This window comes from Salvelinus alpinus, chromosome 5 (assembly GCF_045679555.1).
Source record: "Salvelinus alpinus chromosome 5, SLU_Salpinus.1, whole genome shotgun sequence".
Lineage (NCBI taxonomy): Eukaryota > Metazoa > Chordata > Actinopteri > Salmoniformes > Salmonidae > Salvelinus > Salvelinus alpinus.
The window spans coordinates 84760629-84904807 of NC_092090.1; the positions used below are offsets into that span (position 1 = coordinate 84760629).

General features: G+C 45.1%; 3 protein-coding genes across 8 annotated transcripts in view; 1 reads left to right on the top strand and 2 right to left on the bottom strand.

Annotated features, from left to right (window-relative positions):
- Window positions 1-3575: 3575 nt before the first annotated feature.
- Window positions 3576-93969, top strand: LOC139577092 (intermembrane lipid transfer protein VPS13A-like). Of its 5 annotated transcripts, none has more exons than XM_071403888.1 (70): window positions 3576-3834; window positions 6547-6590; window positions 6696-6738; window positions 6906-7001; window positions 7115-7216; window positions 7456-7565; window positions 7699-7758; window positions 8072-8131; window positions 8250-8330; window positions 8446-8503; window positions 8715-8842; window positions 9156-9262; window positions 9494-9665; window positions 10198-10260; window positions 10532-10664; window positions 11961-12055; window positions 12201-12343; window positions 12775-12976; window positions 13124-13238; window positions 13550-13686; window positions 14282-14414; window positions 14572-14689; window positions 14973-15117; window positions 16606-16690; window positions 16825-17003; window positions 17128-17284; window positions 17946-18025; window positions 18230-18289; window positions 18425-18632; window positions 18996-19112; window positions 20721-20824; window positions 21103-21270; window positions 21557-21864; window positions 22121-22268; window positions 22415-22589; window positions 22676-22800; window positions 23461-23630; window positions 24167-24411; window positions 24585-24904; window positions 25050-25412; window positions 28014-28115; window positions 29276-29428; window positions 29699-29960; window positions 32268-32428; window positions 32563-32666; window positions 33497-33791; window positions 38633-39067; window positions 39234-39338; window positions 39548-39694; window positions 39978-40109; window positions 40284-40417; window positions 41102-41179; window positions 41958-42084; window positions 52885-53114; window positions 53253-53406; window positions 53587-53733; window positions 53932-54013; window positions 54183-54252; window positions 54499-54613; window positions 62893-63006; window positions 63205-63350; window positions 67308-67389; window positions 67580-67693; window positions 67857-67932; window positions 77786-77949; window positions 78603-78887; window positions 86701-86786; window positions 86880-87003; window positions 87300-87374; window positions 87508-93969. In XM_071403888.1, exons 1-70 carry the CDS (start codon window positions 3735-3737, stop codon window positions 87556-87558), a joined length of 9807 nt encoding a protein of 3268 aa, XP_071259989.1. In that variant the 5' UTR covers window positions 3576-3734; the 3' UTR covers window positions 87559-93969. The 5 variants fall into 5 exon arrangements, with proteins under 5 accessions (XP_071259989.1, XP_071259990.1, XP_071259991.1 ...); XM_071403889.1 differs by having other exon boundaries at window positions 22415-22565; XM_071403890.1 differs by lacking the exon at window positions 41102-41179 and having other exon boundaries at window positions 41955-42084.
- A 2592-nt stretch (window positions 93970-96561) lies between these two features.
- LOC139577094 (guanine nucleotide-binding protein subunit alpha-14-like) lies at window positions 96562-119328 on the bottom strand. Its single transcript, XM_071403893.1, has 7 exons — window positions 119086-119328; window positions 101527-101711; window positions 101193-101347; window positions 100591-100719; window positions 100346-100472; window positions 99743-99896; window positions 96562-99473 (listed from the first exon to the last, which is right to left on the bottom strand). The coding sequence occupies exons 1-7, from the start codon at window positions 119207-119209 to the stop codon at window positions 99286-99288; spliced, it is 1062 nt and encodes a 353-aa protein (XP_071259994.1). The 5' UTR covers window positions 119210-119328; the 3' UTR covers window positions 96562-99285.
- Window positions 119329-131997: 12669 nt separating this feature from the next.
- The window catches only part of LOC139577127 (guanine nucleotide-binding protein G(q) subunit alpha), a 19840-nt gene continuing 7658 nt past the window's right edge, over window positions 131998-144179 (bottom strand). Inside the window, exons 2-7 of one of the 2 annotated variants that reach the window (XM_071403974.1) lie at window positions 142619-142803; window positions 141251-141405; window positions 140819-140947; window positions 135973-136102; window positions 134042-134195; window positions 131998-133900 (exon numbers count right to left, since the gene is read on the bottom strand). In XM_071403974.1, the coding sequence (XP_071260075.1) occupies window positions 133710-133900; window positions 134042-134195; window positions 135973-136102; window positions 140819-140947; window positions 141251-141405; window positions 142619-142803 (944 nt within the window). In that variant the 3' untranslated portion in view covers window positions 131998-133709. Of the gene's footprint in view, window positions 134196-135972; window positions 136103-140818; window positions 140948-141250; window positions 141406-142618; window positions 142804-144179 lie in introns of both variants that reach the window. The other variant, XM_071403973.1, reaches the window with a different exon arrangement.

Here is a 144179-nt window from a genome sequence, read left to right on the forward strand (position 1 = left end):
TAATTTTCCATCAATGGATCTTGTTTGACTGCTATGATTAAGCAATAAGGCACAAGGGGGTATGGTATATGGCCAATATACCACGGCTAAGGGCTGCTCTTATGCATGACGCAACACGGAGTGCCTGGATACAGCCGCTATATTGGTATATTGGCCATATATCACAAACACCCAAAGTGCCTTATTGCTTTTATAAACTGGTTACCAACGTAATTAGAACAGTAAAAAAATGTAATGTCATACCCATTGTATATGGTGTGATATACTACGGCTTTCAGCCAATCGGCATTCAGGGCTTGAACATGGTTTATAATTGAGCAATAAGGCCCAAGGAGGTGTGGTATATGGCTAATATACCATGTTAAGGGCTGTTCTTATGCACAATGCAACGCGGAGTGCCTGGACACAGCCCTTAGCCGTGGTATATTGACCATATACCAGAAACCACCCGAGGTGGCTTATTGCTATTATAAACAAAATCGTTAAGAATAATATAAAACCAGTCTGCACACCACCAAGGTGAATTGGTTTAGTGGTTGACAGTATTGGGGGATGGGTAATGTATTGACGCTCGAGAGCCAAATCAACACAAATTTGTTTCTATTTGTCTTTGTTACTTCTTTTTGATATTTATGAGTCTTATTTTTGTATATATTTTTATATTTACATAGTTTTAAATGTTATGATTATATATTTGTGTTGTTCCAAATGTCTGAATAAACTTTATAGTTTTTTTTGTTGGCGGGGGCGCTGAAGGGAGCCATACAAGCTAGAACCGCTACTGCTTTGACTCCATTATTTCTTGATGTGCATCAGTTCTAGGCAGCGTTTCAAACTAAAAGTAGACAGCCGTCGGCCATAAACCATAGCCCTTGAATGACGTTTTACGTCGTCACATCCAAGTGTACGTTAAATGTCCCTTGCCCAAGAAAGGGAGAGTGATGATCGGAGAGGCAACGTCCTTGGTTGAAATCTTGAAGTTGAGCTTAAAAACAACCAACCTAAAGTTATTATACCTAGTACGCTAACGTATTTAGCTAGCACTCCTGTCAGGTAGCTAGCTACAGATACCCATAGCTGGCTAGCTAGTTTTATAGTTTGGTAATTTATTCCAATACATTTCAGAATTGCAAAAAATATATTTATGAATCTAGCAACGTTTTATTGGCTCCTCACTACGAATCTAAGCCAATTTGCCAACGCTAAAATCAATGTATATATATATATCCTTTTTTTTAGCAAGCTAGCTTCGTACTTTTTTTCTAACATGCCGAAAATGCAGCCTTGTTTATTGAGTTTGACATGTGACTATAGTTTGCATTGAATTGTGGGTCATATTAACCCGCTGAGGGGGTAAAATAATGTGCTTACGAAAAAGGGTTGGAAATAGGTGTCTCCATAACGACCATCTAAATGTATTTATTATTTATTTTATTGCATAAAAAACAGTATACAAACGACAATCTAAATAGCCTATGTACAACTGGTAAAAAGTTGTTAGGACGTGCGCTGCTCCCTCTTCTCTCGGCCAATAGCTGTAGTGCTCTCTCAACACACACCCCTCCGTCCCTCCCCAACACTCACTCCCTCAGCAACAACCTGCCTCTGCCAGACAGTAAGCAACAGGTCACAGTGAATATATATATATATATATATATATATTTGTTAAGAGAAATGCCATGGCGGCCGCAGTACAATTTACTAATAGCCCCAAAAAACGTAACCAATACATTTTCACGAGCGACATCGTCTTCAAAGTAGCCCAATTCGCGAGAAAACAGCAAATGTGCAACACTGCTTGAGAGCTCTGTCAAAGCAGGACATCCCCGCTAAACTTTTTGGAAATAGTAAATTCACTTAAACGCATCTCAAGTGCAAATATGGTTCAGCAGCTCAAATCAGCAGGATGGGGGGCATTGTTATTAGGAAGTAGGTCTACCATGGATCACTAAAATAACGATTTTGATCACACTATCAATTTAAATATTATGGGGACATCTATAAATTTGGCAGCCAAGCATGAAATATCTTCACGCCTATAACAAACTCCAGGCTTCCATCACGAGTCAATTATATAAATAAAAAATTTGAATTAAAGGGGGCAGGTTTGGAAAAAAATAATCCTGTGTGACTCCTCCTCTGGAATAACGCACATGCTTGGATTATCATTACAAAACCAACGTCTCTAGTAATACCCGTCCGAATAGGGCTATAACATGGCAAAGAATATGTGTATCAACACAGTGCCGGCATCATCCCATGTGATCCGCCAAGGCTGCACACAGCATAAATATTACTGCAATATTCTAGTTCCTACACATTACCTTCTATATTCAAACAAAAGAGGCATTTTATAGGCTAAATTGATGACTAAATGTGCATGCTCATGTCAGTCCTCTAGAACGCAAATGTAGTCTTCCTAGTAGGACTGTAATGAGGTGGCGTGTTCGCATCCGTTTCAGCGTGTTTTTGAGTCGAGCAAGAGTCGCCTCTTTCAACTCTAACCACAGGAGTCGACTACTTTCGACTCCAACAATAGGAGTCGCCATAGTCTATGGCATATAGAAAAGAAAATGCCAATAGTGTGCAACTGCAACCCGCAATTTGGGGCGTTCCTGTGTGTGGGCATTCCTGCATGTGCCCCACCTCGATTATCCCATTGGTTCCTCTCAAGGTGGAGCGCTACCATCATTTAGGTTCACTCCAACCTTAATCTAGGGCATCTGATTCAATAATTGGCTGGTTGATCAAATTCATCATCAAATTCAAACCTAGTTCTATTACTGAATGCATTCAACTGAAATGTGTCTTCCGCATTTAACCCAACCCCTCTGAATCAGAGAGGTGCGGGGCTGCAATAATCGACATCCACGGCGCTCGGGGAACAGTGGGTTAACTGCCTTGCTAAGGGGCAGAACTACATATTTGTACCTTGTCAACAACCAACAACCTTTTGGTTACTGGCCCAACGCTCTAGGCTACCTGCCGCCCACAGGACATCAACAGCCAGCCAGGGTTTCGTTAAATAAACTAAAAGCACAATACTTTTTATTGCACCTTTAGGCCTAATTAAACATGCATTTGACGATGTTTAATTTCAATTCACTGGCACTATGACGAATAGTTTAATCATACTCATTGGTAACTTAATATATACTTTAATATACTTTAGGGGTATTTACACGGCACTGATAGACAAGACATAGCGAGATACAGATTATAATATAGTTTATGCGCCTATTCCGACAGTCTGTCTGCCTGGCCACATCCTCCCTCTCCTGCTCTTCCATTTTAAAATACACCATTGCGATAGCCAACGCAATATATTTTGTTTACCGATGCACGGTTCTGACTTTCTGCCTGGTGATCGACATGTCTATGCCTGGCTGTGCCTCTGCCGTCTCTCCCTCTCTTTCTTCGCTGTGTATTGCACCCCCATAGCTCTGAAAGATGCGAGAGTTTGTTCTCGAAGTAGGCGACGGCAAATAGTTTCCTCCGATGCAAAAATACTGAACCTTAGGAGTCGATTCATAGTGGAATCGAAGTTTGACAACCAGAAATGAGAGTCGACGGGCAAGGAATCGATTATTTAGGAATCGACTCCCCACCACTACTCTACTGACGCAACCAAATGCTTGAGAAACAGGACTAGGCGCGACAGGTAGCTAGCTAGTCAAGAGAAACTTAATGTAAACAACTGAACATGGTGACCGAGAGGTGAACGACACAGCAACATGGTCTTCGAAAGCGTGGTGGTAGATGTCCTAAACAGGTTTCTGGGGGACTACGTTGTGAACCTTGACACCTCACAACTCAAGCTCGGGATTTGGGGAGGTAACGTTACTTTGACGAATAAGTGTTTTATGGTTTGCAAGACAACGGGCACACTATTTTCACGGCACTTAAATACGAAGTGATTTTCGATAGCCCTGGTCCATTTCCTAACCTACTACGAAAAAGTCACTTCGGTACTAGTATCGAAGTGCCGTGAAAAGAGTGTTTCCCAGAGTAAGACAAGGCTGGTTTGCTGAGGGCAAGTATTGCTACTATGCTTACTTGTTAAGGTTTTGTAGGCAACTGGCTAGCTATTATGGGGTTTTATTTGCTAACCAGGTAGCTACGTTTGCTAGTCTACATCAGTCAACTAGCCCAGGTAGCCATCTTCACAAGTTTGCTCGCAAGCCCTACCCCCCAAAAAGCCAACGTTTTTTGTTTGGCTGGAGTCCAGGTGTGGTCACGCCCGTTTCTTATTATTTGTCTTCTTCTATGGTATAATGGCGTTCGCAACAATTAGAAGTGCATTCCGCCACTTACTGTGCGGGTGGATAATAAGGATCCCAAAAAGGAAAACATTAGAGTAAAAATAAATAGACAAACTATCAAAAAATAAATAAATAAAATAAAATCTACCTGCTTTTCTGTAAAAACCTCATTCTAATCAGGTGCCAATACAGGCTCAGAAGCCTCCTGTGAGGGCTGGACATTTCCTAGGACAATAGTCCTTGTAGTGCTTCTGCCGTGAAGTCTTGGAGCCCCAAAAACTTCTTGGCTGCAGATATGATATCCAGCTTCTTGGACTTCTTAGACACTTGTGCTGTACAATTAATCACTGTGGCTATAAATGCCACAAAATCCACCTTCTTCACAGTGAGTGTATCCAGATCACTTGATTGACTTAAAACACAAGCAACTGGTTGCAATGCATCCACCACCATATCTTCAACACTGTTGCCTCCGACTATCTTCACCGACCAACACATAGGAGAATCGTTACGCAGCCCTGATCTTTGACACCTCGACCTCCTTCACCCTAACAGGGCACTCAAGGCAGTTCGGAGTATGATCCCCACCACAGTTGCAACATTTTCCATTCACAGATTATTCAATATCATACTTCTCCCGTCTGCAAACATTTGACACGTGGCCAATTTTGCATATTTTTTATATTGAATATTATCAGCTCTTCAACCAAAACCTAATATTATCTGAGTGAACAAGTAGCACAACAATTACATACATACTTATTTAATTTATTTCATAAACAAAGTTATGCAACACCCATTGATGCTCTCAAAAAAATGTATTGCCCACTTACACTCAATAACTGGTGCCAACTTTAGCTGCAATGACTCTAACCAAACACTTCCTGTAGTTGTTGATCAGTCTCTCTTGTCGCTGTGGAGGAATTTTGGCCCACTCTTCCATGCAGGACTGCTTTAACTCAGTGACATTTGTGGGTTTTCATGCATGAACTGTGCATTTCAAGTCCTGCCACAACATATCAATTGGGATTAGGTCTGGACTTTGACTGGGCCATTCCAAAATTTCAAATGTTTTGATTTTAAGCCATTTTTATGTAGACTTGATTGTGTGTTTTGGATCATTGTCTTGCTGCATGACCCAGCGTGCTTCAGTTGTGCTTCAACGGATGGCCTGACATTCTCCTGTAGAATTCATGGTTCCTTCTTTTAAGGCAAGTGGTCCAGGTCCTAAGGCAGCAAAGCATCCCCAAACCATCACACTACCACCACCATGCTTTACCATTGGTATGAGGTTCTTACTGTGGAAGGCAGCTTTTGGTTTTCGCCAGGCATGTCGTCCAAGAAGTTAGACTTTTGAATCATCTGTCCATAGAACATTCTTCCAAGAGTCTTGATAATCATCCAGGTGCTTCCAGTTGTTTTTGGCAAACTTGAGTCAACATTTTGTACATCACATCATGGGTCCCATTATGCCTGGCGAAAACCAAACAAAGCATTCCACAGTAAGAGCCTCATACCAACGGTCAAGCATATCAGAGAATTCTACAGGAGATTGTCAGATCATCCGTCTGTGAGCTGATGCTGAAGCGCAGCTGGGTCATGCAGCAAGACAATGATCCAAAACACACAATCAAGTCTACATGAAAATGGCTAAAAAGCAAAACATTTGAAATTTTGGAATGGTCTAGTCAATTTTGGAATGGTCTAATCCCAATTGAGATGATGTGGCAGGACTTGAAATTAGCAGTTCATGCTAGAAAACCCACAAATGTTGTATTTCTGCATGAAGAGTGGGCCAAAATTCCTCCACAGCGATGTGAGAGACTGATCAACAACTACAGGAAGTTTAAGCAGTTCGGCATGTAAGAGTGGGCCAAAATTCCTCCACAGCGATGTGAGAGACTGATCAAAAACTACAGGAAGTTTAAGCAGTTCAGCATGGAAGAGTGGGCCAAAATTCCTCCACAGCGATGTGAGAGACTGATCAACAACTACAGGAAGCATTTGGTTGCAGTCATTGCACCTAAAAGTTGCACAACCAGAAAGATATGATACTTGGAGTTGTAAGTCCAAGGCCTGACACCTTGCCAACAGACAGAGCACATGATAACATAAGGTGCCGCTTGCCAATATTTGTATAGTGAAATGAGGCAAAGTTATTTGTCAGCTTAGGCTCAGCCCTATATGTTTCCAACCTCATGGTACTATGTATCTATTAGCGCTGTATATTCATGTAACAGTGCTTCTTGAGTCCTTTTAAACCAATATGCTTTTTCCCCCCTAGGTGATGCTGTGCTCAGAAATCTTGAAATAAAGGAAAATGCCTTGGTAGGTTTTACATGAATGGCTAGGCCTCCTGCTAAACGTATCAGTTGTTAATTATGTAGGTACATTGACATTGTATCGTGCTGAATATTTTTGTTCTTGTTTCAGAGTCAACTTGACATTCCTTTTAAAGTAAGAGCCGGACATATAGGTAAGATTTGTACGATGACTCTCAACACAACACCTACCGTAACCCTATGACATTTACAATAGTGCCTTCCTCCTACTCCCTCTTTCTCACTCTTCAACCTCTTTCTATTTGTTCTCTCACTCTGCTGTGTGTGTGTGTGTGTGTGTTTGTGTGTGTGGTTCTGTCAGTACGCTTGGAGCTGAAGATTCCATGGAAGAATCTGTACACCCAGTCAGTGGAAGCTACACTGGATGGAGTTTACCTGCTCATCGTGCCCACAGCCAGTGAGAACCTGACCTTATCACCGATATCCATGAACCCTAGCTGTAGTGTGTGTATGTGTGTGCACGTGTCTTTGCTTTTGTTAATGGGTAGCCTATGTCTTTGCATGTTTTAGGTATAAAGTATGATGCAGAGAAGGAGGAGAAACAGCTTCAGGAGGCTCGTCAGAGGGAGCTGCAGAGGATCGAAGAGACCAAACAGAAAGCAGCGGAACAAGGTCAGAGTTCATGTGTCTGTCTGTTTTGGCAGTTAGTTACAATATTATACATTTTGAGTCTTTGTAAGTAATGTATAGCTTCAAAATGTTTAAAACCGTCATGTGCATCTCAGGCTGTCAATCAGTGTTTACATTTCCCCACACGCACCCCTTGGCGGGGCTGCCTTTGGGTTAAAACACAGACTCAGGACTGTGACTTTAATGCATGTGTTCTTATATCATGTTCATTGGTGTCACAGAAAACCCCGCACTTGAGAAACAAGACACCTTTGTGGAGAAACTGGTGACACAGGTGATCAAGAACCTTCAGGTGAAGATCTCCAACATCCATATCCGCTATGAGGATGACGTGAGTATTCTGCCTAGTGTACTACAGTAGTACTACACTAGTACTACAGTACTAGAACTATGTATATTACTACTGTGTTGCATTACTGTAAGTTTCTTTCTCCTCTCGTCTCTTTCTCTCTTCTCTTTCTCAGGTCACCAATCCCAAATGCCCATTGTCATTTGGAATGTCTCTACAGAACCTCAGCCTTCAGGTAATGTGTGTGTCGCCTTCTCATGAAATCTGTCATTCATTGTGGATGATGTACAATCTAAATTGCAGCGGTTCGATTTAGTTAACGTCTGGATGTGGGATATGTGATGTTGTCGTGGTTAAAGGAATAGTTCACCCAAATTACAAAATGTGATATTGGTTTCCTTACCCTGTAAGCAGTCTATGGACAAGGTATGATAGCAATCCATGCTTTGGTTTTGTTATGGTTGTGGTCAGAGTTATGGTCTATTTGTGGTCTGACGCTGAAACAGTATCACGTAACTTCTCAACCCCAAAACTGTGTTACCCCACAGACAGCAGATGAGAACTGGAAACCTTGTCTTCTGAATGAGAAAGCCAAGCTGTTTTTCAAGGTAGAGTATTCTTTACAGCAATGGTTATTCTGTAGATGAGTTTTACATACATTATGACACTATTATACTGTCAATAGCGTTCTAAGCTGTTTTCTGTTGTGCTTTTTCCTCTCCTCAGCTTGTCCAGTTGGACAATCTCTTTGCCTACTGGAACGTGAACTCAATGCTGTACTCCAATCACATGCCAGACGAGGCCCTGGTGAGTGACCGTGTCATCAATCAGCACCGTTGCTGAGCGGTGAGTCTCTTAAGTGAGAGTGATGTCTATCTATGATGTCTAATTAAGTGTCTCTTCCTGTCTGTCGTTTCCACAGCGATGCCTCCAGAACAGCATGGATATCTACAGTTCCACCCCCATGAAACACGATTTCAGTGAGTGTTGCCTAGTCGATATAGGGGTGTGACATAGTCTGGATCAGTCTTGGTATTCATGTTGCCATCCACCTGATACAGGGAATCAAATCAGTCATTTGAGTGTATTGTAATTGAATACTTTTTCTCATTATTTAAACCCACTGTTGAATTGTTGTTTATTTCGGTATCATATCCTTATTAACCTAATTTTCCTGTTCAATGCTGGCAGTTTTTCGTCCGATAACAGCCAATGCGAAGCTGAGCATGAACCCCCGGTCAGACGTAAACTTCTCTTCACCCAAGATAGACTTGGTAGTCAATCTGAGAGAGGTGGCCGTGGAGCTGAACAGGCCACAGGTGAGATGGGAGAGAGGCCATGAAAGAGAGAGCGAGAAAGGGCTACATTTTCTTCGAGCAAAAGAGCACATTTGCCAAAAAAATACTGTAAACCTCATTAGAATCTGCATTGTGACTTCAACAATGTGCATAATAAGGAGGGTGGCTATTATTTAACCACAGTGAAGGACACTGATGCATGCGATTTCCACAATTTTGCTATCCTGTCTATTTGAAATGTTACAGTATTTTTACCAATATAAAATCGTGTTTATTATTTCCCTCTCTGTCTTATTCGTTGACCCCTGAACTCTGACCCTTTCCCTCTCTGCAGTATATCAGCATTCTGGAGCTCCTGGGCTCGGTGGATATGATGTCACGCAACCTGCCGTACAGGAAATACCGGCCGCAATTCCACGTGCACACCAACGCCTACATATGGTCAACACTCACTCTTTTGTTTCTTATACAAAAAAATACTTAAAGCCTTTTCCCTTGATGTATTGATGACAATTGTGGTTATTGTTCATGTTTAGGCAGTGGATGATAATTGTGTCATGTTGCATGCCACCCAGTATAAGATTATTAGACACATTTTTCCAATCAATTGAGTTACAGTGATGTACACAGACTAGGCCCATTGTGACTCACTCTGCTTGTGTTTTCATCTAGGTGGCAGTATGTGATTACGGGCATCATGGAGGTGGACGTGAAGCCACGGCTGCACATGTGGTCGTGGCAGCGCATCCACCGCCACCGGCAGACAGTCAAGCGTTACAGAGCGCTCTACAAGTCCAAGATCACCAACAAGAAGCCCACTGAGAAGCTGCTCAGGGAAGTGGAGGTGTGTGGAGATCAGGGTCATGTTCATTAGGCACCAAATGGAAGAAAACTGACAAACAGGAAGGGACTTCCTGTACTTGTCCAATAAGAAGCACACATGAAAATGTTCCATTCCAAAAGGTTTTGAAACATTTTCCGTTGCGTTCCCTAAGGAGCGGAAACCAGACCTGCATTCAAATAGTATTTGTTTTGTTTCCAAAACTTGAGCAGTGCTTGATTGAGCTTGCCTGGCTGTAATTTGACCAATGGAATACTCCCTAAAGTTCAAGCCTTGCCCATCTGGCACTTCGGGCTGACTCAATCAGGCGCTCAAAGTATTTAAAAGAAAACAAAATGCTCTTTGAACCCAGGTGTGGTGGAGATTGAGAAGGGCCTACTCCTCCCTCGCTTTCAGAGTTGCAACCCCAGTCTTCCTCTCTACTCTGCTGCATTGATTGATGGACATTAAGTCATTGATGAAGTAATAATTGATGGATTCCCATAACGGTCCTGGAACTGTTTTAATGGATCCATCTTTCCCTCCATGTGCCCAGGAGACTGAGCGGACTCTGGATATTTTTAACATCACGCTGGCCAGGCAGCAAGCTGAGATGGAGGTACAAATTGAGCTATCTGTTGAATTATTCATAGCTAACTACCTCTCTTCTCTGCATCTACTGTAATGTGTTTAGCCTGTCTGTCCGTCAACTAACTCATTTGTTCAAAATGTCAGAAAAGCATGACTGAAATAACCCTACTTAGTCACACTGCTATAGCGTAACCACCAGTGCAACACGTGGTCACAGTCTAACTAACAGTGGTTCCAGCTAGTGGTTGTGGCTGAGGTGTTATGTGTAGAATGTGACCAGCATTGGTTGGTTGTTCCAGGCGAGCAAGGCGGGTCTGCGTATCTTTCGTCCGGGGGTGAAGGTGGAGGAGGAATCTCAGGGCTGGTTGGGCTGGATGTGGTCCGGCTGGTCAGGAGATGACGGCGCCAAGTCCAAGGAGGTCAAAACTGGAGGTGAGACTGCCCACATACCCAGTTTGATACAGGGTCTCACTTTGACTAATAAATAAACGCAGAATGTCTGTTAGTGCCAGCATCCTGCCACAGCTGCAAAATTTTTGGCTTGCAAGCTTGAAGTAGGCCTTGGCTAGCTAAATGCCGTTGTAGGCCTACCAAGTACAAACCTAGCTACAAAAATCGACAATGGCAAAACAAGGCGCTTGAAAAGACCCCATACTGATATTGAGGTGGAGAATTCCTGTCAATCCACTGTGCATGTTGTTCCTCGGCCTAGTCCTTTAACGTCCATTGTCCAGGAGGCTGTCGCTCCTTTCCTCAGAATCCTCTGACACAGAAGCACAGTTGGAGTTTAGAAGACCGCATCAGCAAATGCGTTCTGAACCAACCAAACATTTATTTTATGTGAAATTGGTGTACTGTGTGTCATTCAGCTGGTGTACTGTGTGTCATTCAGCTTGTTTACTGTGTGTCATTCAGCTGGTTTACTGTGTGTCATTCAGCTGGTGTACTGTGTGTCATTCAGCTGGTTTACTGTGTGTCATTCAGCTGGTTTACTGTGTGTCATTCAGCTGGTGTACTGTGTGTCATTCAGCTGGTTTACTGTGTGTCATTCAGCTGGTGTACTGTGTGTCATTCAGCTGGTTTACTGTGTGTCATTCAGCTGGTGTACTGTGTGTCATTCAGCTGGTTTACTGTGTGTCATTCAGCTGGTTTACTTTGTGTCATTCAGCTGGTTTACTGTGTGTCATTCAGCTGGTTTACTGTGTGTCATTCAGCTGGTTTCAAAATGACATCATCGGGGCGCATTGTGTGATTTTAACCAATTATGAGTAGGCATTGCCTATTAATTGTCTACTAAGTGGTTGATGATGTCATTGGAAACACTTAATCTTTTTTACTACAAAACATAGAAATGTGTAATTTTCACATGTTGATGTCGGGGTGGTGCTGAAGATGATGAATAGGAAGTAAAAAATGTTTGACATTTCCCTTTAACCCTGTCCTGTCCCAACCAATGAATTATCAAGTATTGAATCATGTTGATGACAAGGTGCTCATGATGATGATGATGATGATAATAATGGTTTTGGACCAGTTATGTCTATATGTCTATGACTTGCGCACTTGGAATTGCATTTTGCATTTTCTTCCCTTTTTTAAAGTTGATTTGAAATGATCTTGATGATAAGGCGCTCCTGATGAGGATGATGTTTTAATGTTTGTTTTTGTGAAGCTAGACAAATTGTATGGACAATACCATTTTTTACAAAAAATCTTTATTCTCCTCAGCTTTTGGTGAGCTTATGACTCCTGCCGAGAAGGCCAAACTCTACATCGCCATTGGCTACAGTGAGGTAGCTGTCAATCACAACCTGCCAAAGAACGTGAGTGGCTACTGTATATTTCCTACACATCGTAGTGCAGTACAGCAATCCCTGGCGTCTTCCAAAAGAGATATTTGGATATAGAAAGATAACCCAGGACACTACTCACAATCTCTCTTTTCCCTCTCTGATTTTGTTTTTGCAGTTTGAGGACATTAAGATACATTTTCACATGAAGAGGATGTCTTTCTCAATGAAAGACAACAAGGATCAGAATGAAATCCTCAAGGTCACAGTTGAAGACCTGAAATCCATGCTGACCCAGAGGCCCGGAGCACAAGCCATTAAGTACGCACAGTACACACTCTGGGGTGTGTTCGGTGAGGGGAAACGTTCAGAACGTTGCACGCAGAAATGAAGAGCTGACATGATGTCAAATTTTACATGACAGAATATCATATCTGTTCTACAAAATCTATTTATAATCGATAACTCTGTACACCTGTGAACAGACCCTGCGTTTAAATACTTTCCCCCTCCCCTGTTGTAGTGCTTTATCAATGGGATATTGTTGCCAGGTTTTTGTTGTCGTGCCATAGTCCAAGAGCAAACTTGAGAACAGCTGACGACACTATTTTGCGATGCTCGGTTTGTCGGTATCTCTCTCTTTCTCTCCCTTTGCTTTTCCCTCATCTCTCCCCCTTTCTCTCTCTCCAGACTTCTCTCTCTTCTACTGCTCCCTCCTGTTCTGATGCTGCTGATGTTGTTGTTGCCCTCAGGCTGTCGGCCCAGCTTAGTCTGTTTGAGGTGAAAGGACTGGCCAATAATCGGCCGGCGCCCACGCTGCTGTCGTCGAGGAAGGCTGCCACGGTAACAGGGACCCCCCTGCTTGACATCCTGTTTGAGACCAACCCTCTGGATGAGAGTGCTGACCAGCGGCTCCACGTCGAGTCCCAGCCTCTGGAGATCATCTATGACGCTGTTAGTGTGTGTGTGTGTGTGATGTGTGTGTGTGTACCTGTTTACATGACTATGTCAGTTGTTCCTCGGTTCAATCTGGCGTGAAGTTGTTAGAACAAAAATGTGTGTGTTTGCATGTGTAACAACATGGGTGTCTCCCTCCGGCAGGTGACGGTGAACAGCATGTCTGCGTTCTTCTTGCCGCCTGATGACCTCCAGCTAGACGAGCTGACCAACGCCACTCTCATGAAGCTGGAGCAGTTCCGAGACCGCACCTCCACAGGTCAGAGCCCCGCCTCTAGCTCTGACTGACAGGCCACACTCACTTTCCTGGGCTGAAACACAGCACTGATGGATTTGTTTACATGTGCTGCAGGTCCAAATATGGAGATCTATTCATTTATTTTCTATGGACATGGAGGTTGGTGAGGTAACCTTATGATTAATAAGCCAGGATATACGCCTCATTGACCTCAATCTCCAATCCATACTTCTTATTTCCTTTTGACAGACACCCCTCCCTCCCCGTTTCATATCCTATATTATGTAAGAACGTGTTGAAGTGTGCCGTCCATTATATGGTGTTGTCTGCAGGGCTGATGTACGTGATTGAGACCCAGAAGGTTCTGGATCTGAACGTCAACCTCATGGCCTCCTACGTGATCGTGCCCCAAACCGGCTTCTACGACTCCACCCAGAACCTCATGCTATTGGACCTGGGTCACTTCAAGGTAGGTCACTTCAATTGACACAGCACACGCGTTTGTGTAGAGACAGCGGTTCGATCTGACTTGAGTGAGAGACGATGTACGGAAATTTGAGAACTGTGATTGATCCTATCATGTTGCTAAATTTCACTTGCTCAATAAGGCAACCACTGAGCAGACTCAACTTGCCTGACTGTTTAGTTTTCTAGCCCCGGGCAGTCGAACCCTGCATAATAAACAGGACCTCACCCAGGTGTGCTATGACAGGGGTTTTCAAACTGGGGTCCATACATTTTAGCTTTGTTATGAAAAACTATTTTGGGTAGTTTTGTATGTGAAAAATGATTCGTTTATGAATATTGCTAGCTGCATCAGAATACCATCATGGAAACCATTTTAATGTCTCTATGTCCAGTATGAAGGAAGTTAGAGGTAGTTTCACGAGCCAATGCTAACTAGCGTTAGCACAATAACTGGAAGTCTACAGGAACATTTGGCATACTAGCTGTTCCTGTTCATCCGACTCTGGGGTAGCAGATAAAAAGGGCTTTATTGCCTGGGCAACGGTCCCTGGGAAGAAAAGTTTGAAAATCCCTGTTCTATGTCATTGTGTTATCAGGTGTCTAGTCTGAGCAGAAAGGGGCTACCCCAGCTCTCTGTAGGGAGCAGGACTATACAGGACATCATGTCCCAAGCCTACGACAGCTTCAACATCAAGCTCAGCAGCCTACAGTTCCTCTACAGCAAACCAGGTACACACACATGCACACAATTATCTGCCCAAAATGTGTCATGTGACACAACTACGCAGGGAAGTCGTTTTCTGTAGCTTATTGCGTTCTTGCGTTGCGTACTTAGGTAGAATATAGCTAAATTAGGCTTACCAGTGGTTGTTGTGTTGTGTATTAGACGGGGACTGGAGGAAAGCCCGTAAACTGAAGCAATCGGCCCTCCACATCCTGGAGCCTGTTGATGTCAAGGTGGTGTTCAGCAGAGCCATGGTGGTCACAGACTCACGCATGCCCAAGTAAGAGGGAGGGGAGAGGGGTGGGTGGGTGGAGGAGGAGGGGGTTGGTGGGTGGGTGGGTTCTGGGGTAGAGAGAGGGGTGGGTGGGAGGAGGAGGGGGTTGGTGGGTGGGTGGGTGGTTTCTGGGGTGGGTGGGTGGAGGAGGAGGGGGTTGGTTGGTGGGTGGGTGGGTGGGTTCTTGGGTGGAGAGAGGGGTTGGTGCGATGCCTTTTTTGGACTGTATAATCGTGTTTGTCAAAAAGCTGGTCAGATGAATGATATGAATAAAGTGTGTGTGTGTCAGGTTTAAGATCTTCGGGGAGATGCCTCTCTTGTCTCTGAGGATCTCTGATGATAAGATGCGGGCCGTGCTGGAGCTGATTAACAGCATCCCGCTGCCAGAGAGCAGGCCGGCCCCGCGCAGCACCAACACACACTCTACACCTAAGGTACTAACTACTGGGAGTCTCTCTGCCTGTCTGTGGGTTGACTGTCGGTCTGTGGGTTGACTCTGTCGGTCTGTGGGTTGACTCTCTCTCTGCCTGTCTGTGGGTTGACTCTCTCTCTGCCTGTCTGTGGGTTGACTCTCTCTCTGCCTGTCTGTGGGTTGACTCTCTCTCTGCCTGTCTGTGGGTTGACTCTCTCTCTCTCTGCCTGTCTGTCTGTGGGTTGACTCTCTCTCTCTCTCTCTGCCTGTCTGTGGGTTGACTCTCTTTCTCTCTGCCTGTCTGTGGGCTTACTCTCTCTCTCACTCTCTGCCTGTCTGTGGGCTTTCTCTCTCTCTCTCTGCCTGTCTGTGGGCTGACTCTCTTTCTCTCTGCCCGTCTGTGGGTTGACTCTCTTTCTCTCTGCCTGTCTGTGGGCTGACTCTCTTTCTCTCTGCCCGTCTGTGGGTTGACTCTCTCTCTCTCTGCCTGTCTGTGGGCTTACTTTTTCTCTCTCTCTCTCTCTCTCTCTCTCTGCCTGTCTGTGGGTTGAGTCTCTCTCTCTCTCTGGCTGTCTGTGGGCTTACTCTCTCTCTCACTCTCTGCCTGTCTGTGGGCTTTCTCTCTCTCTGCCTGTCTGTGGGTTGACTCTCTCTCTCTGCCTGTCTGTGGGTTGACTCTCTCTCGCTGCCTGTCTGTGGTTTGACTCTCCCTCTCTCTCTGCCTGTCTGTGGGTTGACTCTCTCTCTCGCTGCCTGTCTGTGGTTTGACTCTCCCTCTCTCTCTGCCTGTCTGTGGTTTGACTCTCTCTCTGCCTGTCTGTTGGTTGACTCCCTCTCTCTCTCTGCCTGTCTGTGGGTTGACTCTCTCTGCCTGTCTGTGGGTTGACTCTCTCTCTCTCTCTCTCTCTCTCTCTCTCTCTCTCTCTCTCTCTCTCTCTGCCTGTCTGTGGGTTGACTCTCTCTCTCTGCCTGTCTGTGGGTTGACTCTCTCTCTCTATCTCTCTCTCTGCCTGTGTGGGTTGACTCTCTCTGCCTGTCTGTGGGTTGACTCTCTCTCTGCCTGTCTGTGGGTTGACTCCCTCTCTCTCTCTCTCTCTCTCTCTCTCTCTCTCTCTCTCTCTCTCTCTCTCTCTCTCTCTCTCTCTCTCTGCCTGTCTGTGGGTTGACTCTCTCTCTCTGCCTGTCTGTGGGTTGACTCTCTCTCTCTATCTCTCTCTGCCTGTGTGGGTTGACTCTCTCTGCCTGTCTGTGGGTTGACTCTCTCTCTGCCTGTCTGTGGGTTGACTCTCTCTCTCTGCCTGTCTGTGGGTTGACTCTCTCTCTAACTCTCTCTCTCTATCTCTCTCTCTGCCTGTGTGGGTTGACTCTCTCTGCCTGCCTGTGGGTTGACTCTCTCTCTCTCTGCCTATCTGTGGGTTGACTGTAATGTCGGCTGTTGTTTTGTGTGTAAATAGATTTCTATTGGGTTGTGTGTGTTCTTGTCTAATTTCTGCTTGTTTTTCTTCCGCAGGCTCCAAAGCAGTCGTACACCCCTCAGCTAACCCCCAGGCAACCAACCATGGCTGAACTGCGCAACTCCCTCATATGGGAATCAGGTGAGAGACATGCATGCACACATACAGCCCATTACAAATGGATCTCTGTACTTTACGCATACACACAACTGTGATCATGATAGACGTTAGTGTGGCATTATCATTTAAGTGTGTGTGTGTGTGTGCATGTGCAGGCTCAGAGGAGGACCTGTTCTACGATGCTCCCAGCTCTCCTATAGGCGACAGTGCGTTCTTCCCCGACAACATGCCCAGCCCCCTGCAGCGCTCCGACTCGGTCAAGAGGAGAGGTCTGGTCAAGAAAGATCCCAAGAAGAACATGACAGAGTTCCTCATGACGTTTGAGATCAACAAGGTATGCTTAACATAATATACATCTGTGTGTGAGAGTCCTTAAACTCTTCATTTAGATGTTTAGATTGCTAATAAAGCTGCGTGTGTATGTGTGTGTACTTGAACTCCCTCATTCTGCTGTCTAGCTGTCTGTTCAGCTGTGTCGTCTGTCTAGAGGCCAGGAGGTCACAGTGTTACACCTGGATGTCGAGCGTCTCGGCACCGAGCTAAAGATTCGCTCCTTCGACATGACATCTAACACCTTTCTACGCGAGATCTGCCTAGAGTGCTCAGAGTATATGGGTAGGTGAGGGGGTGGGTGGGAATCGTTGTTTCTTAAAGGTAGGCCTGTCAACTAACTGATCCAGAAATGTACTATCGAAAATGTATCTTAAACATTTCAATATTCAAATAATAATTAGCATAACTTTACATAAATACGTAAATGTAAAATCTGGGTCTTATGCGCCTTCGCTACAGCCTTCTCCACACCAGCTCTGACATTAGGGGAGACGCCAGAAAAGGTAGCCACACTTGAATGTGCCTGTTTATGCCATTGAAACCAGCATTTCTCTCCTGTTCTATTTGTTTTTCAAATTAACTATTCCGTTGTCCACTACATTCAAAGGTAGTAATCTAGTAATGTTTGATAGCAACCTATTATAGTTGTTGCTTCTTTACATCACCCCTCTTTCCACGCTTTTAACATATGTGTCACATGAAATCGCTTGCATCTGGTGTATTTTTTGAATGGTGTTTTTCCCTCGATTGCATTTTTGGAACATTAGCAGGATAGCTCTGTGCACCTTGCTGCGTTTGGAATGTGAAGAAATTATTGTCTACATCATTATGAGATAAACGTGATATGCTGCTTCCTCATTGTTGGTGGTTGTGTGGCATGTCTGCAGACATCTCTGTGTGGTTTTGGTGTGATATGATTTTCTGGTTTGATATACTTGTCCAGATTCAGAGGAGAAGAAAGTGCACCTGATCACCACTCTAGACAACACAGAGGAGGACCTCCTCACATTGGAGTACACTAAGGTGTACACACACACACACACACACACACACACACACACACACACACACACACACACACACACACACACACACACACACACACACACACACACACACACACACACACACACACACACACACACACAGTCAACACTGTTTCATGCATTCATCATCCAATGTAGATTAACAGTAGAGCAGGTCTAAAAGCTTCAATGTCTCTTTCAGGCTGATAAGAACGGGCCAGAATTCAAGTCTCAGTACAAGAACACTGAACAATCAGTAAAGGTAAGATCTTACAATACAACTGTGTTAACCCACGTTTGGAACTTCAACATGATGTTGATTTGAGCTCAGTACTCTGCTTAGTTGTGTTAGTGTGTTCATTGTGACGGTGGTATGTGCGTGAAATCTCTGTCTCAGGTGAACTTCTCATCTCTGGATGTACACCTGCACACGGAGGCTTTGCTCAACGCCATGAACTTCCTGAACAGCCTCCTCCCCCCGACCAAGGAGGCGGTGCCTAGCAAGGAGGAGCTGCCCACAATCCCAGAGGAGGACGAGGGAGAGGGGGAGGAGGGAGAGGGGGAGGAGGGCGAGAAGGAGGAATCGGCCGTGGCAAAAAGAACATGTAATTATCAGTTTCATGGAATCCATTCCGGTTACTGGAACTAAGACTTTTCCACTGTTGAAATGTATTAGAATTTATTTCATGAATCAAGTTAGTCGAAAGTGGAAGAGAATTTGGTTAGGTAATGTACCTCCTGTATATTTGTTGCATGTAGAGATATTGAGTAGACACATGTCCTCCATGTATTCTCCTTCTAATACGTAGCTAGCTAAACCAAATGTAAATTCTCTGCCATTGTATGGACCACTTGACGTTTGATGTATTGTGATGCAAACAAAATCATCTTCACATCAAAGCCTCTTTTTTACGTTTGGACGAAGGAACTGCTCTTTCATCAGTGTCTCTCTACCCCACTCTCCTCAGCTTCTAAGAAGTCAAAGTTTGAGGATGTGGTGAATTTGCACATCAGAGCTGATCTCAACTGTCTGAAGGTTTTCATCCGAGGCCAGAGCCACATGATAGCAGAGATCCGCATTGAGGGTAACACAAGTCACCGTCCGCAACACAAGTCACCGTCCGCAACACAAACAAGTCACCGTCCGCAACACAAGTCACCGTCCGCAACACAAGTCACCGTCCGCAACACAAGTCACCGTCCGCAACACAAGTCACCGTCCGCAACACAAGTCACCGTCCGCAACACAAGTCACCGTCCGCAACACAAGTCACCGTCCGCAACACAAGTCACCGTCCGCAACACACGTCTGCAACACAAGTCACCGTCCGCAGCACACGTCTGCAACACAAGTCACCGTCCGCAACACAAGTCACCGTCCGCAGCACACGTCTGCAACACAAGTCACCGTCCGCAGCACACGTCTGCAACACAAGTCACCGTCCGCAACACAAGTCACCGTCCGCAGCACACGTCCGCAACACAAGTCACCGTCCACAACACACGTCCGTAACACAAGTCACCGTAAGCAACACACATCCGCGACACACGTCGCCGTCCCCGACGCAAGTCACCGTCCGCAACACACGTCTGCAACACAGTCACCGTCCGCAACACACGTCCGCAACACAAGTCACCGTCCGCAACACACGTCCGCAACACAAGTCACCGTCCGCAACACACGTCTGCAACACAGTCACCGTCCACAACACACGTCCGCAACACAAGTCACCGTCCGCAACACACGTCTGCAACACAGTCACCGTCCGCAACACACGTCTGCAACACAAGTCACCGTCCGCAGCACACGTCCGCAACACAAGTCACCGTCCGCAACACAAGTCACCGTCCGCAACACAAGTCACCGTCCGCAGCACACGTCCGCAACACAAGTCACCGTCCGCAGCACACGTCCGCAACACACGTCCGCAACACAAGTCACCGTCCGCAACACACGTCCGCAACACAAGTCACCGTCCGCAACACACGTCCGCAACACAAGTCACCGTCCGCAGCACACGTCCCTGTCCGCAACACACGTCCGCAACACAAGTCACCGTCCGCAACACACGTCCGCAACACAAGTCACCGTAAGCAACACACATCCGCGACACACGTCGCCGTCGCCGTCCCCGACGCAAGTCACCGTCCGCGACACACATCCACAACAACTGCATGCATGAATTATGATATTGCATACAATTATGTGTTTGTGTGATTAGATGTGTGGACAGGACACGCACGCACACACATTATAATGATGCTAGTGCTACCTTTTGGTAAACATGAAGAAATACTCAGGCCACTGATGATCTTTTCCTATTGGCTCTGGAACTGATATGAACACACCTTTGTTGTACCCCACCATGAAATCGGGGGGGGACTATGGATCTGTCGCCGTCCGCTAGTACGTACGTTAGTTAATCACGTGATATCTCAGACACCGCTGGCCCGATTTTGACAAAACTTTGGTGAATGATGTGCCATACCATAGAGATATGGCATTTACAAAATTACACTGATTGGCCAAAGGGGGCGCTATAGTAATCAACTGAAGTTCCAAACTTTGAACAAGCTTGCATCATTCGTTATTTGTGGGGGACGACATGTTTACTTTTGCCTTGTTTTAGACTTGTTCTAGAGTGGTTCTAGACCTGCTCCTCAATGTTCTGCCTCTTTGTTCTATGTTCCAGGCCTGGTGTCGGAGGTGCTGATGAGGAGAAAGGCAGTGGAGGTTCTGGCCAACCTGAAGAACATAGTCATCCTGGACTGTGATAAGGAGGCACTGTACAAGCAGGTAGCTTTTGCTCAATGTTTTCCTTTGCGTGCCCTAATGAACACGACCCAGCAGTCATTGACTACCATACTCACAAGGCTCACTCATGGCCTCCAGTATCCAAAAAGGATCAAATGAGAAGTTGACATATCAAAATTTGAACAAACGCCAAATCTAATCTTTGCCATTTGTTTTACTTTAGCGATGTTATTTTCCCAGTCAAGGGGCCACATTCACGAGAAATTATGATTGTTGTTTTTGCTTTCTGCTGCTATATTTGTACGGCATCTGCATCCTAGTGTGTGTCCATAGCTGATAAGGAGGTGTTTGCTTTCCGTATGGTGAACCACACGGACGCCACTGAGGGCGATGCCTATCTAGACATGAGTAAAGTGGATACCAGCATCACCCTGACGGTGGGCTGCATCCAGGTCATCTTCCTCAACAAGTTTGTCTCCTCTATCCTGGTAAGAGACACCATCTCTCTTAACTCCACTTAACTATCACCTATCCTTTTATGTGCTTCAAAAATTCAGCTGCCAACAACACTTTTCCAGGGTGTCGAAAAACATGGCCTTTACTTGTAGTACCGGTACCAAAATGCCCCAGAACCTACCAAGCCTAATCACATACGGTGCACTTTTTCGGTTCTGGATTGTCCTACGTCATATGACCATCGATGAGAACTCTGTAACGTAACTGCTCTTTGTCCCACCCCTTCTCTTCCTCCTCATTCACCTCCCTCTCCCCCAGGCCTTCATCAACAATTTCCAGGCGGCCAAGGAGGCCCTGGCTGAGGTGACGGTGCATGCAGCGGAAAAGGCAGCCACGGGGGTGATGGAGCTGGCTGAGCGCAGCACGCGCATCTCTCTGGATGTAGACTTCAAAGCTCCTCTTGTCTTCCTGCCGCAGTCGTCCTCCTCCACCAACGTCACTGTGGCTGACCTCGGTATGGTCACGGTCAAGAACTGCTTCGCCTTGGTCGACTCCCAGACGCATGTCAAGATCCCTCCCATCATCGACACCATGACCGTGGGCCTCAGTGACCTGAAGATGTACAGGTGAGACAGAACAGGGTTGCTAGTAAAGCACAACAGTAGTCAGACAATTCTGTATACGGAATCAGAATTAAACCTCATGGATTTGCAGTTTTTTAAAGTGAACGGATTACTTAATTTGTTCACAGGGATGTGAGGTGTTTCTTGACAATAGACAGATTTCTGTGTGTTTACTTTTGTATATCTGGTCCATTCCTGGATGTGCAGAAAATCAGAACCTGTAAAGCCATTTGTTTGTTTGTTGTGTTTGATTGTCCAGAACCACCTTTGAGAAGGGGAGATTTCAGGGGGAGATCCAGGTTCTGAAGCCGGTCAACCTGGACCTGTCCATCCAGAGGAACCTGTCAGCCTCCTGGTACCACAGCATCCCTGACATAAAGATCACTGCCCACCTCAAACCTATGAATGTGAGTGTGTGTCTGTATGTGTCAGCGTGTGTGTCTGTGTTAGTTAAAGACAACTCTCAATGAACAAGAAATGTTAGTATGAAATGATGGTTGTTGATACATTTGTGTAACGGGGTGGGTGTGTGTGTGTGTTTTTGTCTTACTAGCTGATCCTGAGTCAGGATGACATGACGGTGGTGTTGAGGACTCTGGGTGAGAACATGTCAGAGACGTCAGACGCTGCTTCCCCTCGTCCTCCTCCGTCTACAGTGGACCGCTCCGACACTGCCACTACCAAAGGCTCGCAGGGCACAGGAGGTACTGGTACTATCCCCACCAGCGGTGAGGACAGTTGGGTTGAATGTGTGTGTGATTCTTAATATTTGGATGATTGTGATATTGATAATCATGTTGAACCCTGTCTGTAGGCAACATAGTGGTAACTGCTGCAGTGGTCGAGACCCAGAAGAGCACTAAGCTGAAGAACACACTCAAAGTAGACTTCAAGTTTGACTCCATGACTCTGGTTCTGTACAGCCCCAATGGGACTGAGGTGACTACTGCATCACTACACACCTTCACAAACACTAATTGACCACAGAAAACTCCATCCACTTAGATATTCTTACCAAAAAGTGTGTGTCTGTGCCTGTCTCTGTGGGCGTGTGTCTCTGCCTATGTGTCTGTGCCTGTCTCTGTGGGCGTGTGTCTCTGCCTATGTGTCTGTGCCTGTCTCTGTGGGCGTGTGTCTCTGCCTATGTGTCTGTGCCTGTCTCTGTGGACGTGTGTCTCTGCCTACGTGTCTGTGCCTGTCTCTGTGGACGTGTGTCTCTGCCTACGTGTCTGTGCCTGTCTCTGTGGGCGTGTGTCTCTGCCTATGTGTCTGTGCCTGTCTCTGTGGGCGTGTGTCTCTGCCTATGTGTCTGTGCCTGTCTCTGTGGGCGTGTGTCTCTGCCTATGTGTCTGTGCCTGTCTCTGTGGGCGTGTGTCTCTGCCTATGTGTCTGTGCCTGTCTCTGTGGACGTGTGTCTCTGCCTATGTGTCTGTGCCTGTCTCTGTGGGCGTGTGTCTCTGCCTATGTGTCTGTGCCTGTCTCTGTGGGCGTGCGTCTCTGCCTATGTGTCTGTGCCTGTCTCTGTGGGCGTGCGTCTCTGCCTATGTGTCTGTGCCTGTCTCTGTGGGCGTGCGTCTCTGCCTATGTGTCTGTATTCAGGTGCAGGTGTTGGACTCCAGGGATGATCAGCTGATGCTGGCTGAGTTCACCTTGGGAACTATCTCTACATCTGTCCACATGTTCTCAGACGGATCCATGAAGGCCTCCGTCAAACTCACAGACTGCCTGCTAGACGACAAGAGACGCAGAGTCAAGAATATCACTGCCAGGTAAAACACACACACAGTTACCTTGGTACTAAGCCTACGTACACATTCACAGACACTGGGAGAGATACCGCAGAGTGATGTGTGTGTACTGTGAACATATGAGCGTGTGGCTCAGTGCTGGCGTTGATGTACGAGGCTCAGTGTGTGTTCTCCAGCGTGGCATAATGTTCATCACTGCTTCACCATCTGTCTGTTCACATAGGACTGTCACACAGCTAAGATGAATGGCTTTGGTTAGCAACCCCATGATAGTCAAAGCAGCTTTAATTTAATCTCGCACTCCCAGTTCATCAAAACCCATGAGTATTTCCATCTGGTATGTCAATTGTTTTGAGAGAATGGAATCTTTGAATCTGTAGAGTAGAATACAAAGTTACTCACTCTTCAATGTAACATCATATGACAAACAGATTACAAGGTATTTAGTGCACTTATGGTAGGGTGTGTTGTTAGGTCCCTTGCTGTAGGGATTGTTATTATTGCTCTTTCTGTAGGAATCATCATGTACACCTGTCCCTCTGGCCTCTGTCTGTCAGGATGATGGCGATTCGTCCGAGCGCTGAGAGAAACGTGATGGTGGAGGTGAACTACAATCAGGGGCGTGAAGGCACCTCTCTGGAGACGGTGGTGCAGGATGTCTACCTCTGTGCCAGCATGGAGTTCCTGCTCACCGTGGCCGACATCTTCCTCAAGGCCAGCCAACAGGGTTTCTCCTCAGCCGCCCCCAAGAACAGCAGCACTAAACCCACAGTTACAGCCACCGCCGCTTCCAAGGAACCTGGTACGACACATTCACATTTCACACTACGCAATATTCACCACAAATGTCATGTTTGTACGATGTCCATTTAGTGCAAAGTGAAATTTCTGATAGTTTCACTCTGTTTCTGACAGTTTTCTTCCATTTGATGCCTAATGAACACACCCCTGCTTTCCTCTCTGTCTGTACTCCAGCTCCAGTGGCAGTCAAGTTGGAGATGAATGTTCTGGTGAAGAACCCAGAGATTGTCTTTGTGGCTGACCTGACGCGTGCTGACGCCCCAGCCCTGGTCATGACCATGGAGTGCGAGCTGGTGATGAAGAGCAACCCGGATGGTCAGCTGATGACGGCAGTGGTCAAGGACCTGAAGGTGGTGGCCTGCCCCTTCCTGAGGGAGAAGAGGAGGAACAAGGAGACCACTGTGCTGCAGCCCTGCCAGGTGTTCTTCAAGAGCACACAGTCCTCCACCTCCCCGCAGGCCATGGAGGTCTCCATCAAGGCACTGACACTGAAGGTAGGCCACATCAACAGAACGGGAAGAAGCATCTCACTAATAAAATACCTTGTCACTTTTTCTTATGTTTTTATTTCTGGCACAGCTGCCAAAACCAGAGTGATGTGTCTTACGTTCCATTCTCCTCCGTGCCCCCTTCCCACAGGTGTCGCCCATCATCATCAACACAGTGATCACCATCCAGTCGGTGCTGAGCCCGGCCGGTGCAGACATGCCCCAGTCGGAGCTGGAGAGCCCTGTGCCCCCAGACCTGTGGGAGCGCCGGTCCTGGCGGGATCTCAAGCTGTGGTTCCTGGAGGAGGAGGGTAAAGACGAGGATGCCCAGTCCCTGGTCCGGCTGATTCCCCAGGGTGAGTCCCTGCAGGTGGCCATTTCCTCCATCTGCCTGACCCTGGAGGCTGGGGTGGGCCACCGGACCGTCCCCATGCTGCTGGCCAAGTCCTCCTTCCATGGGGACGTCAAGAACTGGAGCACCCTCATCAACCTGCACAGCCAGCTCAACCTGGAGGTCAGGCACTGTACATCTCTGCATGCGACCTCTACACTACCTCTATACAACATCTACAAAAACTTTACACAACATTTACACAACCTTTACACACCTACACAACATTTTCACAACTTCTACCCAACCTCAATTCAACTAAAACATACAGTTGAAGTTGGAAGTTTACATACACCTTAGCCAAATACATTTAAAGTCAGTTTTTCACAATTCCTGACATTTAATCCTAGTAAACATTCCCATTTGCGACCAAGCTTTAACTTCTTGAGAATACAGGGGGTGCTATTACAGGGGGTGCTAGCATAATTTGCTCTACAGATTAAACTGCCTCTTATTCAATTATTGCTCTTACTATATGCATATAAATAATACCATTGGAAAGAAAACAATCTCTAGTTTCTAAAACCGTTTCAATTTTGTCTCTGAGTGATACACAAGTCATTTGACAGCACTTTCCCTGACCAAGAAGTAGAATGCAAGAAGTCTATGCTCGCTTCAACGCTCTGCCTATATATGGTCATGACCCCTATGACCAGAAACACACTTCATTCGCCTTCCTCTGGGTGTCAAGAGGACGTCAGAGGAGAAATTCTTTGTTTATCTGGTACTGACGTGAAATAAGACCTATTTCTTTGGCGTGACCGACAACTTCCGGTTTTCTGATTCGCACGAGTTGGAGCTGCGATTGTGTACTGTTTTGCTGGCGTTATGGATGAAAACTATCTCCGTGTCGAATTTTGTTTGATACATGTGACCATATCATCGTAATGTATGTTTTTTCAATATAGTTTAATCAGATTATTTGAATTTTTTCGGGAGTTTTGTGGTGTTCCGTTGTCTGATTTTATTTACGTTTGAGAGATCCGTGCCACTCGACCAGTACCTGTGCTAAATGGAGTGGGAAAGGAACAATTCTGAACGGAACCAACGACTCATCTTGACAAAGGACACTTTGATCAACATTCTGATGAAAGATCAGCCATAGTAAGACCCAATTTACGATGTTATATCATATCTGTTGTGCATGTGAAATGGCCGTGGGCGCCTAGCCGAATCTGCCTGGTATAGCTATGCTAATTTAGCGCTACATTTTGTTTTCGTTATAAAACATTTAATAAATCTGAAATATTGTTTGGATTCACCAGATGTTGGGCTTTCAATATCTGTACGCTGTGTATTTTTCTGAAATGTGTTAAGATGAGTAATTAGTTATATGACGTTGGTCTCTGTAATTGTTCTGGCTGGGTAAGCACTATTTCAGATTGCAGCTGCAATGTAGAACTGTGATTTATACCTGAAAAATGCACATTTTTCAAAAAAAAAACTATGAGACTATCAGACTGCTGGAGGTCATTTTGCAGGGCGCTGGCAGTGCACCTCCTTGCACAAAGGCGGAGGTAGCGGTCCTGCTGCTGGGTTGTTGCCCTCCTACGGCCTCCTCCACGTCTCCTGATGTACTGGCCTGTCTCCTGGTAGCGCCTCCATGCTCTGGACACTACGCTGACAGACACAGCAAACCTTTTTGCCACAGCTCGCATTGATGTGCCATCCTGGATGAACTGCACTACCTGAGCCACTTGTGTGGGTTGTAGACTCCGTCTCATGCTACCACTAGAGTGAGAGCACCGCCAGCATTCAAAAGTGACCAAAACATCAGCCAGGAAGCATAGGAACTGAGAAGTGGTCTGTGGTCACCACCTGCAGAATCACTCCTTTTTTGGGGGTGTCTTGCTAATTGCCTATAATTTCCACCTTTTGTCTATTCCATTTGCACAACAGCATGTGAAATTTATTGTCAATCAGTGTTGCTTCCTAAGTGGACAGTTGGATTTCACAGAAGTGTGATTGACTTGGAGTTACATTGTGTTGTTTAAGTGTTCCCTTTATTTTTTTGAGCAGTGTATATACTTTTTTACCCGTTTCCTCCAGCATCTTCACAAGGTCCTTTGCTGCTGTTCTGTGATTGATTTGCACTAAAGTACGTTCATCTCTAGGAGACAGAACGCGTCTCCTTCCTGAGCGGTATGACGGCTGCGTGGTCCCATGGTGTTTATACTTGCGTACTACTGTTTGTACAGATGAATGTGGTACCTTCAAGCTTTTCGAAATTGCTCCCAAGGATGAACCAGACTTGTGTAGGTCTACGATTTTTTTTCTGAGGTCTTGGCTGATTTTCCCATGATGTCAAGAAAAGAGGCACTGAGTTTGAAGGTAGGCCTTGAAATACATCCACAGATACGCCTCCAATTGACTCAAATTATGTCAATTGGCCTATCAGAAGCTTCTAAAGCCATGACATAATTTTCTGCAATTTTCCAAGCTGTTTAAAGGCACAGTCAAGTGTATGTAAACTTCTGACCCACTGGAATTGTGATACAGTGAATTATACTGTCTGTAAACAATTGTTGGAAAAATTACTTGTCATGCACAAAGTAGATGTCCTAACCGACTTGCCAAAACTATAGTTTGTTTACAAGAAATTTGTGGAGTGATTGAAAAACGAGTTTTAATGACTCCAACCTAAGTGTATGTAAACTTCCGACTTCAACTGTGGCCTTAGTCAGACTGCATTTGGTGTACTGTAACATAGTGTTGTGTGTTTAGGTTCACTACTTCAACGAGGTGATGGGGGTGTGGGAGCCTCTGCTGGAGCCCCTAGAGGACGAGATCAGAGACGGCTTCAGATCCTGGACTCTGGGATTAAAGGTGACCCTTAAAGGTCGACGTTGGGCACAAAAAACGGTCCAACTCCGCCTCTTACTCAATTTTCTAACAGAAATGGGGTGTGCCTTTGGTTCATCGATGTGTCATTCTGGTCATGCACGCCGCAACAAACGTAGCTAGTTCGTTAGCTAAGCTAGCCACTGTAGCAAATCAAATTTTATACACATGGTTAGCAGATGTTATTGCGAGTGCAGCGGAATGCTTGTGCTTCTAGTTCTGACAGTGCAGCAATATCTAACAAGTAATCTAACAATTCCACAACAACTACCTAATAGAATATAAATATATAGATGAGCAATGTCAGAGCGGCATAGGCAAGATGCAATAGATGGTATAAAATACAGTATATACATATGAGATGAGTAATGCAAGACATGTAAACATTATTAAAGTGGCATTATTAAAGTGACTAGTGATCCATTTATTAAAGTGGCCAATGATTTCAAGTCTGTATGTAGGCAGCAGCCTCTCTGTGTTAGTGATGGCTGTTTAACAGTCTGATGGCCTTGAGATAGAAGCTGTTTTTCAGTCTCTCGGTCCCAGCTTTGATGCATCAGTACTGACCTCGTCTTCTGGATGATAGCGGGGTGAACAGGCAGTGGCTCGGGTGGTTGTTGTTCTTGATGATCTTTTGGCCTTCCTGTGACATCGGGTGCTGTAGGTGTTCCTGGAGGGCAGGTCGTTTGCCCCCAGTGATGCGTTATGCAGACCGCACCATCCTCTGGAGAGCCTTGCGGTTGTGGGCGGTGCAGTTGCCATACCAGGTGGTGATACAGCCCGACAGGATGCTCTCAATTGTGCATCTGTAAAAGTTTGTGAGGGTTTTAGGTGACAAAAAGCTAGCCAGTAACTCTTCTAGTATGTGTTGACGTCATTTCACGGGATTTGTTTTTGGACGGAAGCTGTAGAGATGTTTTTAAGCATTAAATGACCTGGTATGATAGTGCATTGATCAGTTATACAGTATAACACTTAAAAAAAATATTTTTTGCCCAAAGTCAACCTTTAAAAAATCGCTCATTCACACCACACACACACAAACTCACAAACACTGTCCCATGTTCCACACACATCGCTCATCCAGATATTGTAAACACACTATCCACCACACACTTAACGGCCATGATTTCCCCCAACTGCAGATGAAGAAGAAGCCAGTAAAGTACTCCGGTATATCAGATGAAGTGGACTACAGCATCCCAGACTACAAGACTATCATCAGCATCAGCAGCAAGGACCAGCTCAACATCACCCTCTCCAAGTGTGGACTGGGCATGCTCAGTAACCTGGGCACGGTAAGTCAATGACGTCACACACCAGCACTTTTGTATGTGCTATTCTATTGGCTAGCTGAAAATATAACTTTTTTGTGAACAATTTTTATTTTATTTTTATGGAATCACGTAATCTATACTGTCAATAATAATCACAATAAAACATTTTAAATAAATAACTTTTTATGTCTAAGTGGGTTGTTTTTATTGTGTTGGGATGTAGTGTAGTCCTTATTTCTTGTACATCCCAACGTGTGTGTTTGTGTGTGCGTGCTTGTGAATGTGTGGCAGGCCTTTGCGGAGGCGGCCAAGCAGACATCAGAGAGTTTCCAGGAGGATGAGGCGCCGTTCGTGGTGAAGAACCGTCTGGGTCTGACTGTGTCAGTGGTGTACAGTGAGATGTTCTGCCCCCTGGGCCGTGAGGCCACAGAGAACCGTGTAGAGCTGCAGAACGGAGACAGTGTCAACATGGACTACCGTCGCACCACCACCCACTCAGACCAGTTCTCTGCCATGACCTCGCTGGTGGCCAAGGACTACTACATACAGCCCAGTAAGCAACACAGTTACAACAGTTACACCAGTGCAGACCAGCACCCATATTCAGAGTAGGACTGCTGATCTAGGGATCAGTCTTGCTTTTTATATCATAATGAATAAGATTATATGGACACGGGACCTGATCCTAGATCAGCGCTCCTACTCTGAGTTGCTTTATGAATACGATCCTTGATATTTAGACCCTGGGTCAAAGACAGTGTTAGCAGTCTGACTAGAGGTCGACCGATTAATCAGAATGGCCGATTAATTAGGGCCGATTTCAAGTTTTCATAACAATCGTAAATCTGTATTTTTGGACACCGATTTGGCCTTTAAAAAAAATATATATATTTTTTAATACCTTAATTTATCCTTTATTTAACTAGGCAAGTCAGTTAAGAACACATTCTTATTTTCAATGGCGGCCTAGGAACGGTGGGTTAACTGCCTTGTTCAGGGGCAGAATGACAGATTTTACCTTGTCAGCTCGGGGATTCAATCTTGCAACCTTACAGTTAACTAGTCCAACGCTCTAACCACCTGCTTTACATTGCACTCCACGAGGAGACTGCCTGTTACGCGAATGCAGTAAGAAGCCAAGGTAAATTGCTAGCTAGCATTAAACTTATCTTATAAAAAACAATCAATCAATCATAATCACTAGTTAACTACACATGGTTGATGATATTACTAGTTTATCTAGCGTGACCTGCGTTGCATATAATCGATGCGGTGCGTATTCGCGAAAAAGGACTGTCTTGCTCCAATGTGTACCTAAATCATAAATATCATCAATGCCTTTCATAAAATCAATACACAAGTATATATTTTTAAACCTGCATATTTAGTTAATATTGCCTGCTAACCTGGCTCGTTGCGAACTCTGTGAAGACTATTTCTTCCTAACAAAGACAGCCAACTTCGCCAAACGGGGGATGATTTAACAAAAGCGCATTTGCGAAAAAAGCACAATCGTTTCACGACTGTACCTAACCATAAACATCAATGCCTTTCTTAAAATCAATACACAGAAGTATATAATTTCAAACCTGCATATTTTGCTAAAAGAAATCCAGGTTAGCAATATTAACCAGGTGAAATTGTGTCACTTCTCTTGCCTTCATTGCACGCAGAGTCAGTGTATATGCAACAGTTTGGGCCGCCTAATTTGCCAGAATTTTACGTAATTATGACATAACATTGAAGGTTGTGCAATGTAACAGGAATATTTAGACTTATGGATGCCACCCGTTAGATTAAATACTGAATGGTCCCGTATTTCACTGAAAGAAAAAACGTCTTGTTTTCAAGATGATAGTTTCCGGATTCGACCATATTAATGACCTAAGGCTCGTATTTCTGTGTGTTATGTTATAATTAAGTCTATGATTTGATAGAGCAGTCTGACTGGGCGATGGAAGGCACCAGCAGGCTCGTAAGCATTCATTCAAACAGAACTTTTGTGCATTTTTCCAGCAGCTCGTCGCTGTGCTTCAAGCATTGTGCTGTTTATGACTTCAAGCCCATCAACTCCTGAGATTAGGCTGATGTAACCGATGTGAAATGGCTAGCTAGTCAGCGGGGTGTGCGCAAATAGCGTTTCAAACGTCACTCACTCTGAGACTTGGAGTAGTTATTCCCCTTGCTCTGCATGGGTAACGCTGCTTCGAGGGTGGCTGTTGTCGATGTGTTCCTGGTTCGAGCCCAGGTAGGGGCGAGGAGAGGGACGGAAGCTAGACTGTTACACTGGCAATACTAAAGTGCCTATAAGAACATCCAATAGTCAAAGGTATATGAAATACAAATCGTATAGAGAGAAATAGTCCTATAATTCCTATAATAACTACAACCTAAAACTTCTTACCTGGGAATATTGAAGAGTCCTGTTAAAAGGAACCACCAGCTTTCATATGTTCTCATGTTCTGAGCAAGGAACTTAAACGTTAGCTTTTTTACATGGCACATATTGCACTTTTACTTTCTTCTCCAACACTTTGTTTTTGCATTATTTAAACCAAATTGAACATGTTTAATTTTATTTGAGGCTAAATTGATTTTATTGATGTATTATATTAAGTTAAAATAAGTGTTCATTCAGTATTGTTGTAATTGTCATTATTACAAATACATTTTTTTTAATCGGCCGATTAATCGGTATCGGCTGTTTTTGGTCCTCCAATAATCGGTATCGACGTTGAAAAATCATAATCGGTCGACCTCTAGTTCTCTAGTTTTGTTTGCGGAGCTAACACAAGTAGTTTGCTGGGTCTAGGGTCAATTTAGTCATTGATCTCATGGTTTTTGATGTTCTTGTACTCAGCCCCGGCAGGCCACACTTCAGCCAGCGTGATTCCGTTGATCAAAGTGGGGCGTGGCATGTACAGTGTCATGCACAAAGTCTCTGGGGTCACCCGCTTCCTGGTCTGTCAGATCTACTCTGTGCAGGGAAGCAAGCACATCAAGATCCGCTCTCCCTTCCAGGCAAGTTACAGTCACCGGGGGGGGGGGGTTGCTTCCCTACCCCTCTTCCTTCTCCCTCCACTGTACTTACCTCGACCCCAGAGAATATAATTTCTATCTGAACAACGTGTCTCTTTCTCATGTCTCCCTTACAGATCATAAACCACTTTTCCATCCCGTTCAGAGTGATGGAGGGCTCCACGTGTCTGGGGATGTCATTACCTACAGAGGAGTTCTGCGTGCCTCTCGACTCCTACAGGTAGCACACATACATTTAAATACTTTGAGTCCATCAATCAAATTTACAGTAAAAAAGGATCCAAACATTTCATAGGGCCCTATATGCATGAGGCTGTATAATACAAAATGGGTTATGGTTTGCAGGGTACCAGAGTACTAGTTTATATTTTGTTGGTAGAACTTGCAGCCTCGCCTTAACAGTAAAGGTGAGAATGTCCTTGCCAATGGCAGCATTCTGGTACATGGAATTTTTATTTATTTTACCTTTATTTAACTAGGCAAGTCAGTTAAGAACAAATTCTTATTTTCAATGATGGCCTAGGAACAGTGGGTTAACTGCCTTGTTCAGGGGCAGAACGACAGATTTTTACCTTGTCAGCTCAGGGATTCGATCTTGCAACCTTTCGGTTACTAGTCCAACGCTCTAACCACTAGGCTACCTGCCGCCCATGGGCGACAGTGGTCAGCACAGTCCAGGGCAGTGAGTTTCCCCTGCTGCCTCAGGGCAGTCCAGTGTTGCAGTAGCTGCATCCGTCTCATACCAAGGAGTGTTGTCCTGGATGTAGGATGAGATGTTCCATCATGGGTCACAGAAGCCTCCAGAAAAACACTGCAACCTGCCACAACTGCATCAGAGGCAGTCACTGGCTCAGTTTGCATATCAGTCCGTGTTCATCAGAGCTCCACTCTAGTCCGGTTGCACATGTCATTGAGGTCTGACCAGACTCCAAACCCTGCAGCACGAGTGTCCAATTTTCCATAGGCCTTCCTCCTGAAACCCAGGAAGTTGTCCTCAACGCACACACACCACACACACACACTGACTGCCGTGTGTCCACCCCCCCTTAGGTCAAAGTTGAGCCTGCAGCCGGTAACCGAAGGAGACAATCAATACGATTCTTCCGAGGGCTTCAGCTACGAGTCAGTGAGCCAGCAGCCTGGCGTACGTGTACAGCAGACCTGTCATCGACATGGCAACAGCGCCAGCGTGTTAATGGTCAACATCGTACCTCTGAAAGACACAGTGACATCACAACACATGGGAGTGGCCGGGGAGCACTTTGATGAGCCCTACATCCTGCACCTGTGGCCCTCTGTCCTGCTCCGGAACCTTCTGCCTTACCCCATCACCTATCGCCTACAGGTACACACACACACACTTGTTTTTTTATCCTTGTGGGGACGAAACAATCATTGAACAATCATTGTCATGGAAAACTATTGATAAGCCTAAAATAGCCTTTGTCCTTGTGTGGACCGGCGAAATCTCCCCACTTGTCCAAATTTGACTTGTTTCACTATTGTTCTGAGGAAAACCAAAAAACACACACACAGACAGATCAGTGGCTACTACCCACATTACTCCTGAGTCCCTACCCACCAGCAGAGAAATGGACCTACAGTATGTTACAACTGCTCCTCTATCACCATCATACATAGATATAAAGTTGAAGTCGGAAGTTTATATACACCTTAGCCAAATACATTTAAACTCAGTTTTTCACAATTCCTGAAATTCCCTGTCTTAGGTCAGTTAGGATCACCACTTTATTTTAAGAATGTGAAATGTCAGAATAATAGTTGAGTGATTTATTTCAGCTTTTATTTCTTTCAGCACATTCCCAGTGGGTCAGAAGTTTACATACACTCAATTAGTATTTGGTAGCATTGCCTTTAAATTGTTTAACTTGGGTCAAATGTTTAGGGTAGTCTTCCACAAGCTTCCCACAATAAGTTGGGTGAATTTTGTCCCATTCCTCCTGACAGAGCTGGTGTAACTGAGTCAGGTTTATAGGCCTCCTTGCTCGCACAAGCTTTTTCAGTTCTGCCTGTTAACTCGAAATGATACAACGACAAGGTTCCAGTTTAACAAAGTTTACTATACTATATGAACACACTACAAGGTAGCCATTACACTCAAGGCTAGGTCCATCGACAACTAGACTTCCTGCGCATGCGCACTCTTGACTGAGTGATAGCCCCGTAATAACAGAAATATAGGCATACTTAAAACATGAATTTAACACTGCCACAAATGTTCTATAGGATTGAGGTCAGGGCTTTGTGATGGCCACTCCAATACCTTGACTTTGTTGTCCTTAAGCTATTTTGCCACAATTTGGAAGTATGCTTGGGGCCATTGTCCATTTGGAAGACCCATTTGCGACCAAGCTTTAACTTCCTGACTGATGTCTTGAGATGTTGCTTCAATATATCCACATACTTTTCTTCCTCATGATGCCATCTATTTTGTGAAGTGCACCAGTCCCTCCTGCAGCAAAGCACCCCCACAACATGATGCTGCCACCCCCGTGCTTCACGGTTGGGATGGTGTTCTTCGGCTTGCAAGCCCCCCCCCTTTTTCCTCCAAACATAAGTATGGTCATTATGGCCAAACAGTTCTATTTTTGTTTTTACAATCTTTGTCCCCATGAGCAGTTGCAAACCGTAGTCTGGATTTTTTATTTTTTAGAGCAGTGGCTTCTTCCTTGCTGAGTGGCCTTTTAGGTTATGTCGATATAGGGCTCGTTTTACTGTGGATATAGATACTTTTGTACCGGTTTCCTCCAGCATCTTCACAAGGTCCTTTGCTGTTGTTCTGGGATTGATTTGCACTTTTCGCACCAAAGTACGTTCATCTCTAGGAGACAGAACGCGTCTCCTTCCTGAGCGGTATGACAGCTGCGTGGTCCCATGATGTTTATACTTGCGTACTATTGTTTGTACAGATGAATGTGGTACCTTCAGGCGTTTGGAAATTGCTCCCAAGGATGAACTAGACTTGTGGAGGTCTACAATTTATTTTCTGAGGTCTTGGCTGATTTTCCCATGATGTCAAGCAAAGAGGCACTGAGTTTGAAGGTAGGCCTTGAAATACATCCACAGGTATACCTCCAATTGACTCAAATGATGTCAATTAGCCTATCAGAAGCTTCTAAAGCCATGACATCATTTTCTGGAATTTTCCAAGCTGTTTAAAACCACAGTCAACTTAGTGTATTTAAACTTCTGACCCACTGGAATTGTGATACAGTGAATTATAAGTAAAATAATATGTCTGTAAGCAATTGTTGGAAAAATTACTTGTGTCATGTACAAAGTAGATGTCTTAACCGACTTGCCACAACTATAGTTTGTTTACAAGAAATTTGTGGAGTGGTTGAAAAACGAGTTTTAATGACTCCAACCTAAGTGTATGTAAACTTCCGACTTCAACTGTATACAGTGGTGTAAGGTACTTAAGTAAAATACTTTAAAGTACTATTTAAGTATTTTTGGGGGGGTATCTGTACTTTACTTTAATATTTATATTTTTGACTACTTTTACTTCACTCATTCCTAAAACATATTATGTACTTTTTACTCCATACGTTTTCCCTGACACCCAAAAGTACATTTTCAATGCTTAGCAGGACAGGAAAATGGACAAATTCACGCACTTGTCAAGAGAACGTCCCTGGTCATCTACTGCCTCTGATCTGGAGGACTCACTAAACACAAATGCTTTGTTTGTAAATTATGTCTGAGTGTTGGAGTGTGCCCCTGGCTATCCGTCAATTAAAAAAACAAGAACATGGTGCCATCTGGTTTGCTTAATATAAGGAATTTGAAATTATTTATACTTTTGATACTTAAGTATATTTTAGCAATAACATTTACTTTTGATACTTAATTTTATTTAAAATCAAATACTTTTATACTTTTACTCAAGTAGTATTTTACTGGGTGACTTTCACTTTTACTTGAGTAATTTTCTATTAACTTATCTTTACTTTTACTCAAGTATGACAATTGGGTATTTTTCCATCACTGCAATTTAATGCAGAAATGATAAAAGTGCTGAAATTTGTTTTGGTTGAAGTTGAATTGACAGTATAAAACAACCAGAATGGAGAAAGACTCATTTAAATCACTTAGAATGTATGTGTTGCCACCCTAGGATCACTCACTACTCATAAAGCAAATGTACAACTTTTATTATTCAAAAACTAAAAATACCATTATACCGTCCAATTTTTAAAAAATACCGTGATATAATATTTTGGCCATATCGCCCAGCCCTACCGTCTGCTTTGCTTTATATAAGGAATTCGAAATCATTTATACTTTTACTTATATTTGAGCAATTACGTTTACTTTTGATACTTAGTATATTTGAAACCAAATACTTTTAGACTTTTACTTAAGTAGTATTTTACTGGGTGACTTTTACTTGAGTCATTTTCTTTTAAGGTATCTTTACTTTTACTCAAGTATGACTACTGGGTACTTTTTCTACCACTGGATATACAGTGGGGAGAACAAGTATTTGATACACTGCCGATTTTGCAGGTTTTCCTACTTACAAAGCATGTAGAGGTCTGTCATTTTTATCATAGGTACACTTCAACTGTGAGAGACGGAATCTAAAACAAAAATCCAGAAAATCACATTGTATGATTTTTAAGTAATTAATTTGCATTTTATTGCATGACATAAGTATTTGATCACCTACCAACCAGTAAGAATTCCGGCTCTCACAGACCTGTTAGTTTTTCTTTAAGAAGCCCTCCTGTTCTCCACTCATTACCTGTATTAACTGCACCTGTTTGAACTCGTTACCTGTATAAAAGACACCTGTCCACACACTCAATCAAACAGACTCCAACCTCTCCACAATGGCCAAGACCAGAGAGCTGTGTAAGGACATCAGGGATAAATTGTAGACCTGTACAAGGCTGGGATGGGCTACAGGACAATAGGCAAGCAGCTTGGTGAGAAGGCAACAACTGTTGGCACAATTATTAGAAAATGGAAGAAGTTCAAGATGACGGTCAATCACCCTCGGTCTGGGGCTCCATGCAAGATCTCACCTCGTGGGGCATCAATGATCATGAGGAATGTGAGGGATCAGCCCAGAACTACACGGCAGGACCTGGTCAATGACCTGAAGAGAGCTGGGACCACAGTCTCAAAGAAAACCATTAGTAACACACTACGCCGTCATGGATTAAAATCCTGCAGCGCACGCAAGGTCCCCCTGCTCAAGCCAGCGCATGTCCAGGCCCGTCTGAAGTTTGCCAATGACCATCTGGATGATCCAGAGGAGGAATGGGAGAAGGTCATGTGGTCTGATGAGACAAAAATAGAGCTTTTTGGTCTAAACTCCACTCGCCGTGTTTGGAGGAAGAAGAAGGATGAGTACAACCCCAAGAACACCATCCCAACCGTGAAGCATGGAGGTGGAAACATCATTCTTTGGGGATGCTTTTCTGCAAAGGGGACAGGACGACTGCACCGTATTGAGGAGAGGATGGATGGGGCCATGTATCGCGAGATCTTGACCAACAACCTCCTTCCCTCAGTAAGAGCATTGAAGATGGGTCGTGGCTGGGTCTTCCAGCATGACAACGACCCGAAACACACAGCCAGGGCAACTAAGGAGTGGCTCCGTAAGAAGCATCTCAAGGTCCTGGAGTGGCCTAGCCAGTCTCCAGACCTGAACCCAATAGAAAATCTTTGGAGGGAGCCGAAAGTCCGTATTGCCCAGCGACAGCCCCGAAACCTGAAGGATCTGGAGAAGGTCTGTATGGAGGAGTGGGCCAAAATCCCTGCTGCAGTGTGTGCAAACCTGGTCAAGAACTACAGGAAACGTATGATCTCTGTAATTGCAAACTAAGGTTTCTGTACCAAATATTAAGTTCTGCTTTTCTGATGTATCAAATACTTATGTCATGCAATAAAATGCCAATTAATTACTTAAAAATCATACAATGTGATTTTCTGGATTTTTGTTTTAGATTCCTTCTCTCACAGTTGAAGTGTACCTATGATAAAAATTACAGACCTCTACATGCTTTGTAAGTAGGAAAACCTGCAAAATCGTCAGTGTATCAAATACTTGTTCTCCCCACTGTATATGTATATCATATATCCTCAGACCTTCCCCCTCACATGACTATTATTGGTCACTGATTGATATTGTGTGTGTTGATTGGCTGACAGGACAGTGAAGAGCCCGCCCTCATCACACTGATGGACGGCCACTCAGCAGAGCTTCACACCGCCGTCATGGACCTGTCAAGCCTGGAACTCCGCCTCCTCAACTACCTGGGGCAGGATTGGAAGGCCCACTATGGTCTCCGTGGCGACCAGGACGAGATCACCTTCATTGTGTTCCACTCCCTGCGTGATGAAGAGGAGGAGGTTAGGTTAGGGGAGGGTGGAGAAAGGAAGCGGGCAGAGCTGGACATTGCGGTGCATGTGAAGTACGATGCGGGCCTGACTGAGGTGGCCATCCATTCTCCCTACTGGATGGTGAACAAGACGGGTCGCCTGCTGCAATACAAGGCCGACGACATCCACCGCAAACACGCCATGGACTATGACATGCCCCTGCTCTTCTCCTTCAAGCCACGCAACTTTCTGCACAACAACAAGGTAGTGGGTGGGGATTGACTTTGGTCAAAGCACAAACCAAATAGCGGGGCCGCTATTTTTTTATTTAAACAACGACTGGGCTTTTAAACGATAATGCCTAATCTTAAAGACCTAATCCTAACTGCTTGTCTCGCCGACCTCTAACCTTTTTCTCTCCCCGTGGCAGGTGCGGCTGATGATCTCGGACAGCGAGCTGTCTGATGATTTCTCCCTGGATACCGTGGGTAGCTATGGTGAAGTGAAGTGCAAGGGGAGGCTCAAAGATTACCTGGTGAGTGGTGGTGAATCAAGACTACTAGCAGTGAACCTGCTGGGAGTTTATTTGAAGTGACACCAGCAGAATTATAGTGTCGGTTGATGTTCACCCTTTCAACAACTTTCAGATTGGTCATGGAGTGTGATTTGCTGAACATTGAACAATCCACAGATGATGAGTGGATTGATTCAGGTTGATTGTGGCTTTCTATGGTTTGATTGAAGATCGGGGTGAAGATCGACCCCAGCAGTTTCAGCCTGACCCGTATCGTGAGCTTTGTGCCGTACTACCTGTTGGTGAACAGGACCAAGCATGTGATCTGGGTGGGAGAGGAGGGCCAGGACCACTGGACCAAGGCCAGACCACACCAGGTACCACAACTAGAGCTACCTACAACCCCCAATGCAATGCAATTCAATCCATTCAGGAAGTGCAATGAAAAGTGCTGATAGTAAAAATGTGTTCAAATCATGGCTTGAATATCAGTTATTTTCCTAAATTGACAGAATTTTAAAATGGAATAATGGAGCCCTACCCTGCATACAGTAGCATATCCATGTAGTGAAACTGACCTCTCTGTTTTTGTCTCTCACTCTCTTCTCTCGCTCTCTTTTCTCTCTCACTTGCTTCTCTCGTTCTCTCTGTGCTACTCAGGCAGCCATCCCATTCTGGCCCGAGAAGGACTCCAAGAAGCTCAAAATCAAGGTAGAAGGCTGTCAGTCAACCCCTCAAACCATGGACTTCACCAAACCAGAAAACTGCCTGTTGCTGCACCTCGACAACACTGTGAGTAACGCCTGAAATTGCACTACACACACACACAAACTTAAGGACTGTACTGGAGTGTTTGTGGGTAACTACTGTATAAGCTGATGTGGCGATAAATACATTTTCCAAGTTGGGTTCCTTAAAGTACTAGTACTACTACTTTTAAGTTGGCTTTCCTCCTGTATTTTCCAGCTGGGCGGAGTCATTGTGGACGTGAACCTATCAGACCACTCGATCATTATCCGTTTTTCGGACTACCACGATGGAGCCGCCCCCTTCCTCATCATCAACCACACCCAGGAGCAGACGCTGGAGTTCTACCAGAGGTAAAGGAGAGACTGGAGAGAGGGGGTGGATGGGGGAGGAGGAGAGAGGGGAGGAGGGGAAGGATGGGGAGGGAGGGAGGAAGGTAGGTAGGTAAACAGGGCAATAAGCAGAAATATGTTTGATTAAATGGGTGACATTCTATTCTTAAAACAGGTGCAATGCACTGAAACAACCTATATTCCTCATAAATCTTAGTCTATCTTGAAGTGGGATGTCTCAACTTTCCTTTTAGCAGTGTCCTTGAGATAGTGGCGATTATTTATGGGGACATAAGTAAACAGTACAAAATAAGTGTTGAGGCTGTCCTCATTGGTTTCTGAATGAAACCTGCATGTTTACAGCCTCAGGTTCAGCAAACTTCCCAGGCTGTGCTGCGTGCAGGATACACCCCTATCTTTTGTTTTTACTTGTTGTCCCTCGGTTTTGTTTGTTGTTGGCACTTACTTTTTATTTGTTTTAATACACGGTTTTTGTTTTCTTCGATTTTGTGTTTTGTCTGTATTTTCCCTGTTTGCATGGATGAATTTCCTTTGGTTTGTGACTTGTGATTGACACTTATTTTGCTTTAAGTCAGAATTCTTTGCTAGTGACATTGTTTGTCTGAAATGTGAATGTGTGCTCTTTCTTGTTGACAGAGTTTGTGTGTGTTTATGGATTTGTTTGGTTTTTGTTTGGATGGGCAGATTGCGGAGAGACTCGTCAAAATGCGTGGCAGACGAGCTGCTCGAACTCTCCTTCTCACTAGAGGAGACCCAGCGCAGGTAGCAGGACCCAGCCCCACGGGTACTCTGGCTCTCACCCACTCAGACCTTGGGGGGAGGGAGGGAGAGGGGTATGGGGTAGGAACACACAGAATGAGTGACTTGCCTCAGATGGGGTGGATATATTGGGGAACTATAAATTCTCTCCCTAGCATACAATGACTAATGCAGATGGCATGGGCCATAGAGCGAACGCACACATATACGGTGGTGTTTGCAGTCTGTGTGTTCCCATTTCATGGTTCAGGAGTGGTCAGAGTGTGGTCAGAGCTGGACCCCCAGGTAACCGCAGGTGAAGAGCCTTTGTTCGGTTTTGGTGCTGAAGGAGGATCTGCTCCTTACATGCCACTCCACAAGAAAATAGATTATGTGCATTATATAAATGCAAAAAAATATTGTATTACATATTAATATCACTGTATGGTTCAACAACCACGAGTCAACTGATTGTTAGTGACCAAACTACAGAGTGTGGAGTGATCAAGGAGGAGTTCCGGCTTCACAATGTTATGACTGTTTGCCCTTTGACCTCCCCCCTATATTCCAGGTTAATTTGCTTCATAGTGGGACTCTGCTGCTTGGATGGGACTATGGCAATGGGATCTGACCTCTGCTTACTAGTGCCTTACATTTTCCACAACCCCCAATTTCCATCGCCCATGTTTTTTTCTGACTGTCAGCCATCTTCCTAGTGGTGGGGTTTGCGTGGTCTTGTGTGTGTGCTTTCTAACTCTTTCTCGTTGCGTGTGTGTGTGTGTGTGTGTGTGTGCGCAAGTAGCAGTCAGAAGGAGAAGGACAAGCTGAGCCCGGGGAAGGCTGTGTACTATACCTGGGCTGAGCCCACCGGGTCACGCTCCCTGGCCTGGCAGTGTGGCAGCTACAGTGGCGAGCTGAAGAGTGAAGAGGTAGCGTAACACAGCTTTCTATTCACTCCTAGTAGGGTTGGGTATATTACCATAGCACCGTCTATCGGGGATGATTAGCAGCCATCGTCAATGGTGATGACATCGTGATGTGACAGAGGATGGGCAACTGGCGGCCACTTTTGAAAGCCCTCGGATCAACATAGAATATTAGAATACACAAGGCACAATTTTGAAATTTGGTTGTGCATCAGCAGATTTTCTCTTACAGTATGTCAGTCATTGATGGTCACTCAAATTACTGCCTGGGGAGCCCCCATTGAATTTGTTAGTCAGTCTCACTCAGATATCATATTAAAAACTTCTCTCCACCTCATAGCAAAATGAGTAGAATTGCATGAAATGTGTTATGAAATAGCAAATTCTTCTCTCCACCCCAAAGCAAAATGTGTAGAATTGCAACATTGCTTTAAAACTGCAACATGTTCTCTATGTACCATTATCAAAATGTGTAGAATTGCATGAAATATACTCTCTGTCAAGAGGGGAGCTGCTAAAAGGTTTTGCTTGCAATGCGGTGTTGGGGTGGTATGCACATGTGGGTACACAATCCCGCAAGCAATTTTTTTCTCTCTGGATATGACTTGACCTATTAAGCTTCTCTCAGTTTTATGCATCCTGGATCTCTCCCACTGCGCTATTTCATGACTAAACAATAAATAAATTTAACAGTTCTAGTAGGCTCAGAAAGTTTTTAATTGTATTTGAATAAGCTAAAAACATGGTACGGTAATAATGAGATTGATAGAACAAACAATAGCAAGATAAGAAAACATAAAATGAGTTGTTTTGAACAAACCTTACATTTGAGCAAAGCTTGTAGGCTAGTATAAGAATGAAATTAAGCATGCATGACAGAAAAAAAATGCCTCATTGCCATTGTGAACCAAATGGACAAAAGCCTAGACTAATCCAACTAACTGAAGTATCATAAATGACAAGTTACGAAGTGTGTTTCCCAAATATTATAATAACGTATTTGTCCTGAAGTTGCAGCTTTCAAATGGGAATAATTCTGAAAGTCGTAGTCTATAGCTTGTCTATTCCCAATCACAGTTTTATTTTGAATGACAAATATTTCAGGCCACAATAAGTGAAATTGAGCGAACAATACCAAAATGGAAACGAATGAGAAGTCAAACAATACCAAGATGGAAACGGATGAGAAGTCAAACAATACCAAGATGGAAATGAATGAGAAGTCTAACAATACCAAGATGGAAACGAACGTGAAGTCTAGCAATACCAAGATGGAAACGAACGTGAAGTCTAGCAATACCAAGATGGAAACGAATGAGAAGTCTAACAATACCAAGATGGAAACGAATGTGAAGTCTAACAATACCAAGATGGAAACGAATGAGAAGTCAAACAATACCAAGATGGAAACGAATGAGAAGTCAAACAATACCAAGATGGAAACGAATGAGAAGTCAAACAATACCAAGAGGGCAACGAATGAGAAGTCTAACAATACCAAGATGGAAACGAATGTGAAGTCTAACAATACCAAGATGGAAACGAATGAGAAGTCAAACAATACCAAGATGGAAACGAATGTGAAGTCTAACAATACCAAGATGGAAACGAATGAGAAGTCTAACAATACCAAGATGGAAACGAATGAGAAGTCAAACAATACGAAGATGGAAACAAATGTGAAGTCAAACAATACCAAGATGGAAACGAATGAGAAGTCAAACAATACGAAGATGGAAACAAATGTGAAGTCAAACAATACCAAGATGGAAACGAATGAGAAGTCAAACAATACCAAGATGGAAACGAATGTGAAGTCAAACAATACCAAGATGGAAACGAATGAGAAGTCTAACTATACCAAGATGGAAACGAATGTGAAGTCTAACAATACCAAGATGGAAACGAATGAGAAGTCTAACAATACCAAGATGGAAATTAATGTGAAGTCCAACAATACCAAGATGGAAACGAATGAGAAGTCAAACAATACCAAGATGGAAACGAATGAGAAGTCAAAAGAAAACTTTAGAGCTGAGCAAAATAAAATAATTGATGGTTGGCCTAGGCCTATTTCCATATTATTTGAGCAATGTGCAACCTACCTACAACGCATAATAGCTTAGGTCTTGCGCCTCGATCAGACCGACAGCATCACTGCTGAGTAATAAATTCTGAATTCAAACTTTTTTCATTATGTAATCAAATTTTTTTTGTCTATGTGTGCAATGAAAGTTAAACATTCACCTTTTGCTACTATTTCTGTCAACTCTAGACATACAATTTAATGCGTGGTGTAGTGCAATTGTTTTAGGGGAGGGAGCTCTTTTTTAAAATTAATGACAACATCATTTCTCAATCAAAGTTTGTACCGAATATCATTATGGAATATGCATAAAATGGTTCCTCCAATTGCATCGTCTACGCACACATATTGTCTCAAAAAAATAAAAAAATAATATATATATATTTTTATTTATTTAGTTTTGAGACAATATTCCATAATGATATTCGGTACAAACTTTGATTGAGAAATTATGTTAACAACAAATTTGTGGAGTGGTTGAAAAACAAGTTTTAATGACTCCAACCTAAGTGTATGTAAACTTCTATATATATATATATACAGTTGAAGTCGGAAGTTTACATACACTTAGGTTGGAGTCATTAAAACTTGTTTTTCAACCACTCCACAAATTTCTTGTTAACAAAAGTTTTGGCAAGTCGGTTAAGACATCTACTTTGTGCATGACAAGTCATTTTTTCCAGCAATTTTTTACAGACAGATTATTTCACTTATAATTCACTGTATCACAATTTCAGTGGGTCAGAAGTTTACATACACTAAGTTGACTGTGCCTTTAAACAGCTTGGAAAATTACAGAAAATTATGTCATGGCTTTAGAATCTTCTGATAGGATAATTGAAAAAAAAATTTTTTTTAATTTACATTTTTTACATTTTTATCCCCTTTTCTCCCCAATTTTCGTGGTATCCAATCGCTAGTAATTACTATCTTGTCTCATCGCTACAACTCCCGTACGGGCTCGGGAGAGACGAAGGTCGAAAGCCATGCGTCCTCCGAAGCACAACCCAACCAAGCCGCACTGCTTCTTAACACAGCGCGCCTCCAACCCGGAAGCCAGCCACACCAATGTGTCGGAGGAAACACCGTGCACCCGCCCCCCTCGGTTAGCGCGCACTGCGCCCGGCCCGCCACAGGAGTCGCTGGAGCGCGATGAGACAAGGATATCCCTACCAGCCAAACCCTCCCTAACCCGGACGACGCTATGCCAATTGTGCGTCGCCCCACGGACCTCCCGGTCGCGGCCGGCTGCGACAGAGCCTGGGCGCGAACCCAGAGACTCTGGTGGCGCAGCTAGCACTGCGATGCAGTGCTCTAGACCACTGCGCCACCCGGGAGGCCGCTAATTGACATAATTTTAGTCAATTGGAGGTGGATGTATTTCAAGGCCTACCTTCAAACTTTGCTTGACATCATGGGAAAATCAAAAGAAGTCAGCCAAGACCTCAGAAAAAAAATTGTAGACCTCCACAAGTCTGGTTCATCCTTGAGAGCAATTTCCAAACGCCTGAAGATACCACTTTCATCTGTATAAACAATAGTACGGGACCACACAGCCGTCATACCGCTGAGGAAGGAGATGCGTTCTGTCTCCTAGAGATGAACGTACTTTGGTGCGAAAAGTGCAAATCAATCCCAGAACAACAGCAAAGGACCTTGTGAAGATGCTGGAGGAAACCGGTACAAAAGTATCTATATCCACAGTAAAACAAGTCCTATATTGACATAACCTGAAAGGCCGCTCAGCAAGAAGGAAGCCACTGCTCCAAAACTGCCATAAAAAAGCCAGACTACGGTTTGCAACTGCACATGGGGACAAAGATTGTACTTTTTGGAGAAATGTCCTCTGGTCTGATAAAACAAAAATAGAACTGTTTGGCCATAATGACCATCATAATGTTTGGAGGAAAAAGGGGGAGGCTTGCAAGCTGAAGAACACCATCCCAACCGTGAAGCACAGGGGTGGCAGCATGTAGTGGGGGTGCTTTGCTGCAGGAGGGACTGGTGCACTTCACAAAATAGATGGCTTCATGAGGAGGGAAAATTTTGTGGATATATTGAAGCAACATCTCAAGACATCAGTCAGGAAGTTAAAGCTTGGTCGCAAATGGGTTTTCCAAATGGACAATGACCCAAAGCATACTTCCAAAGGTGTGGCAAAATGGCTTGAGGACAACAAAGTCAAGGTATTGGAGTGGCCATCACAAAGCCCTGACCTCAATCCTATAGAACATTTGTTGGCAGAACTGAAAAAGAGTGTGCGAGCAAGGAGGCCTACAAACCTGACACAGTTACACCAGCTCTGTCAGGAGGAATGGGCCAAAATTCACCCAACTTATTGTGGGAAGCTTGTGGAAGGCTACCCAAAACGTTTGACCCAAGTTAAACAATTTAAAGGCAATGCTACCAAAAACGAATTGAGTGTATGTAAACTTCTGACCCACTGGGAAAGTAATGAAAGAAATAAAGCTGAAATAAATCATTTTCTCTCAACTATTATTCTGACATTTCACATTCTTAAAATAAAGTAGTGATCCTAACTGACCTAAAACAGCGAATTTTTACTTGGATTAAATGTCAGGAATTATGAAAAACTGAGTTTAAATCTATTTGGCTATGGTGTATGTAAACTTCCGACTTCAACTGTATATATATATATATATATATATATACTAACTTTCAAAAGTTTGGGGTCACTTAGAAATGTCCTCGTTTTTTAAAGAAAAGCACATTTTTTGTCCATTAAAATAACATCAAATTGATCAGAAATACAGTGTAGACATTGTTAATGTTGTAAATGACTATTGTAGCCGGAAACGGCAGATTTTTTATGGAATATTTACATAGGCGTACAAAGGACCATTATCAGCAACCATAACTCCTGTGTTCCAATGGCACGTTGTGTTAGCCTTTTAAAATTATAAACTTGGATTAGCTAAGTGATCATTAGAAAACCCTTTTGCAATTATGTTAGGACAGCTGAAAACTGTTGTTCTGATTTAAAGAAGCAATACAATTGGCCTTCTTTAGACTAGTTGAGTATCTGGAGCATCAGCATTTGTGGGTTCGATTACAGGCTCAAAATGTCCAGAAACAAAGAACTTTCTTCTGAAACTCATCAGTCTATTCTTGTTCTGAGAAATGAAAGCTATTCCATGCGAGAAATTGCCAAGAGACTGAAGATCTCATAAAACGCTGTGTACTACTCCCTTCACAGACCTGCGCAAACTGTCTCTAACCAAAATAGAAAAGAGGAGTGGGAGGCCTGGGTGCACAACTGAGCAAGAGGACAAGCACATTAGTGTCTAGTTTGAGAAACAGATGCCTCACAAGTCCTCAACTGGCAGCTTCATTAAATAGTACCCGCAAAACACCAGTCTCAACGTCATCAGTGAAGAGGCGACTCCGGGATGCTGGAGTTATGCATACCTAATTTCAAAATAGGCCGCCATCACTGTCAATTGTGAATGATAATTCAGTTTTACCGGTGAAATGTCCAAACTGCATGCCAATCATGTGATCTCAATTAGTTTACATCTTCTTGAATTACTGTTTTGTGAGCGAATTAGAGCAGATTGTGTTAACTAATAGCCTTTCTTGTATTTTGTTTCAATACAAGCATACAGTGCATTTGAAAAGTATTCAGACGCCTTGACTTTTTCCACGTTTTGTTACTTTACAGACTTATTCTAAAATTGATTAAATTGTTATTTTTTCAATCTACACACAATAACCCATAATGACAAAGAAAAGCAAAATAAAAAACTGATATCACATTTACCGAAGTATTCAGACCCTTTACTCAATACTTTGAAGCACCTTTGGCAGTAAGTACAGCCTTCTTGGGTATGACGCAACAAGCTTGGCATAGCTGTTTTTGGGGAGTTTCTCCCATTCTTCTCGGCAGATCCTCTCGAGCTCTGTCATGTCGGATCGGGAGCGTCGCTGCACAGCTATTTTCAGGTTTCTCCAGAGATGTTAGATTGGGTTCAAGTCAGGGCTCACGTGGGCCACTCAAGGACATTCAGAGACTTATCCCGAAGCCACTCCTGCATTGTCTTGGCTGTGTGCTTAGGGTTGTCGTCCTGTTGGAAGGTGATCCTTCGCCCCAGTCTGAGGTCCTGAGCGCTGGAGCAGGTTTTCATTAAATATCTCTCTGTACTTTGCGCCATTCATCTTTCCCTCGATTCTGAGTAGTGCCCCTGTCGCTGAAAAACATCCCCACAGCATGATGCTGCCACCACCACGCTTCACCATAGGGATGGTGTCAGGTTTCCTCCAGACGTGACGCTTGGCGTTCAGGCCAAAGAGTTCAATATTGGTTTCATCAGACCAGAGAATCTTGTTTCTCATGGTCTGAGAGCCTTTAGGTGCCTTTTGGCAAACTCCAAGCGGGCTGTCATGTGCCTTTTACTGAGTAGTGGCTTCCGTCTGGCCACTCTACCATAAAGGCCTGATTGGTGGAGTTCTGCAGAAATGGTTATCCTTCTGGAAGGTTCTCCCATCTCCACAGAGGAACTCTGGAGCTCTGTCAGAGTGACCATCAGGTTCTCGGTCACCTCCCTGACCAAGGTCCTTCTCCCCCGATTGCTCAGTTTGGCCAGGCGGCCAGCACTAGGAAGAGTCTTGGTGGTTCCAAATTTCTTCTATTTAAGAATGATGGACACCACTGTATTATTGGGTACCTTCAATGTTGCATAAATGTTTTGGTACCCATCCCCAGATCTGTGCCTCGACACAATCCTGTCTCAGAGCTCTATGAACAATTCCTTCGACCTCATGGCCTTGTTTTTGCTCTGACATGCACTGTCAATTGTGGGACCTTATATAGACAGGTGTGTGCCTTTCCAAATCATGTCCAATCAATTGAATTTACCACAGGTGGACTCCAATCAAGTTGTAGATGATCAATGGAAACAGGATGCACCTGAGCTCAATTTCGAGTCTCATAGCAAAGGGTCTGAATACTTATGTTAAGGTATTTCTATTACATTTTTTATTTTTATGAATGTGCAAACCTGTTTTTACTTTGTCATTGTGGGTTTTTGTGTGTAGATTGATAAAAAATAGACTGCTCAAAAAAATAAAGGGAACACTAAAATAACACATCCTAGATCTGAATGAATGAAATATTCTTATTAAATACTTTTTTCTTTACATAGTTTAATGTGCTGACAACAAAATCACACAAAAATGATCAATGGAAATCAAATTTATCAACCCATGGAGGTCTGGATTTGGAGTCACACTCAAAATTAAAGTGGAAAACCACACTACAGGCTGATCCAACTTTGATGTAATGTCCTTAAAACAAGTCAAAATGAGGCTCAGTAGTGTGTGTGGCCTCCACGTGCCTGTATGACCTCCCTACAACGCTTGGGCATGCTCCTGATGAGGTGGCGGATGGTCTCCTGAGGGATCTCCTCCCAGACCTGGACTAAAGCATCCGCCAACTCCTGGACAGTCTGTGGTGCAACGTGGCGTTGGTGGATGGATGATGTCCCAGATGTGCTCAATTGGATTCAGGTCTGGGGAACGGGCGGGCCAGTCCATAGCATCAATGCCTTCCTCTTGCAGGAACTGCTGACTACTCCAGCCACATGAGGTCTAGCATTGTCTTGCATTAGGAGGAACCCAGGTCCAACCGCACCAGTATATGGTCTCACAAGGGGTCTGAGGATCTCATCTCGGTACCTAATGGCAGTCAGGCTACCTCTGGCGAGCACATGGAGGGCTGTGCGGCCCCCCAAAGAAAAATGCCACCCCACACCATGACTGACCCACCACCAAACCGGTCATGCTGGGGGATGTTGCAGGCAGCAGAACGTTCTCCACGGCGTCTCCAGACTCTGTCACGTCTGTCACATGTGCTCAGTGTGAACCTGCTTTCATCTGTGAAGAGCACAGGGCGCCAGTGGCGGATTTGCCAATCTTGGTGTTCTCTGGCAAATGCCAAACGTCCTGCACGGTGTTGGGCTGTAAGCACAACCCCCACCTGTGGACGTTGGGCCCTCATACCACCCTCATGGAGTCTGTTTCTGACCGTTTGAGCAGACACATGCACATTTGTGGCCTGCTGGAGGTCATTTTGCAGGGCTCTGGCAGTGCTCCTCCTGCGCCTCCTTGCACAAAGGCGGAGGTAGCGGTCCTGCTGCTGGGTTGTTGCCCTCCTACGGCCTCCTCCACGTCTCCTGATGTACTGGCCTGTCTCCTGGTAGCGCCTCCATGCTCTGGACACTACGCTGACAGACACAGCAAACCTTCTTGCCACAGCTCGCATTGATGTGCCATCCTGGATGAGCTGCACTACCTGAGCCACTTGTGTGGGTTGTAGACTCCGTCTCATGCTACCACTAGAGTGAAAGCACCGCCAGCATTCAAAAGTGACCAAAACATCAGCCAGGAAGCATAGGAACTGAGAAGTGGTCTGTGGTCACCACCTGCAGAACCACTCCTTTATTGGGGGTGTTTTGCTAATTGCCTATAATTTCCACCTGTTGTCTATTCCATTTGCACAACAGCATGTGAAATTTATTGTCAATTAGTGTTGCTTCCTAAGTGGACAGTTTGATTTCACAGAAGTGTGATTGACTTGGAGTTACATTGTGTTGTTTAAGTGGTCCCTTTATTTTTTTGAGCAGTGTATATACAGTACCAGTCCAAAGTTTGGACACACCTTCTCATTCCAGGGTTTTTCTTTATTTCTTACTATTTCCTACATTGTAGAATAATAGTGAAGACATCAAAACCATGAAATAACACATATGGAATCATGTAGGAACCAAAAAAGTGTTAAACAAATCAAAATATATTTTATATTTGACATTCTTCAAAGTAGCCACCTTTTTGCTTTGATGACAGCTTTGCACACTTTTGGAATTCTCTCAACCTCCTTCATGAGGAATGCTTTTCCAACAGTATTGAAGGAGTTCCCACATATGCTGAGCACTTGTTGGCTGTGTTTCCTTCACTCTGCGGTCTAACTCATCCCAAACCATCTCAATTGGGTTGTCGTGGTTTCATTGTAGCAAATCAACCATGAAGGCCTGATTTCACGCAGTCTCCTCTGAACAGTTGATGTACTTGGTCTTTTACCAAATAGGGCCATCTTCTGTATACCACCCCTACCTTGTCACAACACAACTGATTGGCTCAAACACATTAAGAAGGAAATAAATTCCACAAATATACTTTTAACAAGGCACACCTGTTAATTGAAATGCATTCCATTTTAGAATAAGGCTGTAACATAACAAAATGTGGTAAAATTCAAGGCGTCTGAATACACTCCGAATGCACTGTATATCCGGCCTAGTGGCTTGCTGTGTTGAGGATTTTTTAAACTATTCAGCTTCAGATAAATGACTAAGGAGGTGTTTTTGTTGTATTATTATAAAATACTAATGAATCATTGTGATCTTGTGAGATATTAATTCAGCTTTGATCTAACTATACTAAACAAGCACCATTGTGATAAGTGATAATCTTCTATTTTTAATAATAATAATAAGTGATAAGTAGGATTATTAGGTGTAGGCAACAGATCTTGATGAGGGTTATTTTCAAATCGTGGTGCTGAAAGGACCGTACCATAACTAAGTGGTCACATATTGTTCTAGGTTCCACTGCGCAAGAGGGGGGTCTGTGGAATTTGAAACATCCAAGCAGAGACAGTGAATTTGGATCCTCGATCTCGTTGGTGTGTTGATAAGGTTCCTGTAGTGGATCAGTTTGTCTGCATAGGCAATAGAGGTGATACGTTTCTGTAAGCTAAGCACTCAGACAGTAGGGTGAGTTCAAGTGCGTTGTACATGAGCACAAGTCCATAACACACTGTTTTGAGAACAGCCGTTTTAGCAACCCCTGGAGTTTTGTCTGTGGCAGTTCTTGTTACATCAGATTTGGCCCATTCAGCTCCCCTAAATATGTTGTCATGAATCCCGATTCGTCTCGTCCCTCCCGTAGCATGCGAGCTTGCGCTAGCGGTCTATTCATACTTTTTCTGTTTGTTTCTTAATTATACCATTTTTTTAAATACAAAAATGTCTGGCCTCTATGGGGGCGATAACATTGTCTATCGGGCGATTTTATATGTACAGAATCACGATAGAACAAAAGTTGATTGCCCAACCCTAACCACCATTCACCATTTGCGCTAGCGGTGTTGATATGTTACATTCTCACACGGTTTGATTGATAATATGGTTCATTCTTATTTATACCAGTGTTTCATATTCGTGTGATGCACATTTTGTGTTGAGTACATCAGACCAATATGACACACAGGCGTGAGGCTCAACCATAGTATCTCCTCAGACTAATATGTAGGCTATATGTATATATGTATACATATTACATATCACACTTAAAATGAACTGATATGAAACAGACTAGAATCTCCTGTTTAACAGAGCTGCTTAATAAGGTGTAGTCCATCAATAATCACACAACTTTAATCGGATCATTATTCAGGCTCCGATCCTCAAAAGGCTTAGTAAAGGATTTAGGTAAGTCCACCAGAAACTTTGAAAGTGTTACTGCATTTTTATCCCCCTTATACTGGTTTGATGACCTGAGCAGTTTTACAAGGGAAGCAAAATGATGATAACCAGTTTAAAATTCTACAAGACAGACAAAATACGTACAGTAGTATAAACATAGTGTAAAAAGTTGTGGAGGCTTTCTTTGCATCTGATGTGCACTTGATCCGTGTGTAGGACCTGCGGTTGGACGTGAATGAGGAGGGTAAGCTGTACCTCATCTCATTCTACGAGGGCCTCCAGCGGGTGGCGCTGTTCACCGAGGACAGGCGGATCTACAAGCTGCTGTGTGAGAGTGAGAAGGCCGAGCTGGCTGAACAGGAGATCATCCTCTCCCTGCAAGACGTTGGTGTCTCCCTGGTCAACAACAGCAGCCACCAGGAGGTGTCCTTCATTGGCATTACCAGGTATACACACACTCACATGGTATATACACTCACTCACTATGGTATGATGGTACTACAGTTGATTGTACTGTGAGTGGAAAGGTGGTTCCAATTTCAGAACAGCAGCATGTTCAGTGTGCTTTCCTCCTGTGTGTGTAGTTCAGATGTGGTGTGGGAGTTCAAGCCAAAGAAGAAGTCTCGCTGGAAACCCCTGAGTTTTAAATATGCAGCGCTGCTGGAGACCCACTTCAGAGAGTACACCGAGAGTGGATCAGTGGACAACGCCATCTTAGACCTGGATAGCAACTTCCAGGTCAGACAGCAACTGGATATGCCACTGTACAGTATCCATGCGTCTGATACCATGTACCATCCACTTGAGATCCTGCCCCTTGAAAATTATACAATTTGTAAAGGTAGATGTGGTTCTCAATTTGTGCACAGCTCCAGTATAACCTGTGTGTGTGTGTGTGTGGGCTAACTCTGTTATCAGGTGTCTCTGACGCCAAATAGGCAAGACATGAGGATGATGAAGCCATATGATGCTCCAATCAGGAGGAACTTCCTTCCGGGGGTGAAGGTGGAGTACAGCGTATCGGCCCGCCAGAGTGCTTACCGTGTCCAGATCAACCGCATACAGGTGGGTTCCAGAGAGTTGGAAAGTTTGCACTCTATCCAACTGTATGGTGGGTCCCCACCCGACCTGACTATCATACCATAGATTTTTTACCTTGACCATTTAGTCATTTGGCCAACTATTCAGTTCAATTAAATGCCATTCCTTTCATGCTGACTTTTTTTTTTGGTTCCATTTTTTGAGTCCTTTATTTTTCCACAGATCCAGAATCAGCTGCCTGGAGCAATCTTTCCCTATGTCTTCTACCCAATAAAACTACCAAAGTCTGTCACCATGGACTCAGGTCAGTACCAAACTCTGTCCAAGTCCCTCTGTGTTTTTCAGTCACACTTACATGGGCCTAAGTGGGTCCCAAAAGGGGGGCATTTCGGACGCAACCATACACATTGTTAGAGTGGAGTACTCTGGATAAACACATAGCTATGGGTGTTTCTGCTCCACATGTCCTTTAGAGCCCAAACCTCTGACCGACATCAGCATTGTTACCAGGGCAGCCGGACACTCAGATATCTCCCGCATCAAGTGAGTCCATCGCTATAGTTCATTTTCTCCCACCTATCTTCCATCTCTCTCTCTCCTTCTGTTCAATCTCTTTTCTGTTCCATCTCTCTGTCTCTGTGTCTTCTCTCTCTCTCTGTGTCTTCTCTATCTTCTGTTCTCTCTCTTCTGTTCTCACTGTGTCTTCTCTCTCTCTCTGTTCCCATACCTTCCTTTCTGCCAACTTTCTCATTGCCTGTCTCTATATCTTCCACCCCCTGACTTCGTCAGGTATTTCATGGTGCTGATCCAGGAGATGGACTTGAAGTTGGACCTGGGTTTCCTCTACGCCATCTTGGATCTGTTCACCCCGGAGAACGCCAGCGTGATGACATCAGAGCAGATGGTAAGACCCTGACCTTCCCCTCAATTGACCTCCACACATTACCCCCACTACATACTCGAGGACTGGAGTTTGGAACCAATGATCTAGCATGTGCAAAGAGCCTACAGATCAGGGGTCGGCAACCTCAGGCACGCGTGCCAGCCTTGGCATGCGAGGGTATTTGCCTTGGCAAGCCACCCACCCAAAAAAAGACGATTCTTTTTTTTAAATATATTTTATTTTATTTTTCTTTAAAAAAAACAATTATTGGTGTGCTAAGCCTTGCCTTGACATTTATTATATCACTTATTTTGGTCAGTATTTTTCTTTTATTAAACTGGAGAAAATTATTGAAATTGCATGCACTGGTTTCGAAATTGCATTGGTATTCACTGCAATGTTGTAGTTCCCAAGGTAGGTCAATCCTGATTAGCCAGTGGGCTTTCATGATTTTGCAGGAGTTTCATATTATTAGTTCAGTGCAAGAGGACCTGCCTCGCCTCTCCCGACAAATTCAAAACCAAGACAGCACTGAAGATGAGAGCTAGCAAGCCTTCTTTTGTTATTTAAAGAAGTTCAGGGCGCAAAATGTAAAGAAAAGTAAGGCAGATGTCCACTCATTTATTCCCTCTTGGACAAAGGAATATGGAAGGGCTGGCCTGTTTGTGATCTCTGTTGTAAAACTGTTGTTTGTCGGACATCAAGTGTACGCCGTCATTTTGAAACGAGACGGGAGAAAAACTTGAAGGATGAGGCGGAAAAGGAATCAAAAGGGCTGTGTCCAGGTATGATAAGCAAGCAGTTATGTTTACAAATCTACATGCAGTCAAATCAAGCTACAGAGGGGAGCTACAAAGTTGCCCTGTACATTGCTAAACATGGAAAAACATTTACGAATGGGGAATATATCAAGGAGGCTTTCCTCAGTAGTTTGCAGGCTTTATTTGATGGATTGCCTAACAAAGACACAATCATCTCAAAGATAAAAGGCATGCCTGTGTCTGCCAGAACTGTTGAAAGGCGCGTTACCGAGATGTTTGAAAAGCAGCAAACTGTAGCGTTGAAAGATGCACCTGTGTGGCTCTTGATGAGAGTGTGGATGTGAATGACATTCCACGTCTGGCAGTTGTTGCAAGATACTGTGACTCAGAGCCGGTACGTGAGGAGCTACTTTGTCTATAAGATACTGTGACCCAGAACAGGTACGTGAGGAGCTGCTTTGTCTATAACCCATGCATGGTACTACTAAAGGGGACGATGTAGCAAAGGCCTTCACAGATCATTTTGAGGAGAGAGGTGTCTATTAAAAACATATTCGCTATTACAACTGACGGTGCCTCCACTATGGTGGGAAACATAAAGGATTCACAAAGCTGATTGAAGATAAGATTGGCCACCGTGTGGTTAAATGTCACTGTATCATTCACCAATAGAATCTGTGTTCCAAGATTAAGCACTACGGGCTTAATCTTGGACAGCGCCTCTGTTTAGCGAGCTATGGAATTCTTCAGTTTGTGAGCAATTAGATATTCAACAGACACAGTTAGTTGTAATGCACATATGAAAATCATAACTTGCACGCAGATCGTAAAAAATCTTAGGATAAATTGTTAATTGGCACTCCACACAAAAGGTTGCCGACCCCTGCTATAGACCTTTTCAACTGTCCAAACAATAACACGTTCTACACTGAACAAAAATATAAACGCAACATGTAAAGTGTTGTTCCCATGTTTTTTGAGCTGAAATAAAAGATCCCAGACATTTTCCATATGCACAAAAAGTATTTATCTCAAATGTTTTGCACAAATTTGTTTACATCGCTGTTAGTGAGCATTTCTGCTTTGCCAAGATAATCCATCCACCTGACAGGTGTGGCATATCAAGAAGCTAATTAAACAGCATGATCATTACTCATTGTCATTACACAGGTGCACCTTGTGCTGGGGACAATAAAAGGCAACTCTAAAATGTGCAGTTTTGTCACACAACACAATGCTACAGATGTCTCAAGTTTTGAGGGAGCGTGCATTTGGCATGCTAACTGTAGGGATGTCCACCAGAGCTGTTGCCAGAGAACTTAATGTTAATTTCTCTACCCTAAGTTGCCTCCAACGTCCTTTTTAGAGAATTTGGCCGTATGGCCAACCAGCGTCACAAATGCAGACCAACGTGTAACTGCGCCAGCCCAGGACCTCCACATCTGGGTTCTTCACCTGCGGGATCATCCGAGACCAGCCACCCGTACAGCTGGTGAAACTGTGGGTTTGCACAACCGAATAATTTTTGCACAAACCGTCTAGCGGAAGCTCATCTGCGTGCTCGTCGTCCTCACCAGGGTCTTTACCTGACTGCAGTTCAGCGTTGTAACTGACTTCAATGGGCAAATGCTCACCTTCAATGGGCACTGGCACGCTGGAGAAGTGTGCTCTTCACAGACGAATCCCGGTTTCAACTGTACTGGGCAGATGGCAGACAGCATGTATGGCGGCGTGTGGGCGAACGATTTGCTGATGCCAACATTGTGAACAGAGTGCCCCATGGTGGCGGTGGGGTTATGGTATGGGCAGGCATAAGCTACGGACAACAAACACAATTACATTTTATCAATGGCAATTTGAATTCACAGAGATACTGTGACGAGATCCTGAGGCACATTGTCGTGCCATTCATCCGCCGACATCACCTAATGTTTAATAATGATAATGCACGGCCCCATGTCGCAAGAATCTGTACACAATTCATGGAAGCTGAAAATGTCCCAGTTCTTCCATGGCGTGCATACTCACCAGACATGTCACCCATTGAGCATGTTTGGGAGGCTCTGGATTCATGTGTACGACAGCGTGTTCCAGTTCCCGCCAGTATCCAGCAACTTTGCACAGCTATTGAAGAGGAGTGTGACAACATTCCACAGGCCAAAATCAACAGCCTGATCAACTCAATGTGAAGTAGGTGTCGTGCTGCATCAGGCAAATGGGGGTCACCAGATACTGACTGGTTTTCTGATCCACACCACTACCTCCACGCCATCATGTGGTGCTGTCACCCACCCTGAGACCTAAAGTACTGTTATCCTAGCCTAACCAAGATCATGGGTTTGGTAGGATAATTGATGCTGCTTTGTGGGTATGAAGTGCTGTTTTAGAGAGGGGTTGCATCTTAGGTCAGCCATATACAGGGATTGTTACACCCACACCAATGATCAAGGACATCGGCTACAAATCTGTGTAATATCATCAAATAAAATGAGAGTGAGTGACAACCAAATAAGAGACAAAAAGGGAATGTTCACTGACCAAAAAATACGTTATACTTAAATTCAAGAATCAACACTGTATTTCCTATCATACAAAGAACGCCTATGTAAACAGTTAATGGGTTTAGACATTCATCTTACTCCAAAACAAGAGATTACATTTACATTTAAGTCATTTAGCAGACGCTCTTATCCAGAGCGACTTACAAATTGGTGCATTCACCTTATGACATCCAGTGGAACAGCCACTTTACAATAGTGCATCTAAATCTTTTAAGGGGGGGGGGTGAGAAGGATTACTTTATCCTATCCTAGGTATTCCTTAAAGAGGTGGGGTTTCAGGTGTCTCCGGAAGGTGGTGATTGACTCCGCTGTCCTGGCGTCGTGAGGGAGTTTGTTCCACCATTGGGGGGCCAGAGCAGCGAACAGTTTTGACTGGGCTGAGCGGGAACTGTACTTCCTCAGTGGTAGGGAGGCGAGCAGGCCAGAGGTGGATGAACGCAGTGCCCTTGTTTGGGTGTAGGGCCTGATCAGAGCCTGGAGGTACTGAGGTGCCGTTCCCCTCACAGCTCCGTAGGCAAGCACCATGGTCTTGTAGCGGATGCGAGCTTCAACTGGAAGCCAGTGGAGAGAGCGGAGGAGCGGGGTGACGTGAGAGAACTTGGGAAGGTTGAACACCAGACGGGCTGCGGCGTTCTGGATGAGTTGTAGGGGTTTAATGGCACAGGCAGGGAGCCCAGCCAACAGCGAGTTGCAGTAATCCAGACGGGAGATGACAAGTGCCTGGATTAGGACCTGCGCCGCTTCCTGTGTGAGGCAGGGTCGTACTCTGCGGATGTTGTAGAGCATGAACCTACAGGAACGGGCCACCGCCTTGATGTTAGTTGAGAACGACAGGGTGTTGTCCAGGATCACGCCAAGGTTCTTAGCGCTCTGGGAGGAGGACACAATGGAGTTGTCAACCGTGATGGCGAGATCATGGAACGGGCAGTCCTTCCCCGGGAGGAAGAGCAGCTCCGTCTTGCCGAGGTTCAGCTTGAGGTGGTGATCCGTCATCCACACTGATATGTCTGCCAGACATGCAGAGATGCGATTCGCCACCTGGTCATCAGAAGGGGGAAAGGAGAAGATTAGTTGTGTGTCGTCTGCATAGCAATGATAGGAGAGACCATGTGAGGTTATGACAGAGCCAAGTGACTTGGTGTATAGCTAGAATAGGAGAGGGCCTAGAACAGAGCCCTGGGGGACACCAGTGGTGAGAGCACGTGGTGAGGAGACAGATTCTCGCCACGCCACCTGGTAGGAGCGACCTGTCAGGTAGGACGCAATCCAAGCGTGGGCCGCGCCGGAGATGCCCAACTCGGAGAGGGTGGAGAGGAGGATCTGATGGTTCACAGTATCGAAGGCAGCCGATAGGTCTAGAAGGATGAGAGCAGAGGAGAGAGAGTTAGCTTTAGCAGTGCGGAGCGCCTCCGTGATACAGAGAAGAGCAGTCTCAGTTGAATGACTAGTCTTGAAACCTGACTGATTTGGATCAAGAAGGTCATTCTGAGAGAGATAGCGGGAGAGCTGGCCAAGGACGGCACGTTCAAGAGTTTTGGAGAGAAAAGAAAGAAGGGATACTGGTCTGTAGTTGTTGACATCGGAGGGATCGAGTGTAGGTTTTTTCAGAAGGGGTGCAACTCTCGCTCTCTTGAAGACGGAAGGGACGTAGGCAGCGGTCAGGGATGAGTTGATGAGCGAGGTGAGGTAAGGGAGAAGGTCTCCGGAAATGGTCTGGAGAAGAGAGGAGGGGATAGGGTCAAGCGGGCAGGTTGTTGGGCGGCCGGCCGTCACAAGACGCGAGATTTCATCTGGAGAGAGAGGGGAGAAAGAGGTCAGAGCACAGGGTAGGGCAGTGTGAGCAGAACCAGCGGTGTCGTTTGACTTAGCAAACGAGGATCGGATGTCGTCGACCTTCTTTTCAAAATGGTTGACGAAGTCATCTGCAGAGAGGGAGGAGGGGGGGAGGATTCAGGAGGGAGGAGAAGGTGGCAAAGAGCTTCCTAGGGTTAGAGGCAGATGCTTGGAATTTAGAGTGGTAGAAAGTGGCTTTAGCAGCAGGGACAGAAGAGGAAAATGTAGAGAGGAGGGAGTGAAAGGATGCCAGGTCCGCAGGGAGGCGAGTTTTCCTCCATTTCCGCTCGGCTGCCCGGAGCCCTGTTCTGTGAGCTCGCAATGAGTCGTCGAGCCACGGAGCGGGAGGGGAGGACCGAGCCGGCCTGGAGGATAGGGGACAGAGAGAGTCAAAGGATGCAGAAAGGGAGGAGAGGAGGGTTGAGGAGGCAGAATCAGGAGATAGGTTGGAGAAGGTTTGAGCAGAGGGAAGAGATGATAGGATGGAAGAGGAGAGAGTAGCGGGGGAGAGAGAGCGAAGGTTGGGACGGCGCGATACCATCCGAGTAGGGGCAGTGTGGGAAGTGTTGGATGAGAGCGAGAGGGAAAAGGATACAAGGTAGTGGTCGGAGACTTGGAGGGGAGTTGCAATGAGGTTAGTGGAAGAACAGCATCTAGTAAAGATGAGGTCGAGCGTATTGCCTGCCTTGTGAGTAGGGGGGAAGGTGAGAGGGTGAGGTCAAAAGAGGAGAGGAGTGGAAAGAAGGAGGCAGAGAGGAATGAGTCAAAGGTAGACGTGGGGAGGTTAAAGTCGCCCAGAACTGTGAGAGGTGAGCCGTCCTCAGGAAAGGAGCTTATCAAGGCATCAAGCTCATTGATGAACTCTCCGAGGGAACCTGGAGGGCGATAAATGATAAGGATGTTAAGCTTGAAAGGGCTGGTAACTGTGACAGCATGGAATTCAAAGGAGGCGATAGACAGATGGGTAAGGGGAGAAAGAGAGAATGACCACTTGGGAGAGATGAGGATCCCGGTGCCACCACCCCGCTGACCAGAAGCTCTCGGGGTGTGCGAGAACACGTGGGCGGACGAAGAGAGAGCAGTAGGAGTAGCAGTGTTATCTGTGGTGATCCATGTTTCCGTCAGTGCCAAGAAGTCGAGGGACTGGAGGGAGGCATAGGCTGAGATGAACTCTGCCTTGTTGGCCGCAGATCGGCAGTTCCAGAGGCTACCGGAGACCTGGAACTCCACGTGGGTCGTGCGCGCTGGGACCACCAGATTAGGGTGGCCGCGGCCACGCGGTGTGGAGCGTTTGTATGGTCTGTGCAGAGAGGAGAGAACAGGGATAGACAGACACATAGTTGACAGGCTACAGAAGAGGCTACGCTAATGCAAAGGAGATTCGAATGACAACTGGACTACACGTCTCGAATGTTCAGAAAGTTAAGCTTACGTAGCAAGAATCTTATTGACTAAAATGATTAAAATGATACAGTACTGCTGAAGTAGGCTAGCTGGCAGTGGCTGCGTTGTTGACTTTGTAGGCTAGCTGGCAGTGGCTGCGTTGTTGACACTGCACTAATCAAGTCGTTCCGTTGAGTGTAATAGTTTCTACAGTGCTGCTATTCGGGGGCTAGCTGGCTAGCTAGCAGTGTTGATTACGTTACGTTGCGTTAAAAGAACGACAATAGCTGGCTAGCTAACCTAGAAAATCGCTCTAGACTACACAATTATCTTTGATACAAAGACGGCTATGTAGCTAGCTATGTAGCTAGCTACGATCAAACAAATCAAACCGTTGTACTGTAATGAAATGAAATGAAAATGTGATACTACCTGTGGAGCGAAGCGGAATGCGACCGGGTTGTTGAGTGCGGAAGTTCTATTCGGTAGACGTTGGCTAGCTGTTGGCTAGCTAGCAGTGTCTCCTACGTTAAGGACGATAAATAGCTGGCTAGCTAACCTCTGTAAATTAAGATAATCACTCTAAAACTACACACTCTAAACTCCACAATTATCTTGGATACGAAGACAGCAAAGACAACTATGTAGCTAGCTAACACTACACTAATCAAGTCGTTCAGTTGAGTGTAATAGTTTCTACAGTGCTGCTATTCGGTAGACGTTTTCTAGCTGGCTAGCTGCTGGGCAGATAGCAGTGTAGACTACGTTAGGACGACGGAATACGATAATTACGCAATTATCTTTGATACAAAGACGGCTATGTAGCTAGCTAAAAAGAAATTGCTAAGATTAGACAAATCAAACCGTTGTACTATAATGAAATGTAATGAAATGTAATGAAAAGTTATACTACCTGCGGACCAAAGTGCGAATGCGACCGCTCGCTCCAACCCGGAAGTGTCTCCCTAACTATTCAAGAGATGATTGAATAGTTAAATGAATAGTGTCTAATACAAATAATAAGCAGAATGGCTGGGCTGGAACAGAAACCTGCACACCCAGTAGCTAGATCTCTAGGAGCAAGAGAAACTACAGTGTATATAACCCGTTGGAGATATACCCTTCAGTCTCTCCAGGACTTGAGACTCTCTTTGTGACCTTCATCTGCAGAGTTCGCAGGTCTCTGTATCGGAGGTTAGAAAACATAGAAATTAGACTAGGACTTGCTTCATTATTCTCAAGTAATATAACATTTGTTGTTTCATTTTTCTATAATTTGTCATAGTTCTCTCTTTGGGACTGAACATCTGTTCATTAGCTAGCTAGCTTAGCTACTATCTAGTTAGCTAACATTGTTTTTAGCAGATCAAGCTAACGTTTGTGTCATTAAAATAACAAATATTGGATGGCTGTCTATCCTATTTACATGTACTTAGCTGACGTTACCTAGAATATATAGTTAACTTGATAAACAACTTACCCTTGTACACACATCCTGCTGCTGACATTACTATCTTTGCAGGCAATGCAGCCCGCTGCGATGCTTCTTTGGGAAATCTATCAACTTTTAATATTCTGAAATAGATTTGTCCCCGGACGTAAGAACCATCCTACCTGCGAATACTATGAAAACAACAAGACTAAATTTAGAACTGTGACGAAACAGCTGTTGTTTACAAAAGCAATTGAAGTTATTTTCGAGTTCCTGGGTTCACTTCCGCTCCTCGTCAATATCTCTCTCCTCTCCCTCGGTGGTGTTCAGGTGGAGTTGTTTGAGAAGGACATTGAGTATCTGAAGACTGAGCTGAACAACATCTCAGCCGCTGACACGTCCCCTATCAGTCTCTATGAGTACTTCCACATCTCTCCCATCAAGGTGAGCGTCAGTGTCATTACAGTGCATTTACTACTTATATGCTATATTACGTTAGGGCCATGAGATTTTCCAGACAGCATGGCTTGACCAGTAGGCCATCTAGTCATGAACTGTTATTGGCCAGTTATGCACCATAGCAATGGATTCTATCATGAGATGATGTAGCTATAGCAAGGTGTGTTTGTGTTTGTTTGGCAGTTGCACCTGAGTTTGTCTTTGAGTTCTGGAGGAGAGGATGGTAATAAGGAGAAGAGGGAGACCGAGGTCATTCCTGTCCAATCCCTCAATCTGCTGCTGAAGAGCATCGGAGCAACCCTCACTGATGTGCAGGACGTCGTCTTCAAGTATGGACACATACAATGGCACACGCACGCACACACATACATACATACATATACAGTACCAGTCAAAAGTTTGGACACACCTACTCATTCCAGGGTTTTTCTATATTTTTACTATTTTCTACATTGTAGAATAATAGTGAAGACATCAAAACTATGAAATAACACATATGGAATCATGTAGTAACCAAAAAAGTGTTAAACAAATCAAAATATATTTGAGATTCTTCAAAGTAGCCCCCCTTGGCTTGATGCCAGCTTTGCACACTCTTGGCATTCTCTCAACCAGCTTATATATATATATATATATGTACAGTGGGGAGAACAAGTATTTGATACACTGCCGATTTTGCAGGTTTTCCTACTTACAAAGCATGTAGACGTCTGTCATTTTTATCATAGGTACACTTCAACTGTGAGAGACGGAATCTAAAACAAAAATCCAGAAAATCACATTGTATGATTTTTAAGTAATTAATTTGCATTTTATTGCATGACATAAGTATTTGATCACCTACCAACCAGTAAGAATTCCGGCTCTCACAGACCTGTTAGTTTTTCTTTAAGAAGCCCTCCTGTTCTCCACTCATTACCTGTATTAACTGCACCTGTTTGAACTCGTTACCTGTATAAAAGACACCTGTCCACACACTCAATCAAACAGACTCCAACCTCTCCACAATGGCCAAGACCAGAGAGCTGTGTAAGTACATCAGGGATAAGATTGTAGACCTGCACAAGGCTGGGATGGGCTACAGGACAATAGGCAAGCAGCTTGGTGAGAAGGCAACAACTGTTGGCGCAATTATTAGAAAATGGAAGAAGTTCAAGATGACGGTCAATCACCCTCGGTCTGGGGCTCCATGCAAGATCTTACCTCGTGGGGCATCAATGATCATGAGGAAGGTGAGGGATCAGCCAAGAACTACACGGCAGGACCTGGTCAATGACCTGAAGAGAGCTGGGACCACAGCCTCAAAGAAAACCATTAGTAACACACTACGCCGTCATGGATTAAAATCCTGCAGCGCACGCAAGGTCCCCCTGCTCAAGCCAGCGCATGTCCAGGCCCGTCTGAAGTTTGCCAATGACCATCTGGATGATCCAGAGGAGGAATGGGAGAAGGTCATGTGGTCTGATGAGACAAAAATATAGCTTTTTGGTCTAAACTCCACTCGCCGTGTTTGGAGGAAGAAGAAGGATGAGTACAACCCCAAGAACACCATCCCAACCGTGAAGCATGGAGGTGGAAACATCATTCTTTGGGGATGCTTTTCTGCAAAGGGGACAGGACGACTGCACCGTATTGAGGGGAGGATGGATGGGGCCATGTATCGCGAGATCTTGGCCAACAACCTCCTTCCCTCAGTAAGAGCATTGAAGATGGGTCGTGGCTGGGTCTTCCAGCATGACAACAACCCAAAACACACAGCCAGGGCAACCAAGGAGTGGCTCCGTAAGAAGCATCTCAAGGTCCTGGAGTGGCCTAGCCAGTCTCCAGACCTGAACCCAATAGAAAATCTTTGGAGGGAACTGAAAGTCCGTATTGCCCAGCGACAGCCCCGAAACCTGAAGGATCTGGAGAAGGTCTGTATGGAGGAGTGGGCCAAAATCCCTGCTGCAGTGTGTGCAAACCTGGTCAAGAACTACAGGAAACGTATGATCTCTGTAATTGCAAACAAAGGTTTCTGTACCAAATATTAAGTTCTGCTTTTCTGATGTATCAAATACTTATGTCATACAATAAAATGCAAATTAATTACTTAAAAATCATACAATGTGATTTTCTGGATTTTTGTTTTAGATTCCGTCTCCCACAGTTGAAGTGTACCTATGATAAAAATTACAGACCTCTACATGCTTTGTAAGTAGGAAAACCTGCAAAATCAGCAGTGTATCAAATACTTGTTCTCCCCACTGTATATATACAAACATACATACATACATACATACAGTATATCACAAAAGTGAGTACACCCCTCACATTTTTGTAAATATTTGAGTATATCTTTTCATGTGACAACTCTGAAGAAATGACACTTTGCTACAATGTAAAGTAGTGAGTGTACAGCTTGTATGACAGTGTAAATTTGCTGTCCCCTCAAAATAACTCAACCATTAATGTCTAAACCGCTGGCAACAAAAGTGAGTACACCCCTAAGTGAAAATGTCCAAATTGGGCCCAAAGTGTCAATATTTTGTGTGGCCACCATCATTTTCCAGCACTGCCTTAACCCTCTTGGGCATGGAGTTCACCAGAGCGTCACAGGTTGCCACTGGAGTCCTCTTCCACTCCTCCATGACGACATCACGGAGCTGGTGGATGTTAGAGACCTTGCACTCCTCCACCTTCCGTTTGAGGATGCCCCACAGATGCTCAATAGGGTTTAGGTCTGGAGACATGCTTGGCCAGTCCATCACCTTTACCCTCAGCTTCTTTAGCAAGGCAGTGGTCGTCTTGGAGGTGTGTTTGGGGTCGTTATCATGTTGGAATACTGCCCTGCGGCCCAGTCTCCGAAGGGAGGGGATCATGCTCTGCTTCAGTATGTCACAGTACATGTTGGCATTCATGGTTCCCTCAATGAACTGTAGCTCCCCAGTGCCGGCAGCACTCATGCAGCCCCAGACCATGACACTCCCACCACCATGCTTGTCTTTGTACTCCTCACCTGGTTGCTGCCACACACGCTTGACACCATCTGAACCAAATAAGTTTATCTTGGTCTCTTCAGACCACAGGACATGGTTCCAGTAATCCATGTCCTTAGTCTGCTTGTCTTCAGCAAACTGTTTGCGGGCTTTCTTGTGCATCATCTTTAGAAGAGGCTTCCTTCTGGGACGACAGCCATGCAGACCAATTTGATGCAGTGTACGGCATATGGTCTGAGCACTGACAGGCTGACCCCCCACCCTTTCAACCTCTGCAGCAATGCTGGCGGCACTCATACGTCTATTTCCCAAAGACAACCTCTGGATATGACGCTGAGCACGTGCACTCAACTTCTTTGGTCGACCATGGCGAGGCCTGTTCTGAGTGGAACCGGTCCAGTTAAACCGCTATATGGTCTTGGCCACCGTGCTGCAGCTCAGTTTCAGGGTCTTGCCAATCTTCTTATAGCCCAGGCCATCTTTATGTAGAGCAACAATTATTTTTTTCAGATCCTCAGAGAGTTCTTTGCCATGAGGTGCCATGTTGAACTTCCAGTGACCAGTCAGTATGAGGGAGTGTGAGAGCGATGACACCAAATTTAACACACCTGCTCCCCATTCACACCTGAGACCTTGTAACACTAACGAGTCACATGACACCGTGGAGGGAAAATGGCTAATTGGGCCCAATTTGGACATTTTCACTTAGGGGTGTACTCACTTTTATTGCCAGCGGTTTAGACATTAATGGCTGTGTGTTGAGTTATTTTGAGGGGACAGCAAATTTACACTGTTATACAAGCTGTACACTCACTACTTTACATTGTAGCAAAGTGTCATTTCTTCAGTGTTGTCACATGAAAAGATATACTCAAATATTTACAAAAATGTGAGGGGTGTACTCACTTTTGTGACATACATACATACATACATACATACATACATACATACATACATACATACATACATACATACATACATACACACACACACCACACACACATACATATACACACAGACGAAGTCGGAAGTTTACTTACACCTTAGCCAAGTACGTTTAAACTTATTTTTTTTACAAAAAGGGGACATGGTAAAATTGAGCTTTGCCAAAAGCAAATAAATAGCATGAAGTGGTTTTGTAGAGTCTCTGTTTCTGTTATATATACACAGACACGCACACCAAACAGCGACTCTACAAAAGCACTTCATGCTATTTATTTGCTTTTGGCAAAGCTTTATTTTACCATGTCCCCTTTTTGTATACATTTACACTAGCGTCTGACCCACTGTCCTTTTCTGTAACTTCCCTAGATTGGCCTATTTCGAGCTGACATTCCAGTTTCGCACTCGCCAGCAACTACAATGGGAGGTCATCAGACACTACTCGAAACAGGTAACATCTCACACACACTCCACTCCAATTGGGAACTAATGGCCAAATCCTAGCAAGTCACTCATTCACTTCAATTAATGGTTTATGTGAAAACTTTTAGTTCCTCTAGTTAGGATCCCCCCCTCCCAACAAGTAATGTAATTACTATGATACACAAGACAACTGAGCCATGTTCCCATCCATGTCTCAGGCGATAAAGCAGATGTATGTGCTGGTATTGGGCTTGGACGTGCTGGGAAACCCCTTTGGACTGATCCGAGGTCTGTCTGCGGGAGTGGAGGCTTTCTTCTATGAGCCCTATCAGGTAAGACCCCAGTGCAACCAGTATGAACCACGCCAGGTCAAACTACGCATGAACTAAATCACTTATAGTGCCAAACACTATAAATGTGTAATACTTGACACAGTGCGGTAGTTATCTGTATAGATGGTATGTATCTGAGTAACTCTGTTTTGGGGTTCTCAAGGGAGCTATCCAGGGACCAGAGGAGTTTGTGGAGGGTATGGCGCTGGGGGTGAAGGCACTGGTTGGAGGAGCAGTGGGTAAGTGCTGTTCTTGTTCATCTCTTTTCTGCTCACCTTGATTCTCCTTAATTCCCTCATTGCCATCCCTCCACTTCAGACTTACTTAACTATATTTACCCCCTGACATTTCTCTCTCGCGCTCTCTCTCTCTTCTTTGTCCTTCTCTTATGGGTCTCTCTCTCTCCCTCCCTTGTGTTCTCTCTCCCCCCTGTCTTCTCTCCCCCCTGTCTTCTCTCTCCCCTGTCTTCTCTCTCCCCTGTCTTCTCTCTCCCCTGTCTTCTAACTCCCCTCTTCTCTCTCCCCTGTCTTCTAACTCCCCTCTTCTCTCTCCCCTGTCTTCTAACTCCCCTCTTCTGTCTTCTAACTCCCCTGTCTTCTAACTCCCCTGTCTTCTCTCTCTCCTGTCTTCTAACTCCCCTCTTCTCTCTCTCCCCTGTCTTCTCTCTCCCCTGTCTTCTAACTCCCCTCTTCTCTCTCTCCCCTGTCTTCTAACTCCCCTCTTCTCTCTCCCCTGTCTTCTAACTCCCCTCTTCTCTCTCCCCTGTCTTCTAACTCCCCTCTTCTCTCTCTCCTGTCTTCTCTCTCTCCCCTGTCTTCTCTCTCCCCTGTCTTTTCTCTCCCCTGTCTTCTAACTCCCCTCTTCTCTCTCTCCCCTGTCTTCTAACTCCCCTCTTCTCTCTCCCCTGTCTTCTAACTCCCCTCTTCTCTCTCCTGTCTTCTCTCTCTCCCCTGTCTTCTAACTCCCCTCTTCTCTCTCCCCTGTCTTCTAACTCCCCTCTTCTCTCTCCCCTGTCTTCTAACTCCCCTCTTCTCTCTCCTGTCTTCTCTCTCTCCCCTGTCTTCTAACTCCCCTATTCTCTCTCCCCTGTCTTCTAACTCCCCTGTCTTCTCTCTCTCCTGTCTTCTAACTCCCCTGTCTTCTAACTCCCCTCTTCTCTTTCTCCCCTGTCTTCTAACTCCCCTCTTCTCTTTCTCCCCTGTCTTCTAACTCCCCTCTTCTCTCTCTCCCCTGTCTTCTAACTCCCCTCTTCTCTCTCCCCTGTCTTCTAACTCCCCTCTTCTCTCTCCTGTCTTCTCTCTCTCCCCTGTCTTCTAACTCCCCTCTTCTCTCTCCCCTGTCTTCTAACTCCCCTCTTCTCTCTCCCCTGTCTTCTAACTCCCCTCTTCTCTCTCTCCCCTGTCTTCTAACTCCCCTCTTCTCTCTCTCCCCTGTCTTCTAACTCCCCTCTTCTCTCTCCCCTGTCTTCTCTCTCCCCTGTCTTCTCTCTCCCCTGTCTTCTAACTCCCCTCTTCTCTCTCCCCCCTGTCTTCTCTCTCCCCTGTCTTCTCTCTCTCCTGTCTTCTCTCTCTCCTGTCTTCTCTCTCTCCCCTGTCTTCTAACTCCCCTCTTCTCTCTCTCCCCTGTCTTCTAACTCCCCTCTTCTCTCTCTCCCCTGTCTTCTAACTCCCCTCTTCTCTCTCTCCCCTGTCTTCTAACTCCCCTCTTCTCTCTCTCCCCTGTCTTCTAACTCCCCTCTTCTCTCTCCCCTGTCTTCTAACTCCCCTCTTCTCTCTCTCCCCTGTCTTCTAACTCCCCTCTTCTCTCTCCCCTGTCTTCTAACTCCCCTCTTCTCTCTCCTGTCTTCTCTCTCTCCCCTGTCTTCTAACTCCCCTCTTCTCTCTCCCCTGTCTTCTAACTCCCCTCTTCTCTCTCCCCTGTCTTCTAACTCCCCTCTTCTCTCTCCTGTCTTCTCTCTCTCCCCTGTCTTCTAACTCCCCTCTTCTCTCTCCCCTGTCTTCTCTCTCCCCTGTCTTCTCTCTCCCCTGTCTTCTAACTCCCCTCTTCTCTCTCCCCCCTGTCTTCTCTCTCCCCTGTCTTCTCTCTCTCCTGTCTTCTCTCTCTCCTGTCTTCTCTCTCTCCCCTGTCTTCTAACTCCCCTCTTCTCTCTCTCCCCTGTCTTCTAACTCCCCTCTTCTCTCTCTCCCCTGTCTTCTAACTCCCCTCTTCTCTCTCTCCCCTGTCTTCTAACTCCCCTCTTCTCTCTCTCCCCTGTCTTCTAACTCCCCTCTTCTCTCTCCCCTGTCTTCTAACTCCCCTCTTCTCTCTCTCCCCTGTCTTCTAACTCCCCTCTTCTCTCTCCCCTGTCTTCTAACTCCCCTCTTCTCTCTCCTGTCTTCTCTCTCTCCCCTGTCTTCTAACTCCCCTCTTCTCTCTCCCCTGTCTTCTAACTCCCCTCTTCTCTCTCCCCTGTCTTCTAACTCCCCTCTTCTCTCTCCTGTCTTCTCTCTCTCCCCTGTCTTCTAACTCCCCTCTTCTCTCTCTCCTCTGTCTTCTAACTCCCCTCTTCTCTCTCCCCTGTCTTCTAACTCCCCTCTTCTCTCTCCCCCCTGTCTTCTCTCTCCCCTGTCTTCTCTCTCCCCTGTCATCTAACTCCCCTCTTCTCTCTCTCCCCCTGTCTTCTCTCCCCCCTGTCTTCTCTCTCCCCTGTCTTCTCTCTCCCCTGTCATCTAACTCCCCTCTTCTCTCTCTCCCCCTGTCTTCTCTCCCCCCTGTCTTCTCTCTCTCCTGTCTTCTCTCTCTCCCCTGTCTTCTAACTCCCCTCTTCTCTCTCTCCCCTGTCTTCTAACTCCCCTCTTCTCTCTCTCCCCTGTCTTCTAACTCCCCTCTTCTTTCTCTCCCCTGTCTTCTAACTCCCTCTTCTCTCTCTCCCCTGTCTTCTAACTCCCTCTTCTCTCTCTCCCCTGTCTTCTAACTCCCCTCTTCTCTCTCTCCCCTGTCTTCTAACTCCCCTCTTCTCTCTCCCCCCTGTCTTCTCTCTCTCCTGTCTTCTCTCTCCCCTCTGTCTTCTCTCTCTCCTGTCTTCTCTCTCTCCCCTGTCTTCTAACTCCCCTCTTCTCTCTCCCCCCTGTCTTCTCTCTCTCCTGTCTTCTCTCTCTCCCCTGTCTTCTAACTCCCCTCTTCTCTCTCTCCCCTGTCTTCTAACTCCCCTCTTCTCTCTCTCCCCTGTCTTCTAACTCCCCTCTTCTTTCTCTCCCCTGTCTTCTAACTCCCCTCTTCTCTCTCTCCCCTGTCTTCTAACTCCCCTCTTCTTTCTCTCCCCTGTCTTCTAACTCCCCTCTTCTCTCTCTCCCCTGTCTTCTAACTCCCCTCTTCTCTCTCCCCTGTCTTCTCTCTCCCCTGTCTTCTCTCTCCCCTGTCTTCTCTCTCCCCTGTCTTCTCTCTCCCCTGTCTTCTAACTCCCCTCTTCTCTCTCTCTCCTGTCTTCTCTCTCTCCTGTCTTCTCTCTCTCCCCTGTCTTCTAACTCCCCTGTCTTCTATCTCTCCCCTGTCTTCTAACTCCCCTCTTCTAACTCCCCTCTTCTCTCTCTCCCCTGTCTTCTAACTCCCCTCTTCTCTCTCTCCCCTGTCTTCTAACTCCCCTCTTCTCTCTCCCCTGTCTTCTAACTCCCCTGTCTTCTCTCTCTCCTGTCTTCTAACTCCCCTGTCTTCTAACTCCCCTCTTCTCTTTCTCCCCTGTCTTCTAACTCCCCTCTTCTCTTTCTCCCCTGTCTTCTAACTCCCCTCTTCTCTCTCTCCCCTGTCTTCTAACTCCCCTCTTCTCTCTCCCCTGTCTTCTAACTCCCCTCTTCTCTCTCCCCTGTCTTCTAACTCCCCTCTTCTCTCTCCTGTCTTCTCTCTCTCCCCTGTCTTCTAACTCCCCTCTTCTCTCTCCCCTGTCTTCTAACTCCCCTGTCTTCTCTCTCTCCTGTCTTCTAACTCCCCTCTTCTCTTTCTCCCCTGTCTTCTAACTCCCCTCTTCTCTTTCTCCCCTGTCTTCTAACTCCCCTCTTCTCTCTCTCCCCTGTCTTCTAACTCCCCTCTTCTCTCTCCCCTGTCTTCTAACTCCCCTCTTCTCTCTCCTGTCTTCTCTCTCTCCCCTGTCTTCTAACTCCCCTCTTCTCTCTCCCCTGTCTTCTAACTCCCCTCTTCTCTCTCCCCTGTCTTCTAACTCCCCTCTTCTCTCTCTCCCCTGTCTTCTAACTCCCCTCTTCTCTCTCTCCCCTGTCTTCTAACTCCCCTCTTCTCTCTCCCCTGTCTTCTCTCTCCCCTGTCTTCTCTCTCCCCTGTCTTCTAACTCCCCTCTTCTCTCTCCCCCCTGTCTTCTCTCTCCCCTGTCTTCTCTCTCCCCTGTCTTCTCTCTCTCCTGTCTTCTCTCTCTCCTGTCTTCTCTCTCTCCCCTGTCTTCTAACTCCCCTATTCTCTCTCTCCCCTGTCTTCTAACTCCCCTCTTCTCTCTCTCCCCTGTCTTCTAACTCCCCTCTTCTCTCTCTCCCCTGTCTTCTAACTCCCCTCTTCTCTCTCCCCTGTCTTCTAACTCCCCTCTTCTCTCTCTCCCCTGTCTTCTAACTCCCCTCTTCTCTCTCCCCTGTCTTCTAACTCCCCTCTTCTCTCTCCTGTCTTCTCTCTCTCCCCTGTCTTCTAACTCCCCTCTTCTTTCTCCCCTGTCTTCTAACTCCCCTCTTCTCTCTCCCGTCTGTCTCTCTCTCCCCTGTCTTCTAACTCCCCTCCTCTCTCTCTCCTCTGTCTTCTCTCTCCCCTGTCTTCTCTCTCCCCTGTCTTCTAACTCCCCTCTTCTCTCTCCCCCCTGTCTTCTCTCTCCCCTGTCTTCTCTCTCCCCTGTCATCTAACTCCCCTCTTCTCTCTCTCCCCCTGTCTTCTCTCCCCCCTGTCTTCTCTCCCCCCTGTCTTCTCTCTCCCCTGTCTTCTCTCTCCCCTGTCATCTAACTCCCCTCTTCTCTCTCTCCCCCTGTCTTCTCTCCCCCCTGTCTTCTCTCCCCCCTGTCTTCTCTCTCTCCTGTCTTCTCTCTCTCCCCTGTCTTCTAACTCCCCTCTTCTCTCTCTCCCCTGTCTTCTAACTCCCCTCTTCTCTCTCTCCCCTGTCTTCTAACTCCCCTCTTCTTTCTCTCCCCTGTCTTCTAACTCCCCTCTTCTCTCTCTCCCCTGTCTTCTAACTCCCCTCTTCTCTCTCTCCCCTGTCTTCTAACTCCCCTCTTCTCTCTCTCCCCTGTCTTCTAACTCCCCTCTTCTCTCTCCCCCCTGTCTTCTCTCTCTCCTGTCTTCTCTCTTCTCTCTCCCCTCTGTCTTCTCTCTCTCCTGTCTTCTCTCTCTCCCCTGTCTTCTAACTCCCCTCTTCTCTCTCCCCCCTGTCTTCTCTCTCTCCTGTCTTCTCTCTCTCCCCTGTCTTCTAACTCCCCTCTTCTCTCTCTCCCCTGTCTTCTAACTCCCCTCTTCTTTCTCTCCCCTGTCTTCTAACTCCCCTCCTCTCTCTCCCCTGTCTTCTAACTCCCCTCTTCTCTCTCTCCCCTGTCTTCTAACTCTTCTCTCTCTCCCCTTCTTCTCTCTCCCCTGTCTTCTCTCTCCCCTGTCTTCTAACTCCCCTCTTCTCTCTCCCCCCTGTCTTCTCTCTCTCCTGTCTTCTCTCTCTCCCCTGTCTTCTAACTCCCCTCTTCTCTCTCTCCCCTGTCTTCTAACTCCCCTCTTCTCTCTCCCCCCTGTCTTCTCTCTCTCCTGTCTTCTCTCTCCCCTCTGTCTTCTCTCTCTCCTGTCTTCTCTCTCTCCCCTGTCTTCTAACTCCCCTCTTCTCTCTCCCCCCTGTCTTCTCTCTCTCCTGTCTTCTCTCTCTCCCCTGTCCTCTAACTCCCCTCTTCTCTCTCTCCCCTGTCTTCTAACTCCCCTCTTCTCTCTCTCCCCTGTCTTCTAACTCCCCTCTTCTCTCTCTCCCTGTCTTCTAACTCCCCTCTTCTCTCTCTCCCCTGTCTTCTAACTCCCCTCTTCTCTCTCTCCCCTGTCTTCTAACTCCCCTCTTCTCTCTCCCCTGTCTTCTCTCTCCCCTGTCTTCTCTCTCCCCTGTCTTCTCTCTCCCCTGTCTTCTAACTCCCCTCTTCTCTCTCCCCCCTGTCTTCTCTCTCTCCTGTCTTCTCTCTCTCCTGTCTTCTCTCTCTCCCCTGTCTTCTAACTCCCCTGTCTTCTCTCTCCCCTGTCTTCTAACTCCCCTCTTCTACTCTCCCCTGTCTCTCTAACTCCCCTGTCTTCTCTCTCCCCGTCTTCTCTCTCTCCCCTGTCTTCTAACTCCCCTCTTCTCTCTCCCCTGTCTTCTAACTCCCCTGTCTTCTCTCTCTCCTGTCTTCTAACTCCCCTGTCTCTAACTCCCCTCTTCTCTCTCCCCTGTCTTCTAACTCCCCTCTTCTCTTTCTCCCCTGTCTTCTAACTCCCCTCTTCTCTCTCTCCCCTGTCTTCTAACTCCCCTCTTCTCTCTCCCCTGTCTTCTAACTCCCCTCTTCTCTCTCCTGTCTTCTCTCTCTCCCCTGTCTTCTAACTCCCCTCTTCTCTCTCCCCTGTCTTCTAACTCCCCTCTTCTCTCTCCCCTGTCTTCTAACTCCCCTCTCTCTCTCTCCCCTGTCTTCTAACTCCCCTCTTCTCTCTCCCCTGTCTTCTAACTCCCCTCTTCTCTCTCCCCTGTCTTCTCTCTCCCCTGTCTTCTCTCTCTCCCTGTCTTCTAACTCCCCTCTTCTCTCTCCCCCCTGTCTTCTCTCTCCCCTGTCTTCTCTCTCTCCCCTGTCTTCTCTCTCTCCTGTCTTCTCTCTCTCCCCTGTCTTCTAACTCCCCTCTTCTCTCTCTCCCCTGTCTTCTAACTCCCCTCTTCTCTCTCTCCCCTGTCTTCTAACTCCCCTCTTCTCTCTCTCCCCTGTCTTCTAACTCCCCTCTTCTCTCTCCCCTGTCTTCTAACTCCCCTCTTCTCTCTCTCCCCTGTCTTCTAACTCCCCTCTCTCTCTCTCCCCTGTCTTCTAACTCCCCTCTTCTCTCTCCTGTCTTCTCTCTCTCCCCTGTCTTCTAACTCCCCTCTTCTCTCTCTCCCCTGTCTTCTAACTCCCCTCTTCTCTCTCTCCCCTGTCTTCTAACTCCCCTCTTCTCTCTCTCCCCTGTCTTCTAACTCCCCTCTTCTCTCTCCCCCTGTCTTCTCTCTCCCCTGTCTTCTCTCTCCCCTGTCATCTAACTCCCCTCTTCTCTCTCTCCCCTGTCTTCTCTCCCCCCTGTCTTCTCTCTCCCCTGTCTTCTCTCTCCCCTGTCTTCTCTCTCCCCTGTCATCTAACTCCCCTCTTCTCTCTCTCCCCCTGTCTTCTCTCCCCCCTGTCTTCTCTCCCCCCTGTCTTCTCTCTCTCCTGTCTTCTCTCTCTCCCCTGTCTTCTAACTCCCCTCTTCTCTCTCTCCCCTGTCTTCTAACTCCCCTCTTCTCTCTCCTGTCTTCTCTCTCTCCCCTGTCTTCTAACTCCCCTCTTCTCTCTCTCCCCTGTCTTCTAACTCCCCTCTTCTCTCTCTCCCCTGTCTTCTAACTCCCCTCTTCTCTCTCCCCGTCTTCTCTCTCTCCCCTGTCTTCTCACTCCCCTCTTCTCTCTCTCCCCTGTCTTCTAACTCCCCTCTTCTCTCTCTCCCCTGTCTTCTAACTCCCCTCTTCTCTCTCCCCCTGTCTTCTCTCTCTCCCCTGTCTTCTCACTCCCCTCTTCTCTCTCCCCTGTCTTCTCTCTCCCCTGTCTTCTCTCTCTCCCCTGTCTTCTAACTCCCCTCTTCTCTCTCCCCCCTGTCTTCTCTCTCTCCTGTCTTCTCTCTCTCCCCTGTCTTCTAACTCCCCTCTTCTCTCTCTCCCCTGTCTTCTAACTCCCCTCTTCTCTCTCCCCTGTCTTCTAACTCCCCTCTTCTCTCTCCTGTCTTCTCTCTCTCCCCTGTCTTCTAACTCCCCTCTTCTCTCTCCCCTGTCTTCTAACTCCCCTCTTCTCTCTCCCCTGTCTTCTAACTCCCCTCTTCTCTCTCTCCCCTGTCTTCTAACTCCCCTCTTCTCTCTCTCCCCTGTCTTCTAACTCCCCTCTTCTCTCTCCCCTGTCTTCTCTCTCCCCTGTCTTCTCTCTCCCCTGTCTTCTAACTCCCCTCTTCTCTCTCCCCCCTGTCTTCTCTCTCCCCTGTCTTCTCTCTCTCCTGTCTTCTCTCTCTCCTGTCTTCTCTCTCTCCCCTGTCTTCTAACTCCCCTCTTCTCTCTCCCCTGTCTTCTAACTCCCCTCTTCTCTCTCTCCCCTGTCTTCTAACTCCCCTCTTCTCTCTCTCCCCTGTCTTCTAACTCCCCTCTTCTCTCTCCCCTGTCTTCTAACTCCCCTCTTCTCTCTCTCCCCTGTCTTCTAACTCCCCTCTTCTCTCTCCCCTGTCTTCTAACTCCCCTCTTCTCTCTCCTGTCTTCTCTCTCTCCCCTGTCTTCTAACTCCCCTCTTCTTTCTCCCCTGTCTTCTAACTCCCCTCTTCTCTCCCCTGTCTTCTCTCTCTCCCCTGTCTTCTAACTCCCCTCTTCTCTCTCCCCCCTGTCTTCTCTCTCCCCTGTCTTCTCTCTCCCCTGTCATCTAACTCCCCTCTTCTCTCTCTCCCCCTGTCTTCTCTCCCCCCTGTCTTCTCTCCCCCATGTCTTCTCTCTCCCCTGTCTTCTCTCTCCCCTGTCATCTAACTCCCCTCTTCTCTCTCTCCCCCTGTCTTCTCTCCCCCCTGTCTTCTCTCCCCCCTGTCTTCTCTCTCTCCTGTCTTCTCTCTCTCCCCTGTCTTCTAACTCCCCTCTTCTCTCTCTCCCCTGTCTTCTAACTCCCCTCTTCTCTCTCTCCCCTGTCTTCTAACTCCCCTCTTCTTTCTCTCCCCTGTCTTCTAACTCCCCTCTTCTCTCTCTCCCCTGTCTTCTAACTCCCCTCTTCTCTCTCTCCCCTGTCTTCTAACTCCCCTCTTCTCTCTCTCCCCTGTCTTCTAACTCCCCTCTTCTCTCTCCCCCCTGTCTTCTCTCTCTCCTGTCTTCTCTCTTCTCTCTCCCCTCTGTCTTCTCTCTCTCCTGTCTTCTCTCTCTCCCCTGTCTTCTAACTCCCCTCTTCTCTCTCCCCCCTGTCTTCTCTCTCTCCTGTCTTCTCTCTCTCCCCTGTCTTCTAACTCCCCTCTTCTCTCTCTCCCCTGTCTTCTAACTCCCCTCTTCTTTCTCTCCCCTGTCTTCTAACTCCCCTCCTCTCTCTCCCCTGTCTTCTAACTCCCCTCTTCTCTCTCTCCCCTGTCTTCTAACTCCCCTCTTCTTTCTCTCCCCTGTCTTCTCTCTCCCCTGTCTTCTCTCTCCCCTGTCTTCTCTCTCCCATGTCTTCTAACTCCCCTCTTCTCTCTCCCCCCTGTCTTCTCTCTCTCCTGTCTTCTCTCTCTCCCCTGTCTTCTAACTCCCCTCTTCTCTCTCTCCCCTGTCTTCTAACTCCCCTCTTCTCTCTCTCCCCTGTCTTCTAACTCCCCTCTTCTCTCTCTCCCCTGTCTTCTAACTCCCTTCTTCTCTCTCCCCCCTGTCTTCTCTCTCCCCTGTCTTCTCTCTCCCCTGTCTTCTCTCTCCCATGTCTTCTAACTCCCCTCTCTCTCTCTTCTCTCTCTCCTGTCTTCTCTCTCTCCCTGTCTTCTAACTCCCCTCTTCTCTCTCCCCTGTCTTCTAACTCCCCTCTTCTCTCTCTCCCCTGTCTTCTAACTCCCCTCTTCTCTCTCTCCCCTGTCTTCTAACTCCCCTCTTCTCTCTCTCCCCTGTCTTCTAACTCCCCTCTTCTCTCTCTCCCCTGTCTTCTAACTCCCCTCTTCTTTCTCTCCCCTGTCTTCTAACTCCCCTGTCTTCTCTCTCTCCCCTGTCTTCTAACTCCCCTCTTCTCTCTCTCCCCTGTCTTCTAACTCCCCTCTTCTCTCTCCCCCCTGTCTTCTCTCTCCCCTGTCTTCTCTCTCTCCTGTCTTCTCTCTTCTCTCTCCCCTTTTGTTTCTTCTTTCTCCTCTGCCTCTCTCCTCTTCGCTACTGTGTGTTCACTCTGTCCCTTCTCCCAGGGGGCATTGCGGGTGCTGCCTCCAGGATAACAGGCGCCATGGCGAAGGGTGTGGCTGCCATGACGATGGATGAGGAATACCAGCAGAAGAGACGAGAGGCTATGAACAAGCAGCCCAGCGGCCTGAGAGAGGGCCTGACTCGTGGAGGCAAAGGACTGGTCTCTGTGAGTCTGACCCACTATAGAACACTAACACCAGTACGGCCTATCTGGTGTCCGAGAATCGAACCCAGAAACATCAGCACAACAGAACTGGGATGTGTGCAGTAGTACAACGTAACCTACTACGTTGCAGGGGAAGTTGAAGATACGGTTGCATTTACACAGGCAGCCTAATTATGATCTTTTTCCACTAAATGTTATTTTGACCAGTCAGATCAGCTCTTTTGCCAATAATTGGGCAAAATATTAGAATTGTGCTGCCTTTGTAAACACAGCCTAAGAGACATATTATTGTATAAATATTTTTAAAGAAGATTTATGAAAAGTTTTTATTTTTAACCATAAGAGTAGGACTAAAATGGCTCCATTCTCAGAACTTACAAACCATTTTCTAACTTGATATGCTTTGCAGATATGTCCCCAAAACTGTTGCCAATAATTGGGCAAAATATCAGAATTGGTATGCCTGTGTAAACACAGCCTAGGTGTTTCCTAATGACCAAGTTCAGATAGTCTCCATTTCAACAGTCTTCAGCCATCAGGTGCCTACAGAACACAATCCAGCTGTCTGTGAGTCTTACCAATATAGCTGAGCAGTAGAAACAGTCTCACAGACCTGTTCTCCCTGTCTGTAACACTCCCATTCTCCATCTCAGGGCTTCGTCAGTGGGATCACAGGGATCGTCACCATGCCCATTAGAGGTGCTCAGAAGGAGGGTGCGGCAGGCTTCTTTAAGGGTGTCGGGAAGGGGCTGGTGGGGGCTGTGGCCAGACCCACAGGAGGTATCATCGACATGGCCAGCAGCACTTTCCAGGGCATCAAGAGGGCGGCTGAGACGTCCCAGGATGTGGAGAGTCTGCGTCCGCCTCGCTTCATTCACGAGGACGGGGTCATCCGACCATATAAGGAGAGAGAAGGCGTTGGCAGCCAGATGCTACAGGTAACAGGAATTATCTTTAAAACATAAACTAACCCTTATATCCTCTGTAAACAGAGGACTTCTCAGATATTAGCCACCAAATAGAAGAAAACTAACTAAAATTGGGAGGGATTATGTGAACTCCAATAAGAAACGCTAATCTTCCTTCATGTTCCAAATTGTTTTTCCATTCGTGTCCTAATGAACACGATGCCACAAGGTCAGGTGTCAGGGTTCATGTTAATGTGTGGCCTCGCATAGAAACAACCCCTTTCTCTGCCTCTCTCACTCCACTTCTCAGCCCCTTATTGCATCCCAAAGTCCAGATAGATTTTCATCTTCATTGTCTCTTTCATCCTAAATCTCAGATTTATGTGCGTTAACCCACCTGGTCTATAGTTCTCCTATAGAGCATGGCTGTTGTAGCTCTCTGTGTGTGGAGTTCGACATAGGCTGTGTTTACACAGCCACCCGAAGAACCCAATTCAGATTTTTTTTTTATATCCAATCTTTTTTTCCATCTGTCAACACGCAAGTTGTGACCCATATCTGATTTGCGCATTCACACTGATGTAGCCTCTGAAGCAGCGCACAGATGCAATGCTCATTTCATTTCACAGTTCCTTTCAATTTTGGTAGGTCATGTGCAAAAAAAACCATCTCAGAGCAAAAAAATATCTGATTTGAGAGTCACATATGGAGCATCAGAATTGTATCAGCATTGAGATCCACATAAAGATGTGATATAAATCGGAAGTCAAAAGATCATATTCCATGTGTTTTGTTGCTGTTTACACATTAGGGAAAATATCAGATAGGTATCAGATATGGAAATATTTGGCAAAAGATCTGAATGGGCTGCCTGTGTAAAACCAGCCTTAATGATGGTAGGCCTTGTTCTCACTGGCAGTTTGAAGTGACTCAAATCTTATTTTTTGGCATATCCGATTCTAATCAGATCTTTTCCTGCAGTCTGAACAGACAAAAAGCACATGGAATCAGATCTTTTCCAATCACATTCAAACCACATTCATAGGTGGTTTGAAATCAGATACAAATCTGATTCTTGGCCATGTGACTTGTCTGAATGGTCAAATCAGATTTCTTTGCCCTCAAGTGTTTTTTTGACTGTTATTTGGCATATCTTGTTGCTTGCTAGATACTCTGTTGACAGTTTGACAAAAACATGGTGTAGCTAACTAGCTTGTTAATTGTTTACAAACAAATTAGTGAGTGCGCTAACAAGCTAAATAGCTAGCTATCTTGTTTACGGTTGAAACTAGCCAAAAAGGACTGGATCATCTTATCCTTGAGGCTTTAAAAGTGTTACACTATGATTTTCTAAAATTCAAAGCAATTGGGAAACTTCCAAGACAGGCAATGTTGGCACCTTAACTTGCTACACAAAAACTTGTGTGAGTGAGAGGAAGCACGAGCACCACCACCAGTCAGTCTGCACCACCACCACCAGTCAGTCTGCACCACCACCAGTCAGTCTGCACCACCACCAGTCAGTCTGCACCACCACCACCAGTCAGCCTGCACCACCACCAGTCAGCCTGCACCACCGCCACCAGTCAGCCTGCACCACCGCCACCAGTCAGCCTGCACCACCACCAGTCAGCCTGCACCACCGCCACCAGTCAGCCTGCACCACCGCCACCAGTCAGCCTGCACCACCGCCACCAGTCAGCCTGCACCACCACCACCAGTCAGCCTGCACCACCACCACCAGTCAGCCTGCACCACCACCAGTCAGCCTGCACCACCGCCACCAGTCAGCCTGCACCACCACCAGTCAGCCTGCACCACCACCAGTCAGCCTGCACCACCATCCAGTCAGTCTGCACCACCACCACCAGTCAGCCTGCACCACCACCAGTCAGCCTGCACCACCGCCACCAGTCAGCCTGCACCACCGCCACCAGTCAGCCTGCACCACCGCCACCAGTCAGCCTGCACCACCGCCACCAGTCAGCCTGCACCACCATCAGTCAGCCTGCACCACCACCATCAGTCAGCCTGCACCACCACCACCAGTCAGCCTGCACCACCACCACCAGTCAGCCTGCACCACCACCACCACTCAGCCTGCACCACCACCAGTCAGCCTGCACCACCACCACCACTCAGCCTGCACCACCACCACCAGTCAGCCTGCACCACCGCCACCAGTCAGCCTGCACCACCGCCACCAGTCAGCCTGCACCACCGCCACCAGTCAGCCTGCACCACCGCCACCAGTCAGCCTGCACCACCGCCACCAGTCAGCCTGCACCACAGCCACCAGTCAGCCTGCACCACCGCCACCAGTCAGCCTGCACCACCATCAGTCAGCCTGCACCACCGCCACCAGTCAGCCTGCACCACCGCCACCAGTCAGCCTGCACCACCATCAGTCAGCCTGCACCACCGCCAGTCAGCCTACACCACCACCACCAGTCAGCCTACACCACCACCACCAGTCAGCCTGCACCACCATCAGTCAGCCTACACCACCACCATCAGTCAGCCTACACCACCACCACCAGTCAGCCTGCACCACCATCAGTCAGCCTACACCACCACCATCAGTCAGCCTGCACCACCGCCAGTCAGCCTACACCACCACCCAGTCAGCCTACACCACCACCACCAGTCAGCCTGCACCACCACCAGTCAGCCTACACCATCACCACCAGTCAGCCTGCACCACCACCACCAGTCAGCCTGCACCACCACCAGTCAGCCTGCACCACCACCAGTCAGGCTACACCACCACCACCAGTCAGCCTGCACCACCATCAGTCACTCTGCACCACCACCAGTCAGCCTGCACCACCACCACCAGTCAGCCTACACCACCACCACCACCAGTCAGCCTGCACCACCACCACCAGTCAGCCTGCACCACCATCAGTCACTCTGCACCACCACCAGTCAGCCTGCACCACCGCCAGTCAGCCTGCACCACCACCGCCAGTCAGCACCACCGCCAGTCAGCCTACACCGCCTGCACCACCACCAGTCAGCCTGCACCACCGCCAGTCAGCCTGCACCACCACCAGTCAGCCTGCACCACCACCAGTCAGCCTGCAGCACCACCAGTCAGCCTGCACCACCACCAGTCAGCCTACACCACCACCACCAGTCAGCCTGCACCACCACCGCCAGTCAGCCTGCACCACCACCGCCAGTCAGCCTGCACCACCACCGCCAGTCAGCCTGCACCACCACCGCCAGTCAGCCTGCACCACCACCGCCAGTCAGCCTGCACCACCGCCAGTCAGCCTGCACCACCACCACCAGTCAGCCTGCACCACCATCAGTCAGCCTACACCACCACCACCAGTCAGCCTACACCACCACCACCAGTCAGCCTGCACCACCACCAGTCAGCCTGCACCATTCCCGCCAGTCAGCCTTCAGCCTACACCACTCCCGCCAGTCAGCCTACACCACTCCCACCAGTCAGCCTACACCACTGTGCACACACCAGTCATTACTATGACAACTAGCGTGGCCATGTCAGCTAATGACTGCTGTCTGAACACATGAATCTGATTTGTTCACTAGTAACTTGCTGTTTGGACAGTTAGTATTCCAAAACTGATTTCAGTATTAAGGCCTGCAGTAAGAACAAAGCATGGCATAGGTCGAGTTCCTCCTGCCTGACTAGATACGCAGGTGTTGCATTGCATCAACCAATTGTTTCATTCCACGTCATCGACAGGCATCAGATTGGTATAACTTATGATTTTGGTTACCTGATATGTTAAATGCCTATCCAGGCTTTGTAACATCTGGCATGTGTCAGCAATGTAGATGGGCAGAGTTTGGGTCGATTTCAATTCAATTTGGCCTGCAGGGCTGGAATGGGACCGTCATGAACTGTAGATGTCGTGAGCTAAGGCATTGAGATAATAATGTTGTTTTGTCTAGTTTTGGTGTAACTGTAGTTGCAGTTTCTAGGTGTTGCTTGAGTACCAACAGTTTATCTTGAAGCTTTAATGTACTTCTGTATTGCTGTTTCACTGGGGAAGTGATGGGATTATTTTATTTTCAATGCTAACAAGATTTTCGTAGAGTTGAAGATTAATAGTAGCGTCAGACACGGTACTGTCTGTGTCTCTGAGTGTGTGTATGTGTCTGTGTTTCTGTCTGTCTGTCTTGCTATTGGCGCATTGTCTTCTCTCTTGTCATGTCTACAAAATGGTGGTTTACACTGAATGGAGTAGAACTGGCAGTGATGATGATGATGATGAGAAAGTTCTTTACAAATCAAATGTATTATTGTTACTATTATTGATGTGGATGATGAAAACTAGAATGGAATTGATAAGCACTAGGTAATATCAGAACTCAGGATAAGACCCAGCTAGAGTCACAGATGTTTATTGACCCAAAAAGGGGGCATGAAAAGACAGGTCAAAGGCAGGCAGAGGTCTGTAATCCAGGGCAGAGTCAATAAGGTACAGAATAGCAGGCAGGCTCAGGGTCAGACAGGCCGAAAGGTCAGAACCGGGGAGACTAGGAAACAGAACTTGAGAAAGCAGGAAGAAAGGAAAACACGCTGGTAAGATCTGACAAGACGAACTGGCAACAGACAAACAGAGAACACAGGTATAAATACACTGGGGATAATGAAGAAGATGGGTGACACCTGGAGGGGGTGGAGACAAGCACAAAGACAGGTGAAACAGATCAGGGTGTGACAGGTAATGCTTTGGTCTTTCATAGTTGTTCTTGAAGCTGCGCTGTACTGATGTTTTGAGTGGTGAAATTATGTGATAATTTGCTTCAATGGAAACGAATGGATGTTTTTGTAGAGCTGGATATTATTAGCGACGGACTTGTCTGTCTGCCCTGACATTGGCTTGGTCTGCTCTCTTGTCATGTCTACAGAAAAGGGTGGCCTTCACTGATTGGTATAGGACTGGCAGTGATGATAATGATGATGATGATGACCGCTAGAGTGTAATTGCTAAGTCCTAGTTAACGCTTTTTTTTTTTTTTTTTTTTAATTTTACCTTTATTTAACTAGGCAAGTCAGTTAAGAACAAATTCTTATTTTCAATGACGGCCTAGGAACAGTGGGTTAACTGCCTGTTCAGGGGCAGAACGACAGATTTGTACCTTGTCAGCTCGGGGATTTGAACTTGCAACCTTTTCGGTTACTAGTCCAACGCTCTAACCACTAGGCTACCCTGCCGCCCCGCTTTGGTCTTCCATAGCTTTTAATGTGTACTGTATGTTTGTTTGTGTCGGTCACTGGGGTGTAGCCTGCTCCAGCAGGACATTTTAACACTCTAGGCCTCCTTAATAACCAGCTGCCAGGCTGTTTGTCATTCTCGTCTGTTCTTTATTTTTTGTTAACTCTATGTGCCCAGCATTGCAAGGGCAGGACCCCCTTGCATTTTTTCATGTAAAACCATAATTTTATTTATTTTACCCTTCATCTGTCATCCAACCTTCTGCCCTATCATGTAAGGGGGCGGAGTCAGAAATCTTTAATAATTTAATTGATTAAAAAAAATATTAATGTTATGCTGTCGTAGAGCCAGGACTTTTTGGGGAAAAGTAGATATTATTCATATTAAGTTAATATGAAATACAGTGGGTTCCAAAATTACTGGCATCCCTGACTGGCAATGCACAAACAATACTTAAAACCATATAATTATAGAGAAACTCAAAAATACCAACATGTGAGAAATACTGTACTTTATTAATGTTTCAATGGAACCAACCAAAATCATACAATTATATAATACAAAATAAATTTCACCAAAATCAAGGTTCCATAATTATTGGCACTCCTCATTTAGTACTTAGTGCAACCACCTCTGGCAAGGATAACAGCATGGAGTCTTTTTCTGTAATGTTTGACAAGGTTAAGGAACACATTTGGAGGGATTTTGGGCCATTCCTCTATGCAGATCCTTTCAAGATCCTTCACATTCTTGGCTTTGCGTTTATCAACTGCCCTCAATTGCCTGATACTTGGTGGAATTCATTATGCCATCAATCTTAACCAGTGCCCCTGGACCTCTGGAATTAAAACAGCCCCAAAACATTACTGACCCACCACCATATTTCACCATGTGTAGGAGGTGCCTCTCCTTGTATGCATCTCTTGTTTCGACGCCAAATATGCCGATGCTGTATCTGACCAAAACGTTCAACTTTGGTCTCATCTGACCAGAGCACCTTCTTCCAGTCATAATTTAAATGATGTTTGGCAAACTCCAAGCGCTTGCATCTGTGTCTTGGGGTCAGAAAGGGCTTTCTTCTGGCAACCCTTCCAAAGAGCCTGTGGTTGTGGAGGTGGCGTCTGATGGTGCTTTTTGAAACCTGGTGACCCCAAGACCATACCAAGGCCTGCAATTCTTTCACAGTGATTCTTGGGGATTTTATTGCTTCTCTCACCATCCTCCTCCCAATCCTGGGGGGCAAAATGCATTTGCGTCCTCTACCTGTGAGGTTTCAACTGTTCCATATCTTTTGAATTTTATTATAATTGCCCTGACAGTGCTCAGTGGTATATTCAATCGTTTATGGATCTTCTTGTAGCCATTACCAGATTAATGAAGGTCTACAACCATCGGTCTCTTTTTAAACTGCCAGTTCTTTTGTTTTCTTCATGGTGTTGGATGACAAAGGGATATAGCATTTTTATACCCTAGTGAAACAGGAAGTGATGTAATTGCTCAATATAGCTTCTTAAGACTTAGATAAACTTAAATAAGTGGAATGTAATTCCTGGTTTAATTTTGGTAGATGTTATTTCCAATCATCTTTAAGGATGCCATTAATTGTGAAACCTTGATTTGGAGTACATTGGTTTTTAATTAAATCAATAAATGATGTTGGTGTGTTCCATTGAAACATTAATAAAGTACAGTATTTCTCACATGTTGGTATTTTGAGTTTCTCTATAATTATATTGTTTATATTATAGGTATTTTTTGTGCATTGCCAGTCAGGGGTGCCAGTAATTTGAGCCCACTGTATATTGTATTGGTCTGGAGTGATGTAATGGTCAGTCAGCAGTCCTCCCTCATGGCATTTTGGCCCTCCCTCTTTCAGAAGAGTCATTGCTATGCACTCAGTCTTTCACTCATATCCAACACTGCTCTTCCTACTGAATAAAGTGCATTTTGGAACATCTATTTCATCATCTTCTCATCCAAACCTTTTCTTATCACTTACTTCATCAACATTCACACAATTATGAAAGGTTTAAACGGTTTATAACAGGTATGCGTTAGACTCAATAAAGAAGTATCAGTGTACCACAGGGGAGTATTTAGATGTGGTTTGACATCTCTGGTCACATGACAGATGGTCCACAAGTCAAGTGGAAAGATGATGGCCCTGTTTGAATACTTCAAAAATACACCCGTCTTCCTTCCTTCTTCCCTTGAAGTTATCACTGATCTAACACAAATGTATGTGTGTAAGCAACTGTTATAGCACAACTTTCTCCAATCCAACCATGTCAGATCAGGGATTTCTTCAAAGAATGGAGAAAGGAAGGATGCATTCATCAAGTATTCAAACAGAGCCTAGGATGTGTCCTGCATGCAAGCCATTGTCAGATCCGTAGGGGAAGTATGTAGATCAGTAACAGTACTCATCAGATCTCCTGCCAGAGCCAGTGTGAATGGTGAACATCCCAAAGCCATTTTAATCGAAGTGTGAAAAGGGTACTAAATTTCTCTTATCATATCAGCAGTAGACTTAGCATTTAGTTTAGCATATTGTATGTTTAAATGTCCAATTTGATAAAGACATGTGCCTATTTTCTAGAATTGTGTTGAAATAACCTGATAAGCAAATTCCTCTCTTTTAGAAAATTGAGAATGGACAGTTCGCCAAGTACAGATACTTTGCTCACGCCAAAGTAAACGAGTCAGATTTCTTGATGATCACCAAAAGGTAAGAGGCTGGCTGGGGTTTGTAGTATTAAATGTAGACTGTAATGGCTGTCTGTGAATGTTCTGAGGCTCTATCTATCTCTTGTCTCGCTAGTGGAATATTTTTCGTGACCAAAGGCACATTTGGGCAGCTTACCTGTGAGTGGCAGTATCTATTTGACGAGTTCACCAAGAAGCCCATGATCGTGGAGGGGAGGAGGCTTCGGATAGAGGCAAAGGTATCCTCATCTGCCCATTGTAGTGATACACACACAAAGTAATACCCGATACTATGTGAATGAAACTCATCTTAACCAAACAGCTTATTATAACCATCTGAATAAACCGCTCCCCGTTTCCAAAGGAGTATCTCCCTCTAGCTGGAAACGCCTGCGTAGGGAATACCCCTTAACTCATTTGCATCCAAACAGTTTGTTCCTCTACATTATATCATAGTACGGCCCCCTATTTCTCAGAAATCATGTGTTATCTAAAAATAAATATTTTAAAAAAACCTTTCCTGTATGTGTTTCAGGAGAGAGTAAAGTCTGTGTTCCATGCCAAAGAGTTTGGGAAGATTATAAACTTCAAAAGTCCAGAAATAGCCGAGGTGGGTTAGCATAACATAAACTGCTGCCATTTGTTGCTGTCGTTGCACACACCAAACAATATTTGTCAGCAAATGACACCAAACTGTAATTCTATGGTTTAGTATTGAAATGTGTGGTTTTGTTTATCTACAGTGGGTTCTTAACAAGCTGGAGGACGCCAGGGAGAGTCTACACAAATACTGACTGGTCACTCCAATAGAGCCACCAACCAGCACTGAGACATGGCAAAAGTACAACGTTGACTGATAGTGTGTGTGTGTGTGTGCGCAAGGGTAGGGTGTGCCTCCGTCAGTATACTACCTACTTACTCTCAGGTTAGACTTGCTCTTTCATTCACACAGATACTCATACACACAGACACACACACACACACACACACAGACTGTCTAGACATCTTGCAGACACACAGGCTGCACTAGCTAACACTATCACTGCTCCGGTTGTACACAGCCATGTGGCAGAAATTTCTCCTTGCACTTCCTTAAGCCAGCTTGGTCTGCCAGCGGTTGTAGAAAAGGCTGCGGTGGGAGTATTCGAAGGCAGTAAACTACTCGCGGATGTTCTCTGTGTCGTTGGCACAGGTGAAGTGGGAGTAAACAGTCTCTCTGTCTAGGTTCTGCTCCTGGTACATCTTCAGGATGAACTCCCTGGTTGCTTTAGGGTCATTATGTGTGTGTTTCTCTATCAGAAGGCAAGTCATGTCAGGTTGCAGTCTGTGTGTGTCTGTAAAACAATGTGTTTGTATGTGTGTCAATGTCACTGCTAAGTTTGTACACAATTATGTGCCAGAAATGTCTCCCTTTCCTAAATATACATGTTTGTTTTTTATATTTTCTTTGAAGAAGTAGGGTGCCTGAGGGACTTTCCTAACGGAGATCTGTCATCACATTACAATTAGTTTGACAGTTACTGAATGACGTGCTTGTAAAGATATTGTGGCCAAATTTAAGTATCATTGTGGGACTCAGAGCACTGTTTTTAACTGCCTTGATGTGTATATGTTAAACAATTATTTTACTGTTGATATAGGAGAGGAGAAAGCATTTTAAACTCTGAACTTTTTGTAAAATCAGCTTGTTAGCGGAGTCCAGTCCAAGATGCTAATGATTCTGTTCCAAGACTCACCCTATTCCATTCCACCTCTTCCTAAATCACTAACTGTTGTTTTTCTACACAATTCTGCATGCATTTTTTATATGTCAATCTGCTCTACATTAATTTCAGTGGAGTGTGTGGGTGTGTATACTGAGTGTACAAAATATTAAGAAAACCTGCTCTTTCCATGACATAGACTGACCAGGTGAAATTTATGATCCCTTATTGATGTAACTTGTTAAATCCACTTCAATCAGTATAGATGAAGGGGAGGAGACAGGTTAAAGAAGGATTTTTAAGCCTTGAGACATGGATTGTGTATGTGTGCCATTCAGAGGGTGAATTGGCAAGATAAAAGATTGAAGTGCCTTTGAACGGGGTGCCAGGTTCACCGGTTTACGACAAGAACTGCAACGCTGTTGAGTTTTTTACACTCAACAGTTTCCTGTGTGTATCAAGAGTGGTCCACCACCCAAAGGACATCCAGCCAACTTGAAACAACTTTGGGAAGCATCCCTGCGGAACGCTTTTAACACCTTGTAGAGTCTATGCACCAACGAATTGAGGCAATTGAGGGGAGGGGGGAGGGGACGTAATGGAGTGGCAGCAGTGTTGGATTTTCTGGAAACCTACATGTTAGTCATTTAGCAGGCACTCTTATCCAGAGCGACTTACAGTTAGTGCATTCAAGATAGCTAGCTGGGACAACCACATCGCAGGCATAGAAAGTACATTTGTCCTCAATAATGTAGCTATCAGTAGAGTCACAGCTAGGGGGGGTCAAGTGCTGGTTACTTTTTCTGCGCATGTTGGAATTGTTGGAATTTTTTACGTAGCTGCTGTCCACTCCGCATGTTCCAACTACTGCATTCCATCCCTCAGTAGGCTATTAAGCATAAGCATGGTTTCATGGTATTTTATCAGGAGGGGGGTTAGGCTACATGTAGCTATTTACATGTTGTAGCCTACACAAAAGACATGATCAACATGCTCATACAAACTTGTTTTCTAGTTTTTTTTAACTTTTCACCCCTTTCGTCCCATCGCTGCAACTCCCCTACGGACTCGGGAGAGGCGAAGGTCGAGAGCCATGTGTCCCCCGAAACACGACCCTGCCAAGCCGCACTCCTTCTTGACACACTGCTCGCTTAACCCGGAAGCCAGCCGCACCAATGTGTCGGAGTAAACACCGCCAAGTGGCAACCGTGTCATCGTGCATGCACCCGGCCCGCCGCAGGAGTTGCTAGAGTGCGATGGGACAAGGACATGCCGGCCGGACATGCCGGCCAGACCCTCCCCTAACCCGAACAATTGTGCGCCACCTCATGGTTCTCCCGGTCGGCTGTGACACAGCCCGGGATCAAACCCGAATCTGTAGTGACGCCTCTAGCACTGCGTTGCAGTGCCTTACACTGAACCCAAACCGGCTGCGCGCGCGCGCCATCGTGCATAAATGTATTTTGTCCCCCTACACCAAACGCGATCACGACACACAGGTTAAAATATCAAAACAAACTCTGAACCAATTACATTAATTTGGGGACAGGTCGAAAAGCATTAAACATGTATGGCAATTTAGCTAGTTAGCTTGCACTTTCTAGCTAATTTGTCCTATTTAGCTAGCTTGCTGTTGCTAGCTAATTTGTCCTGGGATATAAACATTGAGTTGTTCTTTTACCTGAAATGCATAAGGTCCTCTACTCCGACAATTAATCCACACATAAAACGGCCAACCGAATCGTTTCTAGTCATCTCTCCTTCTTCCAGGCTTTTTCATCTTTGAACTTATATGGTGATTGGCATCTACACTTTCATAGTATTACCACGAAAACCGGCAAAACATTTTGTCTTTCAATCACCCACGTGGGTATAACCAATGAGGAGATGGCACGTGGGTACCTGCTTCTATAAACTAATGAGGAGATGGGAGAGAGAGGACTTGCAGCGCGATCTGCATCAGAAATAGGAATGACTTCTATTTTAGCCCTTGGCAACGCAGACACTCGTTGGTGCACGCGAGCAGTGTGGGTACAATAATTGAATAACATGGATTTCTAAATATATTTTGCGATGCTCGCGCACACAACGTGTCCGGTCTAGTCAGCATGTAAGACCGCTGCGCCACTCGAGAGGCCCCTTCGCATTTATTTTTTTGCCCCAATTTGTAAGTCGCTCTGGATAAGAGCGTCTGCTAAATGACTTAAATGTAAATGTAATTGACAAATTAAGTGGGGAGTTTACATGGAGCTATCTAGGCAAATAAAATAAAATGTTATTGGTCACATCCAAATATACACATATTGCGGGTGTAGCGAAAGGCTTGTGTTCCTAGCTCCAACGCAAAAATGCTTAGGAGCTAGAAGCAGAGCTGCCATGTCTATCGGCGCCATATCAAACACAAGCAAGACACTCAGTCTTATTGGCGATTTAATGTTATTTTTTTAATCAGAATTGCAAACATTGGCTAAGCAGGAGTCAGACAGGCAGTCAAAGTAGTAGTTATTTGTCAGCAACTGGGTTTGCTGTGCAGGGTTTTCCATACTCGGTGCACGTTTTGGTTTTTGCCCTAATGTAACGGATGTGAAATGTGGAGAGATGGGTAACGATGCTTCGTGGGTGTCAGTTGTTAATGTGTGCAGAGGGTCCCTGGTTCGCGCCCGGGTCGGGGCGAGTTGACGGACGTAAAGTTACACTAACACTACACAGCTGATTCAAATAATCAACTAATCATCAAGCTTTGATAATTTGAATCAGCTCTGTAGTCCTGAGGACTGAGTTTGGAAGGTGCTGGCGCTAGTGGCTACGATATGGCAGCAACCACATCACCAAAACGCAGATCGTTTTTGCACCAATTCAATGTGTAGGGACTGCGTCCTGCTTGTGTGACTGCATTATCCATTACAACAGATGGAGAAGGTTGTAGCCTTCATAATGGCCTTGAATGTTTGTTCAAATCGCTGAAGGGTTTTCATTGCAGCTGTTCAGGAATATCCGGCTACATCATGGTTCAGAAGACGGTGTGTAAAGTGAGGGAGGTGGAGTGTGAGCAGCAGCTACGTAGAAAAAATGTGTGCATAATATAACACATGCACAGAATGTGATCTGTAGCTTTTGAGAAATAGGTTTCCAGAGGGGTGGGGGCAGAAACTCTGGATTCGCAGCCAGGTCCTTTAAAATCTATGGGTGGGCTTGTGTCTCCTCATTGGCAATTTTCATGTTTTTATGCAGCAGGTATGCAATGCCATTAACGACGGAGAGATTTTAAAATATATATACAGTACCAGTCAAAAGTTTGGACACACAAAACTTTTTTACTATTTTCTACATTGTAGAATAATAGTGAAGACATCAAAACTTTGAAATAATACATATGGAATCATGTAGTAAACACTAAATTGTTAAACAAATCAAAATATATTTTATATTTCATATTCTTCAAAGTAGCCAATCTTTGCACACACTTGGCATTCTCTCAACCAGCTTCATGAGGTAATCACCTGAAATGCATTTAAATTAACAGATGTGTCTTTTTAATTTGTGGAATTAATGCGTTTGAGCCAATCAGTTGTGTTGTGACAAGGTAGGGGTGGTATACAGAAGATAACCCTATTTGGTAAAAGATCAAGTCTTTATGGCAAGAACAGCTCAAATAAGCAGAGAGGAACCACAGTCCATCATTACTTTAAGACATGAATGCCAGTCATTGCGGAACATTTCAAGAACTTTGAACAGTTCTTCAAGTGCAGTCGCAAAAAAAAAGCACTATGATTAAACTGGCTACTATGATTAAACTCATGAGGACCGCCACAGGAAAGGAAGACCCAGAGTTACCTCTGCTGCAGAGGATACGTTTATTAGAGTTACCAGCCTCCAGAAATTGCATCCCAAATAAATGCTTCACAGAGTTCAAGTAGCAGACACATCTCAACATCAACTGTTCAGAGAAGACTGTGTGAATCAGGCCTTCATGGTCAAATTGCTGCAAAGAAACCACTACTAAAGGACACCAATAAGAAGAGACTTGCTTGGGCCAAGAAACACGAGCAATGGACGTTAGACCGGTGGAAAATGTGACATTTTTGGTTACAACCGTCATGCCTTAGTGAGACGCAGACAAGGTGAACGGATGATCTCCGCATGTGTTTCCCAATGTGAAGCATGGAGGAGGTGTGATGGTGTGGGGGTACTGTGCTGGTGACACTGTGATTTATTTAGAAAAAAATATATTTGGATTTATTTAACACTTTTTTGGTTACTACATGATACATATGTGTTATTTCATAGTTTAGATGGCTTCACTATTATTCTATTTTTTTTATTCGCCTTTATTTAACCAGGTAAGCTAGTTGAGAACAAGTTCTCATTTACAACTGCGACCTGACCAAGATAAAGCACAGCAATTCGACACATACAACACAGTTACACATGGAATAAACAAACAGTCAATAATACTGTAGAAAAAATTAAAATCTATATACAGTGAGTGCAAATGAGGTAAGATAAGGGAGGTAAGGCAATAAATAGGCCATGGTGGCAAAGTAATTACAATATCGCAATTAGATACTGGAATGGTAGATGTGCAGAAGATGAATGTGCAAGTAGAGATACTGAGGTGCAAAGGAGCAAGATAAATACATACAGTATGGGGATGAGGTAGTTGGATGGGCTGTTTACAGATGGGCTATGTACAGGTGCAGTGATCTGTGAGCTGCTCTGACAGCTGGTGCTTAAAGCTAGTGACGGAGATATGGGTCTCCAGCTTCAGTGATTTTTGCAGTTCGTTCCAGTCATTGGCAGCAGAGAACTGGAAGGAAAGGCGGCCAAAGTAGGAATTGGCTTTGGGGGTGACCAGTGAGATATACCTGCTAGAGCGCGTGCTAAGGTGGGTGTTGCTATGGTGACCAGTGAGCTGAGATAAGGCGGGGCTTTACCTAGCAGAGACTTGTAGATGACTTGGAGCCAGTGGGTTTGGCGACGAGTATGAAGCGATGGCCAGCCAACGAGAGCGTACAGGTCGCAATGGTGGGTAATATATGGGGCTTTGGTGACAAAACGGATGGCACTGTGATAGACTGCATCCAATTTGTTGAGTAGAGTGTTGGAGGCTATTTTATAGATGACATCGCCGAAGTCGAGGATCGGTAGGATGGTCAGTTTTACGAGGGTATGTTTGGCAGCATGAGTGAAGGATGCTATGTAGAAAATTGTAAAAAAATAAAACCCTTGAATGAGTAGGTGTGTTCAAACTTTTGACTGGTACTATATATATATACACATACACACACATATATTTATATACACACAGTATATATTTTAAGAAACGCTAAATTGTTTGCTGCTACCTTTATACTTAAAAGAAAGGGTTGCTTTTGATTTGGGGGTCACTGTAATCCATGTAATTCAAGAATGTATCTGTTTTGTCAGCAAGTGGTCTCATTATGAGTCGGTATAAATTCTCTGGTGCAGATTAAATTATTCTGCCATTATCAGAAAAATGAAGGGTCTGTGTTTGGTATTGGCTCTTTTTGTCATGATAGGATCTTCAAAGACATACATTAGACAGCACATAAAGTGCCTGTATAAAAAGTCTACACCCCCTTGAAATTGATTTAATTGTCATTTTTTGTAAAAAAATCTAAACATACACTGTCAAAGTGGAAGAAAAAAAACTTTTTTAAGATGAATCAAAAATAAAACCTTGATTAGATAAGTATTCACCCCCGGGTCAATACATATTTGAAACACAGCTGTGAGTCTTCTTTGGTAAGGATTATAAAAGCAGATTTTTCACCTTCTCGGCTTGGATATTCGAACCAGCGACCTTTCGGTTACTGGCCCAACGCTCTAACCGCTAGGCTACCTGCCGCCCTAACACCTGTATTGTGCAATATTTGCCCGTTTATTATTTTCAAAATTCTTCCAAACTCTTGTCAAGGTATTGGGGATCAGGGTTGGATGGCTAGGGTGGCAGGTAGCCTAGTGGTTAGAGTGTTGGGCTAGTAACTGAAAGGTCACTGGTTCAAATATCCAAAGTGAAAGATCTGTCTGTGCCCTTGAGCAAGGCACTAAACCCTCATTTGCTCTGGGGGTGCTGTAATACTATGACCCTGTAAAACAACACCAGCACCTATCCAGTGTATGTGACAAAGAAACTTTATTTTTACACCAATTTTCAAGCAGATTTAAGTCAAAATTAACTTGGCCATTCAGGAACATTCACCATCTTGGTAAGCAACTCCAGTGTAGATTCTGCTGAAAGGTGAATTAATTTCCCAATGACTGATTCAGGTTTTCTTCTAGGATTTTGCCTGTGCTTAGCTCCATCCCATTTATTTTCATCCTGAAAAGCTCCCCATCTTTGCAGACCCATACCATGATGGAGGAAGTTACTAAGTGATGTGTTGTGTTGGATTTGCCCCAAACATAAAGCTTTGCATTTAGGCCAAAAAGTGTATTCCTTTGCCTTGTTTTTTTATTTGTTTCACTGTCATTAAGGTCATTATTGTGGAGTCACTCACAACAATGTTGTTGATCCATCCTCAGTTCTCCCATCACAGCCATTGAACTCTATAGCTGTTTTAAAATCACCAATGGCCTCATGGTGACATCCCTAAGCAGTTTCCTGCCCTGCAGCTCAGTTCACAAGGATGCATCTGTGATGTGTCTGATTTAATACATCATCAACAGCATCATTATTAACTTGACTATGCTTGAAGAGATATTCGGTGTCTGATTTGTTATTCTTACCCATCTACCAATCACTGCCCTTTTAAGCTTTCGAAAAGCTCCCTGGTCTTTAGTTAAATCTGTGCTTGAAATTCTATATTTCACTGAGGGACCTTACACATGTTATATGTATGGGGGACAGAGGAGTGGGTAGTCTTCAAAAATCATGTCAACCCCTGTTATTTCACACAGAGTGAAGTCATATAACGTATATGATTTGTTAAGCCAAATGTAACTTCTGAACTAATTTAGGCTTGCCTAAACAAAGGGGGTGAATACTTATGCAAGAACTACAGCGCATTCAGACCCATTGACTTTTTCTACATTTTGTTACGTTACAGCCTTATTCTAAAATTGATTAAATTGTTGTTAAATTGTTGCTGCACAGATATTATCAGGTCTCTCCAGAGATGTTCAATCAGGTTTAAGTCCGGGCTCTGGCTGGGCCACTCAAGGACATTCAGAGGCTGTGTGCTTAGGGTCGTTGTCCTGTTGGAAGGTGAACCTTTGCCTCAGTCTGAGGTCATGGGTGCTCTGGAGAAGGTTTTCATCAAGGATCTCTCAGTACTTTGCTCCGTTCATCTTTCCCTCAATCCTGACAAGTCTCACAGCCCCACAGCATGATGCTGCCACCACCACGCTTCACCGTAGGGATGGTGCCAGGTTTCCTCCAGACATGACGCTTAGCATTGAGGCCAAAGAGTTCGATCTTGGTTTCATCAGACCAGAGAATCTTGTTTCTCACAGTCTGAGAGTCTTTAGGTGCCTTTTGGCAAACTCCAAGCAGGCTGTCATGTGCCTTTTTACTGAGGAGTGGCTTCCATCTGTCCGCTTTACCATAAAGGCCTGATTGGTGCAGTGCTGCAGAGATGGTTGTCCTTCTGGAAGGTTCTCCCATCTCCACAGAGGAACTCTGGAGCTCTGTCAGAGTGACCATCGGGTTCTTGGTCACCTACCTGACCAAGGCCCTTCTAACCCCGATTGCTCATTTTGGCCGGGCGGCCAGCTCTAGGAAGAGTCTTGGTGGTTCCAAACTTGTTCCATTTAAGAATGGAGGCCACTGTGTTCTTGGTGATCTTCAATGCTGCAGAAATGTTTTGGTACCCTTCCCCAGTTCTGTGCCTCGACACTATTTTGTCTCTGAGCTCTACGGACAATTCCTTCCACCTCATGGCTTGGTTTTTGCTCTGACATGCACTGTCAACTGTGGAACCTTATGCAAACATTTATAAAAACATGTTGTTTTTTGTCATTATGGGGTATTGTGTGTAGATTGAGGGAAAATAATTATTTTATCCATTATAGAATAAAGCTGTCACAAAATGTGGGGGGGGGGGGAAATTCCTATAATTTTTTTTATATATATATATATATATATAAAATAATTAACTTTGCCATTATGGAGTATTTTGTGTAGATCAATTACTTTTTTTACAATTAAATCTTTATCTGACACACTAACTCAACAAAATGTGAAAGAAACGTTCAAGGTGGTGTAGATCTATAGGCACTGTATATGTCTATCCCCCAGTTCTGCTTGACATTTTTTTACTGACACGCACCAATAAAGATTTTACATCGAATAAAATGTTATTTGGCACAGTTTAAGGCAGATATGAAATGTTTATGTGCTAGCTCCCTCAAGAATGCAGTACATTAATCAATAAAAGTCTACATTTAACTACTGTAACAATTTATTGAAACGTAGCAAATGTATCTTGAATTTATTTTAGAAATGTAGAAAATGACAGATGCACATAATGAATAAGAAAACAGTCACAACAATTTATGAACAGAATTCTTTCATGACCAAAAATCTGTTATTGTTAGAATACATATACACTTAGGGGTGAATCCTCACAGCTGAAAAATGTAATTAAGTGGAATGATTTGCTCCTAAATGAATTAAAGTCTCAGGTAAATGTCCCTATGTTATTCCTCTCGCAAGGCACTTTGGACAGATTACCTGGCTAAAACATGCACGCTTGCTTCACTGTTTAGATATATGGTGATGTAGTGAAATAATATATAAATACAGTATCTGTATGAAAACACAAAACAAATTGCATTTTTTTCAGCCAAGTGTTGCTTTCCTCACATTTAAACAAGTAAAAGACTTGGCCAAATAATGAATTCACAATTCCACTTGCACTCTCATCACACTAGTGCTCACTGAGGAGTGTTAGACAGGGTTAGGTAGGTTACTTTCTAAATGATATCCATTACAGTTATTAGTTACCTGTCCAAAATTGTAATCAGTTTAAGTTATGGACTACCCAAACTCAGTAACATAATCTGATTACTTTCAGATACTTTTGAATTATTATCCCCTTAAAAGGCATTAGAAGAATACAAAAAGTATCCATCAAATGCATTTGGTGTGTCATAGTGGTCTCTGACTTGTGGTCAGGCTCGCTCAGGTGGAACAAACTTAATCTTGCGCCTCTTAAATGTTTAAGTAATCCAAGAAGTAGTCTTCTAGTTTTTCAAAAGTATCTAATCTGATTACATTATTTTAGCTGTTAACGTAACTGATTACATTTAGTTTTTGTAGTTACCTGTCCAAAATTGTAATCAGTTACTCCCCAAACCTGTAGCTAGATCATAGTTTTACAGTTATTTTTTAATAAATCAAAAGGTGCTATACTTAACTCCTTCCTCTATACTAACCACACAAGATAAATCAATTCAAGTCATCCATTTCAAAGACGATACAAGAAAAATATATTTTACGTTAAAAAAATACTTTGGCATCCTCGTCACAGTGAGTAGACCTTTCTTTCTTTCAAAAATATATGTACAGGAGATTTTCTCTTTAGTGATCTGATGGTTTTTATTCAGATACTATTTCCAAATGGTATAGATGCTCAACCTAACAAAAGCACCCTGGACAGAAAAACAGCATTACAAATCATGTTGGAACCAAAATTATTTTCCAATCGTTTCGTTATGAACAGAACCACACTTTTTTTTGTTCCATTCTACTGTTCCGAACAGCAAAATAAGGTTATGAACCGGTTCGAATCCCCAAAAAGTACCTGTTTTTATCATTCCTTTCTGTTCTTTTTTTAAATCTGTGAAATCAACAGTTTAGTATGTACAAGTCTCATTAAATTACTTCAACAAACAGTGCAGATAGAGCAGGCAAGCTAGTTGTTTACATGCGTGATTGACAAATAGGTGTAGCCTATGGACCAAGATGCAACTGAGGGTCTCTGGGAAGAGAGAGTGTTGAGGAGGAGGTTTGAAGCACTGGGTATCTTGTTATGACATGCATTATCTGAATTAGGTCCACAGAATTATACCTAGGAGGAGCGGCTTCTATGCAGGAACTTTGAATGTCCTTTGAGCTAGCGAACAAGCTTGAGTGTGCAGAGCGGCACCAGAATTAAACACTTTTTGTAGTTAATAAATCCTACGTGAAACGTTACAACAATGCACATAGCATCCTTAACTAGCATATAAAAAGTTAATCCATTCTTCTCTAGCTAATTAAAAATGTCTCTCCCCATCTTCTGAATCATGTTTGTAACATCAGTACAGAATCCTATGCTTCTGATGGGAGAGGGGCAGGTAGCCTAAACACGCACCCACACTGTCAAAGATTCTCAGCTTGCAGGCAGACACTGGAAAACGTTTCTGAGTGACAGAGTGAGGGCTTTGCATAGGCGCATTGTTGCGTTTTTTTTGTGAGACTAGAACAAAAATGCCTGGAACGTAAAATAACGTTATTAACTGGTTCCCATGCTTTTCAAATAACGGTTCTGTTCCGGAACAGTATGGATCACTTTCATTCCCAGTTCTGTTTCTGTTCCTTGAAAAATGTTATTTTCCGGTTTTCGGTTCTGTTCCCTGAACCGGTTCCAACCCATGCTACAAATCTTGCAGTCAAAGCATTTTCTTCTACCGCATCAATCTAACGTTCCAACCTAACCCTATACATATACTCTCAAGTCTCTTAGCCTGATCCTAGATCTGTATGTGCTTTAACCAACTCATGTCAATGACAGTTAGAGGAGTTGTAGCACATGCTACAGATCTGGGACCAGGCTAGATGTCTCCTAACCTCACAGGAGCCTTAGCTCTCCTCTAAATAATGGCGAAGTCCTTGAGGTGATTTTTGACGATGGTCTCTCTGATAGCAGCAAACACAAAGCGGATGTTCTCTGTGTCAGTGGCACAGGTGAAGTGGGAGTAAACAGTCTTTCTGTCTAGGTTCTGCTCCTGGTACATCTTCAGGATGAACTCCCTGGCTGCTTTAGGATCATTCTGCGGCCCTGGAAACAACAGCTTTAGTTATGGCATGTGCTTGCGTAGCGGAGGTTTTTCGGTGAACTACCCTCATGTGATGAGTAACCTTGCTTGAGACCTGAAAACCTGTGTTAGCTCCCAGAATGAATGCCTAGGCTTTAGCTCAGTGGGCTAACATGGCATTGAGTCATGTGGCCATCTGGGTTTGATACCTGGTTCGTCGTGTGTGTTAACTAATGGGTTCTCTTACTATACTGATAAGAATAGCGGTCACACAAACACTACTAGAGCTTACCAGTGTATTCTGGGAAGTAGTTGACAAGGTGGGAGCGTGTGATCTTCTCCTCTAGGATGTCGGTCTTGTTAAGGAATAGGATGACAGAACATTGCTGGAACCAGGGGTATGTGATGATGGTCTTAAAGAGTGCTTTGCTCTCCTCCATACAGTTCTAGGGGAGAGACAATGCATGTATAGTAAGCGGATATGAAAGCCCATACTTAAGCCATAAGGCCAGAGGAGGCATGGTATATGGCCAATACACCACGGCTGAGAGTATATTGGCCATATATAGACCTTAGCCGTGGTATATTGGCCATATATCACAAACCCCCGAGGAGCCTTATTGCTATTTTAAACTGTTTACCAATGTAATTAGAGCAGTATAACTACATGTTTTGTCATACCTGTGGTATTCGGGCTGATATACCATGGCTTTCAGCCAATCAGAACTCAAGACTCAAATCACCCAGTTTATAATCTCACATAATGTGTGAGATACAATTGACTTTTACTTACCAATTTTACACAACAGCATGTTTGCTCATGGATGCGGCCCACAGGTGTATCAGTACAATATGTCCAGTGCCTCAACACTGCTCTGACTGACGGGGAGCTCACCTCGTCACATTCACCCAGCACCTGGTCGTATTCGCTGAGCGCGGCCAAAAAGATGATGGACGTGATGTTCTCAAAGCAGTGGATCCACTTCCTCCTCTCTGACCTCTGACCCCCCACATCCACCATCCTGTCACATCAAACCAATGTTAGGAGCGTTGCTTGTTGGTAATAGTGTTTCCTCAAAACATGTGCTCAGTTGAGATTGGAGAAGGTGCATCATTGACAGAACCAAAGTTTCCCCTCACCTGAAGATTACTTCTTCCATGTCAAAGTGGTACTCGATGATTCCCGTGGTCGGCACTCGGACCCTCAGGATGTCCTGCTCAGTGGGAAGGTAGGAGGCCTTTGCGATCCGGTCCAGGTCACTCAGATAACTGAACAACACAGCACAAAGAGAATATGTTTATGGAAATTGTGTGATCACCCAGAGAAAAAAAATGAACAACAATACTACAAACAACGAATTAAAAACTTCAGACTGGTACAGTATATGCCCCCCAAAAGAGAGTCCTGAGAAAGACTCAGCTAGAGTCTTAACATTGTCCATGTAATAACAGCATGCTGGCAGCAAATTTACATTCCAGTGTGAAGATTGATTTTGTTCTCTACCAGGACATGCAGGGGGAAACAATTGCAGCAGCACAGATTTCATCTTTAATTAAGGTTCTTTGAACGGCTTTGCAGTCTTACGTTATAGTGTAATTACTTTTGTCAATAGAGATGTGGTCTTTGTTACCTGACCAGGAAAACTCCAGGCCCTAGTTATAGCCCATAACCAGGGCCTGTGGTTTTTACTGATCATTATCAGGTTAAGAGCAACTCCTGCCCATTACTTATGTCTACTCACTATTTGGCGGCGTCAGATAGCTGGTACTCCCTGCGGCGGGCATAACACTCCTGCACTCCACCGTCCCTCCACAGGCTCCTGATGGTGTCCACATGGCCTCTCTCCAGATCATTCACCATGTCCACCTCCACCTCGCTCAACATGCTGGCATAGCCCTAGGAGAGGGAGCAAACAACAAGATGGTTGGGGTGTTCATTAGGGCACGCAAGGCAAAATGCTTTAAAACACTTCACAAATTAAAACTAAAATTGAGTTTATTTTTGGAAAAGTCCTTGGCTCTGTGATCAGCTGGTACGGAAGCAGACCTGAGGTGTGATGTGGCTGGGATTCTTGCCTTATTCTGGGCCTCCAGGAAGGGGATATTGAGGGTCTCCATGGCGTGGATCATGGACTGCATGGCAGTGAAGATGTTCTGGTACACCAGCTTGGTGAAGCCTCGCTTGTCCTCGTCTGAGTAGCCGGCACCATGGATGATTCTCATCTGTTTAATGAAGGTGCTCTTCCCACTCTCTCCAGTACCTGGTAAAAGGGGAGAGGGTTGAGGTGAGGATGGGGAAGGAAGGAATACATGGGTAATTGAAGAAGTGCGAGGCACTATATCCAGACAAGGATAGCATCTGGACAAACAAACCAAAATCCATAATCACCTATTACAGCCCTATTCACATTCAGACACACACACATTCTCAATCTCCTTTCCCGGCTGCTCCTGCCAGCTCCTTCGATTTCTTGACCTGGTCAGTGACCAAGAACAACATCTCTATGGATACAATAACTATTGTGATGTGTGCTCTAGATCTGGATCCTGGAGAGATCCTTAACAGAACCTAAATGTACCTCTACCACCATAACAGAACATGTCTGTTATGGGTACAATTTATTACATTTTTTTACTGAAACGGAGTGACTACCAGAATATATATTTTTTTAACTAGGCAAGTCAGTTAAGAACAAATTCTTATTTACAATAACGGCCTATACCGGCCAAACCCGGACGACGCTGGGCCAATTGTGCTCTGTCCTATGGGACTCCCAATTACTGCTGGTTGTGATACAGCCTGGATTCGAACCAGGGGGTCTGTAGAGACACCTCTAGCACTGAGAATGCAGTGCCTTAGACCACTGCGCTACTCGGGAGCCCAAATATAAGCAAATATAGGACCCAACATCTGATTTGGACCAAACGTCTTCGTTCCATTGAGTACATGAGGAATCCAATAAAATAGTTAAAAGCCACCCACGGAATCTGGTCATGTTTTTTCTCCCTGTTTAGAAAAATTAGCAATTGAAGTAGTTAGCATTATTTAGCATAAATTAGTGTGAAAATACTAGGTTTTGTCCACTAGATGCCACTGTTCCTGCTACTGCCACACCCTTTCATACATTTTTCTGGTCGCTTGCATTTATTAAATTGATCACAACATTTTCTTTGCAGCTTTGGGTACAAAACCAACAGCTTTTGCTCATGATGAAAATAAATTATATCATGAGCAAAAGCTATTGGTTTTCTACCCAAAGTTGCAAAGGAAATATTGTGATCCCTTTAATAAACACAAGAGACCATCAAAATGGATAAAAATGTGTGGCAGTAGCAGGAACAGCATCAGCATCTAGTGGGGGGGGGGGGACATGGGTGGCTTTTGATCATTTTATTGGGTTCCTCGTCTTACTCATTGTTAGGAACAATTATGGTCCAAATGGGATGTTGGGTTCTATATTTATTGAAGATTATATGAATCCTATTAATGAAAATGCCTAATTTCTCAGAGATCAAATTACATTTCAACAAAATAATGTTTCAGGAATGATAATCTCATTTGTTTCTAACTACAGAAACTATTTCAGCACAATTTGAGATGGTGGGTGTCAATCCTCTTTCTTGTGCTTTTTGAGGTGGAATGACCCACCTGCGTGGCGCAGCGGTCTAAGGTACTGCATCTCAGTGCTAGAGCTGTCACTACAGACCCTGGTTCAATCCCGGGCTGTATCACAACCGGCTGTGATCGGGAGTACCATACTGCCCTACCAAGCAAAAAGGCAGTAACTGCTCATTTGGTTGAAAATGAGTTAATGTAATTTTTTTATACATTAAATACATGCTTAATTATGTGGACAAGTATCTTGCCTCGTATTGTGTTTTGGAGAAAATGGGGGTCATGTTAGCAGTAACTGCATAAAGTTACTGTGAAACCAAGGTAAATTAAAGCCATTTTTCTCAGTTCCACGCTATGAGCAGTTACTGCCTTTTTGCTTGGTAGGGCGGCACACTATTGGCCCAGAGTTGTTAGGGGAGGGTTTGGCCAGGGTAGGCCTTCATTGTAAATAAGAATTTCTTAACTGACTTGCCTAGTTAAATGAAGGTTACATTTTTTTTTCAATCAAATGACCCACCAGATTGTTAGTTCAGAGGAAATCACCGGGATAGGCGAGGTGAAAAATAGATGAAGAGTGAGGCTGTTCCTAAGAAGTGTGCTGTTTAAAAAGGGGGTCAAGCTCAGCCTGGTCTCATAGACGTAATATAGTAACATATCACACTAAATGGACTGTCTCGGGTTTACGTACATGATACGAAATGCTCCGAGACCAGACCCACTCCTTGAAAGCGGCAGCTCTAGCCTTTAGCTCAGTGCGGATGTTGCCTGTAATCCATGGCTTTTGGTTGGGGTATGTACGTATGGTCACTGTGGGGACCACGTCATCGATGCACTTATTGATGAAGCCAATGACTGATGTGGTGTACTCCTCAATGCCATCGGAAGAATCCCAGAACATACTGTGATGTCTGTGATAGAAAAACAGTCCTGTAGCTTAGCATCGTCTTCATCTGACCACTTTTTTATTGATCTCTTTACTGGTGTTTCCTGCTTTGATCTACGCTTGTAAGCAAGAATCAGGAGGATAGAATTATGGTCAGATTTGCCAAATGGAGGGCGAGGGAGAGCTGTGTATGCGTCTGTGTGTGGAGTAAAGGTGGTCCAGAGTTTTTTTTCCTCTGGTTGCACATTTAACATGCTGATAGAAATTTGGTAAAACGGATTTAAGTTTCCCTGCATTAAAGTCCCCGGCTACTTGGATAGCCGCCTCTGGGTGAGCGTTTTCTTGTTTGCTTATGGCGGAATACAGCTATACTATCAATGCTGTCTTAGTGCCAGCCTCTGACTGTGGTGGTATGTAAACAGCTACGAAAAAGAAATACAGATGAAAACTCTATAGGTAGATAGTGTGGTCTACAGCTTATCATGAGATACTCTACCTAAGGTGAGCAATAGCTCGAGACTTCCTTAGATGTCATGCACCAGCTGTTATTTATAAAAATACATAGCCCGCCCGCCCTTTGTCTTACCAGACGCTGCTGTTCTATCCTGCCGGTACAGAGTATAACCAGCCAGCTGTTTAGCCACGATTCGGTGAAGCATAAGATATTACAGTTTTGAATGTCCCGTTGGTAGTTTATTCTTGCGCGTAGGTCATCTATTTTATTCTCGAAAGATTGCACGTTTGCTCGCAGAATGGAAGGAAGTGGGAGTTTATTAGATCACCTACAAATTCTCAGCCCGCCCTTTGGCCCCTTTTAACCGCCTCCTCTTCACGCAAATCACGGGGATCTGGGCCTGTTCCCGAGAAAGCAGTATATCGTTCACGTCGGATTCGTTAAAGGAAAAAAAGGATTCTGCCAGTCCGTGGTGAGTTATCGCAGTCCAGATGTCCAAGGCACTCGCCTTCTGCCGCCTGATGGCCCGTTGTAGACGCACATGGACAGCGTCCCATGTCTCCTCCGAGTGCCAAAACCATTCATCCACCGCAGGAGCCTCGATCTGGCTCTGATGCCACGGTGCCAGGACTGGCTGATAACCTAGCACACACTGAAAAGGTGATAGGTTAGTGGAAGAGTGGCGGAGGGAGTTTTGGGCCATCTCCGCCCAGGGGATGAACACCGCCCACTCCCCCGGCCGGTCCTGGCAATAGGACCGCAGAAACCTACCCACATCCTGGTTAACTCTCTCCACCTGCCCGTTACTCTCGGGGTGAAAACCTCAGGTGAGGCTGACCGAGACCCCCGGGCGTTCCATAAACGCCCTCCAGACTTTAGACGTGAATTGGGGACCCCGATCAGACACTATATCCTCAGGCACCCCGTAGTGCCGGAATACGTGGGTGAACAGGGCCTCCGCAGTCTGTAGAGCCGTAGGGAGACCAGGCAAAGGAAGGAGACAGCAGGACTTAGAAAACCGATCCACAATGACCAGGATCGTGGTGTTACCCCGTGACGGGAATCCACCGATAGGTGTGACCACGGCCATTGTGGAACGGGAAGGGGTTGTAATTTCCCTCTGGGCAGGTGTCTGGGTGCCTTGCACTGGGCGCACACCGAGCAGGAGGAAACATAAACCCTCACGTCCTTAGCTAACGTGGGCCACCAGTACTTCCCAGTAAAACAGCGCACTGTCCGACCGATGCCAGGATGACCAGAGGAGTGTGACGTGTGGGCCCAACAGATCAAACGATCGCGGACATCAGACGGAACGTACAGACGCCCAACTGGACACTGTGCGGGACTGGGCTCTGTACGTGATGCCCGCTCGATGTCCGCGTCCACCTCCCATACCACCGGTGCCACCAGGCAAGAAGCCGGAATTATGGGAGTGGGATCCGCGGACCGCTCCTCTGTGTCATACATCCGGGACAGCGCGTCTGCCTTCACGTTCTGGGAACCTGGTCTGTATGATAGGGTGAAAACAAAGCGGGTGAAAAACATGGCCCACCTCGCCTGGCGAGGGTTCAGTCTCCTCGCCGCCCGGATGTACTCCAGATTGCGGTGGTCAGTCCAAATGAGGAAAGGGTGTCTAGCCCCCTCAAGCCAATGTCTCCACGCCTTCAGAGCCCCGACAACAGCCAACAGCTCCCGGTCCCCCACACCATAGCTTTGCTCCGCCGGGCTGAGCTTCTTCGAAAAGAAAGCTCAGTGGCGGAGCTTTAGTGGCGTACCCGAGCGTTGAGACAGCACAGCTCCTATCCCAGCCTCGGACGCGTCCACCTCTACTATGAATGCCAAGGAGGGATCAGAATGAGCCAGCATGGGAGCCGAGGTAAACAGAGCCTTCAGGTGAATAAAAGCCCTGTCCGCCCCAGCTGACCACTGCAGTCGCACCGGTCCCCCCTTCAGCAAGGAGGTAATGGGAGCCCCTACCTGACCAAAGCCCCGGATAAACCTCCGGTAGTAGTTGGCAAACCCTAAGAACCGCTGCACCTCCTTAACCGTGGTTGGAGTCGGCCAATTACGCACGGCTGAAATGCAGTCATTCTCCATCTCCACCCCTGGCGCGGAAAGGCGGTATCCTAGGAAGGAGACGGACTGTTGGAAGAACAGACATTTCTCAGCCTTGACGTACAGGTCATGCTCCAACAGTCGACCAAGCACCCTGCGTACCAGGGACACATGCTCGGCGCGTGTGGCGGAGTATATTAGAATGTCATCTATATACACCACCACACCCTGCCCGTCCAGGTCCCTGAAAATCTAATCTACAAAGGATTGGAAGACTGATGGAGCATTCATCAACCCATACGGCATGACGAGGTACTCATAGTGCCCAGAAGTGGTACTAAATGCCGTCTTCCACTCATCCCCTGCCCAGATACGCACCAGGTTGTAAGCGCTCCTGAGATCCAATTTTGTGAAGAAGTGCGCCCCGTGACTTTACCGTGATCTGATTAAGACCTCGATAGTCAATACACGGGCGTAAACCTCCATCCTTCTTCTTCACGAAAAAGAAACTCGAGGAGGCAGGTGAAATGGAAGGCCGAATGTATCCCTGTCCCAGAGATTCGGTGACATATGTTTCCATAGCCGCCGTCTCCTCCTGTGAAAGAGGATACACGTGACTCCTGGGAGGTGCTGCGTCTACCAAGAGATTTATCGCACAATCCCCCCGTCGATGGGGTGGTAATTGAGTCACCTTCTTTTTACAGAAGGTGAGTGCCAAATTGGCATATTCGGGGGGAATGTGCATGGTGGAGACCTGGTTTGGACTCTCCACCGTAGTTGCACCTAAGGAAACACCTACACATCTCCCTGAGCACTGACGGGACCATCCCGTGAGAGCCCTCTGTTGCCACGAAATAGTGGGGTCATGTGAGGCCAACCAGGGAAGGTCCAACACAACAGGAAACGCAGGAGAGTCGATCAGAAAGAGACTAATTCTCTCCTCATGACCCTCCTGCGTTATCATACAAAGTGGAGCTGTGACCTCCCTAATTAGCCCCGACCCCAAAGGACGACTATCTAAGGCATGTACAGGAAAGGGAACATCAACAGGAACAATAGGGATCCCTAATCTACGTGCAAAGGAACGGTCAATAAAGTTCCCAGCTGCGCCTGAATCGACTAGCGCCTTATGCTGGGAATGCGGGAAAAACTCAGGAAATTCTATATACAACCACATGTGTGCAACAGGGAGCTCTGGGTGAGTCGGGTGCCTACTCACCTGGGATGATCCACCAGCACTCCGCCTGCTACCTCGACTCCCTGGGGAACCTCCCCAGCACCGACCAGCAGTGTGCCCTCTGCGGCCACAGGTGGTGCAGGGAATGGTTCCCCCTCCGGTCCCCCTCATAGCAGCACCTCCCAGCTCCATCGGCGTTGGATCGGAAGTGCTGGGGGATGGAACTGACGGACCCCGATCCGGACGTCCGCGGGAGGCCAACAAGTTATCCAGCCGGATGGATAGGTCCAACAGCTGGTCAAGGTTAAGGGTGATGTCCCTGCAGGCTAGATCCCTACGAACGTCCTCGCGTAAACTACACCTGTAGTGGTTGATCAGGGCCCGCTCATTCCATCCCGCGCCCAGAGTACGAAAGTCCAGCGCGAACTCTTGTGCGCTCCTCATCCCCTGTCTGAGATGATATAGTCGTTCCCCTCATAATCGTCCAACGCCGGTCCTTCCCTTCCCCAGATGGCGTTGGCCCATTCAAGTGCTTTACCAGTCAGACAGGAGATGAGGGCGTTCACACTCTCGCGTCCCGAAGGAGCCGGCCGAACAGTTGCCAGGTAGAGCTCCAGCTGGAGAAGGAACCCCTGGAACAGGGCAGCCGTTCCATCATATACCCCCGGGAGCGATAGCCGAATTCCACTGGATGCTGGTGAAGGAGGGGTGGACATCGAGGGAGGTTGTTGTGGGAGCTGGGGTGAGGATGATGGGGTTGCCGGAAAACCCCCTCTCTCCCATCTCTTTATAGTTTGCAGCACACAATCCATGGCAGTACCGAGACTCTGCAACATAGTCGCGTGCTGCTGGACGCGCTCCTCCACAGGTAGAGGATGGCTGGGTGCACCTGCTGACTCCATTCTTGGGGTGCGTGATTCTGTCAGTGTTCTAGGTGAATGGAATAAGACGGAGTCAGGCGCAGGACACAGGTATGAGTAAAGCCACGATATTTACTCAAAATCAGCAATAATCCAACAAGGATAAACATAAACAATCCAGATCACGTACACGGAACCACTTGACAAAAACAATCACGCACAAAACAAAAGGGGAAGCCAGAGGGTTAAATAAGGAACATGATTATGGAATGGAAACCAGGTGTGTACAATGAAGACAAAACGAAAATTAAACATGGACCGCCGAACGCCGCCTGAACAAGGAGAGGGACCAACTTCGGCGGAAGTCGTGACAGTCCAGAAGTTATTTTCGGTCAGAAGAGATGGTAGTGGAAACATTATGTACAAAATAAGTTTAAAAAATAAAAGTTACAAAAAACACAAATAAGCGAACAAAAAAACACAATTGGTTGGGGACACATAAAACATCTGCCTTCTTCTCCGGCGCCATTATGTGACATAGAAATGTTGCCTGTAATCCATGGCTTCTGGTTGGGGTATGTGAAATTGTTAGATATTACTGCACAGTAGGAGCTAGAAACACAAGCATTTCACTACACCCGCAATAACATATGCTAAACATGTGTATGTGACCAATACAATTTGATTTGATTTACCATACCATTACCCATGTGGTTACCACCACCAGTCAGTTTCTCTGTCTGTCTCTCTGACTGTCTGCCCAGCTGGCCTTTCTCCCACTCTGCGGAGTATTTACCTGTAGGCATTAGACATTACCATAACCACCCAGCCTGCCCCATTGACCACAGGAACAGACACACACACACCTACACTTCCTCTTTCTTAGGAGGTGTGAGGACAGTAGCCTACACAAAGCCCTGCCACAGAGTCTGTATAGTCTGTCACTGAAGCATGAGGAGGCTGATGCTGGTGTAAAACAGTGGAGGTTCACTTACCTTTGGGAATTTCCATTGAGCACCAACAAGTTCATAGGAGAATATTAAATTGGGTGTCAAATGACAGTTAAGACTATATTTTTGGGAAATGAAGGCATAGATACATTTTCCAACCATTTTCCCAAAAAGTAAAGGTTTTGATTTCTAGATAAAACAGATAGAAAAGGCCTCTTAGAAAACATCATACCAGAAAAAGTCTTAAAAGGTATCAGAAATACACAATAATGTTGACGTAAAGACCCCTGCCAACTAATATCAAAACATATATTTTATTTTGGAGAAAAGGTTCACCTTCTGTAAGTTTAAGAAATATTACCTTGTGCCTTGTATTTCCATTACCAGAAACCCACACATCTTTAAGGTATATTATATATACTAAAGTATGTGGACACCTAGGGTTGCAAAGGGTTGGAAACTTTACTGGAAATTTCCATGGTTTTAGGAATTTTGCTTAAATTAATCAAAAAAAGTTTGTTTATAACAGTGAACCTTTTTTGTTGGATACACAAGGCAATTCTAGGTCTTGGGGATAGTTTAACCAAAATATGTCACAATTCAATGGAATTGCAACCCTCTGCATGCACAGTGCGTTCTTCCATCACATGTACAGCTGATTCTCAAGATCTTGCACACTAATGAGATGCTATTGAGCCCACACTACTACACTGTCTGAGCCAAGGACTACATGCTTTCTGGTAAGTTTTGATTACAATACTGGGTGGGGTGAATATATTTTATATAACATACATCATTTTTCTGTTAACTAGTAAATAGTGGCCTACAGCAAAGTGTGTTTAAATAACTTCTAACTTGTTAACAATTTCTGCTAGTTAGTTTTTGCTACCATTTGGGTTTTAGCTTGCTTGAGTCTGCTAACTTAAGAGTGTTAATTCACCTGTTTCCATATATGTTGCATTTTAAAACATTTATCTTACAAAAGGAGTTAATCTAACTGCTTAACTATTTATCTGTACATGGAATTGTATGTTGTTGTTTTTTTACAATTTTTTTCCTAATCTTTACGGGAAAATGCCATGGGCACTATCTGATGTGTGGAGACATTTCACTGCAGCTAATGTAAAAGGAAAAGTTGTGTACATTTGCAAGTACTGTGCCAAATCATATGTGAAGAATGCAACAAAGATGCAGAATCATCTGGCCAAGTGCATAAAGTTCCCTCAGCGCTCACAACAAGCAACCTCTGACAAAAGTCCCTCTAGTTCTAATCGAGGTGAAAATGATGAATTAGACACCTTATTGATAGCAAGAGCTCATTGTCCTCCTGGAATCCGAAGTTTGTTTGACTCAATGGAGGAACGTAGTCAGAGAAATGCTGATGAATGTCTTGCTCGTGCTGTGTATGCAACTGGTTCACCTTTGATGCTCACAGGCAGTGTGTATTGGAAGAGATTTCCGAATGTCCTTCACCCAGCATACACCCCTCCAACCAGACATGCTTTATCCACTCATTTGCTGGATGCAGAGTTCAGGTGAAGGTCAAGCAAATCATAGAAAAAGCAGACTGTATTGCAATCATCTCTGATGGGTGGTCGAATGTTAGTGGGAAAAGAATAATTAACTACATCATCTCCACCCCTCAAACAGTATTCTACAAGAGCACAGACACAAGGGACAACAGACACACCGGTCTCTACATTACAGATGAGCTGAAGGCAGTCATCAATGACCTTGGACCACAGAAGGTATTTGCACTGGTGACAGACAATGCTGTGAACATGAAGGCTGCTTGGTCTAAAGTGGAGGAGTCCTACCCTCACATAACACCCATTGGCTGTGCTGCTCATGCATTGAATCTGCTCCTCAAGGACACACTCTACAAGAGAGCCAAGGAAATGGTTATCAAGTTCATCAAGTCATCAAGTTATAGCAGCAATCTACCTCACCAAGCAAAGTGAGAAGAATAAGAGGACCACATTGAAGCTGCCCAGCAACACCTGTTGGGGTGGTGTTGTCATCATGTTTGACACTCTCCTGGAGGGGAAGGAGTCTCCAAGAAATGGCCATATCACAGTCTGCCGATATGGACAGCCCCATCAAGAGGATCCTCCTGGATGATATACACTGCTCAAAAAAATAAAGGGAACACTTAAACAACACAATGTAACTCCAAGTCAATCACACTTCTGTGAAATCAAACTGTCCACTTAGGAAGCAACACTGATTGACAATAAATTTCACATGCTGTTGTGCAAATGGAATAGACAAAAGGTGGAAATTATAGACAATTAGCAAGACACCCCCAATAAAGGAGGGATTCTCCAGGTGGTGACCACAGACCACTTCTCAGTTCCTATGCTTCCTGGGTGATGTTTTGGTCACTTTTGAATGCTGGCGGTGCTCTCACTCTAGTGGTAGCATGAGACGGAGTCTACAACCCACACAAGTGGCTCAGGTAGTGCAGCTCATCCAGGATGGCACATCAATGCGAGCTGTGGCAAGAAGGTTTGCTGTGTCTGTCAGCGTAGTGTCCAGAGCATGGAGGCGCTACCAGGAGACAGGCCAGTACATCAGGAGACGTGGAGGAGGCCGTAGGAGGGCAACAACCCAGCAGCAGGACCGCTACCTCCGCCTTTGTGCAAGGAGGAGCACTGCCAGAGCCCTGCAAAATGACCTCCAGCAGGCCACAAATGTGCATGTGTCAGCATATGGTCTCACAAGGGCTCTGAGGATCTCATCTCGGTACCTAATGGCAGTCAGGCTACCTCTGGCGAGCACATGGAGGGCTGTGCGGCCCCACAAAGAAATGCCACCCCACACCATGACTGACCCACCGCCAAACCGGTCATGCTGGAGGATGTTGCAGGCAGCAGAACGTTCTCCACGGCGTCTCCAGACTCTGTCACGTCTGTCACATGTGCTCATGTGCTCAGTGTGAACCTGCTTTCATCTGTGAAGAGCACAGGGCGCCAGTGGCGAATTTGCCAATCTTGGTGTTCTCTGGCAAATGCCAAACGTCCTGCACGGTGTTGGGCTGTAAGCACAACCCCCACCTGTGGACGTCGGGCCCTCATACCACCCTCATGGAGTCTGTTTCTGACCGTTTGAGCAGACACATGCACATTTGTGGCCTGCTGGAGGTCATTTTGCAGGGCTCTGGCAGTGCTCCTCCTTGCACAAAGGTGGAGGTAGCGGTCCTGCTGCTGGGTTGTTGCCCTCCTACGGCCTCCTCCACGTCTCCTGATGTACTGGCCTGTCTCCTGGTAGCGCCTCCATGCTCTGGACACTACGCTGACAGACACAGCAAACCTTCTTGCCACAGCTCGCATTGATGTGCCATCCTGGATGAGCTGCACTACCTGAGCCACTTGTGTGGGTTGTAGACTCCGTCTCATGCTACCACTAGAGTGAAAGCACCGCCAGCATTCAAAAGTGACCAAAACATCAGCCAGGAAGCATATGAACTGAGAAGTGGTCTGTGGTCACCACCTGCAGAATCACTCCTTTATTGGGGGTGTCTTGCTAATTGCCTATAATTTCCACCTTTTGTCTATTCCATTTGCACAACAGCATGTGAAATTTATTGTCAATCAGTGTTGCTTCCTAAGTGGACAGTTTGATTTCACAGAAGTGTGATTGACTTGGAGTTACATTGTGTTGTTTAAGTGTTCCCTTTATTTTTTTGAGCAGTGTATTTTGGGAGAAAGTGGTAAGCAGCCTGAAACCTATAGCAGCAGCCGTTGCATGGATTGAGGGAGACAATGCCATCCTGTCTGATGTTCAGACTCTGCTTGCAAATGTAAGACAAATCCGTACTGCCCTGCCAGCTTCACTGTTGCTCCAAGCAGAGGAAACTGACGTTCTGAAATACATCAAAAAGCGTGAAGACTTCTGCTTGAAGCCCATACACGCCGCAGCGTACATGTTGAACCCTAAGTATGCTGGCAAGAGCATCCTGTCTGGTGCAGAGATCAACAAGGCCTATGGTGTCATCACTACCGTGTCTCGCCACCTTGGCCTGGATGAGGGCAATGTTCTTGGCAGTCTGGCGAAGTACACTTCCAAGCAAGGGCTTTGGGATGGAGATGCCATATGGCAGTCGCGCCATCGTATCTCATCAGCCACCTGGTGGAAGGGACTTTGTGGATCTGAGGCTCTTTCCCCTGTTGCCTCCATCATCCTCCAAATCCCACCAACATCAGCTGCCTCAGAGCACAACTGGTCCTTGTTTGGGAACACACACACCAAAGCACGCAACAGGCTGACCAATACAAGGGTTGAAAAATTGGTGTCCGTCTGGGCAAATTTGAGGCTTTTTGAGCCTGACAATGAGCCATCCTCAACAAGGTTGGAAAGTGACAGTGAAGATTACGCCTCAGAGTCTTGATGTTCAAAAAGGTAGACATTGAGGAGGTCCAGGGAGAAGACATGGAAGGCTGAGAGGAAGACAACCAAAGCTTTAGTTTCTAGACTCATTTTACAGATGTATGTTGAAAATGGTTTTTGGGAGATGCGATGGATCATTCAATATTCCCTTTCTTTTGTTGTTCAGTGAAATCATCCCATGTGAATAGTCAACTAATTTAATTAAAGTTAAATTTAAAAAATATATATATATTAGAAGGATTTAATCATTTGCAATGATTTCTACTTATGATAAGATGTTTATGTCTCCATATGATATGGTAAATATATCCAATGCAAAAAACATCTACATTTAAATGGTATTAATATTAATTTACATATTTATGTTAATTCCCATATATTCCTGTCAATTCCCACAGAAAGTTTCAACCTCTGAATATTCCCCAAAATGTGCAACCCTATGGACACCCTTTCAAAATAGTGGATTCGGCTATTTCAGCCACACCTGTTGTTGACAAGTGTATAAAATTGAGAACACCGCCATGCAATCTCCATAGACAAACACTAGCCGTAGAATGGTCTTACTGATGAGCTCAGTGGCTTTCAACGTGGCACCATCATAGGATGCCACCTTTCCAGTTTGTCAGTTTGTCAAATTTCTGCCCTGTTAGAGGTGCCCTAGTCAATTATAAGTGCTATTATTGTGAAGTGGAAATGTCTAGGAGCAACAACGGCTCAGCCGCAAAGTGGTCGGCCACACAAGCTCACAGAACGGGATCAGAGAGTGCTGAAGCGCGTTGCGCGTAAAAATCGTCTGTCTTCGGTTGCAACACTCACTACCGAGTTCCAAACTACCTCTGGAAGCAATGTCAGCACAATAACTGTTTGTCGGGAGCTTCATGAAATTGGTTTCCATGGCCGAGGAGCTGCACACAAGCCTAAGATCCCCATGCACAATGCCAAGCGTCGGTTGGAGTGGTGTAAAGCTCGCCGCCATTGTACTTTGGGGCAGTGGAAACATTCTCTGGAGTGATGAATCACACTTCACCATCTGGCAGTCCGACGGACAAATCTGGGTTTGGCGGACGCCAGGAGAACACTAATGGTCTGGGGCTGTTTTTCATGGTTCGGTCTAGGCCACCACAAAGGGAAATCTTAACGCTACAGCATACAATGACATTCTAGGCGATTCTATGCTTCCGACTTTGTGGCAACAGTTTGGGGAAGGCCCTTTCCTGTTTCCGCATAACAATGACCCCATGCACAAAGCAAGGTCCATACAGAAATGGTTTGTTGAGATCAGTGTGGAAGAACTTGACTGGCCTGCACAGAGCCCTGACTTCAACCCATCGAACACATTTGGGATGAATTGGAACGCCGACTGCGAGTGCCTGACCTCACAGCAATGTTCCAACAATCTAGTGCAAATCTTTCCTAGAAGAGTGGAGGCTGTTATAGCAGCAAAGGGGGGACCAACTCCATATTAATGGAAATTATTTTGGAATGTTCAACGGGCAGGTGTCAACGGGCACATGCTTTTGGTCATGTAGTGTATGTTCTAATTTCTCTCCCTCATCAAATCAAATACATGAGGGAGGATAATGAACGTTCACAGAAGTAACAAGTAATGGTAGACCTGGTAGACCCCAAAATCTGTAATGGAATTACTGAAATTGAATTGGCTAAAATGAGAAATCATAATATTGACAAACCACAGTTGGGTCACCTGCTACCACTGGCATACTGTTATGTTCAGCTCATAGGGTAACCTCCTCACGGCGACTGTCTTGCTCCAGACACCAAAACATCCACTCTACCTCATCACTCCCCTCAACTATCTCACAATACTCCTCGCTCAGTCTATACCAATATTCCTCTTCGCTCTCAGACTCGCCCCTCGGCTTCGCCAACCACCCCGTGTGCCTCCCCCAAAAAATGTTTTGGGGGCTGCCTCTCAGGCTTCCGTCGTGAACTTCGGAGTCGCCGTTGATCCTCCTGCATCTGCTTCCATGGAAGGCTTTCGTCTCCTGCCATTATCTCCTCCCAAGTCCAGGATGTCTTCTCCTCCTGGCCACGCTGCTTGGTCTGTTTGTGGTGGGATCTTCTGTCACGTTCGTCATAAGGAGTGGACCAAGATGCAGCGTGGTATGTTTCCATCCTTTTATTTGGAAGAGAAACTAAAAGAACAAAAAAAACAATAAAGCGAACAAACGAAACGTGAAGCTCAGAGTAGTGCAGTCCAGAGCTTCCGGCGACAGTTCCCAGTCCAGAGCTTCCGGCGACAGTTCCCAATCCAGAGCCTCCGGCGACAGTTCCCAGTCCAGAGCTTCCGGCTACAGTTCCCAGTCCAGAGCTTCCTGCGACGTTTCACAGTCCGGAACCTCCAACGACGGTCCGGAACCTCCTACGACGGTCCGTGGTCCGGAACCTTCTGAGACGGTCCGCGGTCCGGAGCCTCCTGAGACGGTCCGTGGTCCGGAGCCTCCTGAGACGGTCCGCGGTCCGGAACCTCCTGAGACGGTCGGCGGTCCGGAGCCTCCAGCGACGGTCTGCGGTCCGGAGCCTCCAGCGGGGGTTCTCAGTCCGGAGCCTCCTGCGAGGGTTCCCAGTCCGGAGCTTCCGGCGACGATCTACGGTCCGGAGTTCCCGGCGACGAACCACGGTCCGGAGTCCCCGGCGACGATCTACGGTCCGGAGTCCCCGGCGACGATCTACGGTCCGGAGTCCCCGGCGACAATCCACGGTCCGGTTCCTCCGGCAACGCTCCATGTCCCGGAGCCCCCGGCGACGCTCCATGTCCCGGAGCCCCCGGCGACGATCCACGGTCCGGAGCATCCGGCGATGATTCACGGTCCGGTTCCTCCGATGACGTGTCCACGAGCGGAGTGGGTACTTCGCCCCGCACCGGAGCCGCCCCCGACGGTAGATGCCCACCCGGACCCTCCCCTATTGTGTCAGGTTTTGCGGCCGGAGTCCGCACCTTTGGGGGGGGGGGGTACTGTCACGCCCTGACCATAGAGAGCTTTTATTCTCTATGTTGGGTAGGTCGGGGTGTGATTAAGGGTGGGTTATCTAGGTGAATTATATTTCTATATGTTGGCCTAGTATGGTTCCCAATCAGAGTCAGCTGTTTATCGTTGTCTCTGATTGGGGATCATATTTAGGTAGCCATTTTCCCATTGTGCTTTGTGGGATCTTGTCTATGTATAGTTGCCTGTGAGCATTATTCTAGCGTTTCGTTTGTTTGTTTTGTTCTTTGAAGTTTTCTATTCCAAAATAAAGGATGGAAACATACCACGCTGTATCTTGGTCTACTCCTTATGACGAACGTGACAGATGTATTTCAAGGCCTACCTTCAAACTCAGTGCCTCTTTTCTTGACATCATGGGAAAATCAAAAGAAATCAGCCAAGACCTCAGAAAAAAAATTGTAGACCTCCACAAGTCTGGTTCATCCGTGGGAGCAATTTCCAAGTGCCTGAAGGTACCACGTTTATCTGTACAAACAATAGTACGCAAGTATAAACACCATGGGACCCCGCAGCCATCATACCGCTCAGGAAGGAGATGCATTCTGTCTCCTAGAGATGAACGTACTTTGGTGCGGAAAGTGCAAATCAATCCCAGAACAACAGCAAAGGACCTTGTGAAGATGCTGGAGGAAACGGGTACAAAAGTATCTATATCCACAGTAAAATGAGTCCTATATAGACACGCTCAGCAAGGAAGAAGTCACTGCTCCAGAACCGCCATAAAAAAGCCAGACTAAGGTTTGCAACTGCACATGGGGACAAAGATTGTACTTTTTGGAGAAATGTCCTCTGGTCTGATGAAACAAAAATAGAACTGTTTGGCCATAATGACCATCGTTATGTTTGGAGAAAAAGGGGGAGGCTTGCAAGCTGAAGAACACGATCCCGACTGTGAAACACAGGGGTGGCAGCATCACGTTGTAGCTGTGCTTTGCTGCAGGAGGACTGGTGCACTTCACAAAATAGATGGCATCATGAGGGAAGAAAATTATGTGGATATATTGAAGCAACATTTCAAGACATCAGTCAGGAAGTTAAAGCTTGGTCGCAAATGGGTCTTCCAAATAGACAATGACCCCAAGCAGACTTCCAAAGTTGTGGCCAAATGGCTTCAGGACAACAAAGTCAAGGTATTGGAGTGACCATCACAAAGCCCTGACCTCAATCCTATAGAAAATTTGTGGGCAGAAGCTGAAATAAATCATTCTCTACTATTATTCTGACATTTCACATTCTTAAAATAAAGTGGTGATCCTAACTGACCTATGACAGGGAATTTTTACTAGGACTAAATGTCAGGAATTGTTAACTGACTAAAAATATTTGGCTAAGGTGTATGTAAACTTCTGACTTCAACTGTAGTGACTCACACTTCGATGCCTCTCACGCACACACAGGACAGGAGAGCACAGAACAAGGTATTCACTTAAAGCATAACTAGGCCTATGCTTGTTGGCTATATGGCAAACAAAGATATTAAAGTTATAAACATGATCAATTCGGATGTATTCTTAACGATAATATATGGCTTTATAACGTTTTTTGTGTTTAACTGGTGAAGACATAGGAATCCCCTTATGGGAGTAGAAACACAAAATATCCAGTGTTTATGACATTTTAATACGAGTTATCATGGGCATGTGCATTGCAAGCCTTCTTTTTTCATGCTTGCCTTTTGTGTTTGAGTTTAGAGCACACTTTCGAGGAGAGTTGATCAGGCAAAACTGATGAGACTCGCGGCTGTATTTGCATGGTTTTGCATGAGAGCATAACTCGGGTACACCAGTTACCTGCGACTACAAACACTTCGTTGTGGCCAAGGCCCAACGCAAGCCACCAGAATCTCGTAATTAAAAGCTTCCCAGATAGTATTAGTCTTTGTCGACAGTGAAAGTGAGGCCATCAATTTCTTTAAATTCAACATTGAAAAAAGGCGCAAATTTGTTGCACCTGAGCTAATCTGAGCATAAAATCAGAGACCGCTATGACGACACACCAAATGAAAGTAAAATAATATTAAAACTAATGCGCTCCCATGTCTGCACACTATTGACATTATATTACTACATATATTACTATTATTCTAACTTTAAATTGGTACGTCTACAACACTCTGATAGCCTACTGCTCCCTTCTTCACCTGATTTTACAGGTGTGGTCCAGGCTTTACCTAAGTAGCCTAGGACCCTAGGCTATGCACTAAGCAGTGTGCAATTCTTGACAGATGTGACAGCTCTCACCTAATAGCAGCAGTTTGAGTTCACTGCCCGAGTCTTTCTTGTCCTGTCGCAGCTGCCTGTCAATCTCCTGATTGATTCTGTGATTATCCTTCTCCTCGGCTGACATACAACATCCAGCCATCATTAACCAAACTTTGCAGGCGTAAAATTAACGAGCAATGATTATCATTGAAGCAGTCACTATTACATGGCGCTCTGGTACATCCTGAACTCCACGGTCGTAGGAGGACGCATCTCCACGGGGGCGTGGCGGGGACGGACGCGCCTTACACACAGTAGATGCCCGACTGAATAGTTACATACAGGTAACACTTGAGTAAATGAGGGATACAAAGTGTATCAGCCTGGTCTCATAGACTAGACCTAATATAGTAAAGGTACATCCAGGACACTCAAATTAGTATGTTATGTTATTTTTGGTATGGTTACATAAGACAGAAGGTTACTTATGACAAAAACTAAAGTGAAAGTGGGGTGGATGGTTGGGAGTATACTGCCAACATCTAGCAACCCAAAGGTTGCATGTTCAAATCCTATCATGGACCATTTTAGCTACTTAGCATGTTAGCTAACCCTTCCCCTAACTCCTAACCTTAATAACCCCTTACCCTAACTCCTAGCGAACATCTAGTAACCCAAAGGTTGTGTTTTCAAATCTCATCAAGGAAAACTTTAGCATTTTAGCTAATTAGCAACTTTGCAACTACTTAGTAACCTAACTACTAACCCTTACCTTACCCCTGACTATTCCAAGATGGCGTAGCAGTCGGACGTGTGTTTTGTGTGTTTTGTCTTGTCCCGTGTAAATAATCGTTTTCCTCGTTTTTTCCGTTTATATTTTAATCTCACTTTCCATCTACGGACTGAATATACTCTCCTGCAACCCCCAACACCCAATGTGGTACGGATCTGCTATTTTTATACTCTAGAACCGGAACCCCCATCAGAAGCTAGCCAGCTAACTAACTACTAGCTAGTTATCAGTTAGTCACTGCTAGTGGTCTTTACCGTTAACTCGGACACCAGCCAGCCTCAGCTTGGTCAATACATGCCAGTCTGCACAGCGCGATATCAACCCAGAGAATATCGGACTGCTTTTTCTCTACCAAATCTCCAGATTACTACCGCAAGCTCTGGACCTTTACACCGGATCAGATAGCTAGCTGCAATCTGAGTGGCTACTCCTGGCTAACGTCTCTGTCCCGAAGCAAGCAACAGTTAGCCTTGAGCTAGCCTCGAGCTAGGCCAATCTCGCGGCTAGCCGAAGAGGTCCTCCGGCTAATTCTTGTGCTACAATACATATTTTGCCAATTGGCCTGGACCTTTTTTTGCCGACACAGAGCCCTGCCAATCCATCACAACTGGTCTAAATCAGCTACAAGCTAATTTAGCCATTTTTTGCCGCTGCTAGCAGCTTTTACCTTCTGCACAGACACCAGCCCTGTTATTAGCCTGGATATTACTCACCAATTTACCAGCATCGGACTGTCTCTCGACAACAACGCCGGATTCCTGCCGTAATCCCTGAGCCACTACTTCTGATCCTCACAGCTAGCTTGCAGCTAGCGCAGCTAGCGCCACTGCCACGAAGCTAGCACCAGTTAGCAAACACAATTCTACAATTCACAACCTCTCTTTCGCCATCGCCATCCGGCTTGGATTCTCTGTCGACACGACCACGTCTGGTCTGCAGACGAGTGCCCCACCCGCTGTGCCCTCAACCGGCCTCCGTCTGAGCAGACCCCCTCCGTCTGAGCAGACCACCCCCCGGGCTACTAACTTTAAACGCCGCGTGCTAGCTTAGTGGAGGCCTCCCTGCTCCATCTACGGCTGCCCCCTGGACACTATGATCACTTGGCTACATAGCTGATGCCTGCTTGACTGTCCATTAATTCACGGTACTCCATTCTGTTTATTTGTGTTTTATCTGTCGGCTCTGTGCTTTAACTCAGGATCTGTGTGTAGTTAATCCGACCCTCTGCCTAGTCGTCGCCATTTTTACCTGTTGTTGCTGTGTTAGACTAGCACCCTGTTATTGCTGCTGTTATCTTACCTGTTGTTTTAGCTAGCTCTCCCAATCAAGACCTGCAATCACTTTATGCCTTATTGTATGTCTCTCTCAAATATCAATATGCCTTGCATACTGTTGTTCAGGCTAGTTATCATTATCATTGTTTTGGTTTGCAATGGACCCCGTAGTTCCACTCTCCGTACCTCTGATACCTCCTTTGTCCCACCCCCCACACATGCGGTGACCTCACCCATTGAGACCAGCATGTCCAGAGATACAACCTCTCTTATCATCACCCAGTGCCTGGGCTTGCCTCTGCTGTACCCGTGCCCCACCATACCCCTGTCTGCACATTATGCTCAGAATCTATTCTACCACGCCCATAAATCTGCTCCTTTTATTCTTTGTCCCCAACGCTCTAGGCGACCAGTTTTGATAGCCTTTAGCCGCACCCTCATCCTACTACTCCTCTGTTCCTCGGGTGATGTGGAGGTAAACCCAGGCCCTGCATGTCCCCAGTCACCCTCATTTGTTGACTTCTGTGATCGAAAAAGCCTTGGCCTCATGCATGTCAACATCAGAAGCCTCCTCCCTAAGTTTGCCTTACTCACCGCTTTAGCACACTCTGCCAACCCTGATGTCCTTGCCGTGTCCGAATCCTGGCTTAGGAAGGCCACCAAAAATTCTGGGATTTCCATACCCAACTATAACACTTTCCGTCAAGATAGAACTGCCAAAGGGGGAGGAGTTGCAATCTACTGCAGAGATAGCCTGCAAAGTTCTGTCATACTTTCCAGGTCTATGCCCAAACAGTTCGAACTTCTAATTTTAAAAATTAATCTCTCCAGAAATAAGTCTCTCACTGTTGCCGCCTGCTACCGACCCCCCTCAGCTCTCAGCTGTGCCCTGGACACCATCTGTGAATTGATCGCTCCCCATCTAGCTTCAGAGTTTGTTCTGTTAGGTGACCTAAACTGGGATATGCTTAACACCCCGGCAGTCCTACAATCCAAGCTTGATGCCCTCAATCTCACACAAATCATCAAGGAACCCACCAGGTACAACCCTAAATCCGTAAACATGGGCACCCTAATAGACATTATCCTGACCAACCTGCCCTCCAAATACACCTCTGCTGTCTTCAATCAAGATCTCAGCGATCACTGCCTCATTGCCTGTATCCGCCACGGGTCCGCGGTCAAACGACCACCCCTCATCACTGTCAAACGCTCCCTAAAACACTTCTGCGAGCAGGCCTTTCTAATCGACCTGGCCCGGGTACCCTGGAAGGATATTGACCTCATCCCGTCAGTTGAGGATGCCTGGTCATTCTTTAAAAGTTACTTCCTCACCATATTAGACAAGCATGCTCCGTTCAAAAAATGCAGAACCAAGAACAGATATAGCCCTTGGTTCACTCCAGACCTGACTGCCCTCGACCAGCACAAAAACATCCTGTGGCGAACTGCAATAGCATCGAAGAGCCCCCGCGATATGCAACTGTTCAGGGAAGTCAGGAACCAATACACGCAGTCAGTCAGGAAAGCAAAGGCCAGCTTTTTCAAGCAGAAATTTGCATCCTGTAGCTCTAACTCCAAAAAGTTCTGGGATACTGTAAAGTCCATGGAAAACAAGAGCACCTCCTCCCAGCTGCCCACTGCACTGAGGCTAGGTAACACGGTCACCACTGATAAGTCCGTGATAATCGAAAACTTCAACAAACATTTCTCAATGGCTGGCCATGCCTTCCTCCTGGCGACTCCAACCTTGGCCAACAGCCCCGCCCCCCCCGCTGCTACTCGCCCAAGCCTCCCCAGCTTCTCCTTTACCCATATCCAGATAGCAGATGTTCTGAAAGAGCTGGAAAACCTGGACCCATACAAATCAGCTGGGCTTGACAATCTGGACCCCCTATTTCTGAAACTGTCCGCCGCCATTGTCGCACCCCCTATTACCAGCCTGTTCAACCTCTCCTTCGTATCATCTGAGATCCCCAAGGATTGGAAAGCTGCCGCGGTCATCCCCCTCTTCAAAGGGGGAGACACCCTGGACCCAAACTGTTACAGACCTATATCCATCCTGCCCTGCCTATCTAAGGTCTTCGAAAGCCAAGTCAACAAACAGATCACTGACCATCTCGAATCCCACCGTACCTTCTCCGCTGTGCAATCCGGTTTCCGAGCCGGTCACGGGTGCACCTCAGCCACGCTCAAGGTACTAAACGATATCATAACCGCCATCGATAAAAGACATTACTGTGCAGCCGTCTTCATCGACCTGGCCAAGGCTTTCGACTCTGTCAATCACCATATTCTTATCGGCAGACTCAGTAGCCTCGGTTTTTCCAATGACTGCCTTGCCTGGTTCACCAACTACTTTGCAGACAGAGTTCAGTGTGTCAAATCGGAGGGCATGTTGTCCGGTCCTCTGGCAGTCTCTATGGGGGTACCACAGGGTTCAATTCTCGGGCCGACTCTTTTCTCTGTATACATCAATGATGTTGCTCTTGCTGCGGGCGATTCCCTGATCCACCTCTACGCAGACGACACCATTCTATATACTTCCGGCCCTTCCTTGGACACTGTGCTATCTAACCTCCAAACGAGCTTCAATGCCATACAACACTCCTTCCGTGGCCTCCAACTGCTCTTAAACGCTAGTAAAACCAAATGCATGCTTTTCAACCGTTCGCTGCCTGCACCCGCACGCCCGACTAGCATCACCACCCTGGACGGTTCCGACCTAGAATATGTGGACATCTATAAGTACCTAGGTGTCTGGCTAGACTGCAAACTCTCCTTCCAGACTCATATCAAACATCTCCAATCCAAAATCAAATCAAGAATCGGCTTTCTATTCCGCAACAAAGCCTCCTTCACTCACGCCGCCAAACTTACCCTAGTAAAACTGACTATCCTACCGATCCTCGACTTCGGCGATGTCATCTACAAAATAGCTTCCAATACTCTACTCAGCAAACTGGATGCAGTTTATCACAGTGCCATTCGTTTTGTTACTAAAGCACCTTATACGACCCACCACTGCGACCTGTATGCCCTAGTCGGCTGGCCCTCGCTACATGTTCGTCGTCAGACCCACTGGCTCCAGGTCATCTACAAGGCTATGCTAGGTAAAGTGCCGCCTTATCTCAGTTCACTGGTCACGATGGCTACACCCACCCGCAGCACGCGCTCCAGCAGGTGTATCTCACTGATCATCCCTAAAGCCAAAACCTCATTTGGACGCCTTTCCTTCCAGTTCTCTGCTGCCTGCGACTGGAACGAATTGCAAAAATCTCTGAAGTTGGAGACTTTTATCTCCCTCAACAACTTTAAAAATCTGCTATCCGAGCAGCTAACCGATCGCTGCAGCTGTACATAGTCCATCTGTAAACTACCCACCCAATTTACCTACCTCACCCCCCATACTGCTTTTATTTATTTACTTTTCTGCTCTTTTGCACACCAGTATCTCTTCTTGCACATGATCATCTGATGATTTATCACTCCAGTGTTAATCTGCTAAATTGTAATTATTCGATTTATTGCCTACCTCATGCCTTTTGCACACATTGTATATAGATTCTCTTTTTTTTCTACCATGTTATTGACTTGTTTATTGTTTACTCCATGTGTAACTCTGTGTTGTCTGTTCACACTGCTATGCTTTATCTTGGCCAGGTCGCAGTTGCAAATGAGAACTTGTTCTCAACTAGCCTACCTGGTTAAATAAAGGTGAAATAAAAAAAAAAAAAAAAAAAAAAGCCTCGCTAATGTTAGCCACCTAGCTAATGTTAGCCACAACAAATTGGAATTTGTTTAATATCATGTGTTCTGAAAATTTGTAACATATTGCATGAATTGCAATTCATAACATATCATACGAATTGTAATTCATAACGTATCATACGATATGGATGATGGACATCCACAAATTAATACATACCATATGAAACATAACATATCATACTAATTGGAGTGTCCAGGATTTACATTTTCTACAATATGTTATGTCTATCCCTGAGACCAGGTTGAGTAAATTGAAAGCAGGTGCTTTCACACAGGTGTGGTTCCTGAGTTATTTAAGCAATTAAAACATCCCATCATGCTTAGGGTCATGTATAAAAATGCCCAGTTGCCCATTATTTTGGCTACCATGGTTAGAAGAGATCTCAGAGGAGCATAGGGGGTTTAAAGTGTGTGTGTGTGTGTGTGTGTGTGTGTGACCAGATCTTAACCCAATTTAACAGATTCTGGAGCTGCGCCTCAGACACTGTTATCCACCACCATTAAAACATTTTTTTTATAAGATTGAATTTGTCATGGAAGAATGGTGTCACATCCCTCCAGTAGAGTTCCAGACACTATGCCAAGGCGCATTGAAGCTGTTTCTGCGGCTCGTGGTGGCCCAACGCCCTATTAAGACACTTTATGTTGGTGTTTCCAATATTTTGGCAGTTACCTGTAGTTACAAGGAGATTAAGGCACTGCTATGTTTCTATAATACCTAGGCTCATATGACAAAAGTAACACTAAATCAAGACTTCCAATTTAGAGTCTTCCTGCTTTAGAAATAGATTAGTTTAATTATCTATTTTGGCTAATAATACTGAACAAAAAATATAAACGCAACATGCAACAATTTCATTGATTTTACTGAGTTACACGAGGAAATCAGTCAACTGAAATAAATAAATTAGGCCCTAATCAATGGATTTCACGACTGGGAAGGGGCATGGCCATGGGTGTGCCTGGGAGGAAATAGGCCAATCAAATAGGCCCACCCACTTGGGAGACAGGCCCACCCACTGGGGAGACAGGCCCAGCCAATCAGAATGAGTTTTCCCCCACAAAAGGGCTTTATTACAGACAGAAATACTCCTCAATTTCATCAGCTGTCCAGGTGGCCGTTCTCAGATGATCTCACAGGTGAATAAGCCAGATGTGGAAATCCTGGGATGGCGTGGGTACACGTGGTCTGCGGTTGTGAGTAGGGCTATGATGGTCATGAAATTTTGTCAGCCTGTGATTGTAAAGCAAATAACTGCCAGTCTCATAGTAATTGACCGTTAATTAACATAAACACATTTAGCTTCTGCTGCCTTCCAAGCATAGCCTACAAGCCACTGAGGCAGACCTTTAGAACATCTACATTTAATAAATGTACCATCACAATAATTCCAATATTATTTTAGACAGGTTTAAAGAAACATGATATTAAGAAAATGTAGTCTATTTCATAAGAACAGAATAGCATACTTTGAGTTTGTCACGCCCTGAACATAGAGAGCCCTTGTTTCTCTATGGTGTAGTAGGTCAGGGTGTGACTAGGGGGTATTCTAGTTTATAATTTCTATGTTGTGTTCTAGTTTATATTTTCTAGGTTGGTGTTTTGTATGATTCCCAATTAGAGGCAGCTGGTAATCGTTGTCTCTAATTGGGGATCATATTTAAGTAGCTATTTTTCCCACCTGTGTTTGTGGGATATTGTTTTGTGTTTGTGCACCACGTAGTCACGGTCAGTTGTTCTTTTATTGATATATTTTGTTTAAGTTTCCCTTTGAATTAAATATGTGGAACTCAACATCCGCTGCGCCTTGGTCCCGTTCTTACGACAACGGTGACAAGAGTTGTCGTTATGTGAGGCCGTGATCTGGCTATGCCATATGGCTGTGGGTTACATTAGTTCATTTAGCAGACAAGATTTGCTTAAGAATTCGGTGGCATTATTTTATAGTATAAAGAATACAATTGAAAATAGAAACAATATTTTCTCAAAACAATTTGAGGTAGTACGCACATGCGGCTATTCTGTGCTGATCAGTTAACAAAGAAACATACTCCTATATGCTTAATTTAGAGAACTTAAGTTACATTAATAAATGATACCAACGTTGGGCGTATATGGTTTGATTTTTAATACATTCTAAGTCTGCATGATGCGACTCTAATGTTGATTTGAAAAAAGTCATGAGGCATGAGCTCTGCTTAGTTTTTTGCGCAGGTTATATGCACTTCATCAGTCTCTCATTCACAATTCGACAAGCACTTGATAATGCCTCAAGTTTCCCGGTGGCATCCCCTTTGTGTGATCATAATGCCTCCTAAAAATAATCCATGCCTTTTACGGCCAGTGGTCCGTTGTGCCCTTGGACTGAATATAATTATAATTCCCTTCTCCCGGGTGCATGCTCCGAAGGTCCTCTCACTCACATGGCTCTCCGTCATGTGACCAGTGAAGACAGACACATTCGGGACGCAACTGGACGCAACGCGTGTTCTTATCCAAATCCGAGGCGCATATTGAAGATATTGGAAGAACTGTCCACATTTACTTTTCGTCAACCAACAAGAGTTGACCTAACAAACAGCAAAAGCACTAGCCTATGTCAATCTACTATCCCCCATGGTGCAAAAGTTGACCTATTCTGTGCGAGAAAGAAATATTCCAAACCTAGTCTGGGACAGATGTTGGATGCGATAGATCCCAAATTAATACAACCACTAGCATAAACAACAAAAAAATTAAGCAATGAGGCAGACGCAACAGATCAGAACGTCAAAATGTTGATAAACTATTAGGCTATTTCTTCACATTATAAGCGCAGCAATGCCCACGTGGCAGTAGGCTATAAGCGCAAATGTTGCATTAATGGGAAAACACCATTCTCAAAAGTCACCACAAATGCGATTATACATGTAATGCTTTTTTGATAAAGGTGCATTTTTATGTTGAAGTTATCTTCCCCAGACTTGAAACTCACACACTGATTATGTATGCCAGTTAGGCTCTACACCAGTTGTAAAGCAGATTAATGTGCTTAATTTTAAGAAGTTATTTGGCCACTTTAGTTGTGATTCTAACCTTTTCAAAACATATAGGCCTATGGGCTAGGCTACATGATGTGTGCGACTATGATTTGAAAAAGTTGCAAAAAAAAGCCATGCACTGTTTCTTGCCTTAGTGCACGCACACAAGCTGGTCATCATTCACAAGTGATAATATGTATAATTCACAAGTGATAGGCTAATATTGTCACCTATCAGACTATTCTTGATTTAATTTTGTCTTTACATATACTAAATAATATGTGTTAAATTTGTTTTGATTTAGAAAGGTGCATGATAATGGTACAGTCTCGAAACAGGAGCAAGGGGGAAAAAACAACATTATATCTATGCACTTAAATAGCAAATGGAGGACACTTTTCCCATGGTTCATTTTCATGCCAGCCAGGTAGGCTATAGGACTGTTGTAAAGAGAAGCAATGTGCTTAATATTAGGAAAAGTTGAGAAATAACATAGTAGGCCTAGCCTATAGAAAACTGTTGGAATCCTCCTCTTTTTAATAGAGGCCATCACTCTGTTTTGTCACGCAATTCCATAGCCTATAGAAATGTTGCACAAGTTGTTCCTTGTCATGGTCTCTATTGCACCAAAGCCAGTGACCTCACAAGGTAAATATCTGTCAAGCGCCTCTAGGAAAGGAGTTCATTATTTTAATTGAACTCTTATCCAGAGCGCCTTTGAGAAGTAATTATGCTTAAGTTCCTTGCTCAAGGGCAAGTAGAAATGTTTTTCACCTAGTCGGCTCAGGGATTCGAACCAGCAAGCTTTTGGTTACTGGCCCTACACTCTTAACCGCTAGGCTATCTGCCACCCTTTATGGCAACTATCTACGCTCACTTTGTTTGTGTGTGTGCGTGCATGTGTGCGTGCACGCTTCAAATATAAATTTAGCTGTCTTTCCTGTTACTTTCTGGCTGGCTTCGTGATATAGCCTTCTGGTCTCGGTGTGAATACTGAAACATGTTCATACAGGTGTCATACATACTCATTTAGAGAGCGGAAACATGATGAAGTGTTCCTTAATTAAATAAGAGCAGGAGGCACATGTACATGTGAACTTTTTCTATCACTTGTATGTAGTTCATAAATACATTTGAAAGAATGTACATTCTGATGATTGGCCATCAAAACAAATGCAAAAGCTTCTATTAATGTACATTCCTCAACTGGATTTGAAATCTATTCAAACAAATGTGTGTGCCTAGCATATTGTGAGCGTGGTGCACATGCCATTATGGAAAGTGCCACATTTGATCCCCTACCTGCATTCTAACCCATGACCCACTCTGGTAATCAGGTGCCTGTAAAAAGACACCCCCACGTCCTATTCCCTAGCCCCTGCCCCCTACTCCTTCAATGTTACAGATCTGAAGGAACTGGGTCGTGCTCATTAGGCACCAAATAGAATAAAACTGACTGAAACCTGGCCTTGTCCAATAAAAAAACTCTTTATTTTTCGAAAACATTTTCCGTTGCATGCCTAATGAACACAACCCAGGATAGGTTCAAGCATGTAGGAACTCGGGATGGTTCTAATCTAGGGTTGTTTTCGTGGACCCTCGACAGCAAAAAGACACTGGAAGGTGTTTTTGAGAGGCTAACAGCTTGCTCTTACTGGGCATCGGAACCGTTGCTTGGTCACAGCTCAGTCTTAAACGTGAACATAAGAAACATCAGGGGGTGCAGCATTACGTTAAATGGCCCCTGAACAATAAGCCCCAACGGAACACAGTAGTCCCAGTGTGGGGAGGACTAGGGGAAACCAAAGCCCTGTTTGAATACTTTCATACATCCTTCCTGCCTCCCTTCCTTGGAGAAATCACTAATCTGGCAGTAGGATCCCAGTGGACAAAAACTGATTAAATCAATGTTGTTTTAGTCATTTCAACTAAAACTTGGAAAATCTACTTGGAAAACTGATTGGACTTGAAAAAAAAGTCATCGTAAGAGAATGTATTTTTTTCACTAACTTTTAACCTAAATCCAATGACATGTTTTTTGTTGATTTCACATTGAATTCACATTCAAACAAATGAAAAATCTAAACTAGACGTTGAACTGACATCTGTGACTAGTGGGATTCTTGCTTTAACATATGCAATCATGCTAGATCAGTGACTACTCCAATGAGGAAAGGAAGAAATTAAGTGTTTTCAAAAAGGGCCCTCATCTAGTAATACTTAGGACAAGTGCTCATTTCCTGAAGCCAGTATTTCGGTCTAAACCAATGGAATTAGCCCTGTAATTGGAGTCTGCAGTCTTTTGCAGCTTCTGGCATACCGTTCCGTTAGATCATATTGATTGCTCATTATGCAGATCTAAAACTTCACTTGGTTTCTTGTTGAAAAATTAACTGGCAAAAATATATACATTCTCCTCTTAAAAACATGTTTTTTCCCAAATGAATTAGCCATATATTAGACATACATATTTTCAATACTGCACATTCAATCTGGCAAAAAAGTAATGATTACAAAGCCAACATGGATGCTGCCATACAGTTGAAGTAGGACGTTTACATACACCTTGGCCAAATACATTTAAACTCAGTTTTTCACAATTCCTGACATTTAATCATAGTAAAAATTCCCTGTCTTAGGTCGGTTAGGATCACCACTTTATTTTAAGAATGTGAAATGTCAGAATAATAGAGAATGATTTATTTCAGCTTTTATTTTTCATCACATTCCCAGTGGGTCAGAAGTTTACATACACTCCATTAGTATTTGGTAGCATTGCTTTTAAATTGTTTAACTTGGGTCAAACGTTTTGGGTATCCTTCCACAAGCTTCCCACAATAAAATGGGTGAATTTTGGCCCATTCCTCCTGACAGAGCTGGTGTAACTGAGTCAAGTTTGTAGGCCTCCTTGCTCGCACACGCATTTTCAGTTCTGTCCACAAATTTTCTATAGGGTTGATTGAGGTCAGGGCTTTCTGATGGCCACTCCCAATACCCTGACTTTGTTGTCCTCAAGCCATTTTGCCACAACTTTGGAAGTATGCTTGGGGTCATTGTCCATTTGGAAGACCCATTTGCGACCAAGCTTTAACTTCCTGACTGATGTCTTGAAATGTTGCTTCAATATATCCACATCATTTTCTTCCCTCATGTCATCTATTTTGTGAAGTGCACCAGTACCTCCTGCAGCAAAGCACCCCCACAACATGATGCTGCCACCCCTGTGCTTCACGGTTGGAATGGAGTTATTCGGCTTGCAAACATAACGATGGTCATTATGGCCAAACAGTTCTATTTTTGTTTAATCAAACCAGAGGACATTTCTCCAAAAAGTACAATCTTTGTCCCCATAGGCAGTTGCAAACCGTAGTCTAGATTTTTTATGGCAGTTCAGGAGCAGTGGCTTCCTCCTTGCTGAGTGGCCTTTCAGGTTATGTCGATATAGGACTTGTTTTACTGTGGATATAGATACTTTTGTACCTGTTTCCTCCAGCATCTTCACAAGGTCCTTTGCTGTTGTTCTGGGATTGATTTGCACTTTTCGCACCAAAGTACGTTCATCTCTAGGAGACAGAACGCGTGTCCTTTTGAGCGGTATGACGGATGCGTGGTCCCATGGTGTTTATACTTGTGTACTATTGTTTGTACAGATGAATGTGGTACCTTCAGGTGTTTAGAAATTGCTCCCACGGATGAACCAGACTTGTGGAGGTCTACAATTTTTTTTCTGAGGTCTTGGCTGATTTTCCCATGATGTCAAGCAAAGAGGCACAGAGTTTGAAGGTAGGCCTTAAAATACATCCACAGGTAGACCTCCAATTGACTGAAATTATGTCAATTAGCCTATCAGAAGCTTCTAAAGCCATAACATTTTCTGGAATTTTCCAAGCTGTTTAAAGGCACAGTCAGCTTAGTGTATGTAAACTTCTGACCCACTGGAATTGTGATACAGTGAATTATAAGTGACATAATCTATCTGTAAGCAATTGTTGGAAAAATTACTTGTGTCATGCACAAAGTAGATGTCCTAACTGACTTGCCAAAACCATAGTTCGTTAACAAGAAGTTTGTGGAGTGGCTGAAACACTTAGGTTGGAGTCATTAAAACTTGTTTATGTAAACTTCCAACTTCAACTGTATATATAAATAATTGAGAGATGTACAATGATTATAGCATTCATAATTGCACTATGCCTCAATGTCAATTACAGGCTTATGTTTAGGGCATTGTTACAAAAAACGGATATACTCAGATAAATAACTGGGGGTCAGAGCCACTGGAGCCAATCAGAAGTGAGGGATTACTTTGGTACAAATTGTGCTCAATGCTCCGCCCCCTTTAACGTGGGAAACAACTAATCATCTCCACTGCTAACAAACTAAAACAGTCGGACAGCCGTGCTGTGATTGGACAATCAAAAGGACACAGCTGCATTGTGTTTGCTCAGTCTACGTGAGACCTCGGAGCTATGACTGGCTACCATAGCTGCATTTGCGGTGGCCCAGCTCAGTCCAGGCAGTGAAAGAAGACTAGCAGCCCCTCTGAGAGAATAACCTCTTTCAAAGGCAGATTCTCACATCTGACTGTCACCCATCAGTAGAGCAAGGTCCTCCATCCGCCAGTCCCTGCCTCTGTCTGGGCAAAAGAAAATAACCATTTCATACTTTAAGGATTACCAAACTCAAGCCTTTAATTAATAAAAAAGGGGCTTATGGTTACAACCGTCCACATACTCACAACCGGTCACTAGCGGAGTTCAGCTTCTACTGTCAATAGTATTATCATATCCTCACAATGGCCGCAAAACGATTGGCCACTACGATTGGCATTAACAACAACGACCCTATGGACTCCAGTGAATGAGTGTTTTGTCAGGCTTGGCTTACTGACTCAAACAAGTGGTTTTGGCATTCAACAATTAATACAAGATGGGGGAGAAAAGTATAACCAAAAACGTGGTGAAACACTAAAAAGGTCACACGTGCGCACGGTAAACTCTTGGATCCTTCAAAAGGCTGTGTCCTGTCTTGCCTCCAATACTCTTTCTAGTTAACAGCGTGAAAGGGAGCCTCGAGTTAACGCTACATCCTTTTGGCATCGGCGATAAATAGGACCTTAAAAAGCCTGGTACAGCACAACTTGATTCCAAAATAACTGACTCCTGACCCTAGGGACTGCGATGGGTGATGAGCATCATGATGCCCCCTCACTATACAGCCCAGTTAAATGACTGACCGCTGACCCTACTGTGTGGCTGATTGTACACGTCAAACGTTACTAAAGTGGATGCAATAATCAAAACAATAATTTCAAGAAATCAGTGTCAACACTTCTCACCCTTTCAGGGGGAAAAAATGTGTTCATTCATGAATTAGAACTCCAGAGGTCTTAGTTGACAAGCAGGAGAGTGGACGCCACAGACTGGCACTGGAATGGACCGACTAGATTGAATCAAAAACTAAATGGCGGGAGCACCTTGGAATCAAGTTCAGAGGCATTGGACAGAACCCAGCAGCCACATTGAGTGTCTTTAAAAAAAATAACGCTAAAAACAATTAGAATAATTGGAGGAACTGTGCTTTACATATCCAACATTGACCTTCAAACGCCCTAAACCCTTCAATCATGTTCTCTTTTAAATAGAAAAAAATAAAAGGGTCACCAATGGCAATAAATTAATATTATGCAACCATTATTTTTTTTCTTCACAGATTTGACAGTGAATAAGTTGGAGAAGGGTCTCTGGGCCCCAGCCTTGCTGTGCTCATGCTGAAGTTCCTTCTAATATTCGAACTCTATGGTTTCACACCAGGTTGTACTCCTTCAGGTTGAGCTGCAGGATGGTGTCTTTGACGGCGGCGAACACAAAGCGGATGTTCTCCGTGTCTGTGGCGCAGGTGAAGTGGGAGTAGATGATCTTGTCGCTATCTGGGTTCAGGTCCACAAACATCTTCAGGATGAACTCGCGGCCAGCCTGGGCATCTCTCTGGGGACCTATGTTAGAGACAAACATATTATAAGCCTTGTTATTACACATTATAAAAAGGCTCATGAATGCTTTTAACAAGTCATAAACCATTATACCCGTGGGCTTTAAGTAAAAGGGAAATATATTTTTCCCCAGAGGCCACTCACCGTCAAATTCTGGGAAGTAGTCGACCAGGTGGGAGTACATGATCTTCTCCTCCAAGAGGTCTTTCTTGTTGAGGAAGAGGATAACGGAAGAGTTCTGGAACCAGGGATATGTGATGATGGTCCTGAACAAGGCTTTACTCTCCTCCATTCGGTTCTGAGAGAGAAACGAGAGTAGAAGAACAGTTTAAGTACAGCTGCTTTCATTAAGAGGGATAGTTCAGCTACACTATCCCGTTAAGTACAGGTTTTAACATCGGAGAGAGAGATGGCCTCCAGATGCCTTTTCATTTCATCACTGGGCTGCTATGTACTTTTAATCTTTACATTCACTGCTAGACACACACCGCACCTCAAGTGATCCACAAAGTCCATTCTATGATGCCATATCCATTTAGACAAGAGTGTTGTCACAAATCTCTGCTCATTTGTGTGCGGTGCTCCACAAGCAATCTTTCAGGTCTCATTATTCTCAGATTTGCATGGAGGTTTGAAGTACAGGTGACAAAACGATCAAATTTCACAGCTTTACATCCAACCAACTGGTCTTATGCTGTTTCTATTGTATCGTCACCATAAACATTGTTTTTTCCCCTAAGGACACAGACAGTGAAAAAGCCAAGAGCATGCTGGAAACTGCTGGGAACAAACAGATGGTGTGCCTTCGAGAAAGTTCTGTCGCCCCGAGGCTGTATTCAAAACAGCTGTAGGAGTAATTTACAACTGCTTTCCAAGTGGAAGGGAAGTCTAGCTGAAAAAAGCAGTCTTATCTTCATTATTTTAAATAAGGAAAAGCCTTTCACCTTCAAAAGCGCAGAGGTGTGCCTCTAATACACGTGTCTATTGTACACCATAGTTGAGAGAGAAGACCATAGCCACAGATATTCACATTGTTGTCCATTGTAATAATGTAATTTGAGTGACAGAGTTGTACAACGTTTCAGAGACCTGTATTTAACTTGCTTTGTTGGATATTATTGGGAGTCCTATTGTCAAATGATGTAACTTCATGCAAAGTGCTGCTAACTAAATAGTCAAATAGGTGTACTTTGTTGGTGTGTCAGGGCCGGCGCCAGAACTAATCATTTGGACGGGCATTTGATTTCCATAGGTGGGTAAGGTTTTTTTTTGTTTTTATTTCTTCACAGGACCGCCTGTTTTTTTTTTATGGGTTTAATAGTAAAAGACATGTCATTTAACTGTAAAAATGTATTACCTTTTTAATGTGGCATTAACACAACCAGTAAATTTTTTTCATCTGATTGTCAAACCAATCACTTCAAAAATTAGGTTACTTTCGCACGTTCGTCCAAAATCATTCCAGCATCTGAACAGCATACTGTGCACCCGCCAACTTTCCTTTAATTCGCAAGTAGCTGAAACTCACTGGAGAAAGCATCTGAGCGAGCGATACAGCGCCCCTCTGTCTTACTATATATATCCGGGGTGGCAGGTAGCCTAGTGGTAAGAGCGTTGGGCCAGTAACCGAACGGTTTCTAGATCGAATCCCCGAGCTGACAAGGTAAAAACCTGTCGTTCTGCCCCTGATCATGGCAGTTAACCCTAGGCCGTAATTGAAAATAAGAATTTGTTCTTAACTGACTTGCCTAGTTAAATAAAAATAAAATATCCCATGTACCTGATGCTTTATGGCCAAAAAGAGTATGACATGCCATAACCCTTTTTGGCTAGACAGAATCAGATACATGGGCTACACATACTGAGACAGAGGGGCGCTGTTTAGCTCGCTTTAATGCTTTCTCTGAGATTGAGTCTGTCATTGCTCGTCTCAGTAAAAAATGATTAATATTTTAATATTTTATTTGGACAGGCAAGGAAGTACGGTAGGGCAGAACCCCTAAGCCCCACCCATAACGCCGGCCCTGTTGAGTGTGTGTGTGTTAAATAGACATACAGTACAGTTAACAACTCACCTCATTATCAGATTCTACAAGCACCTGGTCATACTCGCTTAGTGCCACCAGAAACATGATGGATGTGACGTTCTCAAAGCAGTGTATCCACTTCCTCCTCTCTGACCTCTGACCCCCCACGTCCACCATCCTGTCATTGGAACAGAGGAGCAACGTTAAGTGCAGATGATTTGAGTAGAGGTCGACCGATTATGATTTTTCAACGCCGATACCGATTATTGGAGGACAAAAAAAGCCGATGCCGATTTAAAAATTAAAAAAAATTATATAAAAAATGTATTTATATATATATCATACACACACATTTTTGTAATAATGACAATTGCAACAATACTGAATGAACAATGAACATTTTTATTTTAACTTAATATAATACATAAAATCAATTTAGTCTCAAATAACATGAGAACATACAGTGGGGCAAAAAAGTATTTAGTCAGCCACCAATTGTGCAAGTTCTCCCACTAAAAAAGATGAGAGAGGCCTGTAATTTTCATCATAGGTACACTTCAACTATGACAGACAAAATGAGAAAAAAAAATCCAGAAAATCACATTGTAGGATTTTTTATGAATTTATTTGCAAATTATGGTGGAAAATAAGTATTTGGTCAATAAAAAAAGTTTATCTCAATACTTTGTTATATACCCTTTGTTGGCAATGACAGAGGTCAAACGTTTTCTGTAAGTCTTCACAAGGTTTTCACACACTGTTGCTGGTATTTTTGCCCATTCCTCCATGCAGATCTCCTCTAGAGCAGTGATGTTTGGGGGCTGTTGCTGGGCAACATGGACTTTCAACTCCCTCCAAAGATTTTCTATGGGGTTGAGATCTGGAGACTGGCTAGGCCACTCCAGGACCTTGAAATGCTTCTTACGAAGCCACTCTTTCGTTGCCCGGGCGGTGTGTTTGGGATCATTGTCATGCTGAAAGACCCAGCCACGTTTCATCTTCAATGCCCTTGCTGATGGAAGGAGGTTTTCACTCAAAATCTCACGATACATGGCCCTATTCATTCTTTCCTTTACACGGATCAGTCGTCCTGGTCCCTTTGCAGAAAAACAGCCCCAAAGCATGATGTTTCCACCCCCATGCTTCACAGTAGGTATGGTGTTCTTTGGATGCGACTCAGCATTCTTTGTCCTCTAAACACAACGAGTTGAGTTTTTACCAAAAAGTTCTATTTTGGTTTCATCTGACCATATGACATTCTCCCAATCTTCTTCTGGATCATCCAACTGCTCTCTAGCAAACTTCGGACGGGCCTGGACATGTACTGGCTTAAGCAGGGGGACACGTCTGGCACTGCAGGATTTGAGTCCCTGGCGGCGTAGTGTGTTACTGATGGTAGGCTTTGTTACTTTGGTCCCAGCTCTCTGCAGGTCATTCACTAGGTCCCCCCGTGTGGTTCTGGGATTTTTGCTCACCGTTCTTGTGATCATTTTGACCCCACGGGGTGAGATCTTGCGTGGAGCCCCAGATCGAGGGAGATTATCAGTGGTCTTGTATGTCTTCCATTTCCTAATAATTGCTCCCACAGTTGATTTCTTCAAACCAAGCTGCTTACCTATTGCAGATTCAGTCTTCCCAGCCTGGTGCAGGTCTACAATTTTGTTTCTGGTGTCCTTTGACAGCTCTTTGGTCTTGGCCATAGTGGAGTTTGGAGTGTGACTGTTTGAGGTTGTGGACAGGTGTCTTTTATACTGATAACAAGTTCAAACAGGTGCCATTAATACAGGTAACGAGTGGAGGACAGAGGAGCCTCTTAAAGAAGAAGTTACAGGTCTGTGAGAGACAGAAATCTTGCTTGTTTGTAGGTGACCAAATACTTATTTTCCACCATAATTTGCAAATAAATTCATTAAAAATCCTACAATGTGATTTTCTGGATTTTTTTCCCTCATTTTGTTTGTCATAGTTGAAGTGTACATATGATGAAAATTACAGGCCTCTCTCATCTTTTGAAGTGGGAGAACTTGCACAATTGGTGGCTGACTAAATACTTTTTTGCCCCACTGTATGTTAAAACGAATCACCAGCTTTCATGGGTCTTCAATATTCCCAGTTAAGAAGTTTTAGGTTGTAGTGCAGAACGCAGAGCTTGTCTGCATGGTCCCCTGTCAGTCTGCTCCTCCGCGAAACACAGACCTTATTTGAAGTAGATCAACACATTCTCTATGGAAGACATGAACGGTAAAATAATGAAGGAACCCCTTTCAAGTTCAGCCGCAAGTTATTACAGGAATTATAACGCGTCGACTATTTCTCTCTAAACCATATACCTTTGACTTTATTCCGTTCCGTATTTTATCTAACGGGTGGCATCCATGAGTCTAAATATTCCTGTTACATTGCACAACCTTCAATGTTATGTCATAATTACGTAAAATTCTGGCAAATTAGTTCGCAAAGAGTCAGGCGGCCCAAACTGTTGCATATACCCTGACTCTGCGTGCAATGAACGCAAGAGAAATGACACAATTTCACCTGGTTAATATTGCCTGCTAACCTGGATTTCTTTTAGCTAAATATAACTTATGGTTAAGTACACATTGGAGCAATGACAGTCATTGATTGATTGTTTTTTATAAGATAAGTTTAATGCTAGCTAGCAGCTTACCTTAGCTTACTGCATTCGCGTAACAGGCAGGCTCCTCGTGGAGTGCAATGTAATCAGGTGTTAGAGCGTTGGACTAGTTAACTGTAAGGTTGCAAGATTGTATCCCGGGAGCTGACAAGGTTAAAAATCTGTCGTTCTGCCCGTTCCTAGGCCGTCATTGAAAGTAAGAATGTGTTCTTAACTGACTCGCCTAGTTAAATAAAGATTAAATAAAGGTGTAAAAATATTTTTACAAAAAAAATAAATGTTATTTATTTTTATTAATTTTTTTTAAATCGGCAAATCGGCGCCCAAAAATACCGATTTCCGATTGTTATGATAACTTGAAATCGGCCCTAATTAATCGGCGATTCCGATTAATCGGTCGACCTCAACTTGAGTACCACTAGAGTTGGCATGGAAATATACTGTAGGTCCTATTCGTGTTCGCTACATGATCATTGTTTTAGTGAACTTCCAAGCTGGTACTACACACTATTTATTAGGTACACCACCCCATTGCCAAAATGGTTCACTCCTACAGACAGTGTTCACGTGGCCTTGGGATGCTATATAAAAGCAGACCGACTGGCATCGAGGCATTCACTTACTGTTCAATTGAACATTAGAATGGGCAAAACGAGTGACCTAAGCGACTGAGCGTGGAATGGTCGTCAGTGCTAGGCACGCTGGTTCCAGTATCTCAGAAACGGTCTGTCTCCTGGGCTTTTCATGCACAACAGTGTCTACAGTTTACAGAGAATGCTGCGACAAACAAAAAAACGTCCAGTCAGCGGCAGTCCTGTGGTCGAAAACATCTCGTTAATGAGAGGTTGAAGGAGAACGGCGAGAATTGTGCAAATAACAGCACACTACAACAGTGGTGTCTAGAACAGTATCTCGGAATGACTAACTGGCCGGTCCTTGTCACGGACGGCTTCCAATCCTATCAGCTAGAAACAAGAAGAAGCGGCTCCAGTGGGCGTGTGATCACCCACACTGGACAATGGAGGAGTGGAAAAACATCACCTGGTCTGACAAATCCCGGTTCCTGTTACATCATGCTGATGGCAGAGTCGGGATTTGGCATAAGCAGCATGGGTCCATTGCCCCATCCTGCCTGGTGTAATGGTGAAGGGAATGTTTTCCTGGCACACATTAGGTCCCTTCATACCAATTGAGCAACATTTCAATCCCCTGAAGAACTATGGCTGTTCTGGAGGAAAAGGTAGGGTCCAACCCGGTACTAGATGGGTGTACCTAATAAACTGGCCACTGAGTGTAGATGCCCCAAGAATATAACATCAATTGATAGAGCTATATCCTGCCTGTTTGGCCCTGTCCGGGGGTATCATCAGATGGGGCCACAGTGTCTCCTGACCCCTCCTGTCTCAGCCTCCAGTATTTATGCTGCAGTTGTTTATGTGTCGGGGGGCTAGGGTCAGTCTGTTATATCTGGAGTATTTCTCCTGTTTATCCGGTGTCCTGTGTGAATTTAAGGATGTTCTCTCTAATTCTCTCTCGGAGGACCTGAGCCCTAGGACCATGCCTCAGGACTACCTGGCATGATGACTCCTTGCTGTCCCCAGTCCACCTGGCCGTGCTGCTGCTCCAGTTTCAACTGTTCTACCTGCGGCTATGGAACCCTGACCTGTTCACTGGACGTGCTACCTGTCCCAGACCTGTTGTTTTCAACTCTCTAGAGACAGCAGGAGTGGTAGAGATACTCTCAATGATCGGCTATGAAAAGCCAACTGACATTTACTCCTGAGGTGCTGACTTGTTGCACCCTCCACAACTACTGTGATTATTATTATTTGACCATGCTGGTCATTTATGAACATTTGAACATCTTGGCCATGTTCTGTTATAATCTCCACCCGGCACAGCCAGAAGAGGACTGGCCACCCCTCATAGCCTGGTTCCTCTCTAGGTTTCTTCCTTGGTTTTGGCCTTTCTAGGGAGATTTTCCTAGCCACCGTGCTTCTACACCTGCATTGCTTGCTGTTTAGGGTTATAGGCTGGGTTTCTGTACAGCACTTTGATATATCAGCTGATGTAAGAAGGGCTATATAAATACATTTGATTTGGTCTGTTCTCCCCACTACATCAATATGGAAGTGGAATAGTACATATAATCAGTGGCTAGTGTGAGAACTGAGACAATCCTTCATCTCAGGGTGTCATTCTATTCCATTGTTGCTTTGTTAGAATAGAATAGCCCAGTGAGCTTGATGGTTGGCATACCTGAAGATGACACTCTGGAGGTCAAAGGGGTACTCGATGATGCCCGTAGTGGGGACCCTAACTCTCAGCACATCCTGCTGAGTGGGAAGGTAAGAGGCCTCTGAGATCCGGTCCAGCGCATTCATGTAACTACGGAGACAAAAAAAGTATTGTGAGTGCCCACTGACAGTGTGAGTGCCCACTGACAGTGTGAGTGCCCACTGACAGGTGATGATAATATATGAAAGTATAGAAAAAAATGACCAAAGACATGGTTGGATATTTTAAGTTGGCAGCCTAGGGAACATTCGACCATGAAATATCGTATTTACTAACTATTTACTAACTATTTGACCATAGATAAAGTACAGTATTTATAACATCGTGGGGATTGAAGTCAGCAACTCGCAGGAATGGCCTTCATAAGTAGAGTTAGAGATCTCATTTACTCACTATTTGGTAGAGTCCGACAGCTGGTACTCCCGTCTCCTATCGTAAGCTTCCTGGATGCCTGGATCGTTCCATAAACACTTGATGGCGTCTATGTAGGGGTTTGCCAACGTGCTGACTTTCTCCACATCCACCTCTCGGACCACGTTAGCGTTGCCCTGAGAGGAAAAAAAATGATTAGGGTCTAACCTCCAGGTTAGACTTTCAGTCGACAGAAACAAACATATCAATTAAAGGACATCAATTCAAGGTTCTATGTGTCTGAAATGGGACTAAAGCATAACCCAGGCAGAGGCAGGCAATCTTGACGGTTGATAAGTATGGCCGCGTTCCAGGTGGTCTATTTTGTAGCGCACAGATGATCAGATCCCATGACTCCTGGAGAGGTGTTTAATTAACATCTCAGGAAGTCCAATAATATCATATAGGAATCTTCTGAGATGCACAGCCTGCAAAAAAATAACCTAAAACGCGACCTTTTTCTTTCACTATGCCGTTCCACAGATGACTCTTAGGGCCTAATATGAAGCTACAACATAGCCCAACTCCAGAAGTATCATGTTCTAATGTTACTTACAAAAAGGAAAATGAATTCCCCTATGTCACATGACTGTCTTCACTTCCTTATCTGGCCTCACCTCATGACTTATTTCTACTGTACCTTGTTACCAAAACCCCAAAAGGAAGTGATTGTTTTTTCCTGGTGACAACCTGGGAATGACATGCTACTGCCCCCTGTTGAAGGTATCCAATCATTAAGCCAGCACAACAGGAAAATACCACAGGCTTCATATACAATACAGGCCACTTGTGATTTAATCAATAAGACTATATGAACACTAACGAACAACAGATAAACCACTGAACATACATAAGGGAACCATCCTATCCTCAAATAACAACATGAGACTACATGGTCAGATGTCACACCAGGCCTAGGGATTCAAATGAGACATGGCCAGTCGATAACAGATAGGTCTCAGTTCCTCTATTGGCCAGTTTCATGTGGAATTACTTGCAGTTCTAAATGTGACTTGAGAACTTTATTTTCTGAGACCCAACTTATTGTAACTGGAAGGGAATAGCACCACTATTTGGTCAAACGAATAAGCAGAATTAGGTTTAGTACACCAGATGACTTTCCTCTCACTCACACACAAACCCTTGGCTGGATGACATGGAGGGGGGTTGGATGAGCATGACAGGAAGACACAGGAAGTGCCAAAACAGACAGGATGTGATTGTGGACGACTGTTCCATGAAAGATAGCATAAAGGAGGAGATTACTCTCAGTAACACATCTCTCTCATTCTCACTGTCACACACACACACACACACACACACACTTCCATTCCCTCTTTCCCTCCTTACCTTGTTGTGCTCATATTTGTAAGGGATCCTTAGGGTCTCTGTGGCGCGGATCATGGACTGCATGGCAGTGAAGATGTTCTGGTACACCAGCTTGGTGAAGCCTCGCTTGTCCTCGTCTGAGTAGCCGGCACCATGGATGATTCTCATCTGTTTAATGAAGGTGCTCTTCCCACTCTCTCCAGTACCTGGTAAAAGGGGAGAGGGTTGAGGTGAGGATGGGGAAGGAAGGAATACATGGGTAATTGAAGAAGTGCGAGGCACTATATCCAGACAAGGATAGCATCTGGACAAACAAACCAAAATCCATAATCACCTATTACAGCCCTATTCACATTCAGACACACACACAATCTCCTTTCCCGGCTGCTCCTGCCAGCTCCTTCGATTTCTTGACCTGGTCAGTGACCAAGAACAACATCTCTATGGATACAATAACTATTGTGATGTGCGATCTGGATCCTGGAGAGATCCTTAACAGAGGTCCTCAACAGAACCTAAATGTACCTCTACCACCCTAGTCATAGACTGTTCTCTGCTACCGCACAGCAAGCAGTACCAGAGCGCCAAGTCTAGGTCCAAGAGGTCCAAACAGCTTCTACCCCCAAGCCATAAGACTCCTGAACATCTAATCAAATGGCTACCCAGTCAATTTGCATTGCTCCCCCCTCTTTTACACCACTGCTACTCTCTGTTATTATCTATGCATAGTCACTTTAATAACTCTACTTACATGTACATATTACCTCGACCAACCGGTGCCCCCGCACATTGACGCTGTACCGGTACCCCCGGTATATAGTCTCGCTATTGTTATTTTACTGCTGCTCTTTAATTACTTGTTCCTTTTATTTCTTATTCTTATTTTTTAAACTGCATTGTTGGTTAGGGGCTTGTGAGTAAGCATTTCACTGTAAGGTCTACACCTGTTGTATTCGGCACACGTGACTAAGAATTTGATTTGATACACAGGGCCAACATAATAATGAGGTATCTTATCTCCATCAAACCACAACTGGAGTTTAATATCCTATACTAGTTCTACACAGGGACAACATAATGATGAATTAGTCAGGATGTGTCCCAAATGTCTCCCTATTCCCTTTATAGTGCACTTATTTTGACCAATGAGCGTTTGTCAAAAAATAAAAAAAATAAAAGTGCACTGTAAAGTGAATAGAGTGTCATTAGGGACACAGTCATCACTGTCGTCCCCCTTCCCCCCCCACACAGTTCTGAGAGGAGATAGAAGAACCTCTTCATTTACATGAAGCTGTAAATAAGGAGAGGAGGGGAGGGCAAGCAGGTGTGTCCTGGGGGAGAAAGTGAGCAACTCTGGGTCAGAGATGGACCACGTCCCTGGTGAATGACTGATAACTAGAGATAGTAGACATGAAACCATCAACTGGTCTTTGGCTGGGACTGAAACCAGTGGACTACAGACAGCTGGTCCTGTTGTAAAGTACATGTCGATCTTTTGCAGACTAAGGGTGTTGCCAGGCATATGGTTAGGGTCCTACAGAAAGTGTTAAAGTGGTACCCTCTAACCCAGAGTCCCCCCAAA

Excerpts from the sequence above, each read along its gene's own strand:
- LOC139577092 (XM_071403888.1), top strand. The coding sequence starts at position 3,735 with ATGGTCTTCGAAAGCGTGGTGGTAGATGTCCTAAACAGGTTTCTGGGG. Across the intron at positions 21,271-21,556 it reads AGTTTGTCTCCTCTATCCTG|GCCTTCATCAACAATTTCCA; the intron begins GTAAGAGACACC and ends CCTCTCCCCCAG. Across the intron at positions 24,412-24,584 it reads CGCCGCTTCCAAGGAACCTG|CTCCAGTGGCAGTCAAGTTG; the intron begins GTACGACACATT and ends TCTGTACTCCAG.
- LOC139577094 (XM_071403893.1), bottom strand. The coding sequence starts at position 119,209 with ATGATGGCTGGATGTTGTATGTCAGCCGAGGAGAAGGATAATCACAGA. Across the intron at positions 101,348-101,526 it reads TCCTGGAGGCCCAGAATAAG|GGCTATGCCAGCATGTTGAG; the intron begins GCAAGAATCCCA and ends TCCCTCTCCTAG. Across the intron at positions 99,897-100,345 it reads TGCTGGGTGAATGTGACGAG|AACTGTATGGAGGAGAGCAA; the intron begins GTGAGCTCCCCG and ends TCTCTCCCCTAG.